The 144,179-nt window shown below is 43.9% G+C and overlaps 1 protein-coding gene across 1 annotated transcript; it reads left to right on the forward strand.

Moving 5' to 3' along the window:
* The first annotated feature begins 31,743 nt into the window (after nt 1-31,743).
* On the forward strand, nt 31,744-91,002 carry DHDDS (dehydrodolichyl diphosphate synthase subunit). Its single transcript, XM_073616147.1, has 9 exons — nt 31,744-31,890; nt 38,784-38,858; nt 40,247-40,363; nt 43,929-44,071; nt 57,603-57,719; nt 66,359-66,460; nt 67,852-67,966; nt 89,303-89,410; nt 89,537-91,002. The coding sequence occupies exons 2-9, from the start codon at nt 38,796-38,798 to the stop codon at nt 89,768-89,770; spliced, it is 999 nt and encodes a 332-aa protein (XP_073472248.1). The 5' UTR covers nt 31,744-31,890; nt 38,784-38,795; the 3' UTR covers nt 89,771-91,002.
* The last annotated feature ends 53,177 nt before the right edge of the window (nt 91,003-144,179 follow it).

The raw sequence follows: 144,179 nt of genomic DNA on the forward strand, positions 1-144,179 counted from the left end.
AAAAATTCAAACACAAGTCCAAAAAATTTCCAGACCTTACAAGTAACCCACATATTTGGGCATTTCTTACAGCTGCCACAGGTGACCTAAGGCGACTGACACTAGATCCTCTACCAAAAACTGACCAACTACAATCCTTAAGAAAACTACGTAATTGCCCCGATCTGATTATTAAACAGTCAGACAAAGGGGGCAATATTGTGCTGATGACTGAACAACAATACATCAAAATGTGTTTAAATATTCTAAATAATAGAACATGGTATCGCAGAATCACTGCGAGTGTCAGTCACCATTTTGTTAATGAATACAAATCACTTATAGGAGAGGCCTACTATATGGGTCTAATGGACCAGGACACTTACAACTTTTTGGACAATAAATTCCCTCGCATGGCTACATTCTATGCGTTACCAAAGGTCCACAAGAACCTTGAAGCTCCCCCTGGTCGACCCATCGTGTCGGCAATAGGCTCATTGACAGAAAGTGCTAGCAAATTCGTTGATTTCTTTCTGACCCTCCATGTCCTGCGACTACCCTTGTATGTTCGGGATACTCTAGACCTCCTTAAACAGATTGAGGGGGTGACGGTCCCTCCCGATGCCCTGCTCGTGACCTTGGATGTGGAGGCTTTGTACTCCAGCATCCCTCACGAGCAGGGTGTCGGGACGGTCCGCTCATTCCTCATGGAAGAAGACCATCATTTATGGCCTTTTAATTATTTTGTGCTAAAACTACTTCTTTTTATATTGACACACAATTGCTTTCTGTTCAATGATTCCCACTACCTCCAGGTACAGGGCGTGGCCATGGGCACATGTTGTGCCCCGGCCTACGCCAACCTGTACCTGGGGGGTGGGAACGATATATCTTCTCAAATGAACAACTCAGTAGCCACACCAATGAGGTGTTGATGTGGCTAAGATATATTGACGATATTTTTATTATTTGGACCGGGTCTCAACAAACACTGGCTTCTTTTGTAGATCACCTAAATAATAATACGTTTAATCTAAAGTTCACTTACAATAGTGATCCACACAAAATTTCGTTTCTAGATTTAACGATCTACAAAGATGCCAACTTTTGTTTGGCTACCACACTCTACCGTAAAGAGACAGCAGGAACACAATACTGCATGCCTCTAGTGCCCACCCTTCCACCCTGGTACGAAGTATCCCCTATGCACAGTACATGCGGCTTAGGAGGAATTGTACCACTGACAACGACTTTAAACATCATGCGGACTTACTCAGGGAACATCTCCTTAAACGGGGATACTCTAAGTCCCTACTCCGTAAAGCCTTCAACAAGGCCTGTGACCAACCTAGAAATGCACTCCTCTTTTCCAACAAAACCAAAGGGGAGGAACACTCAACGGTTAAATTCATCACACAATACTCGCACCAACAGTACCTATTACGTAATATACTGCAGCAACACTGGCATATTCTATCTGAGGATCCCATTTTAAAGAAATATGTCAGTGACCACCCTGAGATCGTGTTCAAAAGAGCACCGTCTCTGCGGGACAAGCTGACTAGGAGCCATTTTGCACCCTCACAGGCTCAAACGACCAACAGAGTGGGTATATACACTTGTGGACACTGCTCTTTTTGCCCCTGGGTATCTACAGGCTATAGATTCCAACTACCCAAGGGTTAGACATTCTGTCCACATTTTCGGGCAGACTGTAACACCCAAGGTGTAGTTTATCTGATGACTTGTAAATGCGGGATATTCTATGTTGGCAAGACAATCCGCCATTTATGGCAAAGGATACGTGACCACGTGTATTACTCAGCAAATGGGAAGATGCTCAGTCCTATCAGTAGACACCTCGATCTATGCCATAGATTCGACACTTCTGTAGCGACTTTTACTGTACTAGCAGTAATCCCACAAGACTCAAGGGGAGGCGACTGGGACAGGAGGATACTCCAACAGGAGGCCAAGTGGATTGAACGCCTGAATGCCACACGGTGGCCAGGCATTAATGAAGTACAATCTTATAAATCTTTTCTTGGATAAGGATTGAAGGTTGACCTATATGACAACCAACCAATGTCCAATGACCTTTAGCAACTATTTAGTACGCAATTGATCTTAGTATACTTACCTTGTAATTTTGTACCACCAATCCACTTGTTTTTTCCTCCCCCTTTCCCTTTTGGGATAGGAGATCCCCCTGTCCCCTGTTCCACCCATTGTCGTCTCTCTTGGAGTTAAACATAGTTAACTATACCCTTGTCAGTATACTGTACAGATATATAGTGATTTTGCTGAGTCAGAGTGTTACGTATTTGCAGGAAACCTTAAATTTTAAATCACACTGTTGTTTGCTAAATGTATATGCATATGTTTATTTTATTTTACCAGTACCAATTATGGATATGTATTTTTGATTTGTATCACCATGAATGAATTTATCCCCTTCATGGTAACTAATATTCTAACTATGCTTACTGGCCTTGCGCCTCAGGCCTGTTGTAAGTACTGAGGTAGACCAACCCTTGGACCCTATCAACTTGCCGGTGTCTGGATCACATGTGCGGCCGGGTAGCCGCATTCTGCCCCCCCTCTTCCTAGGGGATGGTGTCTGCGGCGTTTGGTCCAGATCTGCCTCTTTTCCCCCTGGATGTGCAATGTACACTCCCTGTTTATGTGCATTGACATTTCCAGACTTATTCCATCGGCTGGTTCCAGCCTTTACAGCGCTTTACACGCTGTACCTAGGTGGAACCAATGGAGGGAGCTCACAGATCTGATACCTGTAGGACTGCTCTCCCTCCTCACATCGTTCTCATGACAGAGGTCTCACTGGCCACTACGCATGTGCGATGGGATGCGAGTGCGCACGCAGCTCCGTTCGGCCGAATCAGGTGACGCACGGGTTGCACACCTGATTGGGGCGTGTACTTAAGGCTATCAGTATAGCCTTGTACCACGCCACTACCCTCCATGGCGCTCTGATGCCTGGGCGTTACCTTTGAACACCACAAGCTGTCTGGTAAGATTATGCTGTGTCCATACTAACTTAGCAAAACGCTCTGTAGCTGCACTCTGCCTGTGCAGGTAGATGGAATATTTGATGTCTTTCTCACTTCCTCTATAGATGGCGATTCTGGGACCTTACTAGTTAGCTGTCTTCCTGGGTATGATTAGAGCTCTATTGCAGCTATGTCAGTGAAGATCTGTTTGATGCTAGGCTCACAAGTAACCAGCTGAGTTATGCTGCTTGCAAGATCTGCTCAACCTGTATCACTCTATAAGGTAGGAGCAGCTCTGTGTGCAACCATTTAGCCTCATTGGTATATATATATAGTGTCTATATGGGATCTGTTTGTGCCATTTGACTTACCAGTATGATGGCACATGTATAAGGAGCTGGCCTCAATATTGGCTAATTGGACATTACTTACATTCCCTAGATTAGAGTTTCTGGATTTCCTTATGCACCAGGGCCATTGGAGGCTAAATCTTTGAGTGTATGGTTTTCAAGCATTTATAGCCTCTACCTGACTTGAAGACTGATTCAACTACTATGGCTGGTACATTATTTCTTATATCTTACTCAGTTTTTCTATCTTTCCCTCCCCCCTCTCCTTCTTTCCCCCTATCATCTCCCTGTGTTTGTCCACACTTCCCTAGTCTCTTCCCTCATTTCCCTGTGTTTGTCCACACCTCACTACTATCTTCCCTCATCGTTTCCTGTCATAATTCCCCCCTCCCCCCCTTCTTCCCCTCCCTTTCCCCTTTCTCCCCCCTCCCTCTCCCCCCCCTTTTTATCCTTTTTCTCCCCCCTCTTCCCCACCCTCCCTCCAACTGTGCCTTTTTTCTCTTTTACACACTAATGTACAGTCCCGTTTTCACCACATATGTACAGTGTTTAATATCCTCTCTCGGACAGCTGGGACCCTCTAGCTCACTACCCCTCTTGAGTCTATCGGTGGTACGACTTTTCTACCAGACACGTCCCCACATGTGATCATATGTCATCATATGCATGTTGAATCTTGGGCCTTTGGGTTTGCTTCCTCACGGTACTCAGTAGTTGTGATTGAGACGCACAACTGTAAAAGTTTTTGATGTTGGTAAAAAATGATATTAATATGGTATTCTATGTGTTTGGTGTATGTTGTTTCTCTCTTTTTATCATTTCCCATTATAGGTAACTCAAACAAGCTCCTGAAGAAGCATTCAAATTTGCGAAACATGTAGAGCTATACTGAGCTATGTCAGTTTGAGGTCTCTTAGTGGGAATAGAGGGGCTGCATCCCCTCCTTTTGTGTAAGGTTACTCCCCGATCCATTTTCATATATTTATGTGGTAATATATATTACCATTTTTTGCAATGTACTGCGCTTTTTTAAAATGTTTATGTCTATGTCTTTTTGTACTTTTCTGTATAAATAAAAGTTTACATTGAATTTTATGATTGGTGCCTACAAAGTCCATATGTTTCGTTCTCCTGGGTATAAACCCCCCCCCTTTTTTTTATGTTCATAATTTAGGACATTGGCACTGCCCTACATATGAGATCTCCACAGCCCATCCTGTGATGAGATTTAACAACTCTCCAGTTTTTCATTATCTACCTCGTCAACCCAGACCTCCATGGCCTTCGACATGGCTGCAAGAGCCAAAGCCAGTTTACACACTGATCCAGCTGTCATGTAGATGCTTTTTAGATCGGTATCAATCTGTCTAGGCCATCCTTAAAGAGACAACCTCCTCCAATGGCAGTGTGATGTGGTTGGCCAGCCTCATGAGGGCCACATTTACCAGGGGAGCTGATTCAAGGTGCTGGACATCCCCTGCTTTAAATGGATAAAGTTTTGCAAGCCTGTTCTTGCTCCATTCATCTGTGATGACATCCTTGCACTCTGGTTACAGAGGGAAGTCACAGTACATTGTTCCTTCTTAATATGTTTAAACGACTTATTTTGCTTTGAGGGGGACTCTACTGGGTCTTTCCATTTCTACAATTTTTGACACTGTTATATATCCATACAGGCTGCTTTTAATGTGTTAATATTTAATATATTTCACAATTCATCCAATTTTCAATATGGATGTTTTTGAATACCGATCTTCATGAGTCATTAAGAAAGATAGCGTATTTGAGATCAATGGTGAACCAGAAGGGGGCTTAGGAGGTCTCTTCATGAGACTAAAAAACCTCATAGTGTCCGAAATCCATACTCAGTGGGACATAGCTTTTTTGGAGCAATATGTTGCTGATGCTATGGTCCCCAGGAGTCTGAGATGGGACGTAAGCCCTCAGAAAGGAGAATTAGAGCTACAAGAATGGTTCAAGTATTTTAACGAGGCGGGTGTTAAGTTTTTAGAATTTCTAATACAAAGAAAGAATAGTAAACTGACCAGTTTAAATGCAGAGATCAAACTCATTAGGGAAAAACTCACCCCTCATGTTAATAGCGAAGAATATAAAGAACGGCCTATTGGCCTTAAAAAGCTACTAGAAAAGGAAGAGATTGAACAAAAGAACAAAAAAAAGAAAAAATTTAATAGAGACGTAGGAGACTACAAGACAGGGATAGTGTTTGAATGGCAGAGTAAAATCATGGCCGGGAAGGGTGAAACTACAGTGCCTGTCACTGTTTTCCCCACCTCGACAGGAAGTTCATATGGACAGCCCCAGACCTCAAACCTACAAAATTCCACTTCTAGAAGAGTTTCCTATAGATCACCGGAGAGGGATCAGAGACCCCCCCCCCCCCCATCTAGACCAAAGCCATCGGGACCTTTTCCAAAAGACCCCCCACCCAAATCTCCTAACTGGAGAAATAAAAATAAAAACCATAAGCAGAATTATGCCCACCAACAGGAAGACTATAGCCAGAATGGGCCTTCTAGAAGGACATATGAAGGAGAAGAGTATTCAAACTATTCGGTACCTACATACAGTATAACCATTTCCAACCGCTCTATTATAGAGAGACTATCCACATGGAGCTGAGGTATATAGGGAACGGGAGGATTACTATGAAAATGATCGTACACCTAGAAGGGGAAATTGGAATAATAGGCCCCCCCCCATATCTCCCTCCATTACCACAATGAGGGAATAGATTGAATTGGTATCCCCAACAGCAACAACCATGGGAAAGTCAGAACTATTCTCAATATTGGGGTTTTCCCAGGTCAGATCAGAACCAACAAAGACCCATAGAACAAAGAGAGGAGTCAGAGGTGAATAAGCGGTCAGGGCATTTACAATTTGAGTAAAATCCCCCTCTCTCCTGCTGAAACCTCCCTTCTGGATAAAGGATTAAAATTTGCACCTCTCCAAAAATTAAATAAACTTCAGACATATATGGACATACATACAGTGCCTTGAAAAAGTATTCACCCCCTTGGCTTTTTACCTATTTTGTTTCATTACAGCCTTCAATGTTTTTTTTTAATCTGAATTATATGTGATAGATAGGAACACAATAGTCTAAGTTGGTGAAGTAAAATTAGAGTGTGTAAGGGCTTACATTGGTTGGAATTCATATTGCAGAGATGTATGCTCACCCTTGTAAATACACACAGCACTCGGTAGCAAGGTAAGAAGCTACCTGAGCTGTGAATCTGTGCACGGGGGCTTTAACAGGAAATTGCCAAGGGATAGTCAAGGTAAAGCTGTAGTCAAGGATTCCGGAAGACAGGATAAACGGAGCCAGGGTCAGAAGCCGGGGTCAGTTTTGGAACACTGCAACAGAAAACAGGAACACTTGGCAAATATGAGACAATGAACTGACCAGGCCCTCAGATTGAGGCAGTCTTTTATACCCAGCAGATTAGGTAACCTGTCTCAGCTGATCCAAGTGATAAGTGCAATCAGAATATCGCCCTCAGTACTTCATGCTGAACTAGGCATGGCTGGAAAGCAGGCTGAAAAGAACTGAGGTGTGGCTCAAAAGTAAAGAAACAGGAGCGAGAACAGACAGTCATGAGTTCAATACCACCCAGAGCCACTAGGGGGGCGACCACGCCTGGCTGTCTGCAAGGCACCGTAGGGACCATGACAGTTCCCTCCCCTTAGGAATGCCCTCAGAGCATGGAACAGCCTTATTTCCGTTGGGCTTTTTTTGTTTTAGAAGTTCCAGCTGGGGAGACTTTCATCGTTCGCAAGGCTCTTTTAAAAATCTTCAGGTCCTGCTTACGGACTATGGTGCCATTCGAGGCATACATACAGTCAGGAGGTAGCGGGGACACAAGCACAGGAACTTCAACTTCAAGCTGGGACACCAGCACAGGAACTTCAAGCGGGGACACCGGCACAGGAACTTCAACTGAGGACACAGAAACTTCAACTGGGGACACAGGTACTTCAACTGGGGACACAGGAACTTCAACTGGGGACACTGGCACCAGAACTTCAATTGGGGACACAGGCACAGGAACTTCAAGCTGGATAGCAGGCAGAGATTCAGGGGTAGCAGGAAGGACCCTAAAAGTACCCACTTGGAGAACCTTTGGCCAAGGTGGGCGAATTGGGCAGAGAGAGATAAGGTGCCCTCTCCCCCCACAGTAAAAACAAAGACCACAGTCTCTCCTCCGCTCTCTTTCACCTTGAGATAGCTTGGGCCGGATGGCCCTGATCTCCATGGGTTCCACGTCTCCCAGGGAAGGTGTGCGTGTGACCTTAGGAGCGTTTAGGCTTTGTGGGGTAAGGGCTTCGGCTTCAGGGCTTGGAACATACCATGATGGCATGGAGTTGTATCTGTAGCGGGTATTCCTGTCCCTGGATACCCGTAGGCCACTTGTACAGAGAGCAGACTTGGGAACACTGGTTTTCTTTAAAGCAGGAATGTAAGAGTCTAGAGCAAACATGAAAGCTTCCCAGCTGTCCAAGACTGGACTCCCCTCCTGTAAACACTGATGAGCCCAAGTTTTGCATTGTCCAGTGAGCAGGTTGATGGAAGCACGAATCTTAATATAGTCTATGGCATAGGTCCTAGGCTTAAGGGCAAACAACAGCTCACAATCCATCTTAAAACAAAAGAAGGATGCACGATTACCATCAAACTTCTCAGGCATCAAAACAAACAGTTCCGGACATGCAGGTTCCAGGGCTGGGCGTACTGTAGTTTTAAACAAGTGGACTTCTTGCTGCAACTCAGCAATGGTCTGGCCCAGGCTGGAGACTTGCAGAGCAAAGGAGGTGAGCATCCTGTACATCTCTGTGGACTCCATGTTGGTCAGTTCATTATGTAAGGGCTTACCTTGGTTGGAGTCTATATTGCAGAGATGTATGCTCACCCTTGCAAATACACACAGCACTTGGTAGCAAGGTAAGAAGCTACCTGAGCTGGGAATCTGTGCATGGGTGCTTTAACAGGGAATTGTAAAGGGATAGTTGAGGTAAAGCTGTAGTCAAGGATTCCGGAAGACAGGATAAACGATAAATGGAGCCAGGGTCAGAAGCTGGGGTCAGTCTTGGAACACTGCAACAGAAAACAGGAACACGTGGCAAACATGAGACAATGAACTGACCAGGCCCTCAGAGTGAGGCAGTCTTTTATACCCAGCAGATTAGGTAACCTGTCTCAGCTGATCCAAGAGTGTCAGGTACAATCAGAGTATCGCTCTCAGTACTTCATGCTGAACTAGGCATGGCTGGAAAGCAAGGAGGAATGGGCAAAAATCCCAGTGGTAAGATGTGGCAAGCTCATAGAGACTTATCCAAAGTGACTTGGAGCTATGATAGCCGCAAAAGGTGGTTCTACAAAGTATTGACTTTAGGGGGTGAATAGTTATGCACATTGACTTTTTCTGTTATTTTGTCCTATTTGTTGTTTCACAATAAAAAAAAAAATCTTCAAAGTTGTGGGCATGTTCTGTAAATTAAATGATGCAAATCCTCAAACAATCCATGTCAATTCCAGGTTGTGAGGCAACAAAACACGAAAAATGCCAAGGGTGGTGAATACTTTTGCAAGGCACTGTAAGTACATGAGAAAACTTAGCGTTAAAAGGTACATCATGTCCAATCCTATTAAAATAATAGGATTGGTCTTTCAGATGTTCAACATTCGAATCTAGCTAATGCCTCCCTTTTTAATCCCCCAGGCGGCCTGACTCCATCGCTTAGGGTCTTTAGGGATGTTCTCTTGAGAGATCTTGAGAATATCAAAGTAAAAAAGGTTCAAATGGCTAGGTATTTACAGAGTGGTTTAGATCAACTTTGCCAACAAAAAGAAATTATTATCCGACCGGCGGATAAAGGGGGAGGTATCGTAATTCTGGATAAGTGCAACTACCTTAAAGAGTTAGATAGTATAGTGGGAGATAGAGACACTTACGACCCTCTCCCATCGGATCCATGCCCCTCATATAGAAAACAATTGGAAGTTATTGTAAACCAGGGTCATGCCTGTGGTATACTCAATACAAAAGAGAAAGCCTTCCTAGTACCCACATCTTCACGTATTCCCATTTTATATTATTTACCTAAAATACTCAAAAACCCAGTCCATCCCCCTGGTCGCCCCATCATCGGTGGGATAGACTCTATCACATCTTGGGCAGGAAAATATATGGTACGGTTTTCTCCAACCTTTGGTTTAGTCATTACTGGCATATATTAAAGACAGTAAACACAATATTAATTTATTAAACAACTGTCCATATAGAGAAGGATATTGGTTAGTCACTGCAGATGTCACATCTTTATATACAATAATCCCTCATCAATGGGGAATTTCATCTGTTGAGTATTTCCTTAATAGAGACTCTGCCTTACCTGCCAAACAGAGGTGGTTCATCATGGAGCTTTTAGCGTTTGCCACTACGCATAACTTTTTCTGGTTTAACAATAAATACTACCTACAAAATAGAGGCATGGCTATGGGGGCAAAATTTGCCCCCAGCCTAGCCAATCTATTCATGGGTAAATGGGAGGAGGTCTTTGCCAACCGCAGACCTGGATTGGTCTTATGGGCTAGGTATATTGACGACGTCCTCCTCCTCCTATGGAATAGTACGAGGGAGTCTCCACACACCTTCATGGAATATTTGAACAATAACGATAGGGGTATAGAATTTAAATACGAGGCAGGCCAATACACTATTGATTTTTTGGATCTACAAATACGGGTTGAGGGGGGGTCAGTTTCTCACCTCAACCTACTTCAAACCTACAGATAGGAATTCCTTTATTCCCCGCGACAGTTGTCACCACCACTTATGGTTAGACTCTGTCCCAAAAAGTCAATATATGCGTCTAAGGCGCCACTGCACTAGGACAGAAGATTTTAAGGTGCAAGCCAATGTTCTAACCAGTAGGTTTTTAGAAAAAGGTTATTCTGTCCAAGTCCTAGAGCAGAGAGTAACTGAAGTGGAGCAACTGGATAGGAATCAGCTTTTGGTTGAGAAACCCAAAATGAACAGTGAGCAAAATAATTTTGCTTGGCCTTTTGTCACTGGTTACTCCCATCAACACTTTCTGATCAGGAAACTTGTGCGTAAACATTGGCACATATTAAAAAATGACCATATATTGGGTCCTATTCTTCCAGACCAACCACAGGTGGTTTTCAGAGGAGTTCCCTCCTTGAAAGACTCATTAGCCCCCAGTGTATGTGATCCCCCAACAAATAAATTAATGTTCTTTCAGAACTTGGTAGGATACCATAAATGTTAAAGATGTGCTGTATGTATTATTAATAGCATTAGAGATAGGAAAACTACTAAATTTGTTTCTAATAGCAAGTCTCAGGAATTTCAAATAAAGTCCTTTATTACATGCTGTACCACTCATGTTGTTTACCTCCTAACCTGTCCTTGCAGATTACAATACATAGGACGTACGGTACGACCACTCCAAGTAAGACTAAACGAGCACATTGGAAAAATAAGGAGAGGATTTAAAGGTCACCCAGTTTCCAGGCATTACTTGGAGGTACATAGCCCAAATCCTAGGGGTACATCGTTTAAAGCTATCGATCAACTTAAATCACATTGGAGAGGTGGGCCAAACAGATGTGCTATTTCCAAACTCGAAATGAGTTGGATATACCATGTCAAATGTCTTAGACCTTTGGGCCTGAATGCCAATGTTGAAATCAATGCCTTTATTGACAACTCTTAATATGTACATCTGTACATTTATATATATTTTTTTCTTATGATCTTATATCCATGTAGTTTTATATGTATTGCATATTTTTATGTATTTTTCTTGGATTAACAGTAATGTACTTTATGTCCATTAGAGGTCCACGTCTCAAAGTTAAGATAAGCTAATATTACATTTTTATTGGGTATTTTAACGTAAATAGGTTATCAATTGATGCCAGTTTCTGAATATGTTTCTTAAGTAAATTTATTACTCTTTATTACCTTTTATATAAATTTGAGAAATAGAATACCTTTTTTGTAAAATGAGCAAAACAGGTTGACATACACAGAGATCTTCCAAGGAGAAATAAAAAGAGGCTGCACAGAAACTTCTATATGGAGGTAAATTGCTCAAAGATCCTCAGACATCCCCATCTGCTCAAGGAGAAGCTGTGGGAGGCCAGTCTGAAACAGATGATACAGCCCCACTGGAGGATGTCGATGGATTGTCTCAGGCCTGGGACACAGTGAGTACCCCCAGGGATGTGTTCACAGGGCGGCAGAACGCATCTCCTGCTACAGATGAGACAGAGCCCACTGATGAACTTAAGGGGGTGAAAGCTGAAATATCGTTTGTGCGCCATGATATGCAAAAGCTGAGGGAGCGTACCTCCGCCATAGAGGGTAGAATAAGCACAATGGAAGATGAAATGACCCCCATGCAAAGAGATCTGCAATACAATTGTCACCTCACAGACCAGCATGCAGCACGTTTAGATGACCTAGAAAATCGCATGAGACGTAATAATGTGCGTGCTATAGGCATTCCTGAGCGGGCTGAGGGCAAGGATCCTGTCTCCTTCATTGAGCAATGGCTAATAAATACTTTTGGCAAAGAGGCCTTCTCCCCACTTTTTGCAGTAGAAAGGGCGCATAGGGTGCCAGCGCGCCCCCTGCCACCGGGCAATCACCCACGTCCATTTCTTTTCAAGTTACTTAACTACAAAGATAGAGACGCTATCCTGTCCAAGGCTAGAACCATGAGTGGCAGTCTGGCTATCGACAACTCCAAGATTTCTCTGTTTCCGGATTTCTCTGCAGAGCTGCAAAAACATTGTGCTAAATTTATTGAGGTGAAAAGGAGGCTCCGGGAACTAAGTGTACAGTATGCAATGCTATATCCTGCGCGCCTCAGGGTAACAGCCCTGGGAGCAACACACTTCTTTGATCGTCCAGACATGGCTGCACAGTGGCTGGACCGAGAGGAACGTGCAATCAGGGCAGCCAAATCGCAACATCAAGCACCGGTTTGAACATATAATGACTTTTCTGATGTCAGATGAGAGACTCATCGTTTTCCATTGACTTTTCTTCAGGGCACACCGATCACAGGTTCAGGGTACGTTGATCCCTTTGGAATGGCTGCAATTCCGAAAAAAAATCCTTTATTATTTTTTTATCTCTTTTTTTTTCTTTTTGTTCCGTTACCCCTAGACAAGGCGGGTTGGAAAAAGGAGAGCACTGGAAGCAAAATTACGCGGTACATCCCACGTAATATGCAGAGGTGAAACCCCCTCCACCATCTTAACGGGAGTTTCCACTGCCATTCCCCATCCATGGCTAAGCTATGGAGACTATACATTCAGAGGCCTGTTTGGCCAGGAGCCATGTTGGCTTTAACAGTTTATTTTTGTTTCTTACAAGACTTACGTTATACCTTCAGATGTTGCTTTAGCCCACCAGGATTTACACGAAGGACCAACCCCATCACGTACTGTAGGGTCACCCTGTGCGTGTTCACATGTACATATGGTAAAATTGGTTTAGCAAGTGCAACTTCTTTATGTCCATATACTGAGTTAGCACGACTGCTGGAGGGGGATTGTATGGCAAATGTGTGGTTATTATTCTTATTGATAGATAGACTTCCTTATGGCGGTTAAATTTAAATTTATGTCCTGGAACGTTCGAGGACTAAGCAACCCAATAAAAAAAGTAGCAGTTCTTAGACACCTTAAATTTATGGGGGCTGGAATTGTGTGCCTACAGGAAACGCATTTTTCTCCAGATCCGGCGCCCAGTTTCAGCCCTCGTATATATAATACTCAATTTCACTCGACTTATACAGCATATTCCAGAGGAGTCAGCATTCTGATTCACCAGGATGTAGAGTTTAACCACTTGCCGACCGCCGCACGACTATATACGTCGGCAGAATGGCACGGGCAGGCAAAAGGACTTACAGGTACGTCCTTGCCTGCCCGCGGGTGGGGGGTCCGATCGGACCCCCCCCCCCCCGGTGCCTGCGGCGGTCGGCAAATCTCCCACGGCGATCGGTGGTGAGGGGGAGGCCATCCATTCGTGCCCCCCCCCTCGCGATCGCTCCCAGCCAATGGGATCATTTCCCTGCCTCTGTATTGTACACAGAGGCAGAGGAAATGATGTCATCTCTCCTCGGCTCGGTAATTTCCGTTCCGGCCCGAGGAGAGAAGACAGGTATGTGAGTGCACCAACACTACACACACAGTAGAACATGCCAGGCACACTAAACACCCCGATCCCCCCCCCCGATCGCCCCCGATCCCCCCCCCAATCACCCCCCCCCTGTCACAAACTGACACCAAGCTGTTTTTTTTTTTTTTTTCTGATTACTGCATGGTGTCAGTTTGTGACAGTTACAGTGTTAGGGCAGTGAGTGTTATGCCCCCTTTAGGTCTAGGATACCCCCCTAACCCCCCCTAATAAAGTTTTAACCCCTTGATCACCCCCTGTCACCAGTGTCGCTAAGCAATCATTTTTCTGATCGCTGTATTAGTGTCGCTGGTGACGCTAGTTAGTGAGGTAAATATTTAGGTTCGCCGTCAGTGTTTTATAGCGACAGGGACCCCCATATACTACCGAATAAATGTTTTAACCCCTTGATTGCCCCCTAGTTAACCCTTTCACCACTGATCACTGTATAACCGTTACGGGTGACGCTGGTTAGTTTGTTTATTTTTTATAGTGTCAGGGCACCCGCCGTTTATTACCGAATAAAGATTTAGCCCCCTGATCGCCCAGCGGTGATATGCGTCGCCCCAGGCAGCGTCAGATTAGCGCCAGTACCGCTAACACCCACGCACGCAGCATACGCCTCCCTTAGTGGTATAGTATCTGTACGGATCAATATCTGATCCGATCAGATCTATACTAGCGTCCCCAGCAGTTTAGGGTTCCCAAAAACGCAGTGTTAGCGGGATCAGCCCAGATACCTGCTAGCACCTGCATTTTGCCCCTCCGCCTGGCTCGGCCCAGCCCACCCAAGTGCAGTATCGATCGATCACTGTCACTTACAAAACACTAAACGCATAACTGCAGCGTTCGCAGAGTCAGGCCTGATCCCTGCGATCGCTAACAGTTTTTTTGGTAGCGTTTTGGTGAAATGGCAAGCACCAGCCCCAGGCAGCGTCAGGTTAGTGCCAGTAGCGCTAACACCCACGCACCGTACACCTCCCTTAGTGGTATAGTATCTGAACGCATCAATATCTGATCCGATCAGATCTATACTAGCGTCCCCAGCAGTTTAGGATTCCCAAAAACGCAGTGTTAGTGGGATCAGCCCAGATACCTGCTAGCACCTGCGTTTTGCCCCTCCGCCCAGCCCAGCCCAGCCCACCCAAGTGCAGTATCGATCGATCACTGTCACTTACAAAACACTAAACGCATAACTGCAGCGTTCGCAGAGTCAGGCCTGATCCCTGCAATCGCTAACAGTTTTTTTGGTAGCGTTTTGGTGAACTGGCAAGCATCAGCCCCAGGCAGCATCAGGTTAGTGCCAGTAGCGCTAACACCCACGCACGCACCGTACACCTCCCTTAGTGGTATAGTATCTGAACTGATCAATATCTGATCTGATCCGATCAGATCTATACTGGCGTCCCCAGCAGTTTAGGGTTCCCAAAAACGCAGTGTTAGTGGGATCAGCCCAGATACCTGCTAGCACCTGCGTTTTGCCCCTCCGCCCGGCCCAGCCCAGCCCAGCCCACCCAAGTGCAGTATCGATCGATCACTGTCACTTACAAAACACTAAACGCATAACTGCAGCGTTCGCAGAGTCAGGCCTGATCCCTGCGATCGTTAACAGTTTTTTTGGTAGCGTTTTGGTGAACTGGCAAGCGCCAGCGGCCTAGTACACCCCAGTCGTAGTCAAACCAGCACTGCAGTAACACTTGGTGACGTGGCGAGTCCCATAAGTGCAGTTCAAGCTGGTGAGGTGGCAAGCACAAATAGTGTCCCGCTGCCACCAAGAAGACAAACACAGGCCCGTCGTGCCCATAATGCCCTTCCTGCTGCATTCGCCAATCCTAATTGGGAACCCACCACTTCTGCAGCGCCCGTACTTCCCCCATTCACATCCCCAACCAAATGCAGTCGGCTGCATGAGAGGCAATTTTATGTCCTCCCGAGTACCCCTACCCAACGAACCCCCCCAAAAAAGATGTTGTGTCTGCAGCAAACGCGGATATAGGCGTGACACCCGCTATTATTGTCCCTCCTGTCCTGACAATCCTGGTCTTTGCATTGGTGAATGTTTTGAACGCTACCATTCACTAGTTGAATATTAGCGTAGGGTACAGCATTGCACAGACTAGGCACACTTTCACAGGGTCTCCCAAGATGCCATCGCATTTTGAGAGACCCGAACCTGGAACCGGTTACAGTTATAAAAGTTACAGTTACAAAAAAAGTGTAAAAAAAAAAAAAAAAACACAAACAAAAATATAAAATAAAAAATAATAGTTGGCGTTTTATTGTTCTCTCTCTATTCTCTCTCTCTCTATTCTTCTGCTCTTTTTTACTGTATTCTATTCTGCAATGTTTTATTGTTATTATGTTTTATCATGTTTGCTTTTCAGGTATGCAATTTTTTATACTTTACCGTTTACTGTGCTTTATTGTTAACCATTTTTTTGTCTTCAGGTACAGCATTCACGACTTTGAGTGGTTATACCAGAATGATGCTTGCAGGTTTAGGTATCATCTTGGTATCATTCTTTTCAGCCAGCGGTCGTCTTTCATGTAAAAGCAATCCTAGCGGCTAATTAGCCTCTAGACTGCTTTTACAAGCAGTGGGAGAGAATGCCCCCCCCCCACCGTCTTCCGTGTTTTTCTCTGGCTCTCCTGTCTCAACAGGGAACCTGAGAATGCAGCCGGTGATTCAGCCAGCTGACCATAGAGCTGATCAGAGACCAGAGTGGCTCCAAACATCTCTATGGCCTAAGAAACCGGAAGCTACGAGCATTTTATGACTTAGATTTCGCCGGATGTAAATAGCGCCATTGGGAAATTGGGGAAGCATTTTATCACACCGATCTTGGTGTGGTCAGATGCTTTGAGGGCAGAGGAGAAATCTAGGGTCTAATAGACCCCAATTTTTTCAAAAAAGAGTACCTGTCACTACCTATTGCTATCATAGGGGATATTTACATTCCCTGAGATAACAATAAAAATGATTAAAAAAAAAAAAAAAAAATGAAAGGAACAGTTTTAAAATAAGATAAAAAAGCAAAAAAATAATAAAGAAAAAAAAAAAAAAAAAAAAAAAAAAAAGCACCCCTGTCCCCCCTGCTCTCGCGCTAAGGCGAACGCAAGCGTCGGTCTGGCGTCAAATGTAAACAGCAATTGCACCATGCATGTGAGGTATCACTGCGACGGTCAGATCGAGGGCAGTAATTTTAGCAGTAGACCTCCTCTGTAAATCTAAAGTGGTAACCTGTAAAGGCTTTTAAAGGCTTTTAAAAATGTATTTATTTTGGTGCCACTGCACGTTTGTGCGCAATTGTAAAGCATGTCATGTTTGGTATCCATGTACTCGGCCTAAGATCATCTTTTTTATTTCATCAAACATTTGGGCAATATAGTGTGTTTTAGTGCATTAAAATGTAAAAAAAGTGTGTTTTTTCCCCAAAAAATGCGTTTGAAAAATCGCTGCGCAAATACTGTGTGAAAAAAAAAAATTAAACACCCACCATTTTAATCTGTAGGGCATTTGCTTTAAAAATATATATAATGTGTGGGGGTTCAAAGTAATTTTCTTGCAAAAAAAAAATAATTTTTTCATGTAATCAAAAAGTGTCAGAAAGGGCTTTGTCTTCAAGTGGTTAGAAGAGTGGGTGATGTGTGACATAAGCTTCTAAATGTTGTGCATAAAATGCCAGGACAGTTCAAACCCCCCCCAAATGACCCCATTTTGGAAAGTAGACACCCCAAGCTATTTGCTGAGAGGCATGTCGAGTCCATGGAATATTTTATATTGTGACACAAGTTGCGGGAAAGAGACAAATTTTTTTTTTTTTTTTTTGCACAAAGTTGTCACTAAATGATATATTGCAGAAACATGCCATGGGAATATGTGAAAATACACCCCAAAATACATTCTGTTGCTTCTCCTGAGTACGGGGATACCACATGTGTGAGACTTTTTGGGAGCCTAGCCGCGTATGGGACCCCTAAAAACCAAGCACCGCCTTCAGGCTTTCTAAGGGCGTAAATTTTTGATTTCACTCTTCACTGCCTATCACAGTCTCGGAGGCCATGGAATGCCCAGGTGGCACAAAACCCCCCCAAATGACCCCATTTTGGAAAGTAGACACCCAAAGCTATTTGCTGAGCGGTATAGTGAGTATTTTGCAGACCTCACTTTTTGTCACAAAGTTTTGAAAATTAAAAAAAGAAAAAAAAATTTTTTTTTTTTGTCTTTCTTCATTTTCAAAAACAAATGAGAGCTGCAAAATACTCACCATGCCTCTCAGCAAATAGCTTGGGGTGTCTACTTTCCAAAATGGGGTCATTTGGGGGGGGTTTGTGCCACCTGGGCATTCCATGACCTCCGAAACTGTGATAGGCAGTGAAGAGTGAAATCAAAAATGTACACCCTTAGAAATCCTGAAGGCGGTGATTGGTTTTCGGGGTCCCGTACGCGGCTAGGCTCCTAAAAAGTCCCACACATGTGGTATCCCCGTACTCAAGAGAAGCAGCAGAATGTATTTTGGGGTGCAATTCCACATATGCCCATGACCTGTGTGAGCAATATATCATTTAGTGACAACTTTGTGCAAAAAAAAAAAAAAAATAAAAAATAAATTGTCACTTTCCCGCAACTTGTGTCAAAATATAAAATATTCCATGGACTCAACATGCCTCTCAGCAAATAGCTTGGGGTGTCTACTTTCCAAAATGGGGTCATTTGGGGGGGGTTTGTGCCATCTGGGCATTTTATGGCCTTCAAAACTGTGATAGGTAGTGAGGAGTAAAATCAAAAATGTACGCCCTTAGAAATCCTGAAGGCAGTGATTGGTTTTCGGGGCCCCGTATGCGGCTAGGCTCCCAAAAAGTCCCACACATGTGGTATCCCCATACTCAGGAGAAGCAGCTAAATGTATTTTGGGGTGCAATTCCACATATGCCCATGGCCTGTGTGAGCAATATATCATTTAGTGACAACTTTTTGTAATTTTTTTTTTTTTTTTTGTCATTATTCAATCACTTGGGACAAAAAAAAATGAATATTCAATGGGCTCAAAATGCCTCTCAGCAATTTCCTTGGGGTGTCTACTTTCCAAAATGGGGTCATTTGTGGGGGTTTTGTACTGCCCTGCCATTTTAGCACCTCAAGAAACGACATAGGCAGTCATAAATTAAAGGCTGTGTAAATTCCAGAAAATGTACCCTAGTTTGTAGGCGCTATAACTTTTGCGCAAACCAATAAATATACACTTATTGACATTTTTTTTACCAAAGACATGTGGCCAAATACATTTTGGCCTAAATGTATGACTAAAATTGAGTTTATTGGATTTTTTTTTAGAACAAAAAGTAGAAAATATCATTTTTTTTCAAAATTTTCGGTCTTTTTCCGTGTATAGCGCAAAAAATAAAAACGGCAGAGGTGATCAAATACCATCAAAAGAAAGCTCTATTTGTGGGAAGAAAAGGACGCAAATTTCGTTTGGTTACAGCATTGCATGACCGCGCAATTAGCAGTTAAAGCGTTGCAGTGCCAAATTGTAAAAAGTGCTCTGGTCAGGAAGGGGGTAAATCCTTCCGGGGCTGAAGTGGTTAAATGCATACGGAAAATTATAGACCCAGGAGGGAGATATGTGTTCTTATTGTGTAAAATATTTGGTTTTTCATGTATTATAGCGGGAATATATATACCGCCGCCGTTTTCGGCGGGGGTCCTCAGGTGTTTGGCAGGGTTTATGGCTCAATTTCCTGATACTCCGCTCCTAGCATTGGGAGACTTCAACAATTACTTAATGTATCAATGGGACAAGCTCCCAGCCCCCACTAATATACCGCTGGGAGGTGGGGGGTCTACGCCCTTTGCCAGGTTACTTGGGGAACTTGGACTGACAGATATATGGCGGCAAGGTCACCCACACACCAAAAAATTCTCATGCTACTCAGCATCACATGGGGGATTGTCCAGAATAGATCTGGGTCTCAGCAATCTCGCAATGCTGCCATTGGTATCGGAGTCAGATTATTGTGACAGACATATTTCCGATCACTCCTCATTTTGGGTGACTGTTCTGCTCCCCGGCACAGAGAAGAGGACAGGGTGGAAGTTAAATCCTTTCTGGCTTTCACTGTTCCCAGAACAGGACCCCATACGGGTATCATTACAACTTTTTTTAAGGACAACCTGGGTAGTACTACGCGCAGTATAGTATGGGATGCAGCAAAAGCATACTTACGTGGCTAATTCATCAGAACAATAAACCGCATTAAAACAGACACTAAGGCATGGGAAACACTAGTAAGAGAAAAGGTCTCTGAGACTGAGGATAAATTTATAGCTGACCCTAATGAAGATACAAAGAGAGCGTGGTTAGGAGCTCAGTCCATGTCCACCCAACTGGCGTTACAACTGGCCGAAAACAAACGTTTTTTCCTACAACAGAGCCATTTTGAGGAGGGTGAGGCAACCGGGCACATGCTAGCTGTGATGGCGCGTGCGCAGCGGCCCTCCTCCATGATTTCGGCCATTTGTGACGGGCAGGGATCCCCTCAATACCAGACCACAAACATATTACAAACTTTTAAGTCATTCTATGCCTCCCTCTACACCTCTCAAGTACAACCCACAGGGGAACAGATAGATGATTTTTTAGAACAGTGTGAGCTGCCTCGCTTGTCAGCCTCGGATGTTAATATGCTTAATGCGCAACTGACTGAGGAAGAATTGTCTATCGCTCTAGCACAGTCGCATAATAATAAATCTCCAGGAATAGATGGTCTCCCATCCGAGGTATATAAGCGATATGCAGATACATTGCTCCCGGAATTATTAAAAGTATATAATGAAGGATTAAGGGAAGGTAAACTTCCTGATTCCATGAACGAAGCGATTATTATCGTACTGTTTAAACCAGACAAGAATGCAACATCACCAGACTCATACAGACCTATATCCTTGCTTACAGCGGATGTTAAGCTGTTGGCTAGGATATTGGCAACTAGACTAGCAAAGGTCATACACAAACTAGTGCATAGGGATCAATCAGGATTCATTCCAACCAGATCTACGGCCCAAAATATTAGGAGGCTCTTTTTGAACCTACAGATTCCTGTGGATAACCCCGGCAATAGAGCAATATTTTCGTTAGACGCGGCTAAGGCCTTCGACAGTGTCGAATGGCCTTACCTGTGGAAGGTACTTGAACATATGGGCTTGGGGGCAACATTTGTTAAATGGGTTCAACTGTTATACGCTGCGCCCTCAGCTAGGATTAGAATTAATGGAGAACTGTCAGAACCATTTTCCTTGTTTCGGGGCACTAGGCAGGGGTGCCCTTTGTCGCCCCTGCTGTTTGCCTTGGCCCTGGAACCTCTGGCAGCGAAGATAAGGGGGGACCCAAACATAACAGGATTCAAACGAAATACGGGCACAGATGTCGTCTCCATGTATGCGGATGATACTCTACTGTACTTGGGAGACACACAGGATACATTAAAGAATGTCATGTCCCTCATTAAAGAATTCGGAAACCTGTCAGGCTTTTCCATTAACTGGAATAAGTCAGTGTTGATGCCGGTAGATCCCATAACTGAACCATTACCACAGGGAGCTATGATGATACAAATAGTACCCGCCTTTCGTTATTTAGGTATACAGATATCCCCAAACCCATCCCAATATATAAACCTCAACCTAGTTCCTCTACTTAGTAAATTCCGTGAAAAATGCACGTCCTGGTGTAAACTGCCACTCTCAGTGGTAGGAAGAATTAATTTGATAAAAATGGTATGGGCACCGCAGCTCTTGTACATATTTAACAACTCCCCGGTTTGGATCCCTAGAAAGTGGTTTGACAGGATAGACTCCCAATTTAGGGAACTGATCTGGAGCAAAAAGACAGCAAGGATTAGCTTAAAGACACTACAGTATAGAAAGGATGAGGGCGGGTTGGCAGTTCCTCACTCTAGGGCCTATTACCTAGCATCCCAGCTCCAGCAACTGGGGGGCTGGGGGGTGACAGATCTAGCGGACCCTATCCGCAGACTGCTAGCTGTACAGGATGAGAGTGTGACGGCTCTAGAGTGCCTGGAGGCGGGCTACATGCATCTTGACCCTGAGGCCCCTACAGTGAGAATGCTTAAAACATTGTGGGCTCACACGAAAAAAATAGTGGGGATCAGAGGTTTCATAGCACATACACCAATATGGCATAATACCAACTATAAAGAACTATTAAAGTTAAAAGGATTTAGAAACTGGGAACTATTAGGAATCCGATACCTGTCTCAACTGTATAATGGACCAAATCTTAAATCCTTTATGGAAATTCAGGCGGAATTTAATATTCCACGAACCAATTTCTTCAAATATCTGCAGTTGCGACACGCGATACAAACGCAATCGCAACGTACTACATTACATCTGACTGACCACACACTGATACAGGGGATCTTCTTAGAAGACAATAAGAAAGGAATGATTTCCAGAGCATATAATATACTTCTCAATGCCATGCAGGACCCAACTGGTCTTCCCTGTAGGCGAGGCTGGGAGGAGAACATAGGGAACATAGACGGGGAGACATGGAACCTGTGTCTGTCCTCTGCACCCTTAGTCTCAGTATCCGCATCCCAAAAGTTATCGCATCTATACTTGCTGCACAGGGTCTACAGGACTCCGGTTAGGTTGCACAAATGGGGGATTAGAGAGACTCCATTATGTCCGAAATGTGAGGGTGCCCAGGGGGACCTAATCCACATGATATGGAGATGCCCCAAACTTTTTCGTTACTGGAAGGAAGTGCTAGACATAATATCACAGGTTTATATGTTCAATATTCCACGAGAGCCAGTAGTATGTTTATTAGGAGCATTAGATGAGGAGACTCTAACCCCTTCGGCACATACAGCGGTCCTTCGACTATTATACATAGCACGTAAACTCATTGCTCAACTATGGATCACTCCGAGTACCCACTAGAAAACAATGGGTGGAACAGGTCAACAAATTACTAATCAGGGAGAAACTAACATACCAACACAGAAAAGTTCCACGCAAGTTCTACTCATTATGGCAGGCTTGGCTAGATGTCCCGGGTCTAGCACCACATCAGCTGATTAAAGATAGGCTATTACAAATGTAAGATTTTAACAGCATTGGTAATGAGGTAGCCAAATACTTGGCAAAAAAGAAAATGTGTGATTCCAGGGGAAGCAACGTGCCATGGTGGGCTGAGACAACTTTTATGTTGTTTTGTTACCTCATGCCCTTAGGGTATTGGGGAAGCTTGAGTAAGAAAAAGGCAAAAAAAAAAAAAAGAGAAACGAGAAAAGTTTTATTTTTAGTTGTTTGTTTTTCTTTATTTCTGTTCCTACCCTTTTATACTCTTATCTTTGCTCTCTTTATATGGCTATGACAATGTAATAATAAAACGCATTCTTAAGGACATTGATATCCGGTAGTATCAGATGATGTGTTGTTAAGGATGTATGTTCCATATTGCCATGATATTGTAGTACATCAACTGTCATATATTATGTAATATGAAAGTCAAAAATAAATTTTCTTTTCTGATTTAAAAAAAACAGGTTGACATACCCGTAAGTCACATTGAGGTTTGGTTTTCCGTGTGTGATGAGAGTTCATATATTAAGGTTGTAAGATGGTCGCTAGGTGAAATTGAGGCTGGATTGTCTCTTTAATTTTCTGTGACATGGCCGCCACGTGAAAATGAGGCTTAGTTGTCTCTCTGTGTGTATATAAGGTGATGGCTCAGCGCGTCGCCTGTGCCCCTGGAAGACGTCAAGTATGAGGAAACATGTCGGGCGGATCTACGCGCTGACTTTATCACGCCCCATGTGACCCAGGAAGTGCGGGTGTTTCAATTTTTTTGCCGGCAAGTGTTTTTCAGGATGTTTGTTCATCCAACTAGAGATTTTATACAATAAACCAGTGTTTTAAAAAAAGATAACGCACTATTGGAGCCTTTGTTCCTCTATATGCTCCGTTCTAACTTGGGAGATTGTGCTTTACTGGAAGGGAGACAGATGGTGGCCACACATTGAGGAGGACGCCCCTAGTCTGCCATGCGCACCCTAGAGCCAAGACTCAGCTGAGACCCCACAGAGGGCTATATCTGCAGGCGTGTGACCTCGCTACAACAGGAGGTCCACTCCTTCCAGTAAGAGTTTCCATTCTTTCAGGTGATTGCCACATGGAGAGCTCCATCTCTTTATCTTGGTGGTGGTGAAAGCTCTGAGAATCTTTTTCATCCTTCTGGATTTCTACCATTATAGAACTTGTTTCATTTGCTAATTTCAGAGACTATATTTCATGAATTACTTTTCACTGTATATGTAATCATAAATATTATATAGATATCTTTACACTTCAGTGATCCATAGTGTTTTAAGATTTTAGTTTTATGTTTTGTTTCACTATTTTTGATTAGCGCGACTGTTTTGGTTTATTAATTCTTCCCATTTCAAAGCCTCTTTAACTGCAACCACATCAGAGGGGCAACCAATGAAAAATCAAAACCAGCTTATATGTCATCATTGTCAACATTTTCACTGTCTGATGACCTTGATGAGGGTTGGCTAGGCTGGGATGGTTCCAGATCCTTGTGGCTGACTCTAGGCGGGGAACTGCCTGACCCACCAGCCAAATTCTGGGTCTGATCGGTATGCCAGTCTTTCAGAGACCCTTGCACCACTCGCTTGACCAGTGATACTATCTGCTGATCGTTGCCTTCCCTTTTGCCCTATGCCTGGGCAAAGCATGCTTTATACAGCAACTGGGCACTGAGACCCAAAAATCTCCAAGCCTGGAGCGACTTGGCTGGTGGTGAACGTGATTCCTGGAAGAGGATCCTGAGCTTCCTCTGTGACGTCTGGACCTTGATGAAGACCTGTGATGTCTGGATCTCAAGGTGGACCTATGCGACCTAGGTAGGTCCCTTTCCTCCTGTGAAGATTTTTGACGATCGGGCCTAGAATGGATGCACCAAGCCTCGGCTTGACCCAAGGCCCCATGCATGCACAGAATGACCCGGAAGCCTCCGGCCATTTTGGAAGCAGCAGCATGGGATGCACAAGATGCATTCCAGCCGCCATGAGAAGTCAGAAACCACTGTAGCCAGGGAAAAACTACACAATGCAATACTATCAGTAAAAAAAAGAAAGGGGGGCACAGGACTCACGTGACCCAGATCCCAGGGCAGGAACAGCAGCTGCAGAAACCACCCTAGGCACACCTAACAAATGATAACAGGGCATCTGACCAGTGCAAACTCCCGCTTATGGTAGGGCCCCACATTTCTCCAAGTATCGATCCTCTGCATACATGTGCCAAATACCACCCTGCTGATAGCTGGGAACTCGGTGACACTCAAATCATCCTGGAAGACTTCTGGATACCACAGGACGCTCCTGACTTCCACACAGCTGTCCAGCACGAGAACCGGCCACCGATACTTTCAAAAGGTGGGAAAACGTCATACAAAATTGGTCCTATGAGTGAAGAGGACAAAATGGAACACTGCCTCTGGCTCAGCCTGAAAGTATATGGGAGTGGGCCCTATGGGGTAGGAGCGAGTGCGGAGCTACCCAAACGTATGTTGCCATGGAGTCTGTCAGGAAAACAGTTATTATCACCGATATAAGCAATCACAATGTGCAAAAAAAAAAAAAATCCTAATCACCTCCCCAGAGTAGCACAGTATCACTTTGATAAACACTGTACTATTCTGGTCACAAACAAAAATTGCACAACACCAGTTGTATGATGATCCTGTACAGCACTGGTGGCAGTACAACAAATTGTGAAAAAAAATTTTTATTTCTTCATTTTCCAAAAAGTTGTTACAAAAAAATAAAACTTCTAAAGACTTGCTATGCCTCCTACTAAATACCTTGGACTCTCTCCTTTTCAAAAAAGGGTCACTTGGGGGGGGGGGGGGGGTGAGTATTTGTACATTTCTGGCATGTTAGGGCCTCAAGAAATGTGATAGGTCGTCTGTACATCAGGGCTGATTGATTTTCAAATATATATATATCATAGTTTGTGGACTCTATAACTTTCACACAGACTACATAATATACACTGATTTGGGTAGTTCTTACCAAAGAAATGTAGCAAAATACATTTTGGTCTTAATTTTATGAAAAAAGATGATTTAGTTGCAAAATTTTATACCAGAAATAAAGAAAAACGTGTATGCTTTTCAAAATTTTCAAAATTTTACAAAATTTTGATGTAAATAAAAAAATAAAACATTTTGAGAACATAGGGGACACATTTTTCAAGCTGCCGGAGCGTTTTTTTCTATTACCTTGAAAAAGGGGTCCCTCATGCCCCAAATGTCAGATCGGCACATATTGTTGTTATACAATAAAATAAACCTGTCATGATGAAATGTGCGATATGTTACCTACTTGAAGGTAACCACCAAGTGTTGGTACCTATTTGCTACTTATTAACTGATACTCTCACTGCACCCGAGTCCCCCCACTGTAATGTATACATATTATAATCTGATCATCTGATCAGTGGCGGCCCGTCCACAGGGGATGCACGGGCGCCGCCCCCCTCAAGTAAATTTTTTTTTGAAAAAGGCCCTTAAAAAAAGCAATAGAAAAAATTTCCTTTAAGTGCACTGTGTTGGGGCGCCAGACACAGTACACTATGGGAAGCGCCACGTCAATGCAATCACGATATTGCAGATGAGGCGCTTTATTTGCAGGTATTTTACCTGCTTTGTGGCGCATTCCATCGCGCCAAACAGCTTTGTTGTTCTAGTTAAGAGGTTACTTCCAGTTTCCCTGTGACAGAGGGAAACCGGAAGTGACGTCTGAAGCTCTGTGGAACGCACGGCCCAAGTGGAGCTGGTAAGTAAGGCTCTAAGGCTGCAAAATAGGTGAACTGCGAGCACCATGCTTGGCGCTCGCAGTCCACTCAGCTGTGTTAGGAAAGCGAATGACAATTCGCTTTCCTAACACTGAACTGCCTCTCCGCCAATCAGGTGCTTGGGTCTGTTACCTGTCACCTGATTGGCTGAAACAACAGGTGCGCTATTGGACACCTATCAGGAGGAGAGGACGGGAGATGAGGCAGGAGAGATGACGCACGAAGGACCCCGCTCGTTGCAATCACCCGATGCCCCACAGACACAGGGTAAGTGCTGGGCAGACGAAGAACGGGCGGGGGGCACACTGGCAGCATTTGATGGGCACACTGGTAGCATTTGATGGGCACACTGACAGCATATGATGGGCACACTGGCAGCATTTGATGGGCACACTGGCATATGATGGGCACACTGGCAGAATTTGATGGGCACACTGGCAGCATATGATGGGCAGTTGGGCACACTGGTAGCATTTGATGGGCAGTTGGGCACACTCGCAGCATATGATGGGCACACTGGCAGCATATGATGGGCACACTGGCAGAATTTGATGGGCACACTGGCAGCATATGATGGGCAGTTGGGCACACTGGTAGCATTTGATGGGCAGTTGGGCACACTGGCAGCGTATGATGGGCACACTGGCAGCATATGATGGGCACACTGGCAGCATTTGATGGGCACAGTGGCAGTGTTCGATGGCACAGTGGCTGCATTTGATGGCACAGTGGTAGCATTTGATGAGCACAGTGGCAGCGTTTGGCACAGTAGCTGCATTTGATGGCATAGTGGCTGCGTTTGATGGCACAGTAGCAGCGTTTGATGGCACAGTGGCTGCCTTTGATGGCACAGTGGCTGCGTTTGATGACACAGTGGCAGCGTTTGATGGCACAGTGGCTGCATTTGATGGTACAGTGGCTGCATTTGATGGCACAGTGGCAGCGTTTGGTGGCACAGTGGCTGCGTTTGATGGCACAGTGGTAGCATTTGATGGCACAGTGGTAGCATTTGATGGGGACAGTGGCAGCATTTGATGGGCACAGTGGCAGCGTTTGATAGTACAGTGGCTGCATTTGATGGGCACAGTGCCTGCAATTGATGTTTTTTTTTCAAAATGTTTTCAGTTTGTTTGCGCCCCCCAAAATATTTTGAGCACCAGCCACCAATGAATCTGACCATACAGTAACTGCATACCTCCCAACTTTTTGAGATGGGAATGAGGGACACCTATCAGCAAAAGTATGCAGGCATAGGACAAACCCCCTGCCACACCCCCTTAAAGGAGAATTGTACGAAAAAACAAGATTGGTTAAACCCACAAGTGCATTTTTACCACTACTATTAATTTATATTGGCTTTTGGAATTTACAAATGCAGCAATTTAAAAATCAGATGAAAGGTTTAGTGCTGGAAAACACCTTTTGATAGATTAAAAGTGCATTTAATATACATCTATATAGATCAGACCAAAATGAGGAACAAATGAGGAGGAACGAGGGACAGAGGGACATTGCTCCAAATCAGGGATAGTCCCTCAAAATCAGGGACAGTTGGGAGCTATGTAACTGTACAACTTGATCGGTCAAAACTTTGTAATATGAGGACTTTCCTAAACTTTCCAATCAATTTGTATCCAATCAGGCAGATCCTTGCACTACATGTTGCTGGTAGATCTAAACTAGATTGTACAATCAGATTGTAATTTGTGTGGTAAGCTTAAGGGGTTGTAAAGGTTTGTGTTCTTTCACCTTAAGGCCCCTTTCACACTGGGGCGGTGGGGGCGTCGGCGGTAAAACAGTGCTATTTTTAGCGCTGTTTTACCGTCGTTTTTGCGGCTGTATACGGCCGCCAGCTGTGCGGTTTTAACCCCCACTGGTGGCCGATAAAGGGTTAAATCCGCTTGCATAGTGCGGCTATAGCCGCGGTATTGCCGCAGTATAGCCGCGCTGCCCCATTGATTTCAATGGGCAGGAGCGGTTTAGGAGCGGTGAATACATCGCTCCTTCACCGCTCCAAAGATGCGGCTTGCAGGAGTTTTTTTCTTCTCCTGCCAGCGCACCGCTTCAGTGTGAAAGCCCTCGGGCTTTCACACTGAACAAACAGCGGCGGCTGTTTTGGGTCGGTTTGCAGGCGGTATTTTTAGCGCAATAACGCCTGCAAACCGCCCCAGTGTGAAAGGGGTCTAAAGCATCCTATGCATTAAGTTGAAAAAACACCTGCCAGTCACCGGCCGCCCAGCCCCCCCCCCCCCCCCTGTTTTACTTACCTGAACCCCTTCGTTCAGTCGGCGGGGACGCGCTGTCTCTCTCTCCGCGGGATCCTGGCTCTTGATTGGATAGATTGATAGCAGCGCAGCCATTGGCTCCCGCTGCTGTCAATCAAATCCAATGATGCAGGCGCCAGAGGCGGGGGCCGAGTCCTGCATTCGGCGTCTATGGACACCGAATGCTGGACTCGGGAGCGCGCCACAAGGTAATCCCCCGGAGAGCGCTTCTCCCAGGGGGTTATCTGATCCGGGGAGGAGCCGCGAGAGCCACCGAGGGACCCCAGAAGAGCAGGTTCGGGGGTCACTCTGTGCAAAACGAGCTGCACAGTGGAGGTAAGTATGATATGTTTGTTATTTAAAAAAAAAAAAATTACCCTTACAATCACTTTAGGCCAGCGAGAAAAAAACAGGCATTGTATGCAGGGTCTGCTAGGCTCCTACTTTCTTAGTCTGGTTTTTCAGACTGATTTTGCGAATCTACTGTATTTTGTCATAGTGAGTACAAGATCTGGGCTTGAACCCTGGTGCATTTGTGGGGATGTGCACCCACATCTGTCACACTGGGAGCAGCAGCTAATTGACAGCAATGAGGATGCACGTAATTCCTGGCTACACATTGACACCATACCCTGTTCACTTCGGTGCAGGTAAACATGGGCGTTACATGGGAGGGGTGGATTCTTATGCTTAGCTTGAATGAGGCCTAAAAACCAAACAGATGCTAATTCATTCCTTGCAATCCAGGCCTTTGTCATAGCTATAACTAAGGCTAGGATCTAGCTGAAACACATTAGCATCTATATGGTCTTTATCCCGTATGAAGAAATAAACTTCCATGGGAAAACCTTAAAAGTTTTGGAGTTTAGGCTCCATTCATACCCATGTTCCCACTCGCGATTTTGTGAGCTTCACGCAATTTTTAAAGGCATGTTTTGCCACGATTGCAACGTGATTCTGTTGTGCAACAATCGTGGCAAAATGTCACTGCATTTGGGGTTCCATTTAGGCTGCATTTACAACTAGGCGTTTTGAATTCTTGAATTCAATTCTGCCCCGGATTTCAAAACACTCTGCAAATTTCAGATGCCAGTGTGGTTCTGCCATGATTGTCATGCGATAAATAGTGCCGCAATAGCAGCAAACCACATCACGTGAAGCTTGTCGCTCGAAAGAAGCTCCCAAAGCTTTTTTGGCTGACAAGCTTCACACGATGCGGTTTGCCATGATTGCAGTGCCATTTATCGTGTGACAATCACGGCAGAGCCGCACTGCGTTTTTAGGTGCCATTAATTTTAGGCACCTTTAAAATGAATGGTAGTTGTTTAAAAATTCTAGAACAAAGGCTTTTTTTTTTTTGTTATCTATTGTTGCTAATCATGCGCAGTCTTTCGTATCTGATTTTTCTCACACACTTACACATTACACATACACATTAACCACTTAAGGACAGGAAGGATTTACCCCCTTAATGACCAGGCCATTTTTTTGCGATACGGCACTGCCTCGCTTTAAATGACAATTGCTCGGTCGTGCAACGTTGTACCCAAACAAAATTTGTGTCCTTTTTTTTCCCACAAATAGAGCTTTCTTTTGGTGGTATTTGATCACCTCTGCGGTTTTTATTATTTGCGCTATAAACAAGAAAACACTGACAATTTTGAAAAAAAAAAAATAAACTATATTTTTTACTTTTTGCTATAATAAATATCCAAAAAAAAGTAAAAAAACGAATTTCTTCATCAGTTTAGGCCGATATATATTCTTCTACATATTTTTGGTAAAAAAAAAAAAAATTGCAGTAAGCGTATATTGATTGGTCTGCACAAAAGTTATAGCATCTACAAAATAGGGGATATTTTTATGGCATTTTTATTATTTATTTTTTTTACTAGTAATGGCAGTGATCAGCGATTTTTAGCAGGACTGCGACATTGCGGCGGACAGATTGGACACTTTTTTGGGACGATTGATATTTATACAGCGATCGGTGCTATAAAAATGCACTGATTACTGTATAAATGTCACTGGCAGTGAAGGGGCGATCAAGGGGTTAAATGTGCTCCCTCGGATGTGTTTCTAACTGTGGGGGGATAGGACTGACTGGAGGAAGAGAGAGATCGCTGTTCCTAATCACTAAGAACAGCAGATCTGTCTCTCCTCCCGTCAGAACAGGGATCTGTCTGTTTACATTGACAGATCCCCGTTCTGGCTCTCTGTGGAGCGATCAAGGGTGGCCAGCGGACATCGCGGCCGCCGGCCACGTGCATCGGCTCCAGCGTCGTGCCGGGGGCGCACGTACGCCTCCAATAGTTTTTAAAGGGGCTCGATGTACAATAACGGCGGTTCCCACAGCCGTGCCAACCTGCCACAGGCTGGTCGTCACGTTTTTAAACAAAAATTGTTAGTTCTGTTCACATACGAGAAAAATGTTCATTTGGAAAGTCTGAATAGGATGTCAAAAGTTGTGTAAATTGAACCATCGTGCCTTGTACGGAATTTTTCTTCCAATATTTCCATAGTGTGTACCCCACTTTAGAATGAATGGCACACAAGGATTACCACACAATTGGGAATCGCTGCGATTCCAAATCGCCAAGTGTGAATGGGGCCTAGTTGTTTTGTTACTGTGTACGCAGGGGGAAGAAGTGTTGCCGTGTACTGCCTGCAGGTGGCACTGTTACATTTCAAATACATGGTGATCTGATCATGTGATCTCGATTGCTTAGGAGACCAAAAAGAGAGAATCAGGCAGGATTTATTTCTCAAAGAGGGTCAGTCCCTCCAAATGAGGGTCAGTCGGAATAAGAATAGTGCACCTCATGGCCTTCTGTTGGGATATATATATATCCCAGCTCTCCCTATTCGTGTTCACACCTCCCCATCAACACAGTCGCAGGTAATAAACGAATCATATTACGTAAGGAAAGATGAGCTGTACCACTAGAAACACGCCGCACAGCTTCCCCTAGAGGCAGCTCTAGAAAGCTCTCCCGTTTAGCGGTCCCATTCATTCTAGAACAGGAGCAGCTCGCGTTTTTTGTCTTCAACGTCATCAGCTACAGCAACCGACGTCAGAGCGGTGCGCCGCAGGCTGCCGGCGAATGCGGAAGTGTTGCAGGACCTAAAGGTGATGCTGGTCGGGTAAGTAATACCATTTAGTCAACTGAAGACAGTTCCTTAAAACCCCTGTGTGTGTCTGTGCGCAAATGGTGCAGGGTGGCATTGGGACAGAAGGTAGCAGAGGTTTGACTTGATAGTTACTAGGAAAGAGGTGTGTGTATAATATATAATCTCCCAACTGTCATAGATGAGCAAGAAGAAAGAGAGGACTAGGCAGAAACAGGAACAGTCCCTCAGGACGTAGACATAATACATGATCACAGTTCTCCAAGGTCCAGCCTTGTAAGTAGGCTCCGAAGTTAATAGTGCCTCAGCCTCTTACTGATGGTCAGACATAGGGAGAAGAGATTTCAAGTAAGGATTGCATTTCTGGCAATGCTATTCGCCTGGCTGTTATGATGAGCCAGTGGTTATTAGGGAAACCAGTCACAGGATAATTGTGAATGCTGTCACGGCTGGCCATTCCTTCCAAAATGCTAATTGCTTGGCTGCCCTGTTTGATTTCTTCCACTGACTCGGGTCTAGGGTTGCCACCTTTTCTTCAAGCCAAACCAGAACACTTTAGCAGCCTGGGACACCTTTGGGTGCCCCTAAGAAGAGTAGTAATGCGGTGTGCATAGCGTGCTGCAGCGAACAGTGGGTGTGGCCAAATTGCTCTTGTTGACATCATCACCCCGCCCCCCAGACAGCCACCTACAGCTCCCGGATGGAAACAGATTTGTGTGTGACTATCTTGGTTACTTGGGGAGCCAAAGCCCAGTCTGTATAATGTGTTTGGGTTTCAGTCTGCCCGAAGCCTGGACACATGCTTGTGAATCCCAGACAGGTGGCAACCCTACTCTGGACTAGCGTTGCCACCTCATCCCTTTAAAACCCAAGCACATATTAATTACACAGGTTCTGTGGCTGATTAAGGTGGCAATTAAACTCACTTGGTGCCTTAGTTGCATTAAAGTGGTTGTAAACCCATTACAACCACTTTAACCTACAGGTAGGCCTAGATTAAGGCTTACCTGTAGGTGCAAGAAATATCTTCCAAACCTAAAAGGTTTAGGAGATATTTGCAGGAATAGCGGTACCGATGTGCACCGTAGACCTCGGGCGCAGGCACACTGAGCATGCCGTTTCTAACGGCGATCATGACATTAGTGGCGGCACCAGCACGCATGCGTGGGAGTGACGTCATTGCGGCTCCGGCCAGTCACAGCGCCGGAGCCGTGATACCCGAAAGTCACTCCGGGATAGATGTCAGCGTCGGAGGAGGCGAACCAGGGCTGATGCCGGGGCTTCGATCTCAGGTAAGTAATTCATAATGAGCTAGTATGCTATGCATACTAGCTCATTATGCCTTTGCCTTGCAGGGTTTTTTTTTTTTTTTTTTTTAAGAGGCTTTACTCCCTCTTTAAATTAGCCTCAGAATCTGTGTAATTCATATGTGTTCGGATTTAAAAGGATAAGGTGGCAACTCTACTCGGGACAAGTCTAAAAGTATTCTGATGTGATTCTCGTATTCATTTTCAGCTTGCTTCCTGGTCACTGACTTAAAAAAAAAAAAGACATAGCCAGGCAGCAAGCATTTTTAGGAGGCCAGTAATGGCAGCCCCTCACTTCTCTCATGATTGGATCACTTTATTGTTTTCTGTAGTAGTTGATCGGGAACAGATAAGCAAATGAGAAACTTAAGAGGTAAATAAAATCAGAAGTGCTCGCCTCCATTACTAGCTCTAGGTCGTTGATGCAAAAGGGGCCAACTTAACTGCCGCAAAACTATGACTGTCACCTTTGTTACATGCAAGAGTAGTATGATTCACTTAGCGACCCATATGTAAAGCAATGGTGTCGCCTTACCACTGCTTTAAAAACAACAACAAAACACCTTTTGCACATTTATAAATCATAGTGTTGTGCCTTCTGCTTATCTTGCTTTAGGACTTTTGAAGCAAGTGAAGACCCTTTTATTAATTTTAATGGATGGGGGGGGTGTCATGTGTCAGTCACATGAGCTGTCAAAGAATGGGTTATAGTAGTCTAGTGCTGTACTTTAATGAAAATTAGTTCAACCACTTGTCTACCAAGGTTTAGAAACGATATGTTAGACATGTGGTTGAATCAAGATCATAGCTGCTGGTACCATCTTTAAGAGTCAATGAAGGGATTTTCGATAAAAGTGATCAGACAGTTTTAAAACCACCCAGTTACTTTTACAGGGCTCTCAAAGGGGTGCCCCCCTGCCAGTGGTACCCCTGCTCTCCCAGTCCTCTGGGGAGCCTGGGACTGCAGGAAATGGCTTCCCTTGTAAAAGCAGGAGAAACTCAGGGAACCTCCATTCCCTGATCCTTCCTGTGACTAATGAACCCTGGAAGCAACCTGTATTATGTCACTTTCAGGGTCACAGCTGTTATAAACGTGATCTGTGTTTGATAGCTGCATGGAAGGGCAGAGGAGACATTGGGGGATTTAACAGTCCTTTTACCTGTCTATGCTATCACATAGAGGCATTTTTAGCCCCCTTATGATAGCAGTAAAAAAAAATTACAGAAAATTTAAAAATGGTTTAAACTGTTCCTTTTTTTAATTTAAAGCACCCATCACCTCTGTACACACGCTGTATAAAAAGCATTGGATGAGCACATGTATGTAAACATCAGTTGCACCACACATGTGAGGCATCATTGCGATCATTGGAGTGACAGCAGTAATTCTAGGACCATAGTTCAGGATTAACTTTAAACTGAAAATCTGTTAAAGTGGATGTAAACCCCCAGATATACACAGTAAAGTGAACAGCCTCAGATTATACACAGAGATTAAATAAATCTCCCTACATAAGTTTTACATGCATATCTGCTCTCTTTCCCTTTTTTACATCCTTTAGAATTCTTACTTCATGTTAGAATTTTCACTTCTTCATTCAGCACTGGGAGTGTAGTCTTGGCTTACACTGGGAGACAGCTCATTGGAGAAAAGGCACACACCCCCACTCCACATGGGCAGAAGAAGGAAGATACTTTCAGAGCTGTGCTGTGACAAGACAAACTCTCTGCTAATCTATTTATAGCACCCTCCCAGGACACACATTTTTAGCTGCTTTTATCTCCCATCTCAGAGAACTTGTCAGAAGTTTTCATGCTGATAACAGAGAAACAAAACAGCAGAAACACATGGGACTTAGGGTGTTGGAGAGAAAGAAGTAAACACTACAGATATATGTGCCCAGGTCAAATTTCATGAATCAAGTTTACATTCACTTTAAGGCTTTTAAAGCATCACCTATCGAGAATTTTGGGTACCATCGTTTTTTTGCAACTCCCACAGGCATGCACAATTTTAAGACTTGATGTTACAGAGAAGTCCTGGCCCCCACACACCTCTTCCAGCCGTATAGTTAACCAGTAAAAACAGCCTCCGCTTGCTCCACTAAGGCCACACGCCCAGTGCATTCCGCTCTGCCTCCAGGGGTCGATCATCATCGGGGTCCAGAGGGATGGGGCGAAACACATTGGGGGGGGGGGGGGGCCTTGATAGAGTGAGCTGAGGCTGCTTTTACTTGTTAACTATATGCCCAGGAGAGGTGTGAGGTGGCTGGGACTTCATATTATCTCTGCAGTGTGCCTTGGACTCATCCCCAGCCTGCACCCCCTAATAGACAGTATCCACCTTGCAGGACTGTGGTATCCTGAGCAGGGGCCCCCAAGCAATATGTAAGGTTTAAGACTTGAAATGTTTGGTATTTATTTACTCAGTGCAACCCAAATTTTTACCAAAACACTGGGTATAATGTGTTTGCATTAAAATTCTTTAATGTACTTTTCCTAAAAATATGTGTTAAATAACTGCAAATATATTACAACATTAAAAAAAGGTGGTGTACGTTTATGAATCAGTGGAAAATATCCACTGCACCGTTCTCGGGCATTCACAGAGGAGATCTCTCTCTTCTGGGTGCCTGTTTATGAATCTGTGTAGATCGCTTAGCCTTTTGTGAAGTGAAACAGTCTACAAATGCTTCAAACAGTGGAAAATGCGCCCTGATACTGTAATCTCGTGAGACTTAAGATTATAGTACCAGAAATTTATCGAAACACAGAGGTGTCTATTTATTAAGCAGTGATGTGTTATCACTGCTCAGTACATGGACAGATGGCCCACCTTATGTTAATAAAATAGTCCCCCTACATAATAAATATATACAGTGATACCTCGGTTCACAAACTTAATTAGTGAAACGACTCTGGTCGCGAACCAAGGCAAATTTTCTCATAGGGTTCAATGTAAATCATGTTACTCTGTTCTGAACTTTTTTTTTTTTTTTGAACCACAAAAATATGAAACAAAGTATAGTATGAAGAGAGAGAGAACACTAACCTTTCTTGAGACGACTTCTGGCGTGGAGGAAGGCGGGTGGGAGGCGCTTATTGTTCGGAGGGAAATCCCCCTCCATAAGGACATTAGGGAGATTTCCTTCAGGGGGTTTCCTCTCCTTTATCCCTTAGCCGCAGGCTCAGTTTTGGTGAAGAATCTGTCCAATGTCACTTGTCTTTTCCTACGCTGCATAACCCTCCGAAAATGAGAGATCATGTTATCGTTCATCAGATTTAACACTCTGTTTGTTACGGTTATGTTGGGGTGGTGCTTCTAAAATAAATCATGCCACTCATTCCATTTTTCAATAATGGATTTTATGGCATCACTGCTAACCTCTTCCCTGTCTTCCTCAGTGGAATGCTCCTCAATAAGTGCCTTCTGCTGCTCACTGTGGAGTTCAGAAAGTTCTTCCGTGGTCAGCTCCTCCTTTATGTTCCTCAACAAACACCTCTATGTCTGCACTATCGACGTCCAGACCCATACTGTTGCCCATGGAGACAATCTCCTCCACTACCTCTGCATCAGACCCTTCAAAGTCACGTCGGTAACAGGCCACAGTTTCCCCCAGGCTGAGTTTAAGGTTCGGTTAGTGACAACTTCCCAGGCTTGGTTAATGCAGTGGGGAACATTAACCGCCTCAGCCCCAGAATATTTTACCCCCTTCCTGACCAGAGCACTTTTTGCGATTCGGCACTGTGTCTCTTTAACTGACAATTGCGCGGTCGTGCGACGTTGCACCCAAGCAAAATTGACGTCCTTTTTTTTTCCCACAAATAGAGATTTCTTTTGGTAGTATTTGATCACCTCTGCGGTTTTTATTTTTTGCGCTATAAACAAAAAACGAGCGACAATTTTGAAATAAACGCAATATTTTTTACTTTTCGCTATAATAAAGATCCCCCAAAAATATATAAAAAAAATTTTCCTCCGTTTAGGCCGATATGTATACTTCTACATATTTTTGGTAAAAAAAAAAAATCACAATAAGCATATATTGATTGGTTTGCGCTAAAGTTATAGCGTCTACAAAATAGGGATATTTTTATTATTTATTTTATTTATTTATTTTTTTTTACTAGTAATGGCAATCTGCCATTTTTATCGGGAGTGCGACATTATTGTGGACACTTTTGACACATTTTTGGGACCATTTATACAGCGATCAGTGCTATAAAAATGCACTGATTACTGTAAAAATGTCACTGGCAGGGAAGGGGGCGATCAAGGGGTTACTTGTGTTCCCTAGTGTGTGTTCTAACTGAAGGGGGGAGGGGACTGTGTAGGGGAGTTGACAGATCACTGTTCATACTCTGTCTCCCCTCAGAGAACCGGAAAATGATCCAGATTCTCGGTGTGTCAGCTGCGATCGTGGGAGGCCGGTGGTGATCCTGACTGCCGGGCACTCGCATCGGCTCCAAGGGAGCACGCCCCTAGTGGCCACAGGGTGAAGCGACGCAACATAACGTCGTTTCGTTCAACCGTGCCATTCTGCCGCACGGTTGAACTGTCACACGGTTTAATGTTGCTCGAGGACGTTTCTTCAGTGACATTAAAACACCTAGTGAAAAGCGCCTTTGTGTACAGCTTCTTGAAGTTGCAGATCACTTGCTGGTCCATGGGCTGCAGACGAGGTGTCGTGTTGGGGTGGAGGAACTTGACCTTTTTATGAAGTCCTACTCAGCGCAGGGAAGATGGCCGCGGCTCGTGTTTGTGAACCAAAGCGGAGTTCACGTACCAAAGCAAATTTTTGTGAACTCTTCTGTTCGCGAACTGAGTTGTTCGTGAACAGAAGTGTTCGTGAACCGAGGTATCACTGTACATATAAATATGACAGGGGGACATGTTTACTGTCTAGGGGAGGGGGTCTGATTGAGGTAGAAGGAAGTTAATAATCTTCCTTCTTCCCCCCCTCAGTTCCCCCGAGATTTACTCTTCACTCCTCAATTCATCACCTCTGAGCTGGTGAATGGGGGAGGGTGAATTCTGACACAGATCGCCAGTAAAGTGCTGAGATCGCAGCTTCGTAACCTGGCCATTTCTGCGTCAGACAACGACGGATTCTCAGTGTGCGAAGATAATCGGCAGAGAACATGTTTTCCCCCGATCATCTCTGTTTCATAAAATGTTTATGAGCTGAGATCAGCAGCAATCCTTGGGTTCACCGCTGTTCACAGTTTCACAAACGGACACCTGAAACAATTATTAAATTCGGGGCCATATGCTTATATCTACTTACTGTGAAATGAGCTAAATATAGGAAAATTTATACTTGAGCAGTTTCATAAAATAATACTGGTACCTGGTTACTTGTCATATTATTCTGAAATAAATGTATGGCCCTGTTTTTTTAAAACAGTGGGGTCAGTTTATCAATGTTTCATCCAAGATTCACTCAGCTAGTTTTCTAATTGAATCTCCTAAAACTCTTGAGTAAAGCTGGGAGAATATCTGGTAGAATGGTAGATAAATAAATTCCTGGAGCACAAGTACAATTTCAGCTGTGACATAAGGCTCTATAGGTGTACTAACTACCACATTTTGTCTTCAAGGTTTGCAACATCATGTCTTGGATTCGTGACAAGGAGCTGTCATTGATTGAAAGGCTATGTGCAAATATTTTAAAGGTAGGAAAGCATATCTAAAGTTACACTCTACAAATAACTATAAACAACACTCACAACTATGTATGCAAAAGTCCCTACGCAAGTAGAAAAACTGAGGTGATTGGCATATACACTATATTACCAAAAGGATTGGGATGCCTGCCTTTACATGAGCTTTAATGGCATCCCAGTCTTAGTCTGTAGGGTTCAATATTGAGTTGGCCCACCCTTTGCAGCTATAACAGCTTAAACTCTTCTGGGAAGGCTGTTCACAAGGTTTAGGAGTGTGTCTATGGGAATCTTTGACCATTCTTCCAGAAGCGCATTTGTGAGGTTAGGCACTGATGTTGGAAGACCTGGCTCAAAGTCTCCGCTCTATTTCATCCCAAAGGTGTTCCATCGGGTTGAGATCAGGACTCTGTGCAGGCCAGTCAAGTTCCTCAACCCCAAACTTCCTCATCCATGTCTTTGTGGTCCTTGCTTTGTGCACTGGTTCAAATCATTTGGTAGAGGGGGGGATTATGGTGTGATTTGCTTTTCAGGGGTTGGGCTTGGCCCCTTAGTTCCAGTGAAGGGAACTCTGAAGGCCTCAACATACCAAGACATTTTGGACAATTTTATGCTCCCAACTTTGTGGGAACAGTTTGGGAATGGTCCCTTCCTGTTCCAACATAACTGCACACAAAGCAAGGTCCATAAAGACATGGATGAGTGAGTTTGGAGTAGAGGAACTTGACTTGCCTGTACGGAGCCCTGACCTCAACCCAATAGAACACCTTTGGGATGAATTAAAGCAGAGACTGCGAGCCAGGCCTTCTTGTCCAACATCAGTGCCTGACCTCACAAAATGCGCTTCTGGAAGAATGGTCAAACATTCCCATAGACACACTCCTAAACCCTGTGGACAGCCTTCCCAGAAGAGTTGAAGCTGTTATAGCTGCAAAGGGTGGACCAACTCAATATTGAACCCTAAGGACTAAGACTGGGATGCCATTAACCATCATGTGCGTGTAAAGGCAGATGTCCCAATACTTTTTGTAATATAGTGTAAATCTTTGCTATGCAGTGTATTGACCTGCTGATACATGGCGCAGATACAGTTTATAGCTTTCGTCTATGAGGTTACTAAGTGGAAAAATTTGCTCCTCACATTACCACCTACATATTAAATGCATACGTATTGTTGCCTGAAACCTTTACATATCCATACATGAATGCTATGAAAAATAAAACATACATAAACCAACTAGTCATTTGGTGTTGCTTTAATACAGCAGTTACACCTAAATCCTGCCAGTATAGATTGGCTTATGTACTACATTTGTTGTTAATGCATAATTTCATTGTTAATTTGTAAAGGGTAATATATATATATATAACTTTGTATTGTTCTCTATTTTTTCCAATAGGCTGGTCCGATGCCTAAGCATGTTGCATTTATAATGGATGGAAATCGCAGATATGCACAAAAATGCCATGTGGAGAGACAAGAGGGGCATTCTCAGGGGTTTGAAAAGCTTGCAGAGGTTAGATATGTATTTGGCCATTAATTATTGGCAAGTGACATATTTCCTAATATCCTTTAATTTTTGTTTGATATTTTAGAAGTGTGTGGTCAGAGAAATCATCTAATGTCATGTTAATAAATAAATGCTAAAATGGAAGTCTACTATTTGAACAGGGGTCTCTCTGTGCCCAAACATCAAAGAGCCTCTGCCTCACAATGTCCATTTGCCAACAGTATCACTGTGCTTTTTAAAATGCTTAGTGTTGGACTGAAGTCCAGCAACAAAAACAGAAAATGGTTCCCACAGGGAATAATTGTGTTTTAGGTTGCAACCTAGTAGCATAATTTGCTGCCAGTGTTGCAGGGGAAATTTGTCGTTTTAGATCTATGTTCTGGGAAACCTCAGCACATGCAGGATGGAGAACATCTATGTGTTGCTAATATGAAAGGTCATATGCTCTGGATTTTGCAGTCTTTCAGATTTTTTTTTTTTTTATGTATTTAAACCTTAGCAGCACTACCCCCCCCCCCCCCCCAAAAAAAAAGGAACCTGCTCCTTTAAAGCATGTTATGACACAGTGCTTGTCCTGTGTCATTTGGCCCCCTGTGACACCTAAAAAAAACCTGGCTGATTCTGCCAGTTTCTCCCCACCCCTCTGTAAACTCGCCACCGTGTATCATGGCTGCTGAGCCATGACATCGTGGTTAGTTTACGTGCCTCTGTCATTAGCAGTATGCTATCTGCTCTCCTCACTGCTCCTGTGTCCCCTCTCCAGTTTCTGTCTGTGTGTGAGCTGCCCCTCCTGCTGCTCTCATAGCACTAACCTGTATACACCATCAGCACTGCCTCCTATTGCAGTGTCCCCCTCTGTGAATGATTTATAAATATAAATGCTGTAAATACCTAATTTAAGAGCTGAGATTGCTATCACATGACCAGCCAGCTCTCTCCTCCTTCCCTCCAAAATGACATAAGCAGAGCAATCTCAGCCCTGCCCGCTGCATCTCTCAGAGGGGGAAAGGAGAAAGCTGGCCAGTCATGTGATCGCAATCTCCACTGTGAAATTCGTTATTTGTAACATTTATTTTTATGAATAACACACAGAGGGGGATACTACAATAGGAGGCAGTGCTGATAGTGTATACAGGTTAGAGTGGCTTAACAACCACTTTAAATATACCATTGAAACTGAGGTCTTGGCATCCCAGCTGTCCTGGATGATTGAGACCTTGGTGAATTTCGATAAAACTGGATTAACTCCTCAGAAAACCACTGACATTAATATATGAAGGCTGTTTACAAACCTCCAGGTTCCACATGCTAACCAGGGCAATAGAATCATGGCCATGCTTGATATTGAGAAAGCGTTCAACTTGGTTGATTTGAGGTATATGTGCATGGTCCTCCGGACTGTGGGATTTGGCCCTGCTTTCCTTTGTTGGCTTGATCTGTTAAACGACACTCCTCTAAGCATTTATAAAAATAGGGAACAAGCTTCATCACCACTGCTGGTGTGTGGGTGTACTAGGCATCGTAGGCAGGGTTGACCCTTGATCCCTACACCTTTTCTCCCTCAGGATGGAACCCCTAGGCTGTGGTGCTCCAATCAGATCCCCAAGTGAAAGGGCTTATGGTAAACCAATACAGGTATCTGGTGATGTGGTGAATATTATGTTCCTTCTGAATCTCCCTAAAGTCAAATTTGAAATCTGGAAGTTCTTACCTTTTGTCATTCATAGGCATGATCATTTTAATTAAGATTAAACTGCTTCACCTCTCCTTTATATCCTTAGAAATGCCCCTGTTTGGATTTCACCATCCCTCTCTAAACAGCTTGCTTCACAAATCTCCTCCTTTCCGTGGAACCACAAGCCCATTAGGCTAAGTTTTTAACCATTCTGAACAAGCCCCTTTCTTTTGGAGGATTAGCCCTACCTAATTTTTTCCAATACTTTTTAGCAGATCAGCTTTTCAACACCCATAATTGGCTTATTTATAGTCAGGATAATGCTTCAGTGGGGGTGGAGGCTGCAACTCTGGCCTCCTATTAGGCGCTCTGGTTGCTTTTATATAGAGGCTGCCGCGCTCCATACAACCTTACCCACACCATGGGAACAAAGATTAGAGTGTGAACTAGGACTCAAGTCCTTCATTTTTATTTTTATTTTCTCATTACTGGTCCCCTCATACTCTTGTGGAACAATCCTAATCTTTCCCATATGCAGCAGATCCTGGAGCTGGTCCTATGGGCATCAAGAGGGTATAAAAGTTTTGGCAAATGTATTTGCCCATAATAAACTTCTCCTGTTATCTGTGCTTAAATAGCATCATTGTCTCCCAAACTGGTATTTGTTTTGCTACATTCAACTTCACTAGGCCTGTAGTTTCCAATCTATCCACTACTAGAATTGAGTCCCTTTTACTATCTGACTCGTTGTCCAAGCATCACCCGAACATTTATAAGGTGTTGCAACATCCTACACATGTAGAGAAATGTAAAGAGACATGGTCACAAGATGTCACGATTCTGGACTCTGAGGATTGAGATGATGCTTGGGGTTATCCATTCCAAACACAGATTTTTGGGTAAAGATAGACTGATCCAATTTAAAATTGTCCACTGCTGCCATTTCACACACCTGCACGACTGGGAAAGATATCGCCTGGATGTCCCAATGTGTGCTGGAGATGTTCTTCCACATCTGCAGATTTCATATTTTCTAAACCTGTGGGGTGCTGGTTATTGGGCTACGATCCTGAAATACTGCACATCTCTGAGCTCACCAATACTAAGGTTCCCTGGATCCTGGGGTGTGTCTTCTAGACTTGGGAAAAAAAACCAATATTTTCCATACGATATTTTGATCATGTGTATGAGCCATTAAGCTGGCCATAGTGTTTGAATCTCGGCTGGTTCAGCAGGAACAGGCAGAGATTTGAGCCATGTATGGGCAAGCTAAATGTACCCCCCAAGTTGATAGATCAACTTGAGTACAACCATTCTGTTGAATTTTTTAAATGCAATTATTGCTAGCGGCTGTTCTAACCACTAGCAGTAATCACTGTGTTCTCCTGGCAGGAGCGGCTTTCCCCAACCCCCCCCCCCCATTCCCTGGAGAACACAATGGCTCCACAGAAAGCATTCCCCCATCAACACAGTGGGGGAATCAAGGGATTTTCTTTATCGTGTTTGCACGAAAATAAATTGCTCTGTCTATGGCTGGCTTTAGAATCGTAAAAATGCAAAAAAATAAGTTGGGTTTTTTTTTTTTTTTTTTTTTTTTTTAAATGATCGTTTCTCTCTTTAAGTTTTTATAGTAGTTTCTTGTATACTCAGTACTTGTGTCTAATTCATGACCTATTTGATCCTCAGAATGTCTTTTATTGAAATAGAAAGCCTGCTTCATTACAGTATACATATAATTTTATATAACACATATTTTTTAGTTGTAGAGGAGCTATCTGATTACAACTCAGATTTATGTGGCTACTTATGAGTTTTGCATTGTATTTTAGAGCGCTTGAATCATCTAGTTTTAAAAAATGATCATTACAAATCTTCTATTAATCTCCCTGTCCGTAGACACTACGTTGGTGTTTAAACCTCGGCATTTGTGAAGTCACAGTTTATGCTTTCAGCATTGAGAATTTTAAGCGTTCAAAAGAGGAAGTCGAAGGCTTGATGGAACTAGCTCGTCAGAAATTTACCCGTCTTTTGGAAGAAAGGTAAGTTTGAGGGTTGCAGAACAGTGTACGTTTATAATACCACAGATTAGTACTTTTTGTATCTATATGTGGTACAGAAGATAGATAAAGATGGGAAATAGTTTTAGGTATAGATTTAAGCAACAGTCAATTGCTTTTTTAGGTGCAAAATATTACATTCAGAAATCCTGGGGGAGGTAATTTAAACCAATTAACTGCACATATTTTTCTATTTCTGTCTCATTCTCTACATTGTGTTTTAAAGCTTTCAACTTCAAAAAGTTCTTGAAGTGTGGATGCTGTGCTAAAAAAAAGTAGCAAGCAGAGGACAAAAGAGTAGTCATTTTCAATGCTAGTGGTCTTCCTGCAGCTGATTATTACCTCATTACAGACTTATCTTGCTTTGGTCATACACTGCAAGGGTTAAATGCTCATTTAGTCTAGAGGATGGTAAAAGCAATTTTTCTTGCCCAATACAATGCTCCAGTGGTAGATTGTCCATTGCATCCTCACACCCAGTGCAGGGCTATGGACCCCTGCATTGGTCTTGATGATGTCATGACCTTAAACCACCAGAGCATAAGTGAGAAGAAGCTACAGGAGACCAGTCTAGCAGCACAGAGGATTGGATAAGAAAATCTACTATTGCAGCTGGGGTGGCTGCATATTTTTTTTTTTTTTTCAACTTTGACCTGGTCAGTAACTAATTTCCTGTCTTTCAGACAGAGCTGCTCTGCTCCATTCAACATGGGGTCCCTGAGCAGATCCTCTGCGGAATCAGAGCTAAACGGGACAGATATCAATTTTGTTTTTACATCCATGCCTGTTAAGATTGTGTCTGGCAGACATGGGTGTATCCGTGATAGCTCTGGGGGTAGCTACATGTAAACAGTCTTGTGTCCATTTACATCCAGCTACCTCCAATCTGCCACGTTTTGGGTCCAAAAAAATGAAAAAGGATGCAGTGGGTTTTTTTTTTGTTTTCTTTTCTGGACAAGGATGGACTCAGAGGTAGGGGGTGTAAACGGACACACAGCAATATGGCCATAGAGCTGCATGGAGCTTCCATTTGGGTCCACCTGAAAAATTGACAGGCGGACGTGATTGGGAATGGATTTTGTATAGAGTAGCATCAGCCCAGCATTGTCAATCTGGGGAAAGGATAATGTTAAATGCACAAGCAAATTTAGATGGACTTGATTAACACATTAGTGGATAAGTTCACCTTTGGGAACATGTTCCACCGTTTTTAGGGTGCCCTTCCTGATCTGCTGCATCTAGTGACAACAAGCAGGGGATTCCTCTGCTTGCTGTCACAAAATCATTCATTGACAGAGTTCTGTGAATGGGAAAGCACAAGTACCGACAGTCTTTGGGGCTGTTGGCTGGTAGTGATGGGTTCGGGCGTGTTCGGATCGAACCCGCCAGGAAGCCGTCACTGCACACCGCCAATCGTAGGCAGGGAGGCATTTCCCGACCGGCAGCTGCACATTCACACGCTGCCTATGATTGGCAGTGTGCAGTGCCGGCTTCCTAGCGGGTTCGATCCAAGCACACCTGAGCCCATTCTTATTGGCTTGTAGTTCTTAATGAACTACCGGGGCACTGTTGAGCGCTCTGGTAGTTAATTGTCTCTTCCGGTCAGTGTGTATCTGCCTGTCTGTACGAGGTATGAAGAGAGACACACTGACAAGTCTGCAGGAGTCCTGCATGGCACATGTGATCTGCTGATCACGGGTGCAATGCTGTCCAGGCTCCTAGTAAAAATATAAATGCAAATTTTTTTACCTGCAAAAAGATGTGCATTCATGTGAACTTATCCTTTAACCACTTCAATACAGGGCATTTTCACCCCCTTCCTTCCTAGGCCAATTTTCAGTTTTCAGCGCTGTAACATTTTGAATGATAATTGCGCAGTGATGCAACATTGTACCCAAATGGAATTTTTATCATTTTTTTCCCCCACAAATGGAGCTTTCTTTCGGTGGTATTTGATCACCTCTGTGGTTTTTATTTCTTTATCGTACATCACGGGACACAGAGCCATAGTATTAACTATATGGGTATATAGGCACCTTCAGGTGATGGACACTGGCATACCCAATACAGGAAGTTCACTCCCTATATAACCCCTCCTCCTACCAGGAGTACCTCAGTTTTTTTTCGCCAGTGTCTAAGGTGTTGGTCATAAGTGAAGATGTGCTCTGTGGAGCTCCACTGGAGGGATCCTTGCTGTATTTAAATAGCCTCCACAGACCGGATCCGTCCAAAGTGCCACTGAATCCAAGGTGGATGGTACCCGAGCCTCGTATAGGTAGAACGAGGTTTTGCCTGTAACGCCTCTCCTTGCAGGGCTGGACCCCGGGACCCAGAGCTTTGGTCATACTCGCATTACCTAACGTTTTTCCTGGCGGGGTGCTATACAGGCCCAAGGGAGTGGAACCCCGATAAAAAGGGACCCGGTCCTTGAAGGTTTGTTAACGCAGCCCGCCGTGATGGGTGAAAGTTGGATCTGTCTATCACAGCAGTATCCTGTGGCGAGGATAAGGTAAGGGAAGAAGCCTAGGAACTGTAAAAAGTCCACCTATGGTTTTTCTTCCTTGAGTAAAATGTTGTCATGCCTTAAGTCTCCACTAGAGGAAGAAAATGCACATACCTTGGTACGTTGCCTCTCAGTTCAGCTCAGTGTTCCAGCTAACAGCATGTGTGTGGTCCCGGCTAGCAGCATACAGTGGGGACGGAAAGTATTCAGACCCCCTTAAATTTTTCACTCTTTGTTATATTGCAGCCATTTGCTAAAATCATTTAAGTTCATTTTTTTCCTCATTAATGTACACACAGCACCTCATATTGACAGAAAAACACAGAATTGTTGACATTTTTGCAGATTTATTAAAATTGAAAAACTGAAATATCACGTGGTCCTAAGTATTCAGACCCTTTGCTGTGACACTCATATAGAGGTCGACCGATATGGGTTTTTCTCTGGCCGATGCCGATATTTAGAAATCGCGGTGGCCGATATATGATGCCGATTTTTTTGGGCCGATTTATTAGGCCGATTTTTTTTTTTTTTTTTTTTTCCCCTTTATCTCATAAAATCTAACAGTTAGACCCCTTTCACACTGGGGTGTTTTTTTAGGCGCTTTTGGGCTAAAAATAGCGCCTGTAAAGTGCCTGAAAAACGGCTCCCCTGCAGTCTCAGTGTGATATCCTGAGTGCTTTCACACTGAGGCGATGCGCTGGCAGGATGTTAAAAAAAAGTCCTGCAAGCAGCATCTTTGGAGCGGTGTATACCGCTGCTCCACCACTCCTAGCCATTGAAATGAATGCGCACCGCTGCCGAAGCGCCTGCAAATCGTTTCGGCAGCAGCACTTCAGGAGCGCATTTAACCCCTTCCTCGGCCGCTAGCTGGGTTATAAGCGCCCCGCTAGCAGCCGAATAGCGCCGCTAAAATGACGGTAAAGCGTCGCTAAAACTAACAGCGTTTTACCGTCAACGCATGCCCGCTCCAGTGTGAAAGCAGCCTTAAGTAATAAGTGATACAGAAAATTTTTTACATTTAAACATTTATTGAACAAAACAAACCTCCAATCAGTTCACTTGTATATAGAATTTAGATTAAAAAAAAAATAACTATACCTGTTTTTGTGTATTTAATATTTAAGATAATCAAAACTTTTGGACGAAAAAATATGGGCTAACTTTACTGCTTATTTTTTTTTTTTTTAATTAGTGTATTTTTAAAAAAAAAATTGCGTTGGAAAGACCGCTGCGCAAATACCGTGTGACATAAAATATTGCAACCACCGCTATTTTATTCCCTAGGGTCTCTGCTAAAAAATATATATATATATATAATGTTTGGGTGTTCTAAGTTATTTTCTAGCAGAAATTACAGGATTTTTACTTGTAAGCAACAAATGTCAAAAAAGATTTAGTCTTTAAATGGTTAAACTGAGAAATTCTACACACGGAGTTCAGTCTATTGATAAAAGAAGAGATACAAATGTATCTTCTTATCAGACTTGGCAGGCTGCCCAGAGGAGGAGAGAAGATAACTCCAGGAAACTTGCATTGACTTCTATTACAGAAGTCATTTGCAAGTCCCGCTGAAGTTATAATCGGCTTTTTTTATCAGCACAATCGGCCGATGCCGATTAAGTAAAAAAAGCCAAATATCGGCCGATATATCGGTCGACCTCTACACTCATATATTTAACTCAGGTGCTGTCCATTTCTTCTGATCATCCTTGAGATGGTTCTACAACTTCATTTGAGTCCAGCTGTGTTTGATTATACTGATTGGACTTGATTAGGAAAGCCACACACCTGTCTATATAAGACCTTACAGCTCACAGTGCATGTCAGAGCAAATGAGAATCATGAGGTCAAAGGAACTGCCTGAAGAGTTCAGAGACAGAATTGTGACAAGGCACAGATGTGGCCAAGGTTACAAAAAAATTTCTGCTGCACTTAAGGTTCCTAAGAGCACAGTGGCCTCCATAATCCTTAAATGGAAGACGTTTGGGACGACCAGAAGCCTTCCTCAGTTTGGCCGTCCGGCCAAACTGAGCTATCGGGGAGAAGAGCCTTGGTGAGAGAGGTAAAGAAGAACCCAAAGATCACTGTGGCTGAGCTTCAGAGATGCAGTCAGGAGATGGGAGAAAGTTGTAGAAAGTCAACCATCGCTGCAGCCCTCCACCAATCGGGGCTTTATGGCAGAGTGGCCCGACGGAAGCCTCTCCTCAGTGCAAGACACATGAAAGCCCGCATGGAGTTTGCTAAAAAACACCTGAAGGACTCCAAGATGGTGAGAAATAAGATTCTCTGGTCTGATGAGACCAAGATAGAACTTTTTGGCCTTAATTCTAAGCGGTATGTGTGGAGAAAACCAGGCACTGCTCATCACCTGTCCAATACAGTCCCAACAGTGAAGCATGGTGGTGGCAGCAGCATCATGCTGTGGGGGTGTTTTTCGGCTGCAGGGACAGGACGACTGGTTGCAATCGAGGGAAAGATGAATGCGGCCAAGTACAGGGATGTCCTGGACAAAGAGTGCTCAGGACCACAGACTGGGCCGAAGGTTTACCTTCCAACAAGACAATGATCCTAAGCATACAGCTAAAATAACAAAGGAGTGGCTTCACAACAACTCAGTGACTGTTCTTGAATGGCCCAGCCAGAGCCCTGACTTAAACCCAATTGAACATCTCTGGAGAGACCTAAAAATGGCTGTCCACCAACGTTTACCATCCAGCCTGACAGAACTGGAGAGGATCTGCAAGGAGGAATGGCAGAGGATCCCCAAATCCGGGTGTGAAAAACTTGTTGCATCTTTCCCAAAAAGACTCATGGCTGTATTAGATCAAAAGGGTGCTTCTACTAAATACTGAGCAAAGGGTCTGAATACTTCGGACCATGTGATATTTCAGTTTTTCTTTTTTAATAAATCTGCAAAAATGTCAACAGTTCTGTGTTTTTCTGTCAATATGGGGAGCTGTGTGTACATTAATGAGGAAAAAAAAAAAGGAATAAAATGATTTTAGCAAATGGCTGCGATATAACAAAGAGTGAAAAATGTAAGGAGGTCTGAATACTTTCCGTCCCCACTGTTTATCAGGGGGGATTCCTCATCCAGGAAAAGATTTGCTAATTACAGCATTTTTGGGGGGAACTAAGGGGCTTGGAGGCACAACAGTAGTTTGTACTCCCCCACCCCACCCCCTGGTGGGGGGGTGGGGTGCGGTGGCTTCCCTATGCTGACTGTGTGTTTTCCCACAGAAGCCCAGAAAGCACCTCGATGGAGCTTGATTCAGCCTCCCCAGCCTTCCCTTCCCTCTCCCTGGGTCTGCTGACTGGCAGACCCGAATGCCGTTCGCGCGTGGACTGCTGGATGGTTTAAACAAGAGGGGGGGTGATGTGATGTGCGGAGGGGGTGTGGCTTAGGCTCGGCGCTGTGTGTGGGACGTAGCGTCCACGAGAACACACGGTGCAGGCGCTGGGGACGCCGAACACAGAAAACAGACTCTCCTCAGCTAGTAGCTGGAGAATATAGCCGTCTGGACGCACAGGACACAGGAGCGGTGGGGGCACGTAAGGCGCTGCATACAGGCATTCCCAGTTAGAGGAAATACATTTTACTCAGCACCAGGCTGAACTTTATTAGCGGCATTGTATACTAGACTGTTGCTCAGCAAGTAGGTTCATTTGCTTAGTACCTCTGCTTTTGTGCTTAGGACTATGCCTCCCAAAAAAGACACCACAAAGACCTCAAAAAAGGTACCAAAAATTTCACTCCCAGGCGCTGGGAACTCCAGTTGTGCCTCCACGCTGTCCTCTTCTCCGGAAATACCAGATGTGGCAAGCCAGGGTGAGTCATTGGAACCAATTGGTGGTGCAGCTGCTTCTCACATCTCAGCCCCTGTATACGTGACTGAAGATGCCCTTTCCTCTGCCCTGTTGGGGCTAGAGGGAAGATTGATGGCTTTAATCGCATCCTCCATCCAAGGGGATAGGAAGCGTGGTAGATCCCCCTCCCCCACCTTAGACCCCTTACCAAGGGAACCGTGGGTAGAGGATGAGGTGTTACCCTCAGGCGATCAGGAGGAAAGTCAAACCGATGACTCCTCTGCAGAGGAAACAACGTGGATGAACCCTTTTCAGCCTCGCAATCTGAGAAATTGCTGGTACAATCTCTTACGGAGATGGTTCGTTCCACTTTCAAGCTACCCCTAACGGTGTCAGTTGAAAGTTCTGTTTCTTCTTTGGGTTCCTTAAAACCTTCACAGCCTTTGCATGCGTTTCCTGTCCATGCATTACTAGAACAGCTTATTTATGCTGAATGGGAACACCCGGATAAGCATTTTCTCCCTCCAAAGAGATTCACAGTACTCTATGGAGGAGAAATTCACCAAAAGATGGAATGTACAAGTAGACTGACGCTGCTATATCCAGTGTGTAAAGATTCTATTCACCAGGCGTCCCGCCTTGCGCTTGTGCTAGTACACATGTGTAGGATCCTGTGGTTAAAAAATTGGTCAGCCGAAGCACCATGCAAAAGACTCTCTTGACTGGTTTTCCTTTTCATGGGGATCGGCTATTTGGGGATGATTTGGATAAATACATCCAAAAGATTTCAAGTGGGAAAAGTACTCTTTTGCGAGTTAAGAGAAGGAATAAACGCCCTTCATTTAAGCGGACTCTTTCTCCTACGCCGGGGACATCCGCCTCTAGGCAGTGGCGACAGCCTCCTCCGTCAGAGTCTAGAGGAAAGCCTCAAGGACAGGCCCAAGCACAAAAGAATTATGGGGGCGGAAGTTTCCACCGTCTCGTTTTCTGAGGTCAAACGTTCCCAAAGATCCAGGGAAAAAGCAATCTCTGTTTCGGGCACTAGAACGATTACTGGCTCAGGGGGTGATCATACAAATCCCCACAGAAGAACAAGGTTTGGGGTTTTATTCAAACCTTTTTAAGGTACCAAAACCGAATGGAGATGTCAGACCCTTTCTAGATCTAAAGAATCTAAATCCGATCCTGAAGATCAGCTCTTTTTGCATGGAGTCGATCAGGTCGGTGGTTTCTATCCTACCAGGAAGAGAACTTCTGACGTCTATCGACATCAGGGATGCATATCTGCATGTCCCTCTATTTCCCGCTCGCCAAAGTTTTCTGCGGTTTGAGGTAGAACGCCATCATTTTGAGTTTGTAGCCTTGCCCTTCGGGCCTGCTACAGCAACCCGGGTATTTACAAAAGTTCTGGCTCCACCTTTAGCTGGGTTAAGGGCACAGGGCATAACAGTCTTGGCGTACCTAGACGATCTTTTGTTAATAAACCAGTCGGTGGCCCGTTTGGAGCAAAGCGTGCGCGTTACAACCAAATACCTGGAAAATCTGGGTTGCATTCTCAACCTAGAGAAGTCTTCCTTAAAACCGCTAAAAAGGCTGGAGTACTTGGGTCTGATCATAGACACAGCCTAGAAAAAGGTGTTCTTGCCTCAGGCAAAGATCAACTCCATAAGTGAGCTGGTGCAGATGGTCAGGTCAAAAAGAGATCCCTCCATTCGTCTTTGCATGAGGTTGTTAGCAAAGATGGTGGCTTCATTCAAAGCAGTTCCCTATGCCCAGTTCCATTCGAGACTGTTGCAGAGCAGTATCCTGTCCGCTTGGAACAAAACGGTTCAAGCTTTAGACTTGCCAATGCGGCTGTCCCCAAGGGTGTCCCAGAGCTTCAGTTGGTGGTTGGTAAACCAGAATTTGCTGAAAGGAAAAGCCTTCGGACCAGTTATCTGGAAGGTGGTAATGACAGATGCCAGCCTTTCAGGTTTTGGAGTAGGGCTAGAAAAGACAACTGTCCAGGGACAGTGGTTAAGAACCGAAAGGACCTTGCCCATCAACATCCTAGAGATTCTGGCAGTGGGTCTGGCTCTGAAGGCCTGGACATTCAGGTTATGGGGTTGTCATATCAAGATTCAATCCGACAATGCCACAGCTGTAGCTTACATCAATCATCAAGGGGGCACCAAGAGTCTTGTGGCACAGAGGGAGGTGAACCATATCCTAACTTGGGCAGAAAGAAATATTCCGTGCCTATCAGCAGTTTTCATTCCGGGAGTGGAGAATTGGCAGGCGGACTTCTTGAGCCGCCAGCAGTTGCTCTGGGGGGAATTGTCTCTTCACCCCGACGTTTTTCAGGCTGTTTGCCAGAAATGGGGCACTCCGAACGTAGATCTTCTGGCATCCAGGTTCAACATGAAGTTGGTCAACTTTATGTCCGGGACAAGGGATCCACTTGCATGCAGAACAGATGCGTTGATGACCCCGTGGCATCAGTTCTCACTGATTTATGCATTCCCCCTATTCAGTTGCTGCCTTAACTTCTATGCAGGATCAAGCTGGAAAGAAAGCCGGTAATTCTGGTAGCCCCAGCATGGCCCAGAAGGTCCTGGTATGCGGAAATCGTAAAGATGGTGGTGGAGGATCCATGGTCCCTTCCACTACGGCCAGACCTCCGGGTTTTTATGCAAGGGGTGATGCGGCTTAATCCGCCAGTCAGACCTCCTTTGAACCCTTGGGACTTGAACTTAGTTTTGTCAGTGTTACAAAAACAGCCATTTTAACCGATGCAGCATACTTCCTTAGTTCTTCTGACAAGGAAGTTGGTGTTCTTGGTTGCTATATCCACAGCAAGGAAGGTTTCGGAATTGGCTGCTCTTTCGTGTAAAGAGCCATATTTGATTATTTACGAGGACACAGTTGTGTTGCGTCCTCGTCCAAGTTTTCTGCCAAAAGTGGTCTCAGGTTTTCACCTGAACCAAGATATTGTCCTGCCATCGTTTTTTCCAAAACCATGTTCCAGGGAAGAGAAGTCACTACATTGTCTTGATGTGGCGAGAGCGGTCTATTTAAGTCTATTTAAAGGCGACTGCTCAGATCCGGAAGACTGATGTCTTATTTGTGCTGCCAGAAGGTCCTAGGAAAGGACAGGCAGAGTCAAAATCCACTGTCGCTAAGTGGATTCGGCAAGTTATAATTCAGGCTTATGGTTTAAAAGGTAAGATTCCACCTTTTCAAGGAAAAGCGCACTCTACCAGAGCAGTTCATGCTTCATGGGCAGTGCATCACCAGGCCTCCATGGCTCAGATCTGTAAGGCCGCAATTTGGTCTTCAGTACATACATTCACCAGGTTTTATCAGGTGGATGTAAGAAGGCATGAGGATATCTCCTTTGGGCGCACTGTGCTGCAGGCAACAGTATAGGTCCTCAAGTCTGGGGGGTGCCCTATGGGTTGTGTCTCCCTCCCCTCAAATAGCATTGCTATAGGATGTCCCATATAGTTAATACTATGGCTCTGTGTCAATCTTTTTGAGATTTGTGTATATTGCTTTGCTACAAAACTGAGGTACTCTTGGTAGGATGAGGGGTCATATAGGGAGTGAACTTCCTGTATTGGGTGTGCCAGTGTCCATCACCTGAAGGTGACTATATACCCATATAGTTAATACTATGGCTCTATGTCCCGTGATGTTGTAAAAATCCGATTTTTTTTTTTTGCGCTATTGAACAAAAGAAGAGCGACAAGTTTGAAAAAAAACACAATTTTTTTTTTACTTTTTGCTATAATAAATATCCCAATTTAAAAAAAAAAATAAATGTTTCCTCAGTTTAGGCCGATATGTATTTTTCTACATATTTTTGGCAAAAAAATAAGCATATATTGATTGGTTTGTGCAAAAGTTATAGCGCCTACAAAATAGGGGAGAGATGTATTTTTTATTATTATTATTTGTTTATTTATTTTTTTTTTTTACTAGTAATGGCGGTGATCTGCGATTTTGTTTTTCTTTTTGTTTTTTTTCATTACTGTGACATTGCGGCGGACAGATCGGACACTTTGGACACTATTTTGGGACCATTGACGGTTATACGGCGCTTAGTGCTATAAATATGCACTGATTACTGTATAATTGTCACCGGCAAGGAAGGAGTTAACACTAGGGGGCGATCAAGGGGTTAAGTGTGTTACCCTAGGGAGTGATTCTAACTGTAGGGGGAGGGGACTGACTGGGGAGGAGACCAATCGGTGTTCCTATATACTAGGAACACACAATCTGTCTCCTCTCCCCTGACAGGACGTGGATCTGCGTGTTTACACACACAGATCCACGGTCCTGCTCCTGTAACTAGCGATCGCCCGACGAACATCGTGGCCGCCGGGCATGCGCATCGGCTCCTCAGTGACGTGGCGGACGTGCCTCCGGCGGGGGACTTCATATGACGCCCGCCCAGGAAGGGAAAGTAGGGAAGTGGTTAAAGCCAAAATCCAGCTAACACTTTTTAATCAGTTACGAAAACTGTATTTTTTTTTTTCCCCCCTTTGGGATAAAGGTTTTACATCAATAAATAAAAGCTGACCATTGTAAGCAGTCTTGTCAGCACTTTAATGCCAACAAGTGTTATGTCTCTGCCCTGGTCAAAAAAGGTTGAAACTGCCACAACTCAAATCCAGGAGTGGGAATTAAAGCAAACAAAAAATAATGGTGTGCTGTTTCTTTAAACGATTATAACCCAGTGTTACAATACCAGGTGAAGTGATTGGAATTAACCGTATACATTGAATTTAGTTACAAATGATAACTTCACTTGTAAAAAAATATGCACGTGCAAAAATACTTCAAATCAATAAAAAAAAAAAAATCAATAGGTATAACTTAAACCAAATATGTATATATGTGTACATAGGTAAAAATTTGAGAAATTTCAAAAGAAAATTGTCCATGTATGAAGTGTGGACTTCATATATGGACAATTTTCTATTGAAAGTTTCAAAATTTTTTACGTGTGTGTGTATGTGTGTATATGTGTATGTATGTATGTATGTATGTATATATATATATATATATATATATATATATATATATATATATATATATATATATATATATATATATATATATATATATATATATATATATATATATATATATTCTAATCACAGGCAGTGAGACATTGTCCTGATGCGCGGCTGCAGAGATTGGGAAATGTCTCGTTGCCTGTGATTAGTGCAGCGCAGTGCTGACTTCCTGGCGGGCTCTGCACGTGGGGTGTGCTAAAACGTCGGAGCTCATCCTTACTCTCCAGCAGGGAGTGAAAGGGACTGTCTACCCCATGCTAAAAGCAGCCACTGTGTGTTTGGTGCCTAAAAAAAAAAAGTGAAAGAAATTGTGCTGCCGAATTGCAGTGGATTCAAAACACCAATTCTAATATATATATATTGGTGTATATATTAGAGGCTATTAAATCGCATTATTTTAGTAGCTTCTTCTTCTCAACATCCTAGTAATCTAAAGCCTAGGTAAAGAACACATGGGGCTATTGGCTACTAGTAGTAAATTCTCAGTACATTCAATGACTTGAATGTTCAAAAGTACTCCAAAATTTTGTTTCCTTTAACATTCGATTTTTGGAATGAATGCCCAGCGAAAACCACACACTTTTATAAATCTTATACTGCTTTGAATTTTCTTGCCACTACAGTATGTTCAAAAATAAACATCCATTTGACTCCACTAATGAATAGAAATTAGGGCTGCAACTAACAATTATTTTCATAATCGATTAGTTGGCCGATTATTGTTTCGATTAATCGGTTAATAACCTTAAAAAAAAAAGTGTGGTGTATAATTTAGTTAATAGGTAAAGTTTAAAAAAAAAGCAATTTATTCTTAAATATCTGTATGCAGTGGTAAATATAGATAACCAACTGTATGGTTAGGGAGCAAAATATCTAATCCACTCTGAGAATAACAGACAGAAGAGATATACTGTATATACTAGTAGAGGAGTTATACTATAAAAGGGTGAATCTGGTAAATATCATCAGACTCAGAGATCAAATTTTTTTATTTAAAAAACAATGTCTTCCTTCAAAAAAAAAAATGTAATTTTAAGAACGTTCGTTTGATTTTCTAATCATTAGTGGAGTCAAACCGACGTTCATTTTCAACCACAGTGATGGGAAAATTTAGAAATAATAGAAAACTTCTTGGGGAAAGAAATTTTCAGACGGTGTATGCGGTTTTCGTTCAGAAATTACATTCATTTTAAAAACAAAGTTAAACACAAGTGAAAATTTCAAACAACATTCTTTCATTCAGCGAACGTACAAAGATTTTTCGTCTGAATATTCTCGTCTGTAAATTGATCCATGTGGCCAGCATAAGGCTCGGTACACACCTATGCAGTTTGCTTTTGATCCATTTCTGCAGTGCTTTTTGATTTTTGCTGCGCTTTGCGTTTTTGCATTTTTTTTTGGCCAATTTGTTTTTGGGCAGATTAAAAAACACAAAATGCTGCAAAAACGCGTTATATGCTTTTCTGCAGCTTCTCCATTGAAGTATATTAAACCAAAATTGCACCGTTTTGCGTTAAAAAAAAAAGTCCCTGACCCTTTCCAAATACACACCGGCTGAAAAAAGCATAGATGTGAACGTGTCCATAGGAAACCATGTAAATGAACTGTAGTGCATTTCTGCAAAAAGCACCAAAAAAAACACATAGATGTGAACCAGGCCTAAGACATTTAGTAACATAATGGGGTTAAAAAACTAAAATTAGCCCTTCATAGTACAAAAAAAGCAGATAATCACTACTGTAAGGGGTTAATTTTTTTACTGTTGAACTGTGAAAGAAGTAATTACAGTAGCGATTATTTGCTCTTTTTGTACTATAAAGGGCTTACTTTAGTTCCTTTAACCCCATAATGTTACTCGCCGATTAATCGATTATGAAAATAGTAATCGATTAATTTCATAATCGATTAGTTCTTTCAGCCCTGATAGAAATTAAAACAAACATTCTTAAAACAAAAAAAATTGACTGAATTTCTACTAGTATATAGCCAGCTTACACATGAAATAGAAATCTTCAAATATACTGCGCATCACTACTACAACGGGAAAACACTCCTCCAATGCTCTGCATGTATCCAAATGCAAAGCATTTTTCTATTTTTGTGTGCTTATTTATTTATATTCTGGCTTTCTTTGCAGAGATAAACTTCAGAAGCATGAAGTTTGCATTAGAGTACTAGGAGACTTGACTTTGCTTCCACTTGACATCCAGAAACTTATTGCTCAAGCTGTCCTGGAAACCAAGAACTATTCTAAGTGAGTATCATTTTGGAGTTGTGAATATGATCAATATTAATTGATAACATGGAGTCCCCTACCACAATTGTCTAACTATCTAGGTAAGACCCAATTTGCACATACAGTATCTCACAAGTGAGTACACCCCTAACATTTTTGTAAATATTTTACTATATCTTTTCATGTGACAACACTGAAGAAATGACACTTTGCTACAATGTAAAGTAGTGAGTGTACAGCTTGTATAATAGTGTAAATTTGCTGTCCCCTCAAAATAACTCAACACATAGCCATTAACTCAGTCTGCAGTCGCTGCAATATAGGCGTCTGTCAATCCCTAAAGGACCAATTTAGACAGGCCCTTAAAGAAGTTCCTGCGCAACAAGCCCGGGAATTGGCTGAACTACCAAAAGCATTATGCTTTGCCATAGATGCCATTAAAGATTCTATTCACCAGGCGTCTAGCCTTACGCTTATGTTTGTACATATGCGTAGAATCTTGTGGTTAAAAAATTGGTCAGCCGAAGCACCATGTAAAACCCTCCTTACTGGGTTCCCTTTTCATGGGGAGTGACTGTTTGGAGAAGATTTGTACAAATACATCCAAACAATTTCTAGTGGGAAAAGTACTATTTACCAGTCAAAAGAAAGTATAAACGCCCTTCATTTAAACAGGCTCTTTTCCCTGCGCCAGGGGCTTCTGCCTCTAGACAGTGGTGACGGCCTCCGCCATCTGACTCTAGAGGAAAACCTCAGGGTCAGACCCAGGCTCAAAAGAAGTCCTGGGGTCGGAAACCTGCAAAGCAGAATCCTAAAGCCTCATCATGAAGAGGCAACCCCCCTCACCAAGGTGGGGGGAAGATTTCTGCAGTCTTAAGAAGTCTGGCAAGAGGAAATTCAGGACAGATGGGTCATCTCCACGGTAACATTGGGGTACAAGCTGGAATTTCGGGACTTTCCACCGTCTCGTTTCCTGAGGTCAAGCATTCCCAAAGATCCAGAGAAAAGACAATCTCTGTTTCTGGCACTAGGCCGATTAATATCTCAAGGGGTGATCATACAGATCCCCACAAAAGAGCAAGGTCTGGGATTTTATTCAAATCCTCTTATTATGGTACCAAAACCAAATGGAGATGTCAGACCCATTCTAGATCTAAAAAATCTAAATCAGTTCCTGAAGAGCCGCTCCTTTCGCATGGAGACGATCAGGTCAGTAGTTTCTATCCTTCTAGGAGGAGAACTTCTGGCATCAATCGACATCAGGGGTGAATATCTGCATGTCCCTATATTTCCTGCTTACTAAAAGTTTTTGCAGTTCGAGTTAGAACAGCAGCACTTCCAGTTTGTAGCCCTGCCCTTCGGGCTAGCCACATCGCCCCGGGTGTTCACAAAGGTGCTGGCCCCACCTCTAGCCAGGTTAAGGGCACAGGGCATAGCAGTCATAGCGTACCTAGACGATCTATTGCTAATAAACCAGTCGGTGGCTCGTTTGGAGCAAAGCATACGCATTACAACCAGTTACCTGGAAAGTTTGGGTTGGATTCTCAACCTAGAGAAATCTTCCTTAATAATTAATAATGAAAAAGACTGGAGTACTTGGGTCTGATCATGCGGAATGGATGCATTGGTGACCCAGTGGGATAGGTTCTAACTGATCTATGCATTCACCCCTATTCAGTAGCTGCCTCGACTTCTTTGCAGGATCAAGATGGAAACAGAAACAAAGCCGGTATTTCTGGTGGCACCAGCATGGCCCAGAAGGTCATGGTATGCAGAAACCGTAAAGATGGCAATGGAGGGCCCATGGTCCCTCCCACTACGGCCAGCTCTCACAGGGACCAATATTCCATCCTACCTTACGGTCTCTAAATTTAACGGCTTTGCTATTGAAACCCACATTCTGAAGAAACGTGGGCTGTCCGGATCAGTTGTCTCTACCCTGATTAATGCAAGGAAGTCAGCTTCCAGAACTAAATATTATAGAGTCTGGAGGGCTTATGTTTCCTGGTGTGAATCCAAGGGTTGGCACCCTCGGAGATATATCATAGGCAGACTTCTTGCCTTTCTACAATTAGGGGTAGAAATGAAATTGGCCTTGAGTACTATTAAAGGCAAAGTCTCAGCTTTATCGGTCTTATTTCAAAGACCACTTGATACACATTCTTTAGTCCGAGGTTTTATGCAAGGGGTGATGCGGCTTAATCTGCCCGTCAAACCTCCCTTGAACCCTTGGGACTTGAACATAGTTTTGTCTGTGTTACAAAAACAGCCATTTGAACCGATACAACACATTCCCTTAGTCCTTTTGACAAGGAAGTTGGTATTTTTGGTTGCTATATCCTCAGCAAAGAGGGTTTCGGAATTGGCTGCTCTTTCTTGTAAAGAGCCATATTTTGATTTTTCATGAGGACAGAGTGGTGTTACGCCCTCGTCCAGACTTTTTGCCAAAAGTGGTTTCAGGTTTTCACCTGAACCAAGATATTGTCCTGCCATCGTTTTTTCCAAAACCCTGTTCCAGGGAAGAAAAGTCACTACATTGTCTTGATATGGTGAGAGCAGTGACAATCTAAAGGCAACTGCTCAGATTCGTAAGACTGATGTCTTATTTATTCTGCCAGAGGGTCCTAAGAAAGGACAGGCAACGTTGAAATCCACTGTCGCTAAGTGGATTCGGCAAATTATAATTCAAACTTATGATTTAAGGGGTAAGATTCCCCCCAAGTTCAGGCGCACTCTACCAGGGCAGTTAGTGCTTCTTGGGCAGTGCGTCATTAGGCCTCCATGGCTCAGATCTTCAAGGCCGCAACTTGGTGTTCAGTGCATACATTCACAAAATGTTATCAGCTGGATGTAAGGAGGTATGAGGATATCACCTTCGGGCGCAGTGTGCTGCAGGCAGCAGTATAGGTCCTCAAGTCTGGGGGTTCTCTCCGGGTTGTCTCCCTCCCCTCAAGTAGCATTGCTATGGGACGTCCCATTAAGTAATTACTTAAGGCTCTGTGTCCCATGATGTACAATAAAGAAAATAGGATTTTTATAACAGCTTACCTGTAAAATCCTTTTCTTGGAGTACATCATGGGACACAGAGGTCCCTCCCCTCTTTTTTGGGATTTAAGTGTATTGCTTTGCTACAAAAACTGATGTGCTCCTGGAAGGAGGATGGGTTATATAGGGAGTGAACTTCCTGGATTGGGTATACCAGTGTCCATCACAAGAAGGTGGCCTAACCCATTAAGTAATTACTTAAGGCTCTGTGTTCCATGATGTACTCCAAGAAAAGGATTTTACAGGTAAGCTGTTATAAAAATCCTATTTTTTTTATAACCGCTTACCTGCAAAATCCTTTTCTTTTGAAGTACATCACAGGACACAGAGGTCCTGCCCCTCTTTCTAGTATACACGTTTATTGCTTTGCTACAAAACTGAGAGGTACTCCTGGTATGGGAGGGGTTATATAGGGAGGCAACTTCCTGTTTATGGTGTGCCAGTGTCCAGCCCCTTAAAGTGGCCTATAACCCACAAAGTGATTACTATGGCTCTGTGTCCCGTGATGTACTTCAAAAGAAAAGGATTTTACAGGTAAGCTGTTATAAAAATCCTATTTTTTTCACCCAACCTTGGCTCCTCAGAGGCAGAGAGATGGTGAGAGGGACAATGGGGCTTCCACATTCCTTCATCAACCTCGTCCATAGTTCACCCTACAATGGTTCTGCTATAGGTTGGATGAGCTCTGAATCCCTGCCCTTATCTGGTAACTCCACTGTTTCAGGGGCACCTCCTCTTCCTTTGTGTCGACGGATAAAATCTCTGCAGCCATTTCTGGATGAGGTGTAAGCCGCTCAGGAATCCTCTGTAGATGAGCCCTCTCAGGAGGAATCGCAAGATTCGGGCTTGTCTCAGACACAGAAGGCTATAGTAGGCTTCCTGGCAAATGATTGCACTAACCTAAAGTTGCTGATACCTGTATCTTCTTTCCCCTGAAATTTTCAAGTTCTTTTCAGTGCACCCTCACTCAGGAAGTGATGTATACTGTTTGGGCTCACCCGAAGAAGGTGTTTGCATACCAGTACTCAATTTGAAAAAAAAATCTACAAAAGATGGTGTTTGCAGGCTATTGAACCAGTTGATTCCTATTTGAATGAGACCTTGACTGATAACAGTATCGCCCCCTTACCCACCTTTCCCCTCTTATATTTACCTGAGTCTTCACTCGATCGAGCACTGTGCCCATCTGTAGCATCTTTCACCACTTTAACAGGCTTTGCTGAGATAGTGGAGCCATTGGCTCCTTCTGTCATCGGTCAAATCCTGTGACAAGGGAGCGGGGGGGCAGGGGCGAGCCTTGCTGCCTGTGTCCATGGACACAGACCTTGTGACTCGAGAGAGAGCGAGCCCACAGGTGGTACCCCATAGGAAGTACCACCAAGAAGAGAAGGAGCAAGGAGCACTAGCGGGGTACCTGAGAAAAGTAGGTTTGGGTCTGCTTTGTGCAAAACCATTGCAAAAAGTAGGTAAGTATGACATGTTTGTTGTTTTAAAAAAAAATTCTTTACATTCAATTTAAATTCATGGGCAAAGCAAATGCTCTGTTCCAGAGAACCTGATCCAGAAGATCGTTCCATTTGGCAGCTCCTGGAATGTTTTCCAAGAGACCTGAGCTCTCGGTAGAAGTCTTGGGAGGACTCCTTAAAGCAGTTTTCGCAAGTGGGTGCCATGCCTGTCCACACAAGAAACATAGAAAAGTGACCGACAGATCCATCGAGTTTGCCCGATTTTATTTATTTATTTTTTAAGTATAGATCAAGATTTTGTCTGACTATACAGTAGATCTAGATATGAGAAGGATTCTTTGGTTGGTGGAACATCTCTACAAGAAGCACATTAAAAGAGAAGTTTGTTTTTTTGTTTTTTTAAATCTTACTTACCTAGGTGGATGCAGCATCAGTTCCCAGCCAGCTCTAAGACTGAGAACCAAGCGATCAAACACAGCTGATCACTCAGTTCTCAGTGTTCCATGAGCAGAGAGCTGGTGACTGTCAGTCACCGTTGTCTGCTTCTCCCCCCTGCCCCCCTGGAGCGCTGGGCTATGGAGGGGGTGGGAGCTGCCGGCTCAGGCTCCCATTGGCTTGCTGAGAGGCTGAGCCAGGTGCCAAACCAGGCTTTTAGGTGGATCCCGATCATGTTGCCACAATCTTTCCACAGCCTGGGCCGACTCTGTGACGTCAGCCGATAGCAGTCTTCAGCCCACTGTCAGCTCAAAATGGGTCACAGGAGTGCAGAACAAACTGCACTCCTGTGGTCCACAGGAGAAGTACAGCGAAATTACCTTTGGCTGTACTTCTCCTTTTAAGAAGCTGTCCTTTGAGGCTGGATACTTACTTGGACCATTGTTGGGCGCCTACATCCTAAACCTTCAGAAGTTTTGTTCAGACACAGCATCTGGAATATCTGAGCTTAATCCTGGATATATCTCAGGCAAGGATACTGCTTCTGCAGGAGAAGTGCCTGCCTCGTTGAGCCCAGGTGGAGTCTCTAAAGATTGTTGAAAGGTCCCTCAATCCAAATAAGCATGAGAATGCTGGGGAAGATGGTAGTTGCCTTCGAAGGGGTCTCGTATGCACAGTTTCACTCCAGAGCTCTGCAGCTCAGTATCCTGGTGATATTGGACAAGTGTTGGAAGTCCTTATATCAGCCAATACATCTAACTGACAAGACTAGAGCAGCTCTGGAGTGGTGGATATCCATGCAGGTGCTGGATGCAGAGAAATCCTTCCTTCCAATGACATGGAAGGTTTTGATGACAAAAGCCAGCCTGTTAGGCTGGGGAGGTGGTTTGGAGAACCTCTATGTTCAGGGAATGTGGTCATCAGAGGTGCAGAAGTTGCTGATCAACCCTCAGTATTCACTTGAATGGGTGACCTTAAAGGTGGTTATGGCTGCTGAATGCAACATGCCCTTTAAAGTTTGGGTGAAGCAAAGGATGTTGGCTGTGGCATGGGTACAGCTCTGTGAAGCTGCATTTCTGTGCTTAGGTGGGCGTAAAACTGCGTTCAACTGACTGACTGCTTTTACCACCTCTTGGCCACCTGTGTGAACGAGCCCTTAGAGTTCTCTTGTTCAGCCCTGCGGTATGAATGAAAGAAATTACTCTATTCCCCCATCCACGTGGATGTACAAATCTCCTCTGTTGGCTATTGTATTCTGATAGCCAGTACCCTAGCTGTCAGAATACCAAAACAGTGACTGCAGCTAATAGGCTGCAGTCACTGTTCCACTGACAATTTTCCACTCTGCTCCTTCAATTTTTTTTTTTTTTTTACTGAAATTTGCTGAACTCTTCAGTGCCAGAAGGGCCACCTATGGTTAGAATTGGAGTCGATTCATAGGAATCTGCCAAAATTCCAACAATGCATGCCAGCCTAAAGCTGGATACACGCTATACAACTCTCTGTGGATTTTTCCTTCATATTTACCAAAACCATATAATATGGTTAAAGTTTTTAAGGTCAATCCTTAAGAGTTTCAATTTGTATGCAATCAGGCAGGCCCTTGCACTACATGGTTTTGGTAAATCTAAAAGAAATCCGGCAACAAAAGTTGTATAGTGTGTATGGGGTCTAAGTTAGCTGTTTGTTTTTCGGACAACAATGTGGCAAATAAGATTGGAACTGATGGAAAGAAGTTTACATATCTCTCAGCAGAATAAACTGCAGTAAAGGACAGAGGTATGTTTACATATTACAAATCGGGCTCCAGTGCAGCAGCACCCGACATGTCTGGAGGAACAATTTTTAAATCCCAAAAATTATGGGAAACAAATACTGCATTGGGGGTGAGTCAGATTGGCAACTGAGCTTTACCAGGATAGGTGACAAGGTTGAATAGAGAATAACACTATGCTAATGCTAGTGAGCACTAAGGGCAGTAGGATATCCTGTGTTCTAAGAACATTGGGGTTGATGGGTATCGGCTTACACTGCTTCTAAAGGGTGGGTGCAGCGTGTAAGGTCATTTTGGAATTGCTTAGCTATAGATTGGCTACATAGAGTCCAAATTGTTCAGTGATTAACAAACAGAACACATTTTTAAAGGAGTAATTTGGGGTTAAAAACATACTCGCCTCCACCTCACCGATGCTGCAGCTGTCCCCTGCTGGCTCTAAGCCCAAGAACTGAGCGATCACATAACCGCTGATCACTCTGTCCTAGGTCAGCTCTGAGCAGACAGTCGCCACTCTCAGCTCTCCATTTTGCCCCTTCAGCACTCACTGGAGCACCAGGCTGGGAAGGACGGGAGCAAACGGCTCCGTCTCTCAGCCGCGTGCTGAGAGGCTGATCCAGCTACCGATCAGGCATCTGGCTGGATCCCGATGTATGAATGTGAGTTAGGGACTTTAGATTGTAAGCTCCTTGAGGGCAGGGACTGATTTGAATGTACAATATATACGTAAAGTGTGGCATAATTTGTCTGTGCTATATAATTACCTGTAGTAATAATATGATGGGGGAGGGGATCCTTCCAGAGCCTGAAGTGGCTCTATGATGTCAGCCGACAGTGGGCTCTAGCCTGCTGTCGGCTGATTCTGGGTCACAGGAGAACACAAGTAAGTGCACCCCTGTGACCCACAAGAAAAGTATGGCCAAAAAAGCCATACTTCTCTTTGAAAGTATCAGTCAGATTTAAAGTACTGAATTCTTATACTAATTTAATTTGGATTGGTTTACAAGTCATTCCAAGACTTGGTTTACTAAATGTTCAATAAGACAGAAGAGAGAGGTGCCTCTGAGTGCAGAATTAGTAGCTGTTTATTTCCCCAAACAATATTAAATACACTTACAAAATCTGGCGAATTTAAAAAGCATGTAGTCATTGATAATGCAAATTGTCCAGCAAGTGGATGGGTCCCTGGCATGTAAAGACTTACTAATGTTCCAAAACACGGCCCTTACTGATGACTACATCCGGTTCATGCTGGCTCCGATCTCCGTCCATCATGAACTCGGTGTGTGTACCCATTCATCAGTTTACCGGTAGCTCTATGTTTTTGGTACAGCACAGGACACAATTGTGAGAGTCTTTACATGCCGGGGACCCATCCGCCTGCAGGACCATTTGCATTATCAATGACTACACGCTTTTTAATTCGCCAGATATTGTAAGTGTTTTTAATCTTGTTTGGGGAAATAAACAGCTACTAATACTGCACTTAGAGACGCCTCTCTCTTCTGTCTTATTTTGTTTCAGTTTGCTCCTCTTTTCTGAGTGCAGCCCTCAGTGTTGGATATACATCATTGGACCCTTGCCTCTCTAGAGATACTGTCTGCTTGGTCCTCATGCTCAGAGCACCCTTATACACTGTGCCTGGATTTTTACTAAATGTTGTTGCATACAAAATCATAGTACTCCTTCATTGCTGTAAAGCCCAGATTATTCTTTATCGAAATGGCTCCAATAATAGCAGCAATCCTGAGAATGCATTTTTTTTTATTCACCAGTCTTGTAAAATATATATTTATTTGCTATGGCTGCATACAAAATTCATATTTGTTCGTATAAAGTTATGTTATATATATTTATGTTCAAACTGGGCTAACATACTTTTTGTATTTGTCTTTCCCCTAAGAAAATTTAAATTTATTTATTTATTGGTCTTTAGGTGTTTTTTGAATGTTTGCTTCGCTTACACATCCCGGCATGAGATCAGCAATGCAGTCCGAGAGGCAGCCTGGGGGGTCCAAGAGGGACTACTAGACCCCAGGTATCTGTCAAGGAGAAGATTTTCAATCGTATACATCTGTTTATCTGTAGATTTTCTGAAAATATAGTATTTATGAGTAATGTTTCATTGTATCTAATCTGTAAATGTTACTAGTTAAGTATTGGTTCTTATCTTTGCTTTTTCAGGGAATTTCTATAGCATGAGTAAAATGAAGGGGTAAATATGCAGGGCATAACAGAACGTTCACTTTAATCCTTTCGCTGCCAGGCCCTGCGCTACTCCACTCCAACTCATATGGCCAGACCATTTCTGCAATTTTCCCATTGCTTTTTTATTTTTCCCTTACAGCTTTCAGAGTTTGTAAAAGAACCCCCCCCCCCCTTAGCTGCACGGTAGCCACAGGGGATTGGAGTTGCTTGGGGGGGGGGGGGGGGGGGGGGCAGGGGTTGAAACTGGTGCTGCAGGAGTGAAGTGGCAGCGTCTGAAAAAACCCTCAGCTGCAAACCCAGTGTGAAAGCCTGAGTGCTTTCACACTGTGGCGCTGCGCTGGTAAGGCATCACAAAAAGTCCTGCCAGCAACTTCTTTGCAGTGGAGGAGGAGTGGTGAATCCACCGCTCCTGCTCATTGAAAACAATGTGGTACCGCTTCTATACCGCCAGCAAAGCGCCGCTGCAGCGGCGTTTTGCGAGTGGATTTAACCCTTTTTCTCCCGGTAGCGGGGGTTAAAACCGCCCCGCTAGCGGCCAAATAGCGCCGCTAAAATGACGGTAAAGCGGCGCTAAAAATAGCGCTGCTTTACCGCCGACGCCCGGGCGCTTTCACTGTGAAAGCACTCTAAGGGGGAGGATGCAATTTTAGCTGTCAACAACAGCAGCAGGAGATTGAGAGTTGAGAGACACTGAAGTGACCATTAGCTCATCTTAGAAGGAGGCATATGGACCTGGCCCGCTGAAAGCGGTGTTGTAGGTCCGAATGCCATATGGACCTGGCTGAGAAAGGGTTAAAGCCAGCCTCCACAACAGCTGATAATCTTCCATTTGCTTCCCCACAATCGGGAACATAGAGAAGGTGCTCTGTCCAAGCTCCAAGTCTATCCTAGTCAGTGCTAACACAAAGCTGAAGAGTCTTTTCCACTCCCATGTGACAGCACTAACCAAGTTATCAAGTAGCAGCACAATCACATGGTCGCTATACCAAGAAGCACTGGGATGTTGCTTTCTAAACCTGGGAGCAAAGGTAAAAACATGCTGTAGGGGCTGACTTTCACGTGAACCTGCTGCTTTGCCCTATGTGAGCAAATTTAGCACACTTTAGCAAATTTTGCAAATTTGAGCTTGCGATGGTAACAAATGTAACATAATCTAGGACAAACAAAAACTTGTTAACGCATGCAAAAAATACATTTCATATTCTTTTTAATGCTTTTCAGTGATGTTACTGAAAATCTTCTGGACCATTGTCTGTACACCTCACATTCTCCAGATCCTGATCTCCTTATACGCACATCTGGTGAAGTTCGTCTCAGTGATTTCCTATTATGGCAGGTCTGTTTCCTTCAACCATTCTTAATATACTTTTTTCTAGAGTTCCTTCAAGATAAACTCTGTTTAATCCTGTAAATTTTTTAATCTCTTGCTGACCCGCTCACAGAGGATGTTCTGCGAGCGGGCGGCACAGCCAGGCACCGCATTTTACCCATACATCGCAGGGTTCTGCCTGTTTTGGGGGAGTGTGTGCGCGCATCCTGCTGACCCGTTCTGTGATTGGCTTACAGCATGAGTTTGTCAGCAGATTTCAGCCAATGATTTTGCCCATGAACCTGCTGATCAGCTGTAGCCAGTCACAGCCTTGTTTGTAAACATAGACACAGGATCTGGCCGGTTCAGGAAGAGAAGAAAGCCAGACCTATGTGAGTAGAAACAGAACATTTACACTTGCATACACCTGTTAGGCACATTTAACCCTTTGCTTGCCCTCCATTTAACCCTTTCGCTGGCAGGCCCTGTGCTCCATTTTTAAACTCAGGTGGCCAGGCCATTTTTGCAATTTTTTCCATTGCTTTTTTAAATTTCCCTTTACAGCTTTCAGAGTTCTTTAAAGACCCCACAAACAATATATTTTCTGAAAGCACATGGCCAGTAGAATACAAATAAGGTGCTACTGATTTTTTAGGGCACAGTGATATTTGCGCAAATGTTTATCAAAGCAATGTTTTCCTTTAAAAATACACTAAAATCGTTATTAGCAGATAAAAACAGCACATTTTACAAAATTCCTACTAAATGTAAAAACTTAACCTGTATTGAGTTAATTAATAACAAATATTTGTAATTTTTTAAATTACACCATTTTGCAAAATGGTGAAAACTGAAAGTATGCAAAAAATGTAAATAACCACTTTTCGCTAAAAATCTGAGAGTTTTTATTGTTCCCTTACAGCTTTCAGAGTTTGTTAACCACTTCAATACAGGGCACTTATACCCCCTTCCTGCCCAGACCAATTAGCTTTCAGTGCTCTTGCACTTTTAATACCAATTACTCAGTCATGCAACATTGTACCCAAACAACATTTTCTATCATTTTTTTTCACACAAATCTAGTTTTCTTTTGATGATGTTTAATCGCCCGTTTTTTTTTTTTTGTTTTTTTTGAGATATAAGTGAAAAAAAGCGATTAAAAAGAAAAAAACTTTTCTAGTTTCTATTATAAAATTTAGTAAATAAGTAATTTTTGTTTATAAAATTGGGTCAAAATGTATACTGCTACAGATCTTTGGTAAAAATAACCCAAATTAGTGGATTTAATTTCATCTGTGTGAAAGTTATACAGTCTACAAGCTTTGATGCCAATCATTGAAAATTGATCACACCTGATGCACTGACGGCCTATAATTTATTGAGGCCCTGAAATGTCAGGACAGTACAAATATCCCCCAAATGATCCATTTTTGAAAAATAGAAAGTCCAAGGTATTTAGTAAGAGGCATGGCAAGTTTTTTGAAGTTGTAATTTATTCCCACAATTCTTTGGAAAATGAAGAAATGTAATTATTTTTTTACACAAAATTGTAACAACATAATAAGTTATGTATCACACCCAGCATATGCATACTTTCTATTGCACCCCAAAATACATTCTGCTACTCCCCCCGAATATGGCGATACCATATGTGAGACTTTTTCACACCCTGGCCACATAGAGAGGTCCAACATGCAGGGAGCGCTGTCAAGCGTTCTAGGAGCATAAATTGCACATCTAATTTCCTAACGACCTATCACGTTTTTGAAGGTCCTGGAGCACCAGGATAATGAAATTACCCACAAAATTACCCCATTTTAGAAAGTAAACACCCCCAACGTATATTCTATGAGGCATAATGAGACTTTTAAACATGCCATTTGTTTCCACAAGTTTTTGGAATATGTGGAAAGAAAATAAAAACATATTTTTTTTTTTTACACAAAGTTGTCCATTTAAAAGATATTTCTAACACATAGCATGTATATAGCAAAAATGACACCCTAAAATACATTCTTCTACTCCTCCTGAGTATGATGATACCACATGTGTGAGACTTTTTCACAGCCTGGCTACATTTCCTGATGGCACACTTTTGAAGGTTGGAATTACACACAAAATGACACCATTTTGGAAAGCAAACACTCAAACGTATATTCTTTGCAGCATGGGCTGCAGATAGGTACTTGGGTACTCTAAAGCTGATGGGCTGCAGATGGGTACTCTGATGGGTTGGAGACAGGTACTCGGGTACTCTGATGGACTGGAGACATGTACCTGTGTACGCTTATGCGCTGGAGACAGGTACTCTGGTAATCTGATGGTCTGCAGATAGGTACTCTGATGGGCTGGAGACAGGTACGTGGGTATTCTGGGCTGCAGATAGGTACTCGGGTACTCTGATGGGCTGGAGACAGGTACTCTGATGGGCTGGAGACAGGTACTCGGGTACTCTGATGGGCTGGAGACGGGTACTCTGATGGGCTGGAGACGGGTACTCTGATGGGCTGCAGATAAGTACTTGGGTACTCTGATGGGCTGAAGAGAGATACTCGGGTACTATGATGGGTTGCAGATAGGTACTCGGTTACTCTGATGAGTTGCAGATAGGTACTCGGTTACTCTGATGGATTGCAGATAGGTACTCAGTTACTCTGATGGGCTGGAGAGAGGTACTCGGTTACTCTGATGGGCTGGAGAGAGGTACTCCGTTACTTTGATGGGCTGGAGAGAGGTACTCGGTTACTCTGTTGGGCTGGAGAGAGGTACTCGGTTACTCTGTTGGGCTGGAGAGAGGTACTCGGTTACTCTGTTGGGCTGGAGAGAGGTACTCGGTTACTCTGATGGGCTGGAGACAGGTACTCGGGTACTCTGATGGACTGGAGACAGGTACTCGGGTACTCTGATTGGCTGGAGACAGGTACTCGGGTACTCTGATGGGCTGGAAACAGGTACTCGGGTACTCTGATGGGCTGGAGACAGGTACTCTGGTCCTCTGATGGTCTGGAGACGGGTCCTCTGATGGTCTGGAGACGGGTCCTCTGAAACTCTGTTGGGCTGAAGACGGGTCCTCTGAAACTCTGTTGGGCTGAAGACGGGTCCTCTGAAACTCTGTTGGGCTGAAGACGGGTCCTCTGAAACTCTGTTGGGCTGAAGACGGGTCCTCTGAAACTCTGTTGGGCTGAAGACGGGTCCTCTGAAACTCTGTTGGGCTGAAGACGGGTCCTCTGAAACTCTGTTGGGCTGAAGACATGTACAGTACCCGTGTACTCTGATGAGCTGGAGACAGGTACTTGGGTACTCTGATGGGCTGGAGACATGTACCCGTGTACTGATGGACTGGAGACATGTACCCGTATACTCTGATGGGCTGGAGACATGTACCCGTGTACTCTGATGGGCTGGAGACATGTACCCGTGTACTCTGATGGGCTGGAGACATGTACCCGTGTACTCTGATGGGCTGGAGACATGTACCCGTGTACTCTGATGGGCTGGAGACATGTACCCGTGTACTCTGATGGGCTGGAGACATGTACCCGTGTACTCTGATGGGCTGGAGACATGTACCCGTGTACTCTGATGGGCTGGAGACATGTACCCGTGTACTCTGATGGGCTGGAGACATGTACCCGTGTACTCTGATGGGCTGGAGACATGTACCCGTGTACTCTGATGGGCTGGAGACATGTACCCGTGTACTCTGATGGGCTGGAGACAGGTACCCGTGTACTCTGATGGGCTGGAGACAGGTACCCGTGTACTCTGATGGGCTGGAGACAGGTACGTGGGTATTCTGGGCTGCAGATTGGTACTCTGATGGGCTGGAGACAGGTACTCGGGTACTCTGATGGGCTGGAGACAGGTATTCGGTAGGGCTGGGAGATTTTCCAAAAAAAAAAAAAAAAAACTCAATTCACGATTCGAATCGAGGTGTTTTTTTTTTTTTTTGGATAACGCGCTGGTCCTGAAGAGCTGCGGGCAGGAGTTTTTAGGCCGGATGCCGCCTCGCCTTGAGGACTAGGCCGAAGCCGCGGCCTCACCTAAAAACTCCTGCCCACAGCTCCTCAGGACCGGCGCGGTGAAAAAAAAAACCTAAAAAAATCGATTTGCTTAAATTTTGAATCGATTTGACCTCTCAACTCGATTCAAAATTTGAATCGATTTTTTTTTCCCAGCAGTACTACTCGGGTACTCTGATGGGCTGGAAACAGGTACTCTGATGGGCAGGAGACTGGTACTCGGGTACTCTGATGGGCAGGAGACTGGTACTCGGGTACTCTGATGGGCCCGAGACTGGTACTCGGGTACTCTGATGGGCCCGAGACTGGTACTCGGGTACTCTGATGGGCCCGAGACTGGTACTCTTTACTACTGGGGCAGTCAGTGTGATTTGGTGTACACTGTAAGAGGTAACTAGCGGTTACCGCAATCTCCTCCTTACACACAGTGTGTGAGGAGAAGAACCCGGTAACAGCTGGTTACTGTGGCTTGTTTACATTCTGTGACCGGCTGTGATTGGACACAGCTGGTCACGTGGTAAAGAGACAATTTTATTGGCTCTTTACCCTGATCGGGGATGGGCTGTGTCAGAGTGATACTCCTCATCCCAGATTGCTGCTCTGTATGCGCCCCTGGGGGCACGCACGAGCGGCTTGCATGAGCACAATGCTTGTGACCGGCTCTGATTGGACACTGTCAGTCATGTGGTAAAGAGCCATTTTTATTGGCTTTTTACACTGATCGGGATGGGCTGTGTCCCGAGGGACACGCCTCATGCCCGATCACCGTGCTGAGAACCGGAGGACTACAGACCACGCCCGCCCGGAGGGAGATGTTCCTGCCAGCGTCATTTTACTATGGCCCAGTATGGAAGTGGTTAAAGACCCCCCCAAAACATATATTTTCTGAAAGCATAGGACCAGTAGAATAAAAAGAAGTTGCTACTGATTTTTAAGGCCCCGTGATATTTGCACAAATGTTTATGAAAACAATATATTCGCTAAACATTCTCTAAAATAATTTTTTGCAGATAAAAATACATCAAATTTTACAAAATTCCTGCTAAAATCCTACTAAATATAAAAGCTTAACCTGTATTGAGTTAATAAATAACATATTTGTAATTTTTAAATTGGGGCTTTTTACAAAATAGTGAAAGCTGAATTTCAGCAGATGCAAACACAGCAAATTTTACAAAATTCCGGCTAAATTCCTACTAAATATAAAAACTTAACCTGTATTAAGTTAAAAGGGTTATGAGGTGTTCCACCTTAATGCATTCTATACATTAAGGTGAAAAACCTCCTTTCATGCAGCAGCCCCCTCAAGGCTCCCCTTTGCTTACCTGAACCCTGTAATTCCCGCGATGGGAACGAGCACACCTTCGGCCGGTGTCTCCTGTCCTGATTGGATAGATTGATGACAGCGCAGCCGTTGGCTCCCACTGCTGTCAATCAAATCCAATAACACGGGGGGCGGGGCCGAGTCCTGCTGTTTGTTTAAATAGACGCAGCAGCAGGACTCGGGAGCGTGCCCGCACGGGTGTCCCGATGGGGAGCGCTTCTCCAACGGGGCACTCGAGAAGAGGAGGAGCCACCAGCGCCGCTGAGGAACCCCAGAAGAGGAGGATCAGGGCCACTCTGTGCAAAACCAACTGCACAGGGGAGGTAAGTATGATATGTTTGTAATTAAAAAAAAAAAAGGTTTAGTAACCCTTTAATAAATAACAAATATTTGTAAATTTTAAATTGCGCCTTTTTTGAGAAATAGTGAAAATCGGACGTATGCAAACATTTCTCAAAAAATCTGGAGGTTTTCCTTTTTCACTTACAGCTTTCAGAGTTTGTACATTTTCTGAAAGCACGTGACCAGTAGAATAAAAAGAAGGTGCTTCTGATTTTTAAGGCACCGCAATATTTGTGCAAATGTTTATCAAAGCAATATTTTCACTAAAAATACACTAAAACCATTAATAGTGGATTCATACATGGCAAAATTTACAAAATTCCTGCTAAATCCTGGTAAATATAAAAGTGAAAACTGTATTGAGTTAATAAATAACAAATATTAGTACATTTTAAATTGCACCGTTTTGTGAAATTGTGAAAACTGAAGGTACGCAAAACCGTAAATAAATAAATGTACTCTACAAATCCGGAGGTTACCATTTTTCACTTACAGCTTTCAGGATTTGAAAAGACCCCTCAAACTAGACATTTTCTGAAAGCACATGACCTGTAGAATAAAAAAAAGTGCTACTGATTATTTGGACCCCGCAATAATTGTGCAAATGTTCATCATCTCGCTATTTTCACAAAAAATACACTAAAATCATTAATAGTGCACATAAACATAGTTACACATAGTAAACACAACATAACTTACAAAATACCTGCTAAATTACTACTAAAGCATTGTTCATATGTGGCATACTAAAGTGTACATCATGGAGGGCCATGTTTACCCGCACAGGGATGCACAGGTGTTCTGTGCATCCCCGTACAGGCAAGTCGCATTTATGTCAATTGGGATGCAACTGCTGCACAGGCATAGCTGCTGTTCCCAATCAATCCTCTATGTGGGTGTGGGTACACGACCACGAACGCAGACAGTGTGAGCTCAGGGACATGCATGCGGACCTACATGGGTGTAAAATTGGGAGCAATGGCTCTGTTTGTGCAGTTGCTGCATCCCAAATTACATCAATGGGACTGTCTGCACAGAGATGCACGGAACACATGTGCGTCCCCGTAAAGGTACGCTGTGTATGCCCTGTGTGAACAAAGCCTTAGGTCCCTTTCACACAAGCAGACGGATCGGGTCTGCCTGTCTGTTTTTCAGGCGGGCCCAAATGGACCACCCATTGTTCTCTATGGAGAGGCTGATGTAAATGGACATGTGTCCGTTTATACCAGCTTGCATCCGGTCCGCTAAAAAAAGACGGATTGGGATCCCATTCCTAGGGCTGGGAGATTTTCTAAAAAAAAAAAAAAAAAAAAAATCTGCGATTTTCTTTTAAAAAAAAAAAAAAAAAAACTCGATTCATGATTTGAATCCAATTTTTTTTTTTTTTTTTTTGGACACCGCGCCGGTCCTAAGGAACTGCGGGTAAGAGTTTTTAGGCAAGGCCGCGGCTACGGCCTAGTCCGCGGCGTCTGGCCTCGTGGACTAGGCCGAAGCCGTGGCCTCGCCTAAAAACTCCTGCACGCAGCTCCTCAGGACCGGCGCGGTGAAAAAAAAAATCCAAAAAAATCGATTTGCTTAAATTTTGAATCGATTTGACCTCAACTCAATTCAAGATTTAAGTCGAATTTTTTTTTTCCCCAGCCCTACCCATTCCCCATCCATCTTGCAGATTGGATAGTATCGAATGGAAATGGACAGGTGGTCCATTTCCATCCGACCGCCCCATAGAGAACAGCGGGCTGTGTCCGTGTCTGCTCTGCATCAGCGGAGAGGACGCGGACCTGTTATCCACCTGCTCAGTGGGGATCAACAGGCGGATCTGCTTGACAGAGTCCAATCCATGTGAAAGGGGTCTTACCAGGAGTTGCTGGTCCTTTAGGGGTCTAGGGGCGCCTCCCCCCTGCAGAGCACCAGACTCTTATGTATGTTTGTTTTTTTTTTCCCCAAGCCACATGATTAGAACCTGAGGCTCTAATTGGCTTGAAAAAGGTTAAGCTTGGGGCATAGAGCATTGTGCACCGAACCCACCCACCCACTTGTGACAATAGCGAATTAATATTCGCTATTGTCTTCTGGCTTCTCCTGTCCAATCAGGACAGGAGGCGGATCGGGTTGGCCGGGAGGGGAAGCTGAGGAAGCCATGGGGGGGGCTTCACCGTGGTGAGTGCAGGCGGACCTGGGAGGGTGTTTTAATTGCCCCCCCCAAAAAAAAAAAAAAGTTTAGGACCAGCCGCCACTGGGTCTTACTATGTTTTTGTTTGTTTTCCTTTTTTTTTCCCAGACGATCTTTGGTGAGATATCAGAGGTCTAAACAGACCCCCATATCTCTTTTTTTGATACAGAGAAAGGGACTGAAGATAGTCCCTTTCTCTGCAGCACATTACATGAATGAATAAGGAATCTGTATAGAGATTCCTCATTCATTCATAAAATGACAGTCTGATAAATAGTAACACTCGCGGTTTACTGTCAGCGGTCAGTGGACATATAGGAGCGATCTGTAGTAATTGCTGCCTATGTCCACTGCACTACAGGGAGGGGGCTGGTGAACACATGTTTACCAAGCCCCAACTTCGCCCCCACCCACACTGCTCCCCAGCCCGACAGCTCGCCGGAGCTCAGTGAAGAGGGGGACCTTTGTAAGTTCACCTTTACAGATTTTTCTGTAAAGGTGAGCTTACACTTTAAGCAATATCTCCCCAGCAAGTGTGCCATATATGGGGTAATAACGTATAAGCTTTCTGAAAGGGCCACAGGCTGTACGTATCGCTTTAGAAATCATGAGGGAAAAGACAGTCAAGAGTCCCCCGGATGCACACACTACATGGGGAGCAGTGGCAAGATAGTGTGGGACTGGTCACCCTTGTTCCATAAGGGTTACCATTTATACATGGACAACTTTTATGTAAGCGTGTGACTTTTTAGACATCTGTTCGTTAAAGCGGAGTTCCACCCAAAAGTGGAACTTCCGCTTAATTGCTCCTCCCCCCCCTACGGTGTCACATTTTGGCACCTTTCAGGGGGGAGGAGAAACAGGGACCTGTTTTTGACTGACAGGTCCGCTTCCCCAATTCCAGGAGACCGGGCCGCAGCCCAATCTCCTGGAGGTTCAGCCCCCTCCTCCGCCACCGGGCCAGTCAGAAAGCGCAGCGCGCTTCGCGTGTGTACAGTAGGGAAGCCGGGTTCCCTTACCTGGAATGGCGGCGGCTGCACCTGACAGTTGAGCCGAAGATCGGCATTGTGGGCTCCCTGGACAGGTAAGTGTCCATATAATAAAAGTCAGCAGCTACAGTATTTGTAGCTGCTGACTTTACATTTTTTTTTTTCCCCAAGGCGGAACTCCTTTTTAACCACTTGCCGACCGGGCCATAGCCGAAAGAGGGTTACAGCGTGGTCGGCTTATTCTGGGTGGACGTCCGTGGGACGCCATTCCAGAATGTTGTTCCCGCGCGCCCCCTGGGGCGCGCACCCGGGAACATTCATGACCCGCATCACGGGATGATGGTAAATAGCCGCTGGTCGCGGCCTCTTACCACGTGATCATTGCGTCAAATGATGGAGCGATCACTTGTAAACAAACCGGTGTCATGTCATGACGCCGGTTCCTCCCTCCCCTCTGTGTACCGATCGGTACAGTGCGAGGGGGAGAGATGGCAGCAGCTCTGTGGGCTGGATGTTTAGTGCCCACAGGGCTGCTCAATGTCAATACTCTGCAATACTCTGCAAAACTGCAATACTCTGCAACATTGCAACACTGTGCAATGCTCTGCAACACCGTGCAATACTCTGCAACTCTGCCAATACTCTGCAATAAATTTTAACAGAAACAAAGAATTTTTTTTTTTTAATCGAATTTTCAGTCTTTTTTGATTTATAGCGCAAAAAATAAAAAACCCAGCAGTGATTAAATACCACCAAAAGAAAGCTCTATTTGTGTGAAAAAAAGGACAAAAATTTCATATGGGTACAGTGTTGCATGACTGAGTAATTGTCATTCAAAATGTGAGAGCACCGAAAGCTGAAAATTGGTCTGGTTAGGAAGGGGGTTTAAGTGCCCAGTTGTCAAGTGGTTAAGCACCTCAATACTGGGCACTTTCACCCCCTTCCTGCCCAGGCCAATTTTCAGCTTTCAGTGCTGTTGCACTTTGAATGATAATTATTCAGTCATGCAACACTGTACTCATATGAAATTTAGGCAAATAGAGCTTTCTTTTGGTGGTATTTGATCACCACTGGGTTTTTTATTTTTTTGCGCTATAAACTAAAAAAGACCAAATATTTAAAAAAAAAACATATTTTTCTTTGTTTCTGTTATACAATTTTGCAAATAAGTAATTTTTTTTTTCATAAATGTTGACCAATATTTATACTGCTACATTTCTTTGGTAAAAATAACCCAAATTGGTGCATATTCTTTTGGTCTGTGTGAAAGTTATAGCGTCTACAAGCTATGGTACCAATCTTGGAAAACTGATCACACCTGATGGTCTATCGCATTTCTTGAGGTTCTAACATGCCAAGACAGTACAAATACCCCCCAAATACACCTTTTTGAAAAGTAGACATTGCTAGGTATTTAGTAAGAGGCATGAAGAGTTTTTTTTTTAAGTTGTAATTTTTTTCCCACAAAATTAAGAAATTAACTAAAATTTGTATTTTTCACAAAAATGTCATATTAAGTTATTTCTCACATGTGGCATAAATATGACGAAATCTGAGATCCTTAATATTTCTATACCAAAAGAGAGAGCGACCCAATTACAGGGCTCATTTCCTTTTAGCTGGCAATCTCACTCATTGAAATATTTGGGTATCTCTCTCACCCCTAATCCCGCGTCTCTGTTTTGTACTAATTTTATCCCATTACTGAACACAATCAGATCTGATCTACAGAAATGGTCACAGCTAGCTCACTCATGGTTGGGAAGGATAAGTGTGGTGAAAATGAACTTTCTGCCCTGTAGGATATTTTACATTAGTGAGATCTATTACTACCAGATATGTTTGGAACAGGAGGCGTCCTAGAATTGCTAGAAGCTTGCTTACTAGACCCAAAAAAGAGGGAGGACTGGCTCTACCGGACATTAGACGATACTACCAGGCGGTTATATTGAACAGGGTTTCAGACTGGAAATATCATAACAACTCCAAGCTTTGGGTATCATTAGAAACAGAGCTCTGTGGATCAGATCTTTACACACTACTATGGATTCCAAGGAAATATAGATCTCTGGCTGCCAGCATGGCGCCGCTCACACGATCCACCCTAATGGCCTGGGACTCCTTATGTTTATCCCACAACTGGCCATATAATTCTCCTCTGATGCCTCTCACGGGGCATAACTACTTCCCACCAGGCAATATGGATCCCAAAACCCATTCCTGGAATCTTGGACACGCAGTTCTACTCCACCAAGTGACAACTACCTCTGGGGTGGTACCAATCTCGTCGCTAGCATCTACATCACCGGTGCCTTTAATGACGCAATGGCGATATCATCAATTGTTGACTTTCGTTAAGTCTCTCCCACAACCTGTACGTGATATAGCTAATTTAACACCCATAGAGACAGCTTTTATAGATGATCAACCAGTGGAGAAACCCCTCTCATACTTCTATCAAGCTTTACGTTCACTAGCCTCTGTTGGCCATCCTAGCTATATCAACAATTGGGAGAAAGACCTTCATAAAGACCTTAAAGAAACCCAGAAGTCCACAATTCTCATTTTATCTCATACATCTTCAATGTCCTCTAAACTGGAAGAAGTGAACTATAAGCTGCTAACACAGTGGCATTACACCCCAGAAGCTCTTCACAGATTATTCCCTGAAATTCCCCCACTTTGCTGGCGTGGATGCGGGGAACGGGCCTCCCACGCTCATATATGGTGGTATTGTCCAATTATTAGAACATACTGGTTGACAATTCTGTATTGGATCAAGGATATTCAGGGTTCGGAGGTTTTGAATGATCCCTGGACAGTGTTGTTACATTGTACGGACGGGCCAATAGGACCATATAAAAGATCTATTACCCCACATTTATTAAATGCGGCCAAGACCCTTATACCCAAGTATTGGAAAAAACCCATGGCACCTACGCTGCGCCAATGGTTATTGGCGGTAGACCAAATATACTATATGGAACACTTAACGTATTCTCTTAGAAATAAAACCGAATTAATAAAGAATATATGGTCCTGTTGGGTTGCCTTTAAATACACTTCCGCTTACACGGAAATCATGGCCTCAAAGGCATAAAGTATTATTGTCAGAATTTTTTTTTTAGTGTAAGAGACATGTCTGAGACGGACATTTTTTTTTTAGCAGAGGCCCTAGAGAATAACATGGTGGGTTTTGCTAATTTTTATGTCACACGGTATTTTCGCAGCAGTTTTTCGTATGCAATTTTACACTTAACGCAAAAATACACTTTAATGAATTTTAATGCACAAAAATACAATATTATACCCAACTTTGTGGCAAAATATAGCGTTGCGCCAAGTAAATAGATACCAAACATGTCACGCTTTAAAATTTCGCACACTTGTGAAATGGCGCCAAACTTCGGTATTTAAAAATCTATATAGGCGACGCTTTATAAGCTCTTACAGGTTACCAGTTTAGAGTTACAGAGGAGGTCTAGTGCTAGAATTATTGCTCTCGCTCTCATGTTCGCATTGAAAACTCGTGTGTGGTGCGATTGCTGTTTATGTATGTGTATGGGACCAACATGTTTGTTTGCCTTTGCATGCGAAGACGGGGGGTGCTTTCAATTTGAATTTATTGGTGGGACACTGGTACACTGTGACAGATGTTTTTGTGCACATGTACACTTTGACAGATGTTGACGATTCACTAGGTTTACAGACGCTATTGCAGATGTTTTTGTGCACTGGTTCACTGTGATAGATGTTAATAGGACACTTGGACAGGGACAGCGGTGCTTGGTGTACGGCAGGGGTAGGCAACCTTTTGAGCACAGTGTGCCGAAAAATGTTTTCATAGAAATTGAGCGTGACAATTTGATAACAAAAAAATTTCAACTTCACACTCCCAATCACAAAAAGGATTTTCTTTATAAAGTAAATGCTGTAAACTACTTGAGTAGTAGTGAGAAATTACCATCCTGCACTCATGCCTCACATCAGCCCCAATTCATGCACCTTCACACCTCAGATCACTTTCCCACCTGCAAATCTGTTTCACCACATTGACCCCCTGCGCGCGTCTGCCCCGCCACAGTGACCCCCTGCGCGCGTCTGCCCCGCCACAGTGACCCCCTGCGGGCGTCTGCCCCGCCACAGTGACCCCCTGCGGGCGTCTGCCCCGCCACAGTGACCCCCTGCGGGCGTCTGCCCCGCCACAGTGACCCCCTGCGCGCGTCTGCCCCGCCACAGTGACCCCCTGCGCGCGTCTGCCCCGCCACAGTGACCCCCTGCGCGCGTCTGCCCCGCCACAGTGACCCCCCTGCGCGCGTCTGCCCCGCCACTGTGACCCCCTGCGCGCGTCTGCCCCGCCACTGTGACCCCCTGCGCACGTCTACCCCGCCACTGTACCACCCTACTCTTCTGCAAAAATACATCTCTGGGAATTACAGACCTAATGCAAGCTCTTGGAGGGGATGATAAGGGACTATACACAAAATTTTAGTAATGACAACAGTATCATTAGCAGTAATCAACATGGATTCATGAAGAATCGTTTTTGCCAAACCATTCTATTAACCTTCTATGAGGAGGTGAGCTGCCATGTAGATAAAGGAAGGCCTGTAGACATGGTGTATCTGGATTTTGCAAAAGCATTTGATACAGTTCCCCTTAAATGTTTACTGTACAAAGTAAGGTCCGTTGGCATGGACCATAGGGTGAGTACATGGATTGAAAATTGGCTACAGGGGAGAGTTCAGCGGGTAGTGATAAATCGGGAGTGCTCGGAATGGTCTGGGGTGGAACGAGGGGTCCCCCAGGGTTCTGTCCCGGGACCAATCCTATTTAATTTATTCGCAAACAACCTGGAGGATGGGATAAACAGCTCAATCTCTGTATTTGTGGATGATACTAAGCTAAGCAGGGCAATAATTTCTCCGCAGGATGTGAAAACTTTGCAAGAAGATCTGAAAAAATTAATGGGGTGGGCAACTACATGGTAAATGGGGTTTAATGTACAAAAATATAAAACAATCCATTTGGGTGGCAAAAAGATTTAATGCAATCTACTCACTAGTGGGAGATCCCCTGGGGGAATCTAGGATGGAAAAGGACCTGGAGGTCCTAGTAGATGACCTGCTCAGCAATGGCATGCAATGCCAAGCTACTGCAAGCAAAGCAAACATAATATTGGCATACATTAAAAAGGGGATTAACTCCAGAGTTAAAACAATAATTCTCCCTCTCTACAAGACTCTGGTCTGGCCGCACCTGGAGTATGCTGTCCAGTTCTGGGCACCAGTTCTCAGGAAGGATGTGCTGGAACTGGAGAGTGTCCAGAGAAGGGCAACAAAACTAATAAATGACTGGAGGACCTTAGTTATGAGGAAAGGTTACGAGCACTGAACTTGTTCTCTCTGGAGAAGAGACGCTTGAGAAGGGATATGATTTCAATGTACAAATACCGTACTGGTGACCCCACAATAGGGATAGAGCTTTTCCGTGAAAGGGAATTTAATAAGACATGCTGCCATTTACTAAAATTAGAAGAAAAGCATTTTAACCTTAAACTGTGTAGAGGGTTCATTACTGTAAGAGCGGTTAGGATGTGGAATTCTCTTCCACAGTCAGTGGTTTCAGTGGGGAGCATCGATACCGTATATACTCGAGTATAAGCCGAGTTTTTCAGCACGTTTTTTGTGCTGAAAATGCCCCCCTCGGCCTATACTCGAGTCAAGCACTTTTCTGCAGCAGAGAATGACATTTTTTGAACTGACTTTGGGGCCCTGTATCACACCAAATTTGGGGTTCCTAGCACCAAGTGGCCCCGAGATATGGGGCCCCAAAGTCGGTCAACTGTGTCCATCTGCAGCAATGTCATTTCAGGACCCTTTGGGTCCAGAGACCCCACATTTTGGCTGCAACTAGGGGGCATCTAGGAACCCTTAACTACCAAGTTTGAAGTTTGGGGGACCTATGGCTGCAAATGGGCACAGTGAGGCATGCAAATGGGCACAGTGAGGCTGCAAATGGGCATTGTTGACCCTTTTTTCCACTTATAGTAGCTGCGCATTTCCCACCCTAGGCTTATACTCGAGTCAATAAGTTTTCCCAGTTTTTTTGTGGTAAAATTAGGTGCCTGGGCTTATATTCGGGTCGGCTTATACTCGAGTATATACGGTAATTTCAAAAAACTATTAGATAAGCACCTGAACGACCACAACATACAGTGATATACAATGTAATACTGCCCATAAACTAATACAATCACACACATAGGTTGGACTTGATGGACTTGTGTCTTTCAACCTCTGCTACTATGTAACTATGTAACCCCCTGTACATCTGCCCCACCACTGTACCTCCCTGCACATCTGCCCCATCAATGTACCCTCTTTCTCATCTGCCCCACAACTGTAACCCCCTACACATCTGCCCCACAACTGTAAACCCCTACACATCTGCCCCACCACTGTTCTACCCTGCAGATCTGCCCCACCACTGCACCTCCCTGCACATCTGCTCCACCGCTGTACCCCCATGCTCTTCTGCTCCACCGCTGAACCATCTTCTCATCTGTCCTAATGCTGAACTTATCTGCTCCTCTGCCCAACCGCTGTAACCCCCTGTTCATCTGTCCCACCATTGTACCTCCTTTCTCCTCTGCCCTACCACTGTACCCTCTGTACATCTGCCCCGCCTCTGTACCCTCTGCTCTTCTGCCCATCCAATGTAACCCCCTGCTCATCTGTCCCACCAATGCACCTCCTTTCACATCCTCCCCACCACTGTACCCCCTTGCTCTTCTGTCCCACCACTGTAACCCCCCCCCTGCCCATCTATGTACCCCTTTTCTTGTCTGCCCCATCACTGTACCTCCCTGCACATCTGCTCCACCGCCGTATCCCCATGCTCTTCTGTCTCACTACTGAATCACCTTCTCATCTGCCCTAACACTGAACCCATCTGCTCATCTGCCCCACCACTGTAACTCGCTTTCTCATCTGCCCCACCAATGTACCTCCTGCACATCTGTCTCACCTCTGTACCCCCCTGCTCTGTAACCCCCTGCTCATCTGTCCCACCAATACACCTCCTTTCACATCTGCCCCACTGCTCTACCCCCTTGCTCTTCTGTCCCACCACTGAACCCCCTTCTCTTCTGTCCCACCACTGTAACCCCCCTGTTCTTCTGTCCCCCTTCTCGTCTCTTCCACCACTGTACCTCCCTGCACATCTGCCCCACCGCTGTACCCTCCTGCTCATTTTCCTCACCACTGTACCCTCCTGCTCCACTGCTGTACCATCTTCTCATCTATGATATGTGGAGTGGTGAAAGGAAGCAGAGCTGAGACACATCTACCTGTCCTGGCACACTCATCCTGCTGATCCACCTTTCACATCCAGCCCATGTGCTTGTATGTGATGTCATTTACAAGCATCTGAAATAGATGCGCAATTATGAGTTCAGGTCAGGGGTATTTTCTGAAAGCAGTGGGCCCCCGTAGCTGAAATAAAGTGCAGCGCAGCAAAAGTTGGGTGTGATTTTCATTGCAGGAACAGGAACACAGAGTGCAGGAGTTCAGTAGTAAGTGACGCAAAGGTTCAGGAATAATTTCAACTAAGTTCCCAGAAGCTCAACAGTAATTCCACAAACTGTCACCTGATTGTAGTTTTCTAAATCACAGTGAAATCTATTCTTTCTGAGATTGGTAGTGGCAACCAAGTGAGTCATCTTCCTCCAGATGGTGGACAGGGCTAGTAGGACTGTGATTGGCTTTAGAAGTGGCCAATGACAGTCCTCCTCTTGCATGAAACGGGGACCCCCCCCCAGCATAACTGCACCCAATCTCCTCCCCATCACAAAAGCTGACGATCGCAGCTACAGCAAAGTTAGAGAACTAAACAATGTTTCCCATCTTTTACAATGTGTGGGAACACAGTGCCTCCCCCTCAGTGCAGGTGCGGCGTGGGGAATTCAGAAATAGGAATACATTAGTGTCTCACTGACACGTCCCTGCACTGCTCTGCTGATGGGCGAGGGAGTCGAGTGCCGGCAAAAACGGCTTTGCGTGCCTTCTTGCGGCACCTGTGCCGGGGGTTGCCTACCCCTGGTGTACGGTGTGGGGATGGCTGCAGTCTGTGTGATCTGAACACTAAAATCAGCACACAGAGAACTGTCATGGCTGCAGTATCCCTCACTCCCATACCCCCACCCCCTGATCTGAGCTTTCACTGAGCTCAATGATGAGAGCCGTCACAGAGGCGTGTGTCTCTGTTTACATTGTGTGATTGGGAGGGCCATTCACGACGCCCATGTCCCGATCTGTGATGTGCTGTGTCTGAGGGATAAGCCATCACAGGATCACACTGCTGCATGGCCCATGTTCTGTCGTTTATGTGCAGCGGCTGGGTGGGAAGCGGTTAAAGAAATTGGCTGTTGTGGCACCGTGCGACCATTGCAAGGGCTTTCCTCAACTGCTCGTTAACCCCCCATTTAGAAAGGGGGAGAGAGCCTGCTTGAGCAACGAGAACTACTAGCTGTAAAATGAAAAGACAAATCAATTCACCCTGTTCCATTCACCCCAACATGACAGTCCAAATTAACACGGCGCCTAGCGTCGTTGAAAAGCCTGTCTGCATCCACGACTATGATCTAAATATGGGAGGCGCAGACTTCAATGACCAAACGATGAAGCAGTAATTGGTGTCCTGCCGAGTTAGACACTGGTGGAAAAAAAAAAAAAGAGTCCAAATATTTAAACTGGCTGTATACAATAGAAAAATAAATAAACCGCGTTAAGTAAAAATTAGTATACAGTTGGTAAGGTGGGGGTTTTTACTGCCACACACAAATATTATATGAACAAAAAAAAATATAGAAATTCAATATTTAGACACAAAGGAAAAAAAAGAAAAAGTCCAGATATTTCTTGAAATGGGATCAATCTTCAAAATAGCAGAACGTTCAACTTAATATGGGTAACGGTCCGAAAAATATGAGCTATGATTGCCCTTACCAGAACATCAGTGACAATGAGCGGATGGCATTAAACCCAGCCAGGGCCTTTGGGGTGAAAACCAATCTGCACCGTCCGTTTTCAAAATGTAGTTCCCTCAATGGATACAGGAGAAAAACACAAAAAACTGGCCATAGTGTAGTATAATCAGATGTTTACCATGGACATGCAGACATACCAACACCCTGGTGAGCACACAAAAACAAAAAAAAAAAAAGGGGAGGTGAAAACCCACCACTGTGGCTGTAGATTGCGCTTACCGACTCACGGTGGTAACCAGGCTCTATATCAAACTAGGAACTGATCGATGGTTGACAGGGAACACTTGATTCCCATTGAGAACGTCCATTTGATGACGAAACGCGTCTGGGTACGCACGCAGCGCCGCTACCACGTGACCAGGAAGTAGGACGAGCTCCGCTCCCATGTTTTTATGCCGGCCGGCGATTCGTATTCTATGCGATACAAGTTCTTTTATTCTGTAAGTGCATTGCTTTATTCATTAAATCTGGTCTTAAACGTATTTCACCATGGAGAGTTTATTATTTATATTCTGGGTTATGTACTGATGGTATGGATTCCTGGCTAATGTGGATGAATCAAGTGTTCCCTGTCAACCATCGATCATCGATGTTCTGGTAAGGGCAATCATAGCTCATATTTTTCGGACCGTTACCCATATTAAGTTGAACGTTCTGCTATTTTGAAGATTGATCCCATTTCAAGAAATATCTGTACTTTTTCTTTTTTCTTTTTCCTTTGTGTCTAAATATTGAATTTCTATATTTTTTTTTTTTGTTCATATAATATTTGTGTGTGGCAGTAAAACCCCCCACCTTACCAACTGTATACTAATTTTTACTTAGCGCGGTTTATTTATTTTTCTATATCTAATTAGTGTTGTCGCACTGTTTACTGCTGCTTAATTTTATATATTAGTCCTAGCGCGGAATTTTTATTATATATTGGCTATATACAATGCTTTTGTTATTTACAAAGCTACTGGAAGAAATGGATCCTTCCTAAAATTTCAGAAAGTGATCATCACAGCCTTTTTTGTATCCAGAAGGCACTGTGGTCCAAATCCAGATGCAGTTAGCTGGCTGCATGAGAGCCATTTTCCAGATGTCCTCCAAGGTACCCCAACACAAAGGTCAACCCAAAAAAGGAGTAGCGTCTGTGGTAAACGTGAAATAAGAGGAGTTTTCCCTCCTGTCCTGGCCAACCTGGCCTCTGGACTGCTTCTGTCGCTACCACACACTGGTGGATTATTAGTCTAGGAATCAGCATGGCGCAAGAAGGGTCTCTAAAGATGTTAGATAGGAAACCGTCTCTCACATTTTGAGAAACCCTAAAATCAAAGGCTGGAATAGGAATCGTTATGGTTCTGAAAAGTTAAGTTACAAAAAAAGTTGTAAAAAACTAAGAGGTTTTATTGAGTTAATGTTATATCCTTCTGCGTGTTATTGGTAACCGTTGTTTACTTTGCAGAAATGCATGTCAGATGCAGCACTGATTTGTGTATTCCAACAGCAGTAGAGTGCTGCTCTCAGAATACATACAGTATGTCAATACCTGCAGCATTGCAGGGGCAGATTTCTCCATCTGCAGTTGAAAAAAAGAACATGTATGCCCAGCTATAAGCGCATGGGATGGTCAGCGGGCAGTAGATCCTATGCTCAGCATATACTTTTTTTTCAGAAAGAAAACGATAATATATTTTTTATTTTTTATTTTTCAAAAACTTGTGACAAAAAAATTAGATCTGCAAAATACTCACCATGTCTCTTATCAAATACCTCGGTGTATCTGCTTTCCAAAGAAGGCTCATTTTGGCGACGGGGGGTTGTGTTTGTACTGTCCTGGCATTTTAGGGCCTCTAAAAATGTGGTAGGTAGTCAGGAAATCCAATGCGTAATTAAAGTGATATTAAAGCCAATTTAAAAATAAATAAATAAGACGCACAGAGACTCCCTTGCTTGATATCATGTAACATATCTGAAATATTGGGCCCTTGTTGGCTATATTCTGTATATATAATGTACGTGTATACATGTTTTTAAATGGCATGTTTCTTTGTGCAATTTTTATATATTTTTTGTTTTTAAATAAAATATGGCTTTTATTCAAACAATGTAGTCCAATTTGCCTCTAAAGTCTGGATTTTTCCTACTTCCTAATTTCAATCAATATTTACAGATGTGGCATAGGAGTGGTTTCAATAATTGTATTTCTAAAAAAAAATTAAGAAAATGTTATACTTGCCTGCTCTGTGCAACAGTTTTGCACAATGCTGCCCCGATCCTCCTCTTCTCAGGTCCCCCACCTGTGCTCCTGGCCACTCCCTTCTGCCGAGCGCTTTCAGAGCAAGCATCTTGCAATGGGGTTACTCAAGCAGGTTCGCACCTGAGCTGCTGCTCTGCGTGTCCATTCACACACAGGGCTGCGGATCGGCATGGTCCGCTCCCTCTCTCTTTTTATTGGCTCACTGGCTGTGATTGACAACCAATGAATCCCCAGAGAGCCGAGGCTCTCGTGCACATCGCTGGATCGCGATGGGTCTCAGGTAAGAGTATTAAGGGGGGCTTCTGCACAAAGAAGGTTTTCTACCTTCATGTATGGAATGCATGAAGGTAAAAAACCTTGAGCCCTTTAGAACCACTTTAATGCCCCTTGAAAGCCTGAAGGAGATCATTGGATTTTGGGCCCTTGTATGTAGTTGGCTCCTTAAAAAATCTCTCACATGTGGTATCCCCATACTGGGGAGAAGTAGCAGAATAGGTTTTGGGTTTAATTCCACATGGCATGTGTGAAAAACATCTCATTAAAGTGACAATTTTGTGTAACATTTGAAATGCTCCTTAAAAGCGTGAAGGTGATTATTAGATTTTGGGCCTCTGAACATGGCTAGACTGCCAAAAAGTCTCTTGTGGTATCCCCATACTCGGGAGAAGTAGCAGAATGTGTTTTGAGGTGTAATTTCACGTATATGGCAAGTGTGAGAAATATCTCATTAAAGTGACAAGATTGTGTAAAAAATAGAAAAAAATTTCCACGGACTTAACATGCCTCTCAGCAAATACCTTAGGGTATCTACTTTCCAAAAAGGGGTCTTTTGGGGTAGTTTGTACTGTCCTGCCATTTTAGCACCTCAAAAAATGTGATGGGCAGTCAAAGTCAGATCTATGTAAATTCTAGTGTATATATACACCATAGTTTGTACATGCTATAACTTTCACACATACCAGTAAATATACACTTACTGGGATTTTTTTTTTTTTTTTTTTTTTTTTTTACCAAAGACATGTAGCAGAATACATTTTGGTCTAAATTCATGAAGAAATTTTGATTTTTATTAGAATATATATATATATAGAGAGAGAGAGAGAGAGAGAGAGAGAGAGAGAGAGAGAGAGATGTGTTTAATATAACTATTGCACACATTGTTGTATTTGTGGCTGTATGTTTTATATCTTTATCTGTCTTCGTCTTCTACCTTCTACAGACATCACATGCCTGTTTGGTGTTCCAGTCAGTCCTGTGGCCTGAGTACACTTTTTGGAATCTTTGCGAGGCTATCTTAAGATATCAGTACAATCACAATGCCATCCAGGTGAACACATCATTGAATCTTATTACCAATGTGAAAAATATACAGCATGCTTTTTTTATACCTGTTGCTGCACTGTTTGTTCATTTGGACCACAGTGTCTTATTTTTGATCATATCTTTTTTGCAGAAAGCCAGAGACCTGTACAACAAGGAGCTAGCAAGGCTTCAGAAGGAAAATGACCTGAACTGGGTGCATAAGAAACTGTGGGGTGTAGAGCATAGTGATGAAGAGGAGAAGACAAAGGCTTATCAGAGACTGCTGCAACAGTGCAGAACAGAGAGAGAAGAAAGGACACAGAATTTTGTACAAGCACTGGAAAGGAAAAGAGGGGAATTTCTACTGACACTGTGTGCCAGTTAAATGGGATATAAAATTGTTCTGTAGCAGAATTTCACAACTCTTCTCCTCGGGTATGAAAAACAGGTCAAGTTTTGACAGTTTTCTTAATATATGAGTAAGTGTAATTATTTATAACCACAATTAAGCCAGTGGTTTGCATAAAGAAAACCTCAAAACATGACCTACCAGTGTTCTCTGTGGACTGGAGCTGAGAAACATTAAAACGTATCTAAAGCCATTTTGTATAGTGTGTGGAAGATTTAGCAGCCCTGTCAGGTTTTACTGCTGTTTGTGTTTCTGCTGGGGGGGGGGGGGGGGAGTGACCCAATTTTTCCTTACTGACTGAGAAAAATTTGAGAGTTGTCACTGGAACAGGAGTAAAGGGAAGGCCTTTCAGAATGGAGTGGATTCCTCTCACTTCCTGTCTTATTTCCAAAACCCAATGAAGGGGGGTCGATCCATCCATTCCTCTCACTTCCTGTCATTATACTGAAACACAGTAAAGGGGGATCCATCCAATAGGACAAAGATTCCAAAAGTAAACAGAATGTATTACTTTATTACTCTGTTCAAAAATAAAACAAAGTTTTGGCTTTATATACTTTGAGATGGCGTTTATTAGAACTCGAGCAACAATAAATCTACTGTATTGCGCAGTGTGGCCAATCGGGGTAGCAGTACTCTTGCTCCAGTTCTCATAAATCCCAATGTCATGAAAATAAATGGTCAAACCTAATGAAAATTTAGGTCAGATACTGTATACCTTCTGCAAAGAAAACTTGTTCAGTTGTTAGTAGATGTCCAGAAAGCCAACCATTCATTGCCCACCCATCCATTACTAATGATGTAACCGATGAGAGTATTCCTAGTGATAATCTGGTGATCTAGGGATCATCTAATGATCAAGAATAAGTGTCTGGAAAGGTTTATTCAATAGCATTTATTGCTGTAATTTCCTAGCATGATGGGAAACATTCAAAAGTGGTCAGTTCCCTTTACAGCGAGAAAAGGACATTTTTCTTTTTAATTTATATTCTTCAAAATATTGTTAAAATTACAAGAAAAAAAAAATCACAGCAGCTATGAGTACTCATTGATTGTTACATTAATAGTCAGTATTCAAAATTTTCATTGAAATCATGATGTGTTAATGGTTTTTGCCAGCTTTTGAAAGACAGGTAATTGTATCTACATATGGTAGATAAACTGCACCTGAGGATATTAAACGTTTTCTATGAAATGTTCTTTAATAACTAGTTGATCTATTGGTGTTAATTGTATACATTGCATATATTTGTTAAATAACATGTAGTTTTTATAACTTGGATAATTAATCCAGGTTTCAGCAACTTAAAGAAGAACTCCAGCTTTTTCTCCCCAAAACAGATGCATTGTGTATGGGAGTGAATCCCAGCCACACTGTCAGTCTGTGTAACTTCTTTGCCCTAGCTGTATACAGCAGGTTTCTGTGTCTGTGATGTCACTCCTCCTCCTGGCTGAATTTCTAAGTTCTCGGACATCCTGTTTTCTTCCTTTTCGAGTCCTGATACTATATGTCCCATGATCCTTTGACCCTCTGTAGTTTCAGGGTGGGCTATATGTCATGTATATAGAGGTAAATTGTGGGTCTGTAATAAAAAAAAATATATATATTATATTATATTATTATATATATATATATATATATATATATATATATATATATATATATATATATATATATATATATACACATTTTATAGCGATGAATGGCAGGGAAGTGATGTTGTCTTGTATATAGATGTGAAAGGGGGGAGTATGAGCTTGAGTTCTGACCTTTCTTCAAACTGATGCTGCTGCTATCTTCAACTAGGACTGACTGAAAACGTTCCAAAGCCTGAATCTTTTTCAGTATTTTTAAAGTTAGCAGAGTTAGCCGATGCTTGTACAGGCTGCCATATATACAGTGTCTTGAAAAAGTATTCATACCTCTTGAAATTTTCCACATTTTGTCATGTTACAACCAAAAACGTAAATGTATTTTATTGGGATTTTTATGTGCGAGACCAACACAAAATGGCACATAATTGTGAAGTGGAAGGAAAATGATAAATGGTTTTCAAAATGTTTTACAAACAAATATGTGAAAGGTGTGACGTGCATTTGTATTCAGCCCCCCTGAGTCAGTACTTTGTAGAACCACCTTTCGCTGCAATAACAGCTGCAACTTCTTATGGGAATGTCTCTACCAGTTTTGCACATCTAGAGAGTGAAATTTTTGCGCATTCTTCTTTGTAAAATAGCTCAAGCACTGTCGAATTGAATGGAGAGCATCTGTGAACAGCAATTTACAAGTCTTGCCACAGATTCTCAATTGGATTTAGGTCTGGACTTTGACTGGGCCATTCCAACACATGAATGTGCTTTGATCTAAACCGTTCCTTTGTAGTTCTGGCTGTATGTTTAGGGTCGTTGTCCTGCTTGAAGGTGAACCTCTGCCCCAGTCTCAAGTCTTTTGCAGACTCTGACAGGTTTTCATCTAAGATTGCCCTGTATTTGGCTCCATCCATCTTCCCATCAACTCTGACCGGCTTCCCTGTGCCTGCTGAAGAAAAGCATCCCCACAACATGATGCCACCACCATGTTTCATGGTGGGGATGGTGTGTTCAGGGTGATGTGCAGTTAGTTTTCTGCCACATATAGCGTTTTGCTTTTAGGCCAAAAAGTTACATTTTGGTCTCATCTGACCAGAGCACCTTCTTCCACATGTTTGCTGTGTCTCCCACATTGCTTCTCGCAAACTTCAAATGAGACTTCTTATGCATGAAGTCCAGATTTGTGGAGTGCATGACAATAGTTGTCCTGTGGACAGATTCTCCCACCTAAGCTGTGGATCTATGCAGCTCCTCCAGAGTTACCCTGGGCTTCTTGGCTGCTTCTCTGATTAATGCTCTCCTTGCCTGGCTTTTCAGTTTAGGTGGTCGGCCATGTCTTGGTAGGTTTGCAGTTGTGCCATATTCTTTCCATTTTCGGATGATGGATTGAACAGTGCTTCGTGAGATTTTCAAAGCTTGGGATATATTTTTATAACCTAACCCTGCTTTAAAGTTCTCCACAACTTTATCCCTGGACTGTCTGGTGTGTTCCTTGGCCTTCGCGATGCTGTTTGTTCACTAAGGTTTTCCAACAAACCTCTGAGGGCTTCACAGAACAGCTGTATTTATACTGATATTAAATTACACACAGGTGGACTCTATTTACTAATTAGGTGACTTCTGAAGGCAATTGGTTCCACTGGATTTTAGTATATCAGAGTAAAGGGGGCTGAATACAAATGCACACCACACTTTTCACATATTTATTTGTAAATTTTTGAAAAACATTTATCTTCCTTCCACTTCACAATTATGTGCCACTTTGTGTTGGGCTATCTCATAAAATCCCAATAAAATACATTTACGTTTTTGGCTGTATCGTGACAAAATGTGGAAACATTTTTCAAGGGGTATGAATACTTTACTTTTTTAAGGCACTGTATATATGTGTGTGTGTGTATATGTGTATATATATATATGTGTGTGTGTATGTATATGTATATATATATATATATATATATATATATATATATATATATATATATATATATATATATATATATATATATATATATAAATCAGTGATGGGAGTAAGTCACACATGTGCAAGTCACAAGCAAGTCTCAAGTCTTAACCTTCAAGTCACAAGCAAGTCCCAAGTTACTGTGGCGAAAAGCAAGCAAGTCGAGTCACTGCTAGAAGTCAAGCAAGTCAAGTCACAAATTAAGTCAAAATACTGATCTACCCCGAAGCCGGGACTCGGGGGGAGCTTTCTTTTGTGTGTGTGGGGGGGGGGCTTTTGCCTAGGCCAAGACACAGCACTGGTGGTGCCAAGTCATTGCAAGTCAAATAGCCCAAGTCAAAGTCAAGTCGCAAGTCATTAGTGACAAGTCAAAGTCAAGTCGAGTCATTTATTTAATTTTGTCAAGCAAGTCGCAAGTCCTCAAACAGGTGACTTGAGTCTGACTCGAGTCAAGTCATGTGACTCGAGTCTCCCACCTCTGATATATACACACACAATATAAAATGTCAGGTGTAAAAAAAAAAAAAAAAATGAGACAAAGAAATTATTTCAAAACTTTTTCCACCTTTCTAATGTGACCTATAAACTGTACAACTCAGTTGAACAACAAACTGAAATCTTGTAGGAGGGAAGTAAAAATAAAAAACTAATATAATATGGTTGGATAAGTGTTCGCACCCTACACTAATACTTAGTTGAAGCACCTTTTGATTTCATTGCAGCACTCGGTCTTTTTGGGTATGAGTCTATCAGCATGGCACATCTTCACTTGGCAATATTTGCCCACTCTTCTTTGCAAAAACAATCCAAATCCGTGAGATTGCAAGGGCATCTCCTGTGCACAGCCCCCTTCGGATCACCTCACAGGTTTTCAGTTGGATTCAGGTCTGGGCTCTGGCTGGGCCATTCCAAAACTTTAATCTTCCGGTGAAGCCATTCCTTTGTTGATTTGGATGTACAGTATGCTTTGGGTCATTGTCATGCTGAAAGATGAAGTTCCTCTTCATGTTCAGCTTTTTAGCAGAAGCCTGAAGGTTGTGTGCCAATATTGACTGGTATTTGGAACTGTTCATAATTCCCTCCACCTTGACTAAGGCCCCTGCTCCAGCTGAAGAAAAACAGTCCCAAAGCATGATGCTGCCACCACCATGCTTCACTGTGGGTATGGTGTTCTGTTGGTAATGTGCAGTGTTGTTTTCCCAAAACGTCTTTCAGGAGAGCACCCAAGAGATCATGGCTCCTCCCACAACAAGAAGCACATCATCCAAAGCTTTAATAGCTTGCCTTCATTTTTTGGGGTTTCCTCCAGCTGGTAGGAACACCTCCGGTGGGAGCCATGATCTCTCAAGTCCTGTCCTGGGAGACAAGAGGTTCTCACCTGAAAATCTTTTCTCTTTTTTCTGCTAGGAGTCTGTGATCCTCCCACTTACCTCTAGCTAGATGGTTCCCATGGACTCTCTTTCCCGTTTCCGTGCTTGGGGAGAGCATGTACTGCCTGGGAGTGCTGCCCTGTATTTTTGGCGGTGTGCAGAGGCGCGGGACAGTGGCGGTGAGGGCTGACGCAGCCGACGTTATTCTGGTGGCAGAGGAGAGCTCTCGGCCACAACCTGTGCTCTGCATGGGAAGGGGCGGCACTTCAGGGTAGGGAGCGCGGCATCGTTTCTGGACGCAAAGTGCAGGGGGAGAGAGTAGGGTCGCCTGGTGCCTTTAAACTTCCGGGTTGGTGCGGCTGCGTTTTTGAATCGAGGAACCGGCCATTCGTTCAGCCACGTGATCGCAGTGCGCTCTGCAATGGAGGATGTAGCGGATAAGCAAGGCCAAGGTAAAGGACTGTGTTCCTATTTACTGTAGGCCGATCTAATATGGGTTATCACCCCCCACCCTTAGAAGGAGCTCTCCCTGTTGGTAGCACAGTGTCTAGATGGTTAGCACTTCTGCCTAGCCGCAAGGGGCTTCACTAGGATTGGTTGTGGTGGTGGGGCTTGCTTGGGCACAGGAAAGTAAGAGGTCCTTTCCTAGTGCATCTGGGTGTTTTTAGATGTGTGACTGCTGTGCAGCAGTACTTCCATGTGGTTCTATTATTTTTTTCTTCTGTTTGCCCAGGCTAAAAGCACTGTTCAACCAGTAAAGAGAAGGTGTCCTGTTTGCAAAGAAAAGTTAGGCGAATCCTGGACAAAGCTCCTTTGTGCGGATTGTATCATGGATTTAGTCAAGGAGGAATCTCCATCCATTTGTGGCGATCTGGTTACAGCCATTACAGATGAGCTCCGCGCCACTTTTCAAGCTTTCAGGTCAAACCTGAGAGAAGAGCCTCGGGCCCTCGGGGGTAGCTAGGACCCTGCAGCAGACCCCAGAGTCTCAGGGGGTTTCTCTGGTTCAGCAGGAAGGTCTGACTTCCCAAGATCCTGTTTCACCCTCTCAGGGGGGGAAGGATTCAGAAGAGGAGGAAAATGAGACAAATGCCGCCCCTAAGTACAAAATGTCCGTGGAGGAGGTAGGGGGGGTCTCCTTAAAGTAATCCATGCTACCTTGGGGATAGAGGAGGAGGAGGAGCTCTCCCTGCATGACCGTATGTATGCATGTCTAGGGGACTCCAAAAGCCACGCTTTTCCCGTTCATTCAATAGTCAGACATGATTAAGAATGGCTGGGGCCGGAGAAGAAACCATTCATTTCTCGGGGCCACAAAAGAAGATTCCCTTTTGAGGAACACCCTGACTTCATCTGGAACGTTCCAAAACTGGATTCCCTGAAACAAGAGATTTTGGATCCCTTTGCGACCCTACCTGCAGCAGTGGCATACATTTCGGATTCTTCAGCAGGGTCCATACGTATGTCGGCTAGGGAGGGCCTTATGGCTAAAAACCTGGCCCATGACGCAGCATCAAAGAACAGGCTCTGTGGCATCCCCTTTGCAGGGGATTTGCTATTTAGGTCGGAACTAGAATCCATTCTTGACCACACAGCCAAAAAAAAAAGAAATAGTTTCCGGTCAAGAAAAAGAAGGTGCAATTAAAATAAATTAAAAATTTTCACTTACATTTATAACGTCTTTAACCGGTTCCCGACCGGCTCCTGTACATTTACGTCAGGCAGAATGGCACGGCTGTGCAAAGTAACGTACCCGTACGTTACTTTGAATTTGCCGCCGCGTGCGCCTGCCACGAGCTCCGTGAGTCGGGTCGCGGGTCCCGCGGACTCGATTGCTGCGGGTATACCCGCGATCGCCTCACGGAGAGGACGAACGGGAAGATGCTGATGTAAACAGCATGTCCCCCGTTCTGCCTAGTGACGGTGTCACTGGATCTCTGCTCCCTGCCTTTGGAGCAGAGATCAGTGTAGTGACACACACAGCCCCTCCCCCCTACAGTTAGAAAACACTCCCTAGTACTGATTTAACCCCTCCCCGCCCCCTAGTGGTTAACCCCTTCACTGCCAGTGTCATTTATACAGGAATCAATGCATTTTTATAGCACTGATTGCTGTATAAAGGACAATGGTCCCAAAAATGTCCAACATGTCCACCATAACACCGCAGTCACAATAAAAATTGCTGATCACTGCCATTACTAGTAAAAAAAAAATTAATAAAAATGCATAAAACTATCCCCTATTTTGTAAACACTATAACTTTTGCGCAAACAAATGAATAAACGCTTATTGCGATTTTTTTTTTTTTTTTTTTTTTTTTAATCAAAAATATGTAGAAGAATACGTATCGGCCTAAACTGAGGAAAAAAATTTTTTTTTATACATTTTTGGGGGATATTTATTATAGCAAAATGTAAAAAATAATGCGTTTTTTTCAAAATTGTTGCTCTTATTTTGTTTATAGCGCAAAAAATAAAAATCGCAGAGATAATCAAATACCACTAAAAGAAAGCTCTATTTGTGGGAAAAAAAGGACGTCAATTTTGTTTCAGAGCCATGTCGCACGACCGTGCAATTGTCAGTTAAAGCGACGCAGTGCCGAATCGCATAAAGTGCTCTGGTCAGGGAGGGGGTAAATCCTTCCAGGGCTGAAGTGGTTAAAACACATAGCAAAAACGAAGCTGGCTGGCTACGATTCAAGCTCCCGTCCTTCTAAATGAGAAGGCATGGTGACGTCAGCACAGTACCTTCTCATACGCGTTGCGTCACATATGACATTCTCAATGGGGAATGGTGTCTTATAAATGTAAGTGCAACTTTTTAATAAATGTAAGTGCAACTTTTTAATTGATTTAATAAATCGGGCTAGAGACAATATCATGCTATGATCTTATCTCTTTTTGGGCTGATTATTGATGTACTGTTCAAGATGTACTGAGCCATGGAGTATACAGTATCTGCCTGAGAACCTTATTACTCCCCATATCATCCTTGGGATCCTCTGCTGAGCAAAGGCCTGGTCTGGGTCAAAGCCACATGTCTATTTGGTGTGTCATCTAAGCCTGCTCTTTGTGAGATGGCGGTGCACTTGTTTGTGTTAAAAGTCACTGGTGTGTTCTGTATATAATACAGTATCACGCTATGGTCTATTATATTTTTTCTCTTTGGGCTGATTGTTAAACCATCTCCTATGGAGTTACGGATTTCATGGTATCTGTTTGAGGGTTATATCAACATGTATGCAGGATCCTGGTGAAACGTGGAAAGCAAAGGCCTAGGCTGGGTTAAAGCCATCTGCCCAAATTTGCTTGCTATTTGGTAAGCGTGTTTTCTATGAGGTGGTGGTTTACATCACTGGGGTGCCCTTATTTGAAGTTTTTCAACCACATATACAACTATTAGAACTGTTATGCCCTGCAATATGATACACGGACTGTAATTAGTGCAATTTTTCTCCTTTCCATTTCGTTTTTGCCATATCTCACAATTAATTGCTGATTTTGCACTGGTCCATCCATTTATAACATTGATTTCTTGTGTTTTATTCTCAGTGCAGTTTTTTACTGAAGAAAAGACACTTTGCTACAATGTAAAGTAGTGAGTGTACAGCTTGTATAACAGTGTAAATTTGCTGTCCCCTCAAAATAACTCAACACACAACCATTAATGTCTAAACTGCTGGCAACAAAAGTGAGTACACCCCTAAGTAAAAATATGTCCAAATTGGACTTTAGCCATTTTCCCTCCCCGGTGTCATGTGAGTCGTTAGTGTTACAAGGGCTCAGGTGTGAATGGGGAGCAGGTGTGTTAAATTTGGTGTTATCGCTCTCACTCTCTCACTGGAAGTTCAACCTGCCATCTCATGACAAAGTACTCTCTGAGGATCTGAAAAAAAGATTTGTTGCTCTACATAAAGATGGCCTAGGCTGTAAGAAGATTACCAAGACCCTGAAACTGAGCTGTAGCACAGTGGCCAAGACCATACAGCGGTTTAACAGGACAGGTTCCACTCAGAACAGGTCTCTCCATAGTCGACCAAAGAATTTGAGTGCACATGCTCAGCGTCATATCCAGAGGTTGTCTTTGGGAAATAGACATGTGAGTGCTGCCAGTATTGCTGCAGAGGTTGAAGGGGTGGGGGGATAGCCTGTCAGTGCTCAGACCATATTCTGCACACTGCATCAAATTGGTCTGCATGGCTGTTGTCCCAGAAAGAAGCTTCTTTTAAAGATGATGCACAAGAAAGCCCGCAAGCAGTTTGCTGAGGACAAGCAGACTAAGGACACCCCCCCACCCCCACCCCCCCCGTTCGGTTTGCGCCAGAACTTTTTTTTTTTTTTATTTATGTAAAGAACACGGCCCATATGGACCAGCAGATTACAGAGTATCACATGTAACATACAAAGTGCATTATACAGAACAGAAATTCTCGCATGTTTTACAATGCCATAACGTCATCTAACCTATTATTGAAAAATGATGCATAACTTCGAGTAGACCGGTAGTATGTTAAGTGTGGGATCTTTATTGAACAGGTGACATTATGTTGTAATATGGTCCATTGCGTCGGTCCTCTTTTTTCATATAAGGAACTAGAAAAAGAGTGATGAGTACTAGAGAGGAGAAAGGAGAGATAGGAGAAGAGAGAACAGGGGGGAGAGTGTAGGGGAGAGGTAGACAGGAGGGGGAATGGGTGTATCTCATGAGCATGGAGGGTCCCGCATCCTGCACTCAGTTCTATTTCGCTGCTTGTGAGCCACCAGCGGCATCTCATTGCCACCCGCGTGCTCACGAGGTACAGTCAGCTCTTCTCAGAGATTGTCCTGCCGTTGAGTAAATAAACATAGACCACAGTTGCCAGGTCTTGGAGAATATTTCTTCTCTGTGTTGTGCCGTGTGGATAAGGTCTTCCATTCTTTTTATGTCCTCCACTTTCCCCAGCCACATATCAATGGTCGGTGGGAGGGTAGATTTCCAACAGAGTGGTATGCAAGCTCTAGCTGCATCCAACAAGTGACGTATAACTGATTTTTTGTATATCTTGTCGGGAATGTCTGTAGCGTGTAGCAAAAAGAATGCTGGGTCATTTGGAATTGTCCTGTCGGTAAACAGTTGTACAGTCTCGCATATCACTTTCCAATAGTGTGTGAGTTTGGGGCAAGACCAAAAAATGTGTAGAAAAGTTCCCTTGTCCATTTGACATCGCCAGCACATGTCTGATGTTGTTGGAAATAGTTTATGTAGAAGTGTTGGGGTTCTGTACCATCTGGAGAGTACCTTATAATTTGTTTCCTGGGTCTTGGCGCAAATGGAAGATTTGTGTGTGAAACGAAGTATGTGTTGCCTCTTTGTGGGGCTAAATCTACAGTCCAATTCCTCTTCCCACTTGAGTAGACCTGGGGGTACATAGTCCGAAGAGGGTGTATTCAAGAGGTTGTAGGTCAGTGAGAGTGTGTGTGGTAGGACGCCCGTATCAGTACAAAGTTCTTCTAGAGTCGTAAGACTTTGGTTACTATCTGTGGGGGGTGGGATGGAGTTAAGAAAATGTCTTAGTTGAAGTGTCTGCAGAAAATCTAGACGGAACTCGCCATTGGGGTCAGAGAGCTCCGCGTATGTTCTCCAGCGCCCTCCAGAGCTAAAGTGGGAGGCCAACTGTAGACCTGCCTCCCCTAGTCTCTGAAAGATTCCATCTTGTATGCCTGGTGTGAATAGGGGGTTACCTATTATTGGATATAGGGGTGAGTTAAGGGATGAGATGGCCGTTTTAGATATTAGTTTTGCACATATTCTGGCCGTGTTGCCTATTAGTGGATGGCGTTTGAGTTCCACTGGCAGGCCCTAGTAACACCACGGGGTACCACCTAGTGGGATTATGGTGTGAGATTGTTCCAGTTGGGTCCATATCTTGGTCTCCCAGTGTCAACGCGAGTCTATGAGTCTTCCTAAGTGTACCGCCTGATAGTAAGCGCGAATGTTAGGTAGTGCCAACCCCCCAGAAGACTTAGGAAGTACCAATAGTTTATTTGGGAGCCTGGGTTTTTTCTTAGCCCAGACAAAGTCAGTAAATGTCGATTGTACTTGTTTGAAAAAGCCGGAGGGTATATGTATAGGTAGGGCTTGCATTAGGTACAATAATTTCGGTAGAATAGACATTTTTAGGATGTTACAACGCCCCAGCCAGGAGTGAAGGCCTGATTGCCATGTATTTAGCAATGTTTTGATTTTTGTTAGTAGTGGTGGGAAGTTTATTTCATATAGCTTCGAAAATGTTTGGGGGATATAAGTACCTAGATATTTTAGTGCTTTGTTTGTCCATTTCAGTTTAAAACTGCATTGGAGGGACGTAAGTTGTGTTAGTGGGATCCCTACACTCATTGCCTCCGATTTAGCCAGGTTAATTTTCAAATAGGAGAGAGCTCCATATCTGGAAAATTCTTTTAGCAGGTTAGGGAGGGAAATTATCGGGTTTGATAGTGAAAACATCAAGTCGTCAGCGTATGCTGATACCTTATATTGAGTATGGTCAATGAATACTCCCGTAATGTCCGGGTTTAGTCTGATGTGGCATAAGAAGGGTTCTAAAGAGAGCGCGAAAAGGAGGGGTGAGAGCGGGCAGCCTTGACGCGTACCATTCGTAATTTGGAAAGTGTCTGACATCACGCCATTAACCCTAACCCTAGCAGTCGTTGCGGAGTATATTGCTGAAATCCAGTTCAGCATAGTATTTCCTAGACCAATGTGTCTTAACGTTGCGAACATAAACGACCAGTTTACCCGGTCTAATGCTTTTTCGGCATCTGTGCTTAGTAAAACCGTCGGTGTACCTGCTAAGTTGGCCTTATAGAGCAAGTTCAGGACTTTTGTGGTGTTGTCCCTTTCTTCTCTAGTTGGGATGAAGCCTACTTGGTTCAGGTGGATCAAGCTGGTTATGTGTTGTTGTAGTCTATTGGCTAATATATTAGTAAACAGTTTAAGGTCGGTATTCAGTAAGGATATGGGACAGTAACTTCCGCATTGAGTCGGGTCTTTATCCTCTTTATGTATAACTGCTATTTGGGCTTGTAGTGTGTTGTGGTGTAGTGAACTTCCCTTGCCTAGATCATTGAAAAGCTTGGTTAGATGTTGTCCTAAGGATGGGAGTAGGGTCTTATAGTACTGGATAGTAAGACCGTCTGGACCTGGAGCCTTTCCTTGTTTGGTATTTTTTATTGCCAGTTGTATGTCTGTTAATGTTATGGGTTCGTCTAGTAGGTCTCGAGTCATAGCCGGTAGGGTAGGCATGTTGGAGTCCGCTACATAGTCTGCTATGCGTTCTGGGGCAGGTTGAGGAATATTTAGATTGTATAAGGCTTCGTAGTAAGTCCTAAATTCTTGTGTTATTTGCTGGGGTAAGGTTGCTTTCTGTCCCGTTGGAGAATAGATGTGTGGAATGTATGATGCCAGTCTCTGCGATTTTAAAGATTGTGCAAGTAATCTACCGCATTTATTGCCTGATTCATAGATGTTTTTCCGGGAGATTTGAAGAACCGCCTTAGCTTTAAAGTGGAGAAGGTCAGTTAATCTGCGTACGTATCGTATCTAATTCGCTACCCAGGGAACTGGTCGGTGTCCGTTTGTGTTTAGATTCTAATATGTGGAGTTTGTCGAGTAGCGCCGATAATTGTGCAGACCTTTGTTTTTTAAGTCTTGCCCCATGTTTCATAAGGACCCCGCGGATCACCGCTTTGTGTGCTTCCCATATTAGCCCTCCGTCTCTGTCAGCTGTGGTATTAGTGTGAAAGTAGTGGGAAATTTATTTCGTAACGTCTGCAACTATTTCTGGGTCTTGTAGGAGGATTTCGTTAAGTCGCCATGGACTCCTTTGTCCCCTAAAAAAAGTCAGTAAGGGCGTATTGCATTGTAACTGGGGCGTGGTCTGACCAGGTAGTAGAACCGATAGACGAACCCCTAACAGCCTGAAGCTGGTTGTGTGGTATTAAAAAGAGATCGATGCGCGAGTATACTTGATGGGGGCGCGAAAAAAAAGTGTAATCTCACTCACCCGGGTGAAAGAGACGCCAAATGTCAATCAGCTGTGCGGCATGAAGGGCCGAAAGTATCCCTTTGCGTGTGCCTCATGGGGAGGAGGATGTGCCTGTCGAGGTGTCTTCTACAGGGATTAGGGGAAAGTTTAGGTCACCGCCTATGATGAGTTGTCCCTCAGAAAAACCCTGGAGCAAGTCTAAGTGTCGTTTCACAAATGAGTCTTGTTGATTATTTGGGGCGTATAAGTTTGCAATAGTTACTTTTGTACCTCCAATTAGGCCCTTCAGAAAAAGAAACCTACCCGCTGGGTCTGCCTTCATATCAACTAGAGACCAAGGGACTTTTGCAGAAATCTGGATGGAAACCCCTCTAGATTTGGCGTCTGAGTGGGTGGAGTGGTATACTATCGGGTAGTGTCTGTTTTTGAGGATCGGGAATTTATTTTCCCGGAAATGTGTCTCCTGTAGTAGGACAATGTCAGCTTTCATGCGTTTCATGTCATTTAATAGCATTCGTCTCTTTTCCAGGAGGTTGAGCCCTTTTGCGTTAAGGGTAACAATATTGAGAACCTCCATGCTCGCGAGAATATGAAAGTGTGGTAAGAGAGAAATAGGTAAAGAAGAAAAACAAGGAGAGGGAAAGTTATAGTGGTGAGAAGAGAGTGAGTAGAAGGAGAAGAAACTACTCTAGAGTGGTTGAGGGCGTCGTGAAAGAGAAACCTTCAGTCGGCCCAATCCAATTGAGTTGGTGAACTAACTTGTAGCTAGAAATTGCTTCAACGCCCACCATTATGGCCTGGTATAAGGCGATTTCCTATTTGGAGGAGTGTCTAGCAAGGGTCATGGGGGGAGACCCCTATCTTCCCCAAGCCCCTGGACCTAAAAATTATAAGTGTATATGTGGGCACATAGAAACCTTTCCCATGCACAGGACTGAGGTATGTAGGTGTGAGTGTATGGAAACCCGGGACTTCTGAAACATAACAGTAAAGATAACATTATAGAAATAGCAGTATAACTTGAACCATATAGCTTGCATATCAACATTGCTGGTTAGCTGTAAGAAATATTAACTGGGGGGGCGTGTCCGGATGTGAGTGCAAGCAGACGTGCTGGTGAGGGGCTCCAAGCATCCGAATCTAAATCCTTAGCCATCTGCATATAATACCAGCCAAAAACACACAAATACCTGCCTGCTGCCTCCTGGCTATTCCCTGCTCCAGCCTGTGGGACTATTGTGGGGGTTCGGCCGAGGATCAGCCAGAAAACAACCGGGCCTTCACATCCGCGGCCGCCGCCATTTTCCCGGCCTGTGCCCTGCCAGAGTGAACTGCTCCTGGACTCAATCCACGAGGTAAGGGGCTCCTCTCATCCCCCGGCTTGCCCCTCTGTGTGTCTGGTGGGGTCCGGCGCTCCGTGGGGCCGCTGGGACCATCCGGCGCGGCCGCGGCCTAGTGCGGCCTAGTGCAGCCTCCAGTCCACCGCACTTTCCTGAGCCGCCGGCCGGCCGGGGAGCATAGCAACCGGCCTGGTTCCTACTCGGGAGCGCGGACTCTGCCGCTCACGGCCCCCTGCCAGCCCTCCACCTTCTGCTGAGCCATCTGGGGTACCAAGCTGGGTGGGCAGGCTGGAGTGATCGGGGGTCCAGCATCCTTCTTACCCCCCTACATCCATCCAGCTCCCTGGGCCTTTTGCAGGGTTCATCTGGCCGGTCCTCCTCATTGGACAGTCTTTGTCTACAGGCCAGTGAGGGACTGCTGGAGATTGCTGCGCACCTCTGCTCAATGGGCCCTAGGAACCGGCCCAAGAGCTCATCCACGCCGGGTCGCCCGACCCCTCCCCCGGTTACACAACTAACTTCACCAGCTGCACAACCAGATCCTTCTCTCATAGGGAGACTGCAAACCTTGCTGACAGAACTAGCCATGGAGCCCGAGGCGCCGAGTGCGGCTCTCTCTACCCAACCCTCTCAGGATAGTACTGCAGTGATCCTCGCCGCCATTGAACAAAGTAATACCTCCATGCTAGTGAGAATAGATCGCCTTGCAGAGGAGTGTAATCTCATTAGAAATGACCTGGATAAGATCAGGGGTAGGCTGACTGAATCAGAATCTAGAATTTCTGCCACTGAAGACCTTACAACTACCCACACCAACACTATCGCGGAATTACAGCGTACAGTACAACTGCTTACCGCTAAGTCTGATGACGCAGAAAACAGAGCGAGACGCAACAACATCCGCGTCTTGGGTCTCCCGGAGGGGGAGGAAGGTGACCGACCGGCGGAATTCGCGGAAGAATTCTTCAAAAAACTGCTGGACCTCGCGGATACCTCTCCGACCTATGTTGTCGAACGTGCCCATCGTGTACCCACGGGACGCAGTATCCCTGGTGCAAATCCCCGACCTTTCTTGGTCCGCTTCCTCAACTTCAGGGATCGTGACAGGATCCTTTCCGCAGCTCGCAAACACTCCTCGCTTCCATACGGCGGTGGTTCAGTTCTTTTGTTCCCGGATTTCTCGGCAGAATTGCAGCGCAAGAGGAAGTCCTTTAATGATGTCCGTAAGCGCCTACGTGAAAAGGACATAAAATACAGCATGTTGTATCCCAGCCGTCTCCGGGTCCCTCACAATGGCACAGTCAGATTCTTTGATTCTCCGACTGACGCGGATGACTGGCTGAACAACCTACGGTAAACGCAACCATGAGTCGCTATCCGAAATTAGCTCAAAGTTCCCACTTTCCTTCTAGATCCATGTTCGAGGGGGTAGTTTCATCCAGCTAACAGTTCCTGTTGTATAGCTTCTTAGTCCTCATCATCGGATGTTGTTGCTCGTTGGCTCCTGTGCCCCTTGAGCAGAATTGTGCATGTTACTCTCTGGGAACATTAATCACCAAAGATCCTTCTAGTTCAAGAACAGATGTGCCTTCAGTATACATTCTTCTACTACGGAGCCACCTTATTAGAAGTAACTCACCGAAGTATCAGACCCCCCCCCACTCCCCAGGTTTTTTTGGGGGGTTTTTTTCTCTTTTTTTTTCTCTTTTTGTTTTTTTTCTCTTTTTTCCCCGGCAATTGAAGAGGCATCGGCGATACTGAGTCGCTACACTTTGGAACTTTTCTTTTTCAGAAGTCTGAAGATCTAGAAGTTTGAGTTCAGGTTTTGGGTATTAAACTGACCATAGTTCTTATTGTGTTCTGTTCTGTTTTTTTTCTCTTTAGGGGTACTTCATGGTCAGTAGGGAGTTCACAGGCTATCGTTTGTTTTTTTCTTTTTTGTACGCTCAACATCCACTGACTGATACTTACATGTCATGTGTCCTATTAGTGCTCACTGTGTCCAGTGCAAATTTGTTATCTTTTTGACACTCCCCCTTGGTCCAATGGGGGCTGACCCCCTACATGTAGTAATCATTATGTTTAATTATAATCTGCCACTGCATTAATGGAGTTGAAACTGGTATCATGGAATGTAAGGGGTCTTAATGACAAGGTTAAAAGGGCATTAATGTTCAAATATCTGAATAATCACAAACCCCATATCTTGTTCCTCCAGGAGACTCATCTTCTGGGGAACAAGATCCTGGCGCTACGCAGACCCTGGGTGCGGCAATCTTTCCATGCAACGTATTCCAGTTATGCAAGGGGAGTGGCCATTCTATTGAACAAATCCCTTCCATACAAGGTCGTGCATTTGCAGACTGATCAAGAGGGCCGATTCATAATTCTATTACTGGAGATCAGGGCGGTGGTCTATGCTTTAGTGAACATTTATGTACCTCCTCCCTTTAACCAACGGGTACTCTATAAGGTATATGAGCTTTTAGCTGCATTACAATTCTCCAGATTATATATAGCTGGAGATTTCAACTCTACCCTAGATCCGTCCCTGGACTCGTCCAATCCAAATAGGGCATATTCGCCAGATGCTCCATTGGGCACAAGCTTTTAATTATACTGAGATTTGGAGATGGAAGCACCAAACCACTAGGGCTTACTCCTTTCACTCCACTACCTACAAATCTGGTTCCAGGATCGATCTGGTCTTTGGCAACATCTGTGCCCTGGCGGCGGTGAGAGGGGTCTCGTACTTACCGGCGGGCCTCTCTGATCATGCACCTCTGGAGGTCACCTTGGAGTTGTCGAACACCAGGAGTCGAGACTGCTGGCGTTTAGCACCCAAATGGGTGCAGGACTCGAGAGTGGGGGAGGAGGTTTCTCCCAAACTACAACAATACTGGGAGATTAATGAGGACTCAGCCTCAGCGCAGATAGTCTGGGACGCTTTTAAGGCCAACACTAGAGGAGAATACATTTCCGCTATTAAAGCGGTCCGTTCTGAGATGTCCGGTCGGGTCCAGGTACTTGAGGAGGGAGAGGCTAGAGCGGCGGAGGCTTTTTCTGACTCCCCGACTCCGGATCACTTTAGCCGGTTAGCCGAGGCAAGAAGAGCATTGTCTCTACATCTCGTCTCGGCCACACATTTAGATTTAAATTCCTTGGCAGGGAAGATATTTGAATCTGGAGACAAAAACAGCAGACTCCTAGCGAACTTAGTGGCGGATTCTAAAACGCAGACGGTGGTGTCAGAAATCTATGGTTCGGAGGGTCAGGTTATCTCTACCCCCGAACTAATTATAGATGAATTCAGATCCTTCTACGAAAACCTATATAAGGCGGTCCCTGGATGGCCGGAAGATCGGTGTAGGGAATTTTTGCAGTCCCTACGCCTACCCACTCTTTCGCAGGAGGATTTAGAATTTTTGGACAGAGAGTTTACCACTGAGGAGATAGAAGAGGCGATTTGCTCATTTCCCAGTGGTAAAACACCAGGGCCCGATGGCCTACCTGGTGAATGGTACAGAACGTACGCTTCATTACTTGCACCAAAATTGTTAAAAGTCTTCTCCGAAAGTAAAAAACAGATGTCCTTACCCCTTTCAATGTATCAGGCACATATAGTCCTCATCCCTAAGCCCGGTAAAGACATATCCCTCTGTGCTTCTTATAGGCCAATATCCCTCCTAAACTATGACCTTAAGATTTTGACAAAAATACTAGCGACCAGACTGCGGACGATTCTTCCATCCCTGATTAATATAGACCAGACTGGTTTTGTACCAAGAAAATCAACTGATATAAATTTGCGTAGAGTGTTCACCCATCTTCAGCTGCCTCCCACTGAATCCTCCACGAGAGTAATGGTGACACTGGACATTGAAAAGGCGTTCGACTCAGTTTCATGGCCTTTTATGTCCACGGTCCTAGAAGTTATGGGTTTTGGAGAGGTATTCTGCAGATGGATTGATATTTTATATAAAAATCCAACGGCGCAGATTAAGCTTGGTGGTGCTCTGTCGGCACCCTTTTCTGTTCGAAGAGGCACGAGGCAAGGTTGTCCACTGTCACCGGCCCTTTTTGCCTTGGTGATGGAGCCACTTGCCTCGGCCCTCAGACAGGCAGACGGGATTAGGGGCATACAGGTGGGATCCATTCATGAGAAAGTGGCTTTATATGCGGATGATCTTATCCTTTTCTTGAATGACCCTGCTCAATCCCTTCGGGAGACGTTCACCATTCTCTCCAGTTTCACTAGCTGTTCCGGGCTTAAAGTAAACTGGGATAAATCCCAAATTTTGCCGATAGATGGGGCCGCAAAAGATATAGCAGATCCTAATCTACCATTATTATGGACAGACAAAATTAAATATCTAGGTATTCACATCTCAACATCTACCTCTGATTATTATACCCTTAACTTAGAACCGCTGGTGCAGAGGATGAGAAAAAGGCTGAAGGCGTGGGCGAATCTTCCCCTCTCTTTAATCGGGAGGATTAATTTATTTAAAATGAAGCTTCTGCCTGCCTTTCTCTATGCTCTCAGACACGCACCTGTCTGGATCCCCAAAAAGATATTTTGCCTAATAAATACTGTTCTATTATCTTTTCTTTGGGGATCTGGTCAGCCGAGATTTAAGCTGACGGTGCTGCAGAGACCTTGGGGAGAGGGGGGCTTGGCTTGTCCTGACCTACACTCTTATTTTGTGGCAGCCATGCTATCACACGCCCACAACTGGCTGATCTCTGACGAGTCCAACGCAGCAGTGGTTCTGGAAGCAGCACGATTGGGGTCTTATGAGGCGCTAAGGAACCTACTTTACCGGGGCTCTAGAGCTCCCTTCCCTCTTACATCAGCAATGAGAGCAGTAATACGGGCGTGGACAGTGGCAAATTCATTACGCCCCATCCCTTCTGGACACATCTCCCCTTATAGCCCTCTTTGGTTCAATCCGCAATTACCAGAATTCGGGTCCATCCCCGACCCTGGGGTATGGGCATGCAAGGGCATTAAATACATAAATCAAATCTGTCTTGAAGGCAAACTACAGACTTTTGATAGGTTGAAACAACAATATAATTTACCTAACTCACACCTGTTTAGATTCCTGCAGCTTAGGCACGCTTTCAACACTCAGTTTGCAAGTGCTTCCGTGGCCTTTTACACTTCGAATCTAGAGACTCTGCTCAGAGATGAAGCTCTGTCTAAACCTTTATCTTCCATATATAAGGCACTACTCCCTAACGTACACACGGGACTAGAAAACCTTAAGGCAAAGTGGGAGGTAGACTTCCCTGCATTGGACACAGAAGATTGGGAAGAAATGTGGGAATACCCCTTCTCACAGCTAGTATCAGCCAGAGATAGATTGGTCCAATTTAAAATAATACATAAGGTATATTACACGCCTGAACGCTTACATAGAATCTATCCATCTGTTTCTGCCTCTTGCTGGAGGTGTAACTCAGCCTCAGCGGATTTCATTCATATTTTTTGGAATTGTCCTCAGATTAAAATTTTTTGGGTTGAGGTAACCAAAGTTATTTTGACTGTCACCACTGTTCCTGTGCCATTGTCTGTAGAGGTATGTCTGCTGGGACTCGTTAGGCCACTGGCCCCACGCCGGGCAATCAGAACCCTGCTAGGATTATTACTTTACTATGCCCGTAAATCTATAGTACTCAGATGGAAGGCCTCATGTGCACCTTCAATAAATTTCTGGAAGAGGTTGGTGAATGCGGCCCTACCATTGTACAAAGCTACTTACCTGTCACGTAGTTGTGAAAAAAAATTCCACAAAATATGGGATATTTGGACGGAATCCCGATCTACTAACCCAGACTCGATTGATGATTAGTTCATTCTATTGAGTAACCGGGAAAGGCTCAAATGGCGTTCCTGATCGCATAAAAGTCCCTGGGCTTTTCAGTCGATAGGTATGGGATGGGGGGCAATTGAACAAGTTGTTATTATATTGCACATCTCATTACATAAATGAATATAGTGGGTATGGCAGTCTACACATGGAATTGGAAGACTACTTTAAATAGTCGCAAGGTGGTTGAGCGTACAATGGTTTAGTTAGGAACATAGATATAGACTCTATGTATATGTTTATTGTTTTTGTTTTTGTTGTTTTTTTATTTATGTAGTTGCTGATCGAGCCTGGGTATGCCCAATAGGCTCTGTTTTGTTCGGTACTTACATTGAAAATCTAATAAAAATAATTTACAAAAAAAAAAAAAAGAAATATTAACTGAAAGTGCCCCCTAAATTACTTCTATCAATGGTTATACTGATACCATAGAGTTGCTGTCTGGCACGTGGGGTAGAAAGACAAGGTATCTTTCCAAGTTTCCAAGCTTTTCCAAATATTCTCTTCAATGTCCCCTCTAGCGAATTCACTTCCCGTCCCCCCTTCCATCGCCAGGCTCCCGCCATGGCAGACATATATACCCCCCAACCCACCCTATCCCACCAGGGACAGCATCTCCATATAACCTGCAGGTAATAACATCAAGTAGCCCCATCACAACCCCCCCCCCCCAACCCCAGCCACCCACAAAGAGGCTCACATGTCCCTTCCAGGCAGTCTTGTGTGTTCTTCAGGAGGACCAGCATCTCAGCAGACTCCGCATTCGGCAACTCTCTGAAGCCTGGTGACCTACGCCTCCTTTTGCAGGCTTCCATCAGAGCAAAGTATGTCAAAGCTCCCGGTATTCATCGTTTGTACCAGGTTTAGTGAGTGAATGGCTGTGGACCCAGGAGAGGAGGAGGCGAAAAGTCTCGGGCTAAGATACAAACATGTCGAGGCGGGGGGGAGAGGGCAGCAACTCATCTACCATCCCACCTCACCACTGGAGGGGCCCCCAACTCTGCCTTGTTAACTGCTGTTCACCACGGGATGGGTTGGGGTAGTTCAGGACACACATCCGGCAGTCTCATGACAAGGTCATGCAGGGGGGACGTGAAGGGGAGCAAGCAGCAACCATGTGGAGTGTGACATGGCAGGTGTAGCACACACCGCTGGGGTAGGGCAACGGCAAGTGTAGATCAGATACCGACCAGAACAGACAAAAAAAAAAAAAAAACCCAATAAATAAAAAATAAAGAGGTAATCAATGCAAGATATGGTCATACATTACGTTTAGGCCTCACGTGCACTATTATCCGTCCGGGCGCGGGAATGACCTCGAGACCTCTGTGAGCGATTAGAGGGGTTGGATCTGCTCATGACTGGGCCCATGCGACCTGTAGGACGTGGAATCCTCAGCAGCCAGTTCGGCACCTGGATCGGCTCTGCTCCCAGAAAGTCAAACAGGGCTGGCAGGTCTGCTGGTGTGCGCAGTGTAAAAGAGGCACGGTCTGTGCGGAAAATAACCGCTAGTGGGTATCCCCATCTGTACGTGCAGCCCTTGCTTCTTGCTAGTTCCAGCACTGGTTTCAACATGGCGCGGCGCTGTAGCGTGGCCCTTGAGAGATCCGGGAGTATTTGGATGTGAGCGCCATCAAATTCAACGTCACCCTGGTCCCAGGCTTTTCTCAGCAGAGTTTCCTTCTGCGCATAGCGGTGCAGGCGACATAAAACGTTGCGGGGTCTAGCTGGGTCTGTAGATTTGGGACCCAGAGTGCGGTGAATCCTGTCTATTTCCAGGTGAGGTGGAGGATTGTCCAGGAGGCCCTGAAAGATCGCCGCCGCAGCTAGGTCTTCCGAGCCTGTGGCCTCCGGGATTCCACGTAGCCTCAAGTTATTGCGGCGACTACGGTCCTCCATCTCCTCCAAGTGGAGCTGAATCTCCTGTGCTTCCAGTGAATGGGCATGCTGGGATTGTTCCAGGGCCTACATCCTCTCCTCCAGGGTGGATATCCTGGCTTCTCCCAAGGTAACCCGGTTCTCTACGGTGTGTAAGTCCGCCCTCACCTCTTGGATATCTCTACTGTGCGCTTCCTCTATTCTTAAGATCATGGCCTCTACAACCCCTGGCAAAAATTATGGAATCACCAGTCCCTGAGGATGTTCCTTCAGTTGTTTATTGTTGTAGAAAAAAAGCAGATCACAGACATGGCCAAAACTAAAGGCATTTCAAATGGCAACTTTCTGGCTTTAAGAAACACTAAAAGAAATCAAGAAAAATAATTGTGGTGGCCAGTAACAGTTAGATTTATAGAACAAGCACAGGGAATAAATTATGGAATCACTCAATTCTGAGGAAAAAATTATGGAATCACCCTCTAAATTTTCAATACAAACACTAACACCTGCATCAGATTAAATCTGCTTGTTAGTATGTAGGTAAAGAGGGTAAATCATCACGCATTGTTGCACAAGATGTTGGTTGTTCACAGTCGGCTGTGTCTAAAACATGGACCAAATACAAACAACATGGGAAGGTGGTTAAAGGCAAGCATACTGGTAGACCAAGGAAGACATCAAAATGTCAAGACAGAAAACTTAAAGCAATATGCCTTGAAAACAGAAAATGTACAACAAAACAAATGAGGAACAAATGGGAGGAAACTGGAGTCAACATCTGTGACCGAACTGTAAGAAACCGCCTAAAGGAAATGGGATTTACATACAGAAAAGCTAAAAGAAAACCATCTCTAACACCTAAACACAAAAAAACAAGGTTACAATGGGCTAAGGAAAGGCAATCATGGACTGTGGATGATTGAATGAAAGTCTTATTCAGTGATGAATCTCGAATTTGCATTGGGCAAGGTGATGATGCTGGAACTTTTGTTTGGTGCCATTCCAATGAGATTTATGCAGACGACTGTCTGAAGAAAACATGCAAATTTCCACAGTCAATTATGATATGGGGCTGCATGTCAGGTAAAGGCACTGGGGAGATGGTTGTCATTAAATCTTCAATAAATGCACAGGTTTACATTGAAATTTCGGACACTTTTCTTATCCCATCAATTGAAAGGATGTTTGGGGATGATGAAATCATTTATCAAGATGATAATGCATCTTGCCATAGAGCAAAAACTGTGAAAACATTCCTTGAAGAAAGACACATAAGGTCAATGTCATGGCCTGCAAACAGTCCGGATCTCAATCCAATTGAAAATCTGTGGTGGAAGTTAAAGAAAATGGTCCATGACAAGGCTCCAACCTGCAAAGATGATTTGGCAACAGCAATCAGAGAAGGCTGGAGCCAGATTGATGAAGAGTACTGTTTATCACTCATTAAGGCTCCATTCACACTAGCGCGTTTTTTGATGCATTTTGCATTTTGCAGAAATGCATGGGAATTTTTTAACATGGGTTCCTATGGAACATGTTCACATCAATGCTTTTTTGTATCTCTGCGTTTTTGGAAAGGGTCGGGGACTTTTTTTCATGCAAAAAGCAGCGTTTTGCATGTAATGGATTTCAATGGACAAGCATCAAAAACGCAAGTGCACCGTTTTTGCAGCGTTTTTGGTGCGTTTTTGCCGTTTTTTTTTTTTTATTTTTTTTTTATTTTTTTTTTTTTGTAATTTTTTTTAAGACTGTAAAAAAAATGAGAAAAAAAAAAAACGCAAAACGCAAATCGCGGCAAAAACGCTACAAAAACGCTGCTCAAAAACGTGCCAAGCATGAAAAAAAAACCTCCAAAAACGCTCAAAAGCAACATGCATAGGTGTGAATCGAGCCTAAGTCAATGCCTCAGAGACTGCAAGCAGTTATAAAAGCCAGAGGTGGTGCAACAAAGTACTAGTGATGTGTTGGAGTGTTATTTTGTTTGTTTGTTTTTCATGATTCCATAATTTTTTCCTCAGAGTTGAGTGATTCCATAATTTATTCCCTGTGCTTGTTCTATAAATCTAACTGTTACTGGCCACCACAATTATTTTTCTTGATTTCTTTTAGTGTTTCTTAAAGCCAGAAAGTTGCCATTTGAAATGCCTTTAGTTTTTGGCCATGTATGTGATCTGCTTTTTTTCTACAACAATAAACAACTGAAGGAACATCCTCAGGGACTGGTGATTCCATAATTTTTGCCAGGGGTTGTATATCAGCCCTCGTGGGGAGAGTCTCTAGGTCTGCTCTTGTAGGGAGGACTCTGAGCATGCTGCGGAGGTCTTCCTCTATGGAGCCCTGGCTTGATGGTGTATCTTCCATCTCTGTGCGAAGCAAGGATGGTGTCCCTGTAAGGAGCAGGGGTGCCGGAGTGTGGGCAGAAGAGGCCATCTGAGCTCCGGTGGAGTGTGATGCTAGGCGGGCCTCACGTGGCGCAGATACTATGGCGCCGGGGGATAAGTCCAACTTGCCTCTAAAGAAATGCAGAATCCCGGGTTGTATGGTCCGGTAATGGGTTCCACGGGTGGTCGATCGTGTCCCGTATCTTTTAGGGTTGCTCATAACGTGCCCACTAGGTTTAAAAGTTGGTTTGTGGTCCGTGTAGGCCGGGTCGGACAGGGAGCTCCTCCAAAGCACGTCTTCACTCGGCCATTGCTAAGCCACGCCCCCCTGTGCCAGAACTTTTAAACATTGCAAAAGTTCTGAGCTAAACAATGAACCCCATTAAAATCTATGGGACATTGTAAAGGCTTATATGCAAGTTGTTGGGCATACAAAGGGTATGGGGGTCTGGGTACTGCCCTGGGGGACATGTATCAATGCAAAAAAAGTTTTTAAAAAAGATCATTTTTAAATGATTTAATGATGCTTAAAGTGAAACAATAAAAATTAAAAATTCCTTTAACCACTTCAGCCCCGGAAGGATTTGACCGGGCCAATTTTTGCGATATGGCACTGCATTGCTTTAACTGACAATTGCTCAGTCGTGCGATGCACAAAATTGACCTCCTCCTTTTCCCACAAATAAAGCTTTCTTTTGGTGGTATTTGATCACCTCTGCGGTTTTTATTTTTTGCGCTATAAACAAACATAGAGCGATAATTTAAAAAAACAAAACATTTTTTTTTGCTATAATACATATCCAAAAAAAAACACATTTATTCATCAGTTTAGGCCGATATATATTCTTCTACATATTTCTATATCTACATAAAATCGCAATAGACGTACATTGATTGGTTTGCGCAACAGTTATGGTGTCTAAAAAATATGGGATAGATTTAGGGACTTTTTTTTTACTAGTAATGGCAGCGATCTGCGATTTTTAACAGGACTGCGACATTGCAGTGGACAAATCTGACCCCAAATGACACTTTTTGGGGACCAGTGACATTATTACTTTGATCAGTGCTATAAAAATACACTGATCAATGTAAAAATGACACTGGCAGGGAAGGGGTTAACACTAGGAGGCGAACAGGGGGTTAAGTGTGTTCCCTAGGTGTGTTCTAACTGTAGGGGGGATGGGCTCACTGGGACATGACAGAGATCACTGTTCCCGATAACTGGGAACAGAAGATCTTTGACATGTTCCCTGTCAGAACGGGGATCTGCTTGTTTACACTGGCAGATCCCCGTTCTGCCTCTATACTAGACGATCGCGGATTGCCGGCAAACATCGAGAGCATGCCTCCTGCAACTGCGCTAAAGCGAGCCACCAACCTGCTGCAGTATATGTCCTTGAGCTGGTCGGCAAATGGTTAACCGGTTCAATACAGGGCATTTTCACCCCCTTCCTTCCCAGACCAATTTTTAGTTTTCAGCGTTGTCGCACTTTAAACGACAACTGCGCGGTCGTGCGACGTTGTACCTAAACAAAATTGACGTCCTTTTTTCCCCACAAATAGAGCTTTCTTTTGGTGGTATTTGATCACCTCTGCGGTTTATATTTTTTGCGCTATAAACAAAAGAAGAGCGACAATTATCAATAATAGACAATATCCCAATTTTTTTTAAAAACAAATTTTTTTCCTCCGTTTCAGCCGATACGTATTCTTCTACATATTTTTGGTAAAAAAAATCGCAATAAGCGTATATTGATTGGTTTGCGCAAAAGTTATAGCGTCTACAAAATACGGGATAGATTTATGGCATTTTTTTAAAAAAAATATTTATTTTTTTTTTTTTACTAGTAATAGCGATGATCGCAATTTTTTTTTCGTGACTCCGACATTAAGGCGGACACATCGGACACTTTTGACACATTTTTGGGACCATTCGCATTTATACAGCGATCAATGCTATAAAATTGCATTGATTACTGTATAAATGTGACACACAGATCCACGGTCCGGCCCAGTTAACGGGCAATCGCGGGTGCTCGGCGGACATCGCGGCCGCCAGGCACACGCACCGGGTCCCGAGCAACGCGGCGCGCGCCCCCTAGACGGCCGGGAAGCCCAGGCCGTCATATGACGTCCGCCCAGGATGGGAGATCCCATCTGTGGACGTCCTATTACTATGGCCGGGTGGTGAAGTGGTTAAATATCGTGCTTGGGGTGTCCCCTTAGTCTGCCTGTAAAGTGGTGCACCTGTACTGTGTATAGAACCTGCTGCAGCAAAAATGAGATTTATAAAGAAAAAAAATGACATGTCCCCTGCTAGCTGAGTTCACTCTTGTCCTGGCGGCCACCACAGCATCCCCAAACCTTCTCCATATAAATGATGTCTTTATTCAGATAAATGATGTCTGATATTCAAACTTGGCTCACTCTGAAAAGGTGTTTAACCAGTTTTGCTAGGTAAAGTGACTTCACTAATAAATGGAGTATGCCTGCAGTAGATCGGGCTGTTTCGTTTCTTAAGACCTTTACGGTTCCAGTGAACGAAGTGTCGGTATTTAAAGATAATTCAGACAAATGGCTGGAAGTTTTATTTAACCACTTGTCGACCGTATACTGTGTGTGTGTGTGTGTATATATATATATATATATATATATATATAGACATAGCGTTTTCTTTGATGGACAAAAAGTTCAATTTTAGTCTCATCAGACCAGAGCACCTTCCTCCATACATTTTGGGAGTTTCCCAGGTGCCTTTTTGCAAACTCAAAACGTGCCAGTTTGTTTTTTGCTAACAGTAATGGCTTTCTTCTGGCCACTCTGCCATAAAGCCCGACTCTATGGAGCGTACGGCTTGTTGTCCTATGTACAGATACTCAGGTCTCTGCTGTGGAACTCTGCAGCTCCTCCAGGGTTACCTTAGGTCTCTGTGCTGCCTCTCTGATTAATGCCCCTCTTGCCCGGTCCATGAGTTTTGGTGTGCGGCCGTCTCTTGGCAGGTTTGCTGTTGTGCCATGTTCTTTCCATTTGGTTATGATAGATTTGATGGTGCTCCTAGGGATCATCAAAGATTTGGATATTTTTTTATAACCTAACCCTGACTTGTACTTCTCAACAACATGTGTCCCTTGTTTTGAGAGTTCCTTGGTCTTCATGGCAGTGTTTGGTTAGTGGTGCTTCTTGCTTAGGTGTTGCAGCTTCTGGGGCCTTTCAAAAAAGTGTGTATATGTAATGACAGATCATGTGACACTTAGATTGCACACAGGTGGACATCATTTCACGAATTATGTGACTTCTAAAAGTAATTGGTTGCACACCAGAGCTTTTTATGGGCTTCGTAACAAAGGGGGTGAATACATACACACATGCCAATTATCATTTTTTTTATTTCTGAAAAATAGTTTTATGTATATATTTTTCTAATTTTACTTCACCAACTTAGACTATTGTGTTCTGATCAATCACATATAAATTAGAAACACATTGAACTAAAGGCTGTAATGTAACAAAATGGGTAAAAAGCCAAGGGGGTGAATACTTTTGCAAGGCACTGTACATTGTGGACTCTGTCACTTTAAGTAATTTTCAGACTGCCCAAGAGAAGCCTCTCTTATGTGGCACAGTCTCTTTTACAGCAAACTTCCAGTACACTGCAGCAACTGTATTTCCACTCCTCTTCACATCCCACAGTCTCTGAATGCACAACACAATCCTCCTATAGCAAGGGGAGAGATCCCGCCTTCAGTCTCTGGAAACTATCTGGGCCCTGTGCCTGGCTGCTTCTTTCCCCTCTTGTGGCTATAGAGTTTCAAACGAGCAGACTTGCCCCACTTTCACTGATCCTTGTTTTTAAGGGGGATGGTTACTCACAGTACAACTCGCTGGGGTGCCTGCTCTTCACCAGCCTTAGGAATGCCAGCAACCAGTCCTGACTGTGGCGCAGGAAAAGATGTGGTCACCTTAGCCACACATCCATCCAGAGGCAGCACCCCCCTTCACCCGGGGGCCCCCTCCTGGCTTAGCACTTCATCTCAGGGTTGCCATCCCTTTAAAACCAAACACATATGAATTACACAGGTTTTGTGGCTGATAAAGGTGGTAATTAAACTCACTTGGTACCTTATCTGCATTAAATTAGCCTCAGAACCTGTGTAATTCATATGTGTTCGGGTTTAAAGGGATGAGGTGGCAACTCTACTTCATCTCCATCTCTCCACATGACTCCCACATGGCAAGCCCCAGCAGTATTTATGTGGTGCCTGCCCCATCAAGCTCTCAGCTTGGGATTGGCCAGGGCTCCCACAATACTGCCAAGCAGCGGCTCTCTTCCCTTTCAGTCAGTCCCTGGTGAAACCCTGTTGATTTCTACCCAGGCTTCTGAGGGGGACCCAGCCCACATGGGTCTGCCCTGCCTACCAAAAAAAAAGCAGAAGATTAAAAGAAAAGTAAGGGATTTTTTTTTTCTGTATCATACTTACCTAGGTGAATGCAGCATCGGTCCGATGCTGTATCTGTCCCCCGAGGCCTCAATGCTGAGTACCGAGCGATCAAACACCGCCGATGGCTCGCTTCTCATGGCTTCCTGAGCAGAGAGCTGCTGACTATCAATCAGCAACTCTCCACTCTGCTCCCTCCTCACTCACTGGAGCACTTAGCTGTGGAGGGACGAGGAGCGGCTGGCTCAGGCTCTCAGCGGCTTTACTAGATAGACAACAAGAACACAACATTCCTGTCATGGAAACGTAAAAACGTAAACAAACATTTGTATTGCATACATATATAAACATATGGGATACTAATAAATCTCGATAGAATGCCTGAGAACATATATAAACATAGACGTACATAATGAATACTTGAATAACATTATTCCGAAAAACGGCATATATATGCACCTATCAAAAAAAAAATATTTAATTTTATTAAAAATGTTTCTTTAAAATTAAGAAAAAATTGTATTCAATAATTTAAAAAAATGGAATTCTAATGATAATAGAATAGAATAAAAATGGAAATACAAAATAAATAAAAATAAAAATAAGATCAAAATTGGAAATAAAAATAAAAATGAAATTAAAAATAAATGAAAATAATAATAATAATGAAAATAAAATAAAATAAAAAATGAAAATAAAAATAAAAAAGTAAAAATAAGAATAAAAGTAAAAATAAAATTAAATCAATTTGAAATGGAAAAATATTAATAATAAGGAAGGAGTTACCAATTTGATAAAAAACAATTAAGATCCAGCTCAATGTTGAGGCCAAACGGACTCAGCGTGTGTAATCTATGGATCCACTGAGTGACTGGCTTTAATAGGCAATATCGGGATTTTGAGAAAATTATCAAGAAACACTGGCCCCTACTTTTGCAAGATAGGGATCTTAAGAAAATCCTGCCAAATCAGCCTAAATTCATTTACACCAAACCACCTACGCTTAGGCTGCAATTGGCACATAATGTCCTTAACCCCCCTAAGAAAGGATGTACCTTTCTAGATAGTACGGGGTTTTACAGTTGTGGTAGATGTGTGATGTGTAGGACACTCAGTTCAGTTCTCTATCAGAGGGGAGATCCTTTGAGATTAAAAAGTTTATAACATGCAGTACTACACATGTCACATACCTTCTGTCCTGTCCATGTAACCTTCAGTATGTGGGGAGAACCACTAGGCAGCTAGGTGTAAGGCTCAGAGAGCATGTCAACAGGATTAAGAAAGGGTATAGACATCATGGTCTTTCCAACCATTTTAGGTTGTTCCACAACAAAGACCCCAGTGTTCTTACCTTCTGTGGGATTGACAGGGTTGAGGAACATTGGTGAGGTTCCAATCTTAGAAAGGCCATTTCCCAAAACGAAACTCAGTGGATCCATAGATTACGCACGCTGAGTCCGTTTGGCCTCAACATTGAGCTGGATCTTAATTGTTTTTTATCAAATTGGTAACTCCTTCCTTATTGTTAATATTTTTCCATTTCAATTTGATTTCATTTAATTTTTACTTTTATTCTTATTTTTACTTTTTTATTTTTATTTTCATTTTTTATTTTATTTTATTTTCATTATTATTATTATTTTCATTTAATTTTATTTTAATTTCATTTTTATTTTTATTTCCAATTTTGATCTTTCATTTTTATTTTTATTTATTTTGTATTTCCATTTTTATTCTATTTATTTTCATTAGAATTCCATTTTTTTAAATTATTGAATATCATTTTGTCTTAATTTTAGAGAAACAATTTTAATAAAATTAAATTTTTTTTTTTGATAGGTGCATATATATGCCGTTTTTCGGAATAATGTTATTCAAGTATTCATTATGTACGTCTATGTTTATATATGTTCTCAGGCATTCTATCGAGATTTATTAGTATCCCATATGTTTATATATGTAGGCAATACAAATGTTTGTTTACGTTTTTACGTTTCCATGACAGGAATGTTGTGTTCTTGTTGTCTATCTAGTAAAGCTTGTTGTAGTTGCAACAGGATATGATGAATCAGGAAGAGGTGGGTAATATACATCCACTAGCCTTGATTGGCTGTCACTTCCTCTTTAGGAGGAGTCTTACCTGATGCTGTATATAAATTCAACCTTGTGTGGGCTGGATGTTATGTCTTTGATGACGCCCTGGAGGAGGGGAAAAATGCGTCAACGCAATATCCGGCTCACGTCTGCAAACCAGTGACGCTGTTTCCTGTAGTCAGTGGAGCGCACGCCAACACAGCAGTGGTCACTGACCAACTCTGAATGCCAGTTTTGCATCTTCATTTTGTGAGTAGCGCTATTATGCGCAATTGATCCTTTACCCCACAGTATTACACCATATCTTATTTTGTTTTTTGGGTGGAATATGATGCCCGCGGCTCCCAAGGTTATATCTTAGTGTCAGCAGCCCAAGCTTCATCCCATCTCTCTGTATCTACTGCAGCATTTCAGGTGACTGTATGCAAGTCTGCTATCATTGCTGATTGGGTTTTTTTCTGAATGAACATTTATATCCATCCTGAATTTATTTTAATATTTATTCACATTGGTTTTTTATTATGCTTATTGTCATATGTTGAGGTATATATATTATTAATACTTTTTTGATTGCCTATGGTCATATGTTGAGGTATATATTTATTAATATATCAATATATTATTATTATTATTATTAATAATATATTTTTTGATTGCCTATGGTCTCTGTTTCCAAACAGAAACACTATTTTTTCACTATATTATTCAATATTTTTTCACCAAATGTAATTTATTTAGTCACATTTATATAGTGATATTTTCCACTTATAGCTACATTTATATTTATATTGTGCCAGTTGCCAGCGCTGTTTTTTTCTATATCTATTTTAAGTTTTAGCACTTGTATCCAGCAGCTGCAACAGGGTTTTGGTGCACCTATTTATTTTGCGAGCGCTGCTTTCTTATATATTCAATTGGGTTTAAGTCAGGGCTCTGGCTGGGCCATTCAAGAACAGTCACAGAGTTGTTGTGAAGCCACTCCTTCGTTATTTTAGCTGTGTGCTTAGGGTCATTGTCTTGTTGGAAGGTAAACCTTTGTCCCAGTCTGAGGTCCTGAGCACTCTGGAGAAGGTTTTCGTCCAGGATATCCCTGTACTTGGCCGCATTCATCTTTCCCTCGATTGCAACCAGTCGTCCTGTCCCTGCAGCTGAAAAACACCCCCACAACATGAAGCTGCCACCACCATGCTTCACTGTTGGGACTGTATTGGACAGGTGATGAGTAATGCCTGGTTTTCTCCACACATACCGCTTAGAATTAGGGCCAAAAAGTTCTATCTTGGTCTCATTGGACCAAAGAATCTTATTTCTCACCATCTCTGAGTCCTTCAGGTGTTTTTTAGCAAACTCCATGCGGGCTTTCATGTGTCTTGCACTGAGGAGAGGCTTTCGTCAGGCCACTCTGCCATAAAGCCCCGACTGGTGGAGGGATGCAGTGATGGTTGAGTTTCTACAACTTTCTCCCATCTCCCGACTGCATCTCTGGAGCTCAGTCGCAGTAACTTGGCCAGATCTGTGCCTTGCCACAATTCTGTTTCTGAGCTCTTCAGGCAGTTCCTTTGACCTCATGATTCTCATTTGCTCTGACATGCACTGTGAGCTGTAAGGTCTTATATAAACAGGTGTGTGGCTTTCCTAATCAAGTCCAATCAGTATAATCAAACACAGCTGGACTCAAATGAAGGTGTAGAACCATCTCAAGGATGATCAGATGAAATGGACAGCACCTGAGTTAAATATATGAGTGTCACAGCTAGGGATGAGCCGAACAACCCCCCCCCCCCCCCCGGTTCTGTTCGCACCAGAACCTGCGAACGGACCAAAAGTTTGCGCAAACTTTAGAACCCCGTTAAAGTCTATGGGACTCGAACGTTCGAAATCAAAAGTGCTCATTTTAAAGGCTAATATGCAAGTTATTGTCCTAAAAAGGGTTTGGGGACCCGGGTCCTGCCCCAGGGGGCATGTCTTAATGCAAAAAAAAGTTTTAAAAACGGCCTTTTCTTGGGAGCAGTGATTTTAATGATGCTTAAAGTGAAAAAAAAAAGTGAAATATTCCTTTAAATATCATACCTGGGGAGTGTCTATAGTATGCCTGTAAAGTAGTGCGTGTTTCCCGTGCTTAGAACAGTCCCTGCACAAAATTACATTTGTAAAGGAATAAAAGTCATTTAAAACTGCTTGTGGCTTTAATGTAATGTCGGGTCCCGGCAATATGGATGAAATTCAGCGAGACAAACGGCATGGGTACCCCCCCCATCCATTACCAGGCCATTTGGGTCTTGTATGGATATTAAGGGGAACCCCGCACCCAAATTAAAAAAAAGGAAAGGCGTGGGGCCCCCAGGCCCTATATACTCTGAACAGCAGTATACAGGCTGTGCAAACAATACAGGGACTGTAGGTTTGTTGTTAAGTAGAATCTGTTTGTAATTTTGAACTCGTACATTTTTAAAGTGTAGCTCCAGCCAAAAAATCTATTTTTAAGCTTTTTGGAAAACATAGGGAAGGGTTATCACCCCTGTAACATTTGTTTTGCTGTCTGTGCACCTCTTCAGAAGATTTCACCTCACTTTCTGTCCCAATGACAAATGTTTTTTGAAAATTTGGGAGTTTTAGTGAAAAAAGGATTGGTGATAAAGCATCAGTGGAGAGGAGACACGTTTTTCCCATATTAACTCTTACAGGAGAGAATTTCCCTTCCTAGGGGTAGATTTCATCTCACTTCCTGTTGTCTCCTTCTGTTTGCAAGTAGGAGTCGTCTGTAAGTTGGATGTTTGAAAGTAGGGGCCTGCCCTATATACTCTGCAGAAATTGGGGCCTTAGGTGTTGGTGTTGCCACAACACTGTAAGACCTCACAGTTACTCTTGGTGGGCGCAGGAACGGGCCCTGCTGTGAAATATTAGATCAAGAATTGTAATTACATGCCATTGTTGAATAGTGGTAGAAAAATTGGGCCTTTTGTGGTGGTGCTGGTGCCATAACACTGTAAGTCCTCACAGTTACTCTTGGTGGGCGCTGGAACGGGCCCTGCTGTGAAATATTATATCAAGAATTGTGATTACATGCACCTGTTGAACAGGGGCAGAAAAATTGGGCCTTTGGTGGTGGTGTTGCTACAACACTGTAAGCCCTCACAGTTACTCTTGGTGGGCACAGGAATGGGCCCTGCTGTGAAATATTAGATCAAGAATTGTAATTACATGTCCCTGTTGAACAGGGGCAGAAAAATTGGGCCTTAGCCACTGCTGCCACAACACTGCAACCCCTCATAGATACTATAGTTGGAGCGCAGGAATGAGCCCTGCTGCAAAGTATTGCATCAAAAATTGTAATTATACTCCCCTGTTAAACGTGGGCAGAAAAATTGGGCCTTAGCTACTGGTGGCGGTGCCCAGAACCAAAAATGTTCTTACAAGCTATCAGCATGAAAATTGAGGAGGAAGAGGATTGTCACTCAGCATAACAGGATAGTCACTCAGCATAGGCAGTCTTGAAGCAATCTCACATTAAAAAAAAAAGTTATTCGGTTACATCAGCATCAGGCGCTTGGTAGCTGGTGATCCAAGACTGATTCATTTTTATGAAGGTCAGCCGATCGGCTGAGTCAGTGGACAGGCGCACTCTTTGATCGGTTACAAAGCCTCCAGCAGCACTGAATGTGCGTTCCGAAAGAACGCTGGATGCAGGACAGGCCAGTAGCTCAATTGCATACTGTGCAAGCTCTGGCCAGTGATCCATCCTCAAGACCCAGTAACCCAGAGGATTTTCGGTGGGAAAGGTGTCCAAGTCTGATCTTGCCCCTAGGTATTCCTGCACCATGTGAATCAGATGCTGGCGATGGTTGCTGGAACCGATCATACCTTGGGGCTGCGGACTAAAAAATTGTCTGAACGCATCGATCAGGCGGCCACCTTCTCCACTGCTCCCTCTGTGACTGACCAAAGCCTTAGCGACACGTTGTCCAGGAGGACCAGGAGATTGTAACCTCCCAGGCTCTGGAAACGCGTTGCACAAACCTTTCTGCAAGGCCTCCCGAAGATGTTTCATCCTCTGCTCCCTCTGCGATGGCAAGATAAGGTCCGCAACATTACCCTTGTAACGTGGATCAAGGAGGGTTCCCAGCCAGTAATGATCCCTCCCCTTGATACCACAAATACGAGGATCCTTCCGCAGGCTTTGCAGGATCAGGGAGGCCATGCAGCGTAGGTTTGCTGAACCATTCAGTCCAGAGTCCTCTGGGTCACTAAGGACGACATGATCCGCAGCCACCTCCTCCCAGCCACATACAAGTCCATGGGTTTCTTCGGAATGTAAATGATCCCTTGAAGACTGCTGCTAATGCTGAGTGCCAGGCTCCACCTCCATGCTGACACAATCCTCCTCTTCTTCCTGTGTGATCGGCAGGCACGCAGGAACACTGTCTGGATAAAGGGGGCCTTGAGAGGTAAGTCCTCCTCTTCCTCCCTCTGTTCTGCTTTAAGTACCCTGTCCATTATTCCACGCAACGTGTGCTCCAACAGGTGGACAAGAAGGACAGTGTCACTGATGCATGCACTGTCACTGCTCACAATCCTCGTGGCCTCCTCAAATGGTGACAAGACAGTGCATGCATCCCTGATCATAGCCCACTGGCGTGGGGAAAAAAACCAAGCTCCCCTGACCCTGTCCTGGTGCCATAGTCACATAAGTACTCATTGATGGCCCTCTGCTGCGTTTGCAGCCGCTGCAGCATGGCCAACGTTGAGTTCCACCTGGTGGGCCTGTCACAGATTTGGCAGTTCTTGGGCAAGTAAATTCCTTTTGGAGGTCAGCCAGCCAAGCACTGGCATTATATGACCTGTGGAAATGCACACAGACTTTCCTGGCCTGCCTCAGGACATCCTGTAAGCCCGGGTACCTGCCCAAGAACCGCTGCACCACAAAGTTAAGGACGTGAGCCAAACAGGGCACTTGGGTCAGTTGTCCCTGTCGGAGGGAGGAGAGGAGTTTGGTGCCATTGTCCAAACCATTCCTGGCTTAAGCTGGTGTGGCGTCAACCACCTCTGAACTTGCCCCTGCAGAGCTGACAGAATCTCTGCCCCGGTGTGGCTTTTGTCCCCCAAGCACACCAGCTCAAGCACCGCATGGCATCTTTTTGCCTGCTTGCTTGCGTAGCCCCTTGAACGCCTACGGAGCACTGCTGGTTCCGAGGACAAATCAACACAGGAAGAGGCCATGGAGGAAGAAGAAGGTAGAGCTGTGGCAGTATCACCACTAGCAGAATTTTGGAGGCGTGGTGACGAAACAACCTCCAACACTACTGCACCCTGTCCTGCATCCTTCCCAGCTGCCAGAAGAGTCACCCAGTGCACAGTGAAAGATAGGTAACGTCCCTGTCCATGCCTGCTGGACCATGAGTCAGCGGTAATCTGCACCTCAACTCTGACCGACCTGTCCCGCGAGGCCAATACATTGCCTTCCACATGCCGGTAGAGAGCTGGAATCGCCTTCTGTGAGAAAAAGTGGCATTTGGGAACCTGCCACTGAGGAACCGCACATTCCACAAACTCACGGAAGGGGGCAGAGTCTACCAACTGAAAAGGCAGCAGTTGAAGTGCTAGCAATTTAGCCAAGCTAGCATTCAACCGCTGGGCATGTGGATGGCTGGGAGCAAACTTCTTTCAGCGTGGCAGCAGCTGGGGCAGGGAAATTTTGCCTGGTACAATCTGACGTTGGTGTACCGATAGCAGATTGCCCGCAAGTACTTGGCTGTGACACACCTAATTCTATACCTTCATTCCTCTCAATGCAGGTTTCAGAGAGGACTAAAGGTATAGTGGGGTTGGAGATCCCAGCTGATGAGGAGCAAGGAGAGGTCAGCTTTGTTCTTTGGTGTGGGTCTTTTAGGTACGCTTGCCAACGAACTGCATGGCAGGTCGACATATGTCTGATCAAGCATGTGGTGCCCAAGCAGGTGATGTTTTGGCCACGCGAGATACACTTGAGACATATGTTGCAAATAGCAGCGGTGCGATCTGATGCACTCGTCTCAAAAAAAGGCCCACACCAAAGAACTTTTGGTTCACGCAGAGACAGCAGCGCCCTGCACATGCGGAGCTCTGCAGTGTGATGCAGTCGGTGTGCTGCCCTTAAGCTGGCCCCTGGAGGGCATCCTGCCTCGTTGGAGATGTGCCTCCTCCTCCTCTCCTATCAGGCACCCACATGGAGTCAGTGACTTCCTCATCATCCCCTCCCTCCTCATCACTGGAGCAAAGCTGGCAGTATGCTGCAGCTGGGGGAACATGACTGCCAGATTGCTGTCCTTCTTGGGCACCCCCTCTCTCTGGGCTCACGTTACTGCCTTCCTCTAGCTTGGTACCATCATCGGAGCCTTCAAATCGCTGGGCATCCTCCTGGAGCATGTACCCAACACTGTGGTCAAACAGTCCTGGGGACTCCTTAGGAGGACATGGTGGGGCTAGGGAAGGAGTGGCTGATGCCATTGAGCTGAGGGAAGAGGCCGCGTTGGCAGCTGCTTTGCCAGAAAAAGTACCCTGAGCCTGGGTGAGAGAGGATGAGGAGGATGAGGACAGCTTGGTCATCCACTCTTCCAAGTCTTCGGCATGTTGCGGCTCAGCACGGCCAGCTGCCAAAAAAAAGGACAAGCGTGTCCCACGGCCACATGCTGATGAGGATGCACCGTATCCATGACCAGCACTGTTGCCTCTAGACACAGAGCCTGCTTGCCTTTTTTTATTGGCTCGTGACTGTCTGCCTCTCCTTGTTGGCCTTCCAGACATACTAATGGCCTGCAGTGAGATGTAGCTGCATACAGCTGGGATGTATATATATACTGATTATACTTCAGCTAGCAGAATCAACTGCCTGCCTGTAGTATTATTAGTATGAGAACACCAGCAATTGTCTTCAGGTAGCTTTAGGTGCACACTGTGCAGAGGACACAGTACACTAACGTAAATATTGCAGCTGCCTGCCTGTGGTATTAATAGGATCAGAAGAACACCAGCAATTGTCTTCAGGTAGCTTTAGGTGCACACTGTGCAGAGGACACAGTACACTAACTGTAAATACTGCAGCTGCCTGCCTGTGGTATTAATAGGATCAGAAGAACACCAGCAATTGTCTTCAGGTAGCTTTAGGTGCACACTGTGCAGAGGACACAGTACACTAACTGTAAATACTGCAGCTGCCTGCCTGTGGTATTAATAGGATCAGAACACCAGCAATTGTCTTAAGGTAGCTTTAGGTGCACACTGTGCAGAGGACACAGCACACTAACTAAATACTGCAGCTGCCTGCCTGTGGTACTAACAGGATCAGAAGAACACCAGCAATTTTCTTCAGGTAGCTTTAGGTGCACACTGTGCAAAGGACACAGTACACTAACTGTAAATACTGTAAAAACACCTGCCTGCCTGTCAGTATATTAGGAAGAGAATAACAGGAACAGATCTAGCTAAACGGAATACAGTGTATATATATAACACCTAAGATGCATATATATATATATATATATATATATATATATATATATATATATATATATATATATATATACACAATACACTGTAAGTGCAGCTAACTGACTCGCCTGCCTACTCTATCTAACTTAAATCAAATGACACTGTCTCTCTGTCTATCTCTCTCCGCCGCCGCAACACACTACACAAGGCCGCCACACAGGCGGCTTTATATAGTGTGGGGCGTGTACTAAACCCCCTGAGCCATAATTGGCCAAAGCCACCCAGGCTTTGGCCAATTACGGCTCTCTTGACAGATGGCGCTGTGATTGGCCAAGCATGCGGGTCATAGTGCATGCTTGGCCAATCATCAGCCAGCAATGTACTGCGATGCCGCAGTGAATTATGGGCCGTGATGCACCACTCGAATTTGGCGTGAATGGCGCATAACGTTCGCAATTCGATGAACAACCGATTAGGTGATGTTCAAGTCGAACATGGGTTCGACTCGAACTCGAAGCTCATCCCTAGTCACAGCAAAGGGTCTGAATACTTAGGACCATGTGATATTTCAGTTTTTCTTTTTTAATAAATCTGCAAAAATGTCAACAATTCTGTGTTTTTCTGTCAATATGGGGTGCTGTGTGTACATTAATGAGGAAAAAAAAATGAACATAAATGATTTTAGCAAATGGCTGCAATATAACAAAGACTGAAAAATTTAAGGGGGTCTGAATACTTTCCGCCCCCACTGTGTGTATGTGTGTTTTTATATATATATATATATATATATATATATATATATATATATATATATATATATATATATATACAGTGGGGACAAAAAGTATTCAGACCCCCTTCAATTTTTTACTTTGTTATATTGCAGCCATTTGCTAAAATCATTTAAGTTCATTTTTTTCCCTCATTAAAGTACACACCGCACCCCATATTGACAGAAAAACACAGAATTGTTGACATTTTTGCAGATTTATTAGAAAAGAAAAACTGAAATATCACATGGTCCTAAGTATTCAGACCCTTTGCTGTGACACTCATATATTTAACTCAGGTGCTGTTCATTTCTTCTGATCATCCTTGAGATGGTTCTACAGCTTCATTTGAGTCCAGCTGTGTTTGATTATACAGATTGGATTTGATTAGGAAAGCCACACACCTGTCTATATAAGACCTTACAGCTCACAGTGCATGTCAGAGGAAATGAGAATCATGAGGTCAAAGGAACTGCCTGAAGAGCTCAGAGACAGAATTGTGGCAAGACACAGATCTGGCCAAGGTTACAAAAAATGTCTGCTGCACTTAAGGTTCCTAAGAGCACAGTGGCCTCCATAATCCTTAAATGGAAAACGTTTGGGATGACCAGAACCCTTCCTAGAGCTGGCCGTCTGGCCAAACTGAGCTATTAGGGAAGAAGAGCCTTGGTGAAAAAGGTAAAGAAGAACCAAAAGATCACTGTGGCTGAGCTCCAGAGATGCAGTCGGGAGATGGGAGAAAGTTGTGGAAAGTTAACCATCACTGCAGCCCTCCACCAGTGGGGGCTTTATGGCAGAGTGGCCAGAGGGAAGCCTCTCCTCAGTGCAAGACGCATGAAAGCCTGCATGGAGGAAAAACACCTGAAGGACTCAAAAGATGGTGAGAAATAAGATTCTCTGGTCTAATGAGACCAATATAGAACTTTTTGGCCTTAATTCTAAGCAGTGTGTGTGGAGAAAACCAGGCACTGCTCATCACCTGTCCAATACAGTCCCAACAGTGAAGCATGGTGGTGGCAGCATCATGCTGTGGGGGTGTTTTTCAGCTACAGGGACAGGACGACTGGTTGCAATCGAGGGAAAGATGAATGTGGCCAAGTACAGGGATATCCTGGAAGAAAACCTTCTCCAGAGTGCTCAGGACCTCAGACTGGGCCGAAGGTTTACCTTCCAACAAGACAATGACCCTAAGCACACAGCTAAAATAATGAAGGAGTGGCTTCACAACTACTCCGTGACTGTTCTTGAATGGCCCAGCCAGAGCCCTGACTTAAACCCAATTGAGCATCTCTGGAGAGACCTAAAAATGGCTGTCCACCAATGTTTACCATCCAACCTGACAGAACTGGAGAGGATCTGCAAGGAGGAATGGCAGAGGATCCCCAAATCCAGGTGTGAAAAACTTGTTGCATCTTTCCCAAAAAGACTCATGGCTGTATTAGATCAAAAGGGTGCTTCTACTAAATACTAAGCAAAGGGTCTGAATACTTCGGACCATGTGATATTTCAGTTTTTCTTTTTTAATAAATCTGCAAAAATGTCAACAGTTCTGTGTTTTTCTGTCAATATGGGTGCTGTGTGTACATTAATGAGGAAAAAATGAACTTAAATGATTTTAGCAAATGGCTGCAATATAACAAAGAGTGAAAAATTTAAGGGGGTCTGAATACTGAATCCGCCCCCACTGTATATATATATACACACAGGGTTTTTTTTCAGCGGGAACGCGGGGAAACGCAGTTCTGGCGCCCCCAGCACTGAATGTATGTAATAGTGTGGGGTGTGCTGGAGGGTCTATTGATGTTGGCTGCTGGGGGATCTATTGTCGCTGGTGGGGATCTGATTTTGTGTGAGGGTCTATTGTTGCTGATTGGGAATCTATTGTTGCTGGGGGGGTCTTATGTTGCTGGAAGGGATCTACTGTTGAGAGAGAGGTCTATTTTTACTGGCTGCTGGAGGATCTCTTAATGCTGGCTGCTGGGAGATCTGTTGTTGCTGCTGGTGGGGTGGTCTAATGTTGCTTGGGTGGATATTTTTTTGTGGGCGGTTCACTGTTGCTGCAGGGAATCTATTGTTGTTGGGGTGGAGTCCATTGTTGCTGGGGGAAGTCTATTGTTGTGTGGGGATCTATTGCTGGGATTCTATTCCTGGCTGCAGGGGATCTATTTTACTGCTTTTCTTTTCATCATTAACAAATGATTAAGCACCACAAAATGATACTTGGTTCTGTATTCTCTAAAAGGTACAGTACTGGTAGGTGGGTAGGGGGTGGAATCAAGGGACGGTGGTCAGAGGTGGGTAGGGGTTGCCCCTTTCCTGATTTTATTTTTTATTTTTTTGCATATTTCTCACACTTAAATGATTCAGATCATCAAACAAATTTTAATATTACACAAAGATAACCCAAGTAAATCCAAGATGCAGTTTTTAAATTATTATTTCATTTATTATGTTCAAACCTGCCTGGCCCTATGTGAAAAAGTTATTGCCCCCTCCGATGCTGAATCTTGGATGAACTGTGATTAACCACAATTTTTTGGAAATCTGAGTTAAATTTCACTTGCCACACCCAGGCCTGATTACTGCCAGACCTGTTGAATCAAGAAATCACATAAATAGAAGCTGTCTGACAAAGTGAAGCACGCTAACAGATCACAAAAAGCCACACATCATGCCACAATCTAAAAAAATTCAAGAACAGATTATAAATAAAGTAATGTACATGTATTGGTCTAGGAAGGGTTTCAAAGCCATTTCTAAGGCTTTGGAACTCCAGTGAACCACGGGGGGAGCCATTATCCACAAATGTAGATAACTTGGAACAGTGGTGAACCTTCCCAGTCCGGCCTACAAAAATTACTCCAAGAGCATGACGATGACTCATCCAGGAGGTCATAAAAGAACCCAGAACAACATCTAAAGAACTGCAGGCCTCACTTGCCTCAGGTAAGATCAGTGTTCATGATTCAACAATAAGGAGACTGGGCAAAAATTGCATCCATGGGAGAGTTACAAGGCCAAAGCCACTGCTGACCAAAAAGAACACAAAGGCTCATCTCACATTTACCAAAAAACATCTTGATTATCCCCAAGACTTTGAGGCAAATATTCTGTGGACTGGTGAACTTTTTGGAAGGTGTGCGTCCCGTTACATCTGGCATAAAACTAATACAGCATTTCATAACAAGAACATCATACCAACAGTTAGACATGGTGGTGGTAGCAGCGTGATGGTCTGGGGCTTCTTTCATAGTTGCCAACAGTCCCGATTTTCCCGGGACAATCCCAATTTTGGGACCCTCGTCCCGATCGGAGGCTGTCCCGAATCAGGGTTTTCATCAGGAATGTTTGTTTTTTGATTTTTGGAGCAGCTGGCTCCAGCAAAATGGCCGCCGGCGCCGCCGCTAGATCTTCCCCCTTGTATTCAGTGGAGAGAGGAAGGGGGCTCGATCCGTGCAGCCAATCAATCAGCTTCTTTAGCTGCACGGATCGGCCCATCCCCTCTCCACTGAACACACGGCACCGGTGTCTATCGGTGCCTGCGCAGTACGGAGCGGACGCTATCCGATGGGGGGACACTTTTCGTCAGAACACCGGCCGCTCTTGGAGTTCCTGAATGTGTGCTGGGGGGCATTATGGGAGGGGAGGGTCTGCACTGGCACTGACACTGATGGAGGGGGTGGTCTGCACTGAGGGGGGCCTGCACTAATGAGGGGGGCTGCACTGAGGGGGTTCTGCGCTAATAGAGGGGGGGTCTGCACTAATAGAGGGAGGGTCTGCACTAATAGAGGGGGGGTCTGCACTGAGGGGGTTCTGCACTAATAGAGGGGGGTTCTGCACTAATAGAGGGGGGTCTGCACTGTGGGGGGTCTGCACTGATAGAGGAGGGGTCTGCACTTATAGAGGGGGGTCTGCACTGATAGAGGGGGGGTCTGCACTGATGGAGGGGCGGTCTGCACTAAGGGGGTCTATACTGATAGATGGGGGGTCTGTATTGAGGGAGAGGGGTCTGTACTGAGGGGGTCTATACTGATGAGGGGGGTCTACACTGAGGGGGTCTAAACTGATGGAGGGGGTCTGTACTTAGTGGGGGGGTCTGTACTGAGGGAGGAGGATCTATACTGCTGGAGGGGCGGTCTGTACTTAGTGGGGGGGTCTTTACTGAGGGAGGGGGTCTGTAGGGGGACCATAGTTGGTGGAGGGGGGGTGTCACCAGCTGTAGTGACGCCACTGGCTCTTGTCTCTGCAGCAATTTAACTTTAATGTACAGGAGGGGGGTTAACTATATACAGGAGGAGGGGGGTTAACTATATACAGGAGGGAGAGGTTAGCTATATACAGGAGGAGGGGGGTTAACTATATACAGGAGGAGGGGGGGTTAACTATATACAGGAAAAGGAGGGTTACCTATATACAGGAGGGGGAGGGTTAACTATTTACAGGAGGAGGTTGACTATTTACAGGAGGGGGGGTTAACTATGTACAGGAGGGGTTACAATGTACAGGGGGGATACTATGTACAGGGGTAACTATGCACAGGGGGTAACTAGGGGGAGGGGGGTAACTATGTACAGGGGGGTAACTATGGTTCTGCCTGGGACACTGATTTAAGGATTGAGGCTGGGAACACTGGTGTAAAGACTGACTCTGCTGGTGGCACCTGATGCAAGGAGTGACTCTTCTGGGGGCACCTGATGCAAGCAGGGACTCTGCTTGGGGCACCTGATGCAAGGAAGGACTCTGCTGGGGGCACCTGATTCAAGAAGGGACTCTGCCGGGGGCACCTGATACAAGGACAGACTCTGCTGGGGGCACCTGATGCAAGGAAGGACTCTGCTGATGGCAGGCGACGGAGCTAGTGACACGCTCAGGGATCCCACTGATTCGGCATTATGGTGTAGGGCTGAAACAACTAATCGACTAATCGCCAACTAATCGATTATGAAATTAATCGATTACTATTTTCATAATCAATTAATCGGCCAGTAACATAATGGGGTTAAAAAAAAACCTAAAATGAGTCCTTTATAGTACAAAAAGAGCAAATAATTGCTACTGTAAATATTACTTTCACAGTTCTACAGTAAAAAAAAAATGAACCCCTTACAGTAGTGATTATCTGCTTTTTTTGTACTATAAAGGGCTAATTTTAGTTTTTTTAACCCCATTATGTTACTAAATGTCTTAGACCTGGTTCACATCTATGTGTTTTTTGGTGCTTTTTGAAGAAACGCACTACAGTTCATTTATATGGTTTCCTACGGGACAAGTTCACATCTATGCTTTTTCAGCCGCTGCGTATTTGGAAAGGAATTTTAATGCAAAACGGTGCTTTTTTGTTTCAATATACTTTAATGGAGAAGCTGCAGAAAAGCATGTAATGCGTTTTTGCAGCAATTTGTGTTTTTTAATCTGCCCAACAACAAATTGGCCACAATTTGGCCAAAAAAATTGCAAAAATGCAAATCGCAGCAAAATCACGTGCGCAAAAATCAAAACGCACAGCAAAAAGCACTGCAGAAACAGATCAAAAGCAAACTGCATAGGTGTGTACCGAGCCTTATGCTGGCCACACGGATCAATATAATCAGTATATCTCCTCTAATAGTATATACAGTATATCTCTTCTGTCTGTTATTCTCAGAGTGGATTAGATATTTTGCTCCCCAACGATATAGTTGGTTATTTATATTTACCACTGCGTAGAGATATTTAAGAATAAATTGCCTTTTTAAAAAAAACTTTACCTATTAACTAAATTATACACCACACTTTTTTCTAAGGTTATTAACCGATTAATCAATAATCGGCCAACTAATCGATTATGAAAATAATCGTTAGTTGCAGCCGTATTATGGTGAGTTGAATGATTTCATTTTATATTACAATGTAATAATAGAAATAATGCACTTCAATCATTCTGACACCATAACAATCATGGTGCCGGGATGATTGAAGCGCTAATACCAGGTGTTTGGAGTATCTTTATCTGCTGATTGTCAAACTTTCTAGAATACACATATTTCTATTGTTGTGTAGGATCTGGGCCTGCTGTCCCTCCATTCCTCTCTCCCTCTTCCCCTCTCCATCCCTCATTCATCTCAGACTCTAACCACACACCCTTTGAGCCACGCCCATTTAAGCCACACCCACTATTTCACGTAAACCAAGCCCATTTTTCTTTTTTTTTTTTTTGCTATGCCACGCCTACAAATGCATGCCCCCCCTAATTATTTATATGGCTCCGCCTACAGACAAAAAGGTGTCCCACAAATTTTTTTTGCAATGTTGGGAACTATGCTTCTTTGCAGCTTCAGGACCTGGACAACTTACCATAATTGATGGAACCCTGAATTCTGAGCTCTACCAGAAAATCCTAAAAGAGAATGTCCAGCCATCAGTTCGTGACTTCAAGTGCACTTGGGTTATGCAGCAGAACAATGATCCGAAACACTAGAGCAAGTCCACCTCCAAATGGTTCAAACAAAGCAGAATTTAGGTTTTGGAGTGGCCTAGTCAAAGCCCAGACTTAAATCCAATTGAGATGCTGTATCATGACCTTACATAGGCCGTTCTTGCTGGAAAACCCTCCAATGTGGCTGAATTAAAACAAATCTCCAAAGAAGAGTGGGCAAAAATTGCTCCACAGCAATGTGAAAGACTCATTGGCAGTTATCACAAACGCTTGATTGCAGTTGTTGCTGCCAAGGGTGGCACAACCAGTTATTAGGTTTAGGGGGCAATTACTTTTTCACATAAAGCCAGGCAGGTTTGGAGAGCTTCTTGCCTTAACGACTTAAGGACCAGCCTCGTTTTGGATTTTAGGTGTTTACATGTTTAAAACAGGTTTTTTTGCTAGAAAATTACTTAGAACCCCCAAACATTATATATGTTTTTTTTTTTTTAACACCCTAGAGAATAAAATGGCGGTCGTTGCAATACTTTTTTTTGCACCGTATTTGCGCAGCGGTCTTATAAGCGCACTTTTTTTGGAAAAAATTCACTTTTTTGAATAAAAAAATAAGACAACAGTAAAGTTAGCCCAATTTTTTTTATATTGTGAAATATAATGTTACGCCAAGTAAATTGATACCCAAAATGTCACGCTTCAAAATTGCGCCCGCTCATGGAATGGCGTCAAACTTTTACCCTCAAAAATCTCCATAGGCGACGTTTAAAAAATTCTACAGGTTGCATGTTTTGCGTTACAGAGAAGATCTAGGGCTAGAATTATTGCTCTCGCTCAACCGGTCGCGGCGATACCTCACATGTGTGGTTTGACCACCGTTTTCATATGCGGCGCTACTCGCGTATGCGTTCACTTCTGCGCGCTAGCTCGTCGGGACAGGGGGTTTTTTAAAAAAAAAAAATTTAGTTTTATTATTTATTTTACATTATTTTATTTTTTTTACACTGTTTTCAAAAAAAAAAAAATTGTCACTTATTCCTGTTACAAGGAATGTAAACATCCCTTGTAATAGAAAAAAGCATGACAGGACCTCTTAAATATGAGATCTGGGGTCAAAAAGATCTCAGATCTCATATTTACACTAAAATGCAATAAAAAAAAAAAAAAAAGTCATTTAAAAAAATGACATTAAAAAAAATACGCCTTTAAGAGGCGTGGGCGGAAGTGACGTTTTGACGCCGCTTCCGCCCAGCAGTCTCACGGAGACGAGTGGGCGCCATCTTAGCCTCACTCATATCCAGGCACAGGAGGGAGACGGACGCAATCGCCTCTGCCGCTACCGATGGCTCCGGTAAGCGGCGGAGGGCACCGGATCGTGGCGGGAGGGGGGGGGGCCTCTCCCACCACCGATAAAAGTGATCTCTCAGCGAATCCGCCGCAGGGACCACTTTTATCAGAAAGAGGTCCGCCGCACGAAAACGGGGATACCGGGGTTATGGCAGCTAGCTGCTGCCATAACAACGGTATCCCCCTTCAAAGTTTGGACGTACATCAGCGTGCGGCGGTCCAGAAGTGGTTAATAAATGAAACCATAATTTAAAAACTGTATTTACTCGGGTTATCTTTGTGTAACAATAAAATTTGATGATCTGAGTCATTTGAGTGTGACAAATATGTGGCAAATACTTTTTCACATCGATAGATAGATAGATAGATAGATAGATAGATAGATAGATAGATAGATAGATAGATAGATAGATAGATAGATAGATAGATAGATAGATAGAGTGAGTATATATGATGTTTGGGGGTTCTAAGTAATTTTCTAGCAAAAAAATACTGATTTTTATTTGTAAACAAAGAATTTCAGAAAAAAGGCCTGGTCAGCAAGTGGTTTTGTATGGTTAAATTAGCAGGTAAAGAATGGCTGGGCATGTCTTTAGAACACAGTACGGGAAACACACGTTCAGTGTGCATTTTCCGCACCACGTTCAAAACAAACTGCACTTGAAATCTGCAGCGGGTGTCAGTGTCAACTCATTGACAACCCCAACCGCAATTCGCAAAAACACAGTACAGTAGTACCATGTGATCCAGTTGCTATGCGTTTTGTAAAGTAGTTCATGCACTACTTTTGGTGCAGTCTAGCACAATTTCAGCTCATTCAAATGAACAGGCTGAAATCGCACTGTACCCAGATCCCATGCAAATTGCACAAGAGCGCACAGCACGTTTCTGTGCGATTCATGGTGTGAACCAGCCCTTAGTATCAGACATGTTACCCAAGTTAACAATAAAGGCTTAGGTATAAAACCGAATGTGCTGTATATGAGAATGTAAAAATACTGGCTATTGCCATAGCCAATATATCTTAAAAAAATGTTGTGCGCAAAGCAATTAATAGAATAAATGCTTCTCTGCAACAGATAAAAACATCTGTATGGCTGCTAAGCTAGGTCAAACAGGAGCACCCCCCCTGCCAGCAGATGCTGTAGTGAAAAATATGCAATGAATTCTCAAAATGGCTGCTGACTAAATCATTAAAATGGCAACTACAGCTGCGCTGTCATGGTGACATTGTAGCAATGGCCCAATGAAGCTGACAAGCTGTTGCAGTCAGAGAAAAACACACCATTAAATGATATCTTTAGCAAGTTCTACAGAAGACCTCAACACAAGGTTGTAGTTCTGTGGCCTAACAAGGAGACCTAGACAAGAAATATACTCAATCCTTGGTAAATCCAATGTAAAATACACTTATGATGCCTGTCACTGCAGTAGCAATAAATCATGATCTATATATCAAGGAGACATATGCACTCAGCCAAGCTAGTGAGGCTATAAGGATCAATATCATGTCTTCCAATCAGCTGCTTGATAGAAGAATTTTATCCATCCAACAAGAACCCAGGTAATACAGATCCCTAATTCTTTTGCACATGAGGCAAAAAAGTAACACTCTTACGGTTGGTGGGGTTAAGACAACTTAGAAAGGTGCCCCCCTAACCCCCCCCCCCCCCAAATCACGTTGCTTCCAGGGGTCACAGCTGTCATTCCACGGCTACTGTAGCCAAGGGTGCTGCTAATCAAACACTAGCTGTGCTGCAATAGTCACATTGGAGGGCAGGATCAATGTCTCCATAAAGAGGACCTGTCACCTGCCCATGCTATCACATAGGGGGCTAACAAACCAAGAAAAAGTCCTTTAATTGACAGAAAGAGCTGAAAGTAGAAAAAGAAAAAACTAGATGTGTCTGCCCACCACAGACAACTTGTACTAAAACCTAGAAACATAGAATAGTGAAGGCAGAAAAAAAGACCAAATGGCCCTTCAAGTCTGCCCTATTTTATATAATGTATACACTGTATGTGTATACATGCGTTTGAGTAAAAAAGTGAAAGCGGTGGAGAGATGTTGTTAGGTATGTAGGTGTGGTGAGAGCAGGAGTTCAGTCTGCAAATGTGGGGGTGAGAGCAGGGTAGTGTTTTTTGTTAGGTGTACTTGGGTGTGTTGGTGGGAACAGAAGAGGGGTGGGGTTAGGTATGCAGGTGCAGTGGTGAGAATGAGGTGGTGAGAGTGTGTGGGAGGAGCAGGGTTAGGTGTGCAGATATATTGATGAGAGCGGGGGTGGGGTTGGGTATGCAAATGTAGTGGTGAGAATGTGGTAGAGGAGGGGTTTAGTGTGCAGGTGAAGTGGTGAAGGAAGTGGAAAGGTTTTTGATGGCTGTGCAGGTGTGGTGAGAGCAGGGGAGGGATTGGATTAGGTGATGTGGTGAGGAGCATTCAGGTGTGGCTGTGAGAATGGGGGATCGGTGGGATTAGGCATTCAGTTGTGGTGTGGAGAGCTAGGGAGGGATGAGCTTAGGCATGCAGATGTGGTGGTGAGTGATGGGGAGGGATTGGGTTAGATATTAAGATGTGGTGATGGGAGTGTTGGATGCAAAAGGAGTGTAATGAGTGGAGGAATGTGAAGTAGAGAGGGGGGTTCCTGTAACAGGTTGTTGACAGTGAAGAGGGTACACGGGTCAGTGTACCTGGTATTCCAGCTCCTCCTCCAGCACACTCCCGCAGCCAATGAAAGCCACATCAATACATTATTACTGCTACTTCTTTTCCTTGCAGCAATTGGCAGACCAGGCAGAAGGCTAAGGGCACTGAGATAAGTTTCCAGGCAGTGTATGCAAGGATGCTGGGAGTGGGCAGAGGAGCTTGAAAATAGGGTGCTGCCAGTGGGCCTCTGACAGTGGCTCCCTGCAGGGACCAAAGATTGCCATGCCTAAAAGGGTCACAGCAGTGGTGGAAATCAAGGAGCAGAGTCAGAAGCACAGGGGCCACTGTGGTTAGGTGAGGTAGAGCACCAGAGTATGAAGGGTGACCATGTCTTGGTAGGAGCAGTAGGTGGCTCATTGAGGAAGTGCAGGGGCATCAGACTGTGCACAGGGTGCATGAGGAATGTGGTAGGCATATGTTACTGTGAGGAGGAAAAGATGTGAAGAGGCAGATCACATAGGGTCAGACAGAGAGAAAGGAGGCAGCAAAAATCAATACTGAAGGCAGAATCCTCCAGTTGCAAAATAGGAGTAGTACTTAGCTTTTATATTATTAAGGATGTTAAAATGGAGTTCACCAAGTTCAAGTGGATCCCAGTAGTTCTGATCGGCTGGAGAAAAGGAGACGGAAAGCTGAGAGGATGGATTCCCAATAGTAATGACAAGACTGACATTTTCCTGCATAATACCATCCTGGCTTTTGGAGTGTTATCTCAGCTAAAGCCCACTGTACTGGGCATTGTGGATTGAGGCTGGAAGCGACCCTTGAGTACTTTGCAGACCAGTTCTGATTAAGTTAGCTGAGAAGCGTTTTCTGACTTAGTAGACCACATGGGCTGGGCACTGTTAATGCTTAATTTGTATTGGTTGTTCAGCATCACATTTTTCCTGCTTCCCATTGGGTTTTCTGTGGATTCTGACTCATCACTTGGGGTATCTGGAGTAGGTCCAGGACACTTCCCAGGCTAGAGTGTTTCTTTCTTGAAAGAACCTTTGGACTCTTCAACCTCAGGTTCATTTTTGTCAATCCAGAAGCTGTAACTCTCCACTTCTGCATTAGAGTCTTAGGTATGATGGTGTCTTCCTTTGAGGCAGTTGCTTCTACAGAATTTCGCTCCAGACAACACAGCATTCTGCCATCATGGGACAAATCGGTCCTGTCTCTGGATTAACCAATTTGGTTGGTGCCAAAGATAAGGCTGTCCCTGTCTTAGTGGCTTCAGCTTTAAAGTTGGAGAAGTAATTTCCTTCCCTGTTCTGGAAGATGCCAAAGGACACAAGCCTGTTTTTCTTGGGTTGGGAGGAAGGGGGAAGTCTTAGTCACCTTGTCAGTGCAGGGTTGGTCATCAGTGGAATTGTTGAACCAACCTGTTGGAGGGTCATCTGATTCAGATTCACTCAGACAATGCGATGGTGGTGGCGTACATCATTTATAAAGAAAGAACAAAAAGTCTCACTGTGGCAAGAGATATTGAGCGGATCCTGTCCTGGCAGAACATCATGTTTAGGCTTTGGTAGACATTTACATTTCCTGCATAGACAATTGGCAGGCAGCTTTTCTTAGCCAGCAGGGTCTGGATCCAGGAAAGTGTTCTCTACCTGGAGTTGTTCAGGCCGTTTGTCACATATGGAGGCGCTGGATGTGGATCTCGAGGTTCCAACAACAAACTGGACAGGTTTGTATCCAGGTCCTGGGATCCACTGGAAGAGGTAGTAGATGCATTTATAGGTTAGTGTTTCAGTACAGCCTGATGTATGCCTTTTCCTCCACTGAAGCTTCTGATTTGCAGGATTAAGGTGGAGGGCATTCCAGTGGTCCTCATTGCTCCAGATTTTCTCCAGCAGATGTGCTACACCAACCTGGAAAGGCTTTTTACTGATGAGCTGTGAGCTCTGCCAGACCATCCAGATCTGCTATTCCAAGAATCGATTTACCATCCTGCTTCTCAGTCGCTGGCTTTAATGGCATGACTGTTGAGGCCCAGAATCTAAGGAACAGAAACATTCCTGAGTCTGTGATTCCTACAATGCCCAAGGATAGGAAGTCTGTTTCCTCCAAGGTTTGTCATTGGACGTGGAATGCGTAGTTACTAAGCTGGTACTTAGTGTAAGTCTCAGCGCTTTCCTCCCAAGCGTTTCTCCATGAGACAGGTTCTTTTTGCTGCAGTTAGATTTGGACCTATGTTTGTCTCTTAGCACCATCAAGGACCAAGTCTCTGTCCTTTCTATTCTGTTCCAGAGACTGTTGACTACCCACTCTCTGTTTAAAACCTTTGAGCAGGGTGTCTCACATGTAGCCCCCCCAATCCATTTAGTACTGACACTGTGGAATTAGAATCTGGTTCTTTTAGCACTTTAGAATCCCCAGGTTAAGTCTCTTAAAGATTTTCCTGTCTCTCCACAAGATTGTTTTCTTTGTAGCTATCACCTCACCTTATCCTGCAAGGAACCATTTTCAAGGTGTTGTTAAGGCCAAGGTCCTCCTTTCTTCACAGGGTAGTCTCTGCCTTCCACCTTAACCAGGAAATGGCCTTCCATCCCTGTGTCAGCCTTTAGTTAACCAAAACGACATTTCCCTACATTGTTTGTGGTTTGGACATTGTGAGTTTTCCTCTCAACCCCCACTTCTTTTAGAAAAACAGATTATCTTTTTGTCATTCTAGGTGGACTGAGCCCAGGAAGGGCACTACGGTTTTGCTTTAAACCATTTCTAGGTGGCTTTGTCAAACCATCATTCCAGCTTATGTTCATAAGAAATCATATTTTACCCTTTCCAGTTAAGGCTTACTCCACTGTTAAGCACTTTTTGGCATTATGTAGACAAGGGATTGCAGCGCTCTCACAAAGAGGAAAATTTTATACTTACCTGATGGTAATTTTCCTTTCCTGTTGCAAAGCATGACAGCATATACGTATGGGTAGGCTCCGCCCCCTGCCCTATTCCAGAACCGGTTATACTATAAAAGTAAGTCTCCTCCCTGCAGGACACATTCTCGTAACTTGGGAGGGACCTATAATGCTGTCATGCCTTGCATCAGGAAAGGAAAATTAACGTCAGGTAAGTATAAAGTTTTCCTCTTTCCTGACACAGAATGACAGCATATACGTATGGGATGTACCAAATCACCAATCAAGGGTGTATAATGCTGACATGTTTAAGTTAAGGATTAGATCTATCCCCACTAACGATTGAAATATATTGTAGCTATGGCCACTGGGTCCACTTTAAAATGGGCCCCTAACGTGTTGAATGTAGACCAGGTCGTAGTTTACATATTATTTCTGGAGGGACTCCTTTGGTGTTCCATCCATGGATGCGCAATCTGTCTGGAAAAGTGGTCCCTGCCCTTGATCGATTTGTCCTAGCCATCTAAGCCCCTTGATTAACTTGATTCGCACTACCGCGATTGTCTTTAATGGACAGTAATTGTCCTTTGATGCCATTAGGCCTAAAGAGCCTATTGTTTTCTCCTTGAAGAAGGGCCAATTCTAAGTCTCTTCAACCTTGAATCTATTTTCAATGCTTGTGGTATTCCAAACACTTTAGTTTGGATATGTAAGAAGTAGGGATGAGCTGAACACCACCCCCCGATCCCCTCCCCCAGTTCAGTTCGCAGCAGAACATGCGAACAGGCAAAAAATTTGTGCGAACACAGTTAAAGTCTATGGGACTCAAATGTGAAAAATCAAAAGTGCTAATTTTAAAGGCTAATATGCAAAGTTATTGTCATAAAAAGTGTTTGGGAACCCAGGTCCTGCCCCAGGGGACATGTATCAATGCAAAAAAAAGTTTAAAAATTACCGTTTTTTTGGGAGCAGTGATTTTAATAATGCTCAAAGTGAAACAATAAAAGTGAAATATTTCTTTAACCGGTTCCCGACCGCATCACGCAGATTTACTGCGGCAGAAGGGCACATACAGTCAAATTAACGTACTTGTACATTGCCCTTTAAGAGGCGGCTCGCTGGTGCGTCCGCCGGGAGCTCCGTGACCATGATTGCGGTTCCCGCGGACTCAATGTCCGCAGGCATACCCACGATCGTCTCACGGTGAGGAAGAACGGGGAGGTGTTAATGTAAACAAGCATCTCCCCGTTCTGCCTAATGACACTGTCACTGATGACCGCTCCCTTTAATCGGGAGCGGTCATCAGTGAACACACAGCCCCTCCACCCCACAGTTAAAATCACTCCATAGGACACACTTAACCCCTACAGCGCCACCTAGTGGTTAACCCCTTCACTGCCCGTGACATTTTTACAGTAATCAATGCAATTTTTTGGCATTGATCGCTGTATTAATGCCAATGGTCCCAAAAATGTGTCAAAATTGTCCGATGTGTCCGCCATAATGTTGCAGTCACAATAAAAATCGCTGATCGCCGCCATTACTGGTAAAAAAAAAATTATCAATAAAAATGCCATAAAACTATCACCTATTTTGTAGATGCTATAACTTTTGTGCAAACCAATCAATAATCACTTATTGTGATTTTTTTTTACTAAAAATATGTAGAAGAATACGTATCGGCCTAAACTGAGGAAAACAAATGGGGTTTTTTAATATATTTTTTGGGGATATTTGTTATAGCAAAAAGTAAAAAATAATGCGTTTTTTCAAAATTGTCACTATTTTTTTTGTTTATAGCTCAAAAATAAAAACCGCAGTGGTTACCAAATACCACCAAAAAAAGCTCTATTTGTGAGAAAAAAAGGACGTCAATTTTGTTTGGGAGCCA

This window comes from Aquarana catesbeiana, linkage group LG02 (assembly GCF_042186555.1).
Source record: "Aquarana catesbeiana isolate 2022-GZ linkage group LG02, ASM4218655v1, whole genome shotgun sequence".
Classification (NCBI taxonomy): Eukaryota; Metazoa; Chordata; class Amphibia; order Anura; family Ranidae; genus Aquarana; species Aquarana catesbeiana.

Coding starts and splice junctions, on each gene's coding strand:
- DHDDS (XM_073616147.1), top strand. CDS start 38,796: ATGTCTTGGATTCGTGACAAGGAGCTGTCATTGATTGAAAGGCTATGT. Junction 40,364..43,928: donor GGTTTGAAAAGCTTGCAGAG/GTTAGATATGTA, acceptor CCCTGTCCGTAG/ACACTACGTTGGTGTTTAAA. Junction 89,411..89,536: donor ACAATCACAATGCCATCCAG/GTGAACACATCA, acceptor TCTTTTTTGCAG/AAAGCCAGAGACCTGTACAA.